The sequence below is a fragment of the Phragmites australis genome, chromosome 20 (assembly GCF_958298935.1).
Source record: "Phragmites australis chromosome 20, lpPhrAust1.1, whole genome shotgun sequence".
Classification (NCBI taxonomy): domain Eukaryota; kingdom Viridiplantae; phylum Streptophyta; class Magnoliopsida; order Poales; family Poaceae; genus Phragmites; species Phragmites australis.
Genome location: NC_084940.1, coordinates 6,865,748 through 7,006,992, shown reverse-complemented (window position 1 = coordinate 7,006,992; position 141,245 = coordinate 6,865,748). Strand labels below are relative to the sequence as shown.

General features: G+C 44.0%; 13 protein-coding genes across 17 annotated transcripts; 7 read left to right on the top strand and 6 right to left on the bottom strand.

The window, feature by feature from the left end:
- The first annotated feature begins 7,485 nt into the window (after positions 1–7,485).
- LOC133901618 (probable GTP diphosphokinase RSH3, chloroplastic) lies at positions 7,486–11,133 on the top strand. The gene is made up of 6 exons (XM_062343039.1): positions 7,486–8,540; positions 8,642–8,827; positions 9,369–9,829; positions 9,922–10,080; positions 10,151–10,502; positions 10,592–11,133. Exons 1-6 carry the CDS (start codon positions 7,851–7,853, stop codon positions 10,883–10,885), a joined length of 2,142 nt encoding a protein of 713 aa, XP_062199023.1. The 5' UTR covers positions 7,486–7,850; the 3' UTR covers positions 10,886–11,133.
- Positions 11,134–16,419: 5,286 nt separating this feature from the next.
- On the top strand, positions 16,420–18,169 carry LOC133902473 (protein transport protein SEC13 homolog B-like). Its single transcript, XM_062344072.1, has 2 exons — positions 16,420–16,559; positions 16,967–18,169. The coding sequence occupies exon 2, from the start codon at positions 17,015–17,017 to the stop codon at positions 17,930–17,932; it is 918 nt and encodes a 305-aa protein (XP_062200056.1). The 5' UTR covers positions 16,420–16,559; positions 16,967–17,014; the 3' UTR covers positions 17,933–18,169.
- A 1,398-nt stretch (positions 18,170–19,567) lies between these two features.
- Positions 19,568–32,010, top strand: LOC133901584 (uncharacterized). Of its 4 annotated transcripts, none has more exons than XM_062342965.1 (8): positions 19,568–19,853; positions 20,819–20,870; positions 20,962–21,010; positions 21,516–21,611; positions 21,858–21,911; positions 21,988–22,053; positions 22,212–22,290; positions 31,482–32,010. In XM_062342965.1, exons 1-8 carry the CDS (start codon positions 19,608–19,610, stop codon positions 31,557–31,559), a joined length of 720 nt encoding a protein of 239 aa, XP_062198949.1. In that variant the 5' UTR covers positions 19,568–19,607; the 3' UTR covers positions 31,560–32,010. The 4 variants fall into 4 exon arrangements, with proteins under 4 accessions (XP_062198949.1, XP_062198950.1, XP_062198948.1 ...); XM_062342966.1 differs by having other exon boundaries at positions 19,568–19,856; positions 21,516–21,560; XM_062342964.1 differs by having other exon boundaries at positions 19,568–19,856.
- A 2,832-nt stretch (positions 32,011–34,842) lies between these two features.
- Positions 34,843–40,250, top strand: LOC133901732 (O-fucosyltransferase 35-like). Its single transcript, XM_062343190.1, has 9 exons — positions 34,843–35,607; positions 36,835–36,972; positions 37,061–37,130; positions 37,214–37,284; positions 37,371–37,459; positions 37,564–37,696; positions 37,773–38,005; positions 38,796–39,272; positions 39,444–40,250. The coding sequence occupies exons 1-9, from the start codon at positions 35,110–35,112 to the stop codon at positions 39,643–39,645; spliced, it is 1,911 nt and encodes a 636-aa protein (XP_062199174.1). The 5' UTR covers positions 34,843–35,109; the 3' UTR covers positions 39,646–40,250.
- A 1,182-nt stretch (positions 40,251–41,432) lies between these two features.
- LOC133902397 (mediator of RNA polymerase II transcription subunit 20a-like) lies at positions 41,433–46,089 on the bottom strand. Its single transcript, XM_062343979.1, has 4 exons — positions 44,826–46,089; positions 44,404–44,752; positions 43,553–43,642; positions 41,433–41,851 (listed from the first exon to the last, which is right to left on the bottom strand). Exons 1-4 carry the CDS (start codon positions 45,104–45,106, stop codon positions 41,627–41,629), a joined length of 945 nt encoding a protein of 314 aa, XP_062199963.1. The 5' UTR covers positions 45,107–46,089; the 3' UTR covers positions 41,433–41,626.
- A 5,399-nt stretch (positions 46,090–51,488) lies between these two features.
- LOC133901858 (thermospermine synthase ACAULIS5-like) lies at positions 51,489–54,701 on the top strand. 2 transcript variants are annotated; one of them, XM_062343393.1, is made up of 10 exons: positions 51,489–51,738; positions 51,888–51,954; positions 52,087–52,181; positions 52,431–52,533; positions 52,780–52,868; positions 53,603–53,759; positions 53,853–53,928; positions 54,092–54,111; positions 54,212–54,348; positions 54,461–54,701. In XM_062343393.1, exons 1-10 carry the CDS (start codon positions 51,554–51,556, stop codon positions 54,537–54,539), a joined length of 1,008 nt encoding a protein of 335 aa, XP_062199377.1. In that variant the 5' UTR covers positions 51,489–51,553; the 3' UTR covers positions 54,540–54,701. The 2 variants fall into 2 exon arrangements, with proteins under 2 accessions (XP_062199377.1, XP_062199376.1); XM_062343392.1 differs by having other exon boundaries at positions 54,053–54,111.
- A 1,866-nt stretch (positions 54,702–56,567) lies between these two features.
- LOC133901414 (uncharacterized) lies at positions 56,568–61,200 on the bottom strand. The gene is made up of 7 exons (XM_062342791.1): positions 61,164–61,200; positions 59,559–59,662; positions 59,144–59,458; positions 58,528–59,044; positions 58,278–58,420; positions 57,979–58,070; positions 56,568–56,928 (listed from the first exon to the last, which is right to left on the bottom strand). The coding sequence occupies exons 1-7, from the start codon at positions 61,198–61,200 to the stop codon at positions 56,568–56,570; spliced, it is 1,569 nt and encodes a 522-aa protein (XP_062198775.1).
- LOC133901975 (protein BIG GRAIN 1-like) lies at positions 61,196–62,605 on the top strand. Its single transcript, XM_062343537.1, has one exon. It carries the CDS (start codon positions 61,313–61,315, stop codon positions 62,324–62,326), a length of 1,014 nt encoding a protein of 337 aa, XP_062199521.1. The 5' UTR covers positions 61,196–61,312; the 3' UTR covers positions 62,327–62,605.
- Positions 62,606–71,429: 8,824 nt separating this feature from the next.
- Positions 71,430–77,651, bottom strand: LOC133901737 (phospholipid:diacylglycerol acyltransferase 1-like). The gene is made up of 6 exons (XM_062343206.1): positions 76,926–77,651; positions 75,006–75,228; positions 74,592–74,875; positions 72,988–73,315; positions 72,249–72,514; positions 71,430–72,127 (listed from the first exon to the last, which is right to left on the bottom strand). Exons 1-6 carry the CDS (start codon positions 77,387–77,389, stop codon positions 71,644–71,646), a joined length of 2,049 nt encoding a protein of 682 aa, XP_062199190.1. The 5' UTR covers positions 77,390–77,651; the 3' UTR covers positions 71,430–71,643.
- A 13,729-nt stretch (positions 77,652–91,380) lies between these two features.
- On the top strand, positions 91,381–96,649 carry LOC133902196 (protein Brevis radix-like 1). The gene is made up of 5 exons (XM_062343793.1): positions 91,381–91,766; positions 92,091–92,533; positions 95,306–95,438; positions 95,537–95,970; positions 96,209–96,649. Exons 1-5 carry the CDS (start codon positions 91,614–91,616, stop codon positions 96,285–96,287), a joined length of 1,242 nt encoding a protein of 413 aa, XP_062199777.1. The 5' UTR covers positions 91,381–91,613; the 3' UTR covers positions 96,288–96,649.
- Positions 96,650–101,527: 4,878 nt separating this feature from the next.
- Positions 101,528–106,718, bottom strand: LOC133901413 (uncharacterized; the record flags this gene model as incomplete). Its single annotated transcript, XM_062342790.1, has 4 exons — positions 101,528–103,468; positions 104,004–104,480; positions 104,590–104,756; positions 105,499–106,718. Coding segments are annotated over 2 exons (1,332 nt in total), but the record flags the coding sequence as incomplete, so codon positions are not given.
- A 3,628-nt stretch (positions 106,719–110,346) lies between these two features.
- Positions 110,347–111,687, bottom strand: LOC133902292 (uncharacterized). The gene has a single exon (XM_062343898.1). It carries the CDS (start codon positions 111,606–111,608, stop codon positions 110,673–110,675), a length of 936 nt encoding a protein of 311 aa, XP_062199882.1. The 5' UTR covers positions 111,609–111,687; the 3' UTR covers positions 110,347–110,672.
- A 22,669-nt stretch (positions 111,688–134,356) lies between these two features.
- On the bottom strand, positions 134,357–135,778 carry LOC133901744 (uncharacterized). The gene has a single exon (XM_062343213.1). The coding sequence runs from the start codon at positions 135,526–135,528 to the stop codon at positions 134,572–134,574; it is 957 nt and encodes a 318-aa protein (XP_062199197.1). The 5' UTR covers positions 135,529–135,778; the 3' UTR covers positions 134,357–134,571.
- Positions 135,779–141,245: the final 5,467 nt, after the last annotated feature.

The following is a 141,245-nucleotide window of genomic DNA, read 5'->3' as shown; positions in this document are numbered from 1 at the left end:
ATACTTTTAAAATGTAAACAAAATGACTTATATAAATATTTTTAGCATATACTTAATTTCAACTCATAAATTTCTTAGCTATAAATATCTCGCTTAAAAAAAAATAGAGTTCAAGTTCTATCAAATATGCTGAAGAAAGCAAGGAAGGAACTGTTTCTTCTTGCTCCGGGACTTCTAAGCTCCAGGTTTTCCTCCTCTTCCAGCGGGAGGGGAAAAAATCTCGCAGGAAGCTTCTGTTCACACGACAAACCACAGTGTCGTACTCGATAGTGTAATCAACGGGAATTAATTCATAAGTGTAACTTTTCGCAAAGAAAACTGTACAGTTACGAGTAACCCTATTATAATTAATCATTAGAATAATTATTTATTTAATCAATGATTAATCGAAATATCAATCTAATATTTTCGCCACATGTTTTGTGTTAAAAATCAGAGCACATGTCTTTTTAATATATAACATCACAACAAAATTTAAAAAAGAACGGATAATTAAATTATATTACAAGTTTTAAAGTATTTAATTATTTACATAATTATAATAAAATGAAGCTTGAAGGACACAGAACAGATCACCTCCTAACCAAACTAGAAAATACGCAGCAACATCAATAAACCAACAAAAGTTAGGTAAAACTATATAACTTTAGGCTCCACCTAAAAGCCCCGTCACACAAGTAGCTTGCACTATTTATTCCCACCAGCTACATTGGCGGACGTAAAGTAGCTAAACATGAGATCCTCCTCATCGGTAGAACCCGAAAGAACAATATGAGTACGAAAGTACTTGCAAGACTTAATCCATAATTGATACATATAATAGTCCGACTACAAGGAATATGCATTGGGTCATTAGCAAGGTAAGCCATGAGGTTAAGTAACTTTTATAATCAAAATGCAGCTTTACACATATGAGCATCTATACATAACCACATGTATCATTTTATCACATAATCAATACAAGAACATATATAACTGAAAATATAATAAGAATATCTGTAAATAGAACCATCTCAACCATAACCCAATATGTCATACCACAACATCTCACATTCGTCACTCTACAACCGATGCGGATGGACAAAAACATGCTCGTGACCAAGAGCGCGATAATTCGAATTATTCTTGCACCTTGCAAGGATATAATTTTACCCACACGACTTGGGTCCATCCTCTTGACCCTTGAGATACACTTTCTCATATCCAAAGCTACTCACTTGCACATGCCCCTATGGTACCAGGGTTACCACGAGCGTGTCCCGGATACCTCTGACTTCCTGCCACTTTACTTCTCCTTTATTATTCTTACGCGTCATAGGGCCACAAGGCAAGTGTCAGCATGACATATAATACTCAACTCATTCGTCTATTATCCGATATGTGGTTGTATGAAAAGTGCTAAAGCCAACAACATCGACGGATTGTGCTTAAACGATGAAATCGGTCTATGGTATTCGGACTCCTCTCCCGATCTACCGCTAGCACCGGTCACATCTCACCTCATCCTCATATCTCATACAACCCACATCATTGTCATTGAGTTTGTAAATAATAAGTAAGCCATGATATCGCGAACAACAGTTGAAACGTTGCTCGACTTCTATCGAGTACATATGCATTGCTAAGCATTTTGAATAACTCTTAAATTAGACATCAATAATATTATCAAGGCTACAAGGATATGGATCATCAACAACTCAAGGTAGAGGTAATGCAATTCATCAATATAGGTTCTACCCACCAAAACCCGATAATGGACCCACTACTTATACAAACATACATAAAGCGTAATTTATCAAATTATACAATACAAGATCCAAAGTAGTAGGTTGAGTATTCTTAGATGCTTACCTTACTGCTCTGGCGGTTGTCTGATACTCCCAGCGCAACACTCACAAAACTCTGGTAGATTGGCATTGCCTTTACTCATTTGAACTGTCAGCGTAACGCTCTCTAAACGAATCAAGAATGCATTTTATAAACAACCAAATGGTGAAAAAGTGTGCATATGATGCATGCTCGAATATTAGTAGAGTGTCGTGTTTCAAAAACATTTACAAAAGATCACCAAGTAATTAAGATTATGAAGTTTGAGACCCTGTATAAGGTAACCTAAGTGCATACAACCTTGCATGGCTGACGGTTAGACCAGTGTGAAGGTGGCGGTCTGACTGTCGGCCTGCAGAAGGTTTTGGCGCTTGACGATCAGACTGATAGTATGTCGGCGGTCAAACCGGCCTTAGTAGTAGTCTGACCGTGAGACCCTACCAGCGCCACTTTGTGAGGCCACTGACGAAGGCTCTGGCAAAACCTTCGACTAAGAAGGGTAACAAAAAGCTCTATAGGACTAGTGAAGTGTTTCTAGAGTGATTTGGATAATATTCATCTAGCTAATCTCAAAATACCTTATGGATAAGCCCTAGGCTAGGGTTAAGCTTGGATCTAAATGGAATGAGGATCGATTTGAGCTTGGAAACGATGAGAAAATGGTAGGAGACATCTCACCTTAGCGTAGGAAAGCCTTCTATTGGAGGGATCACTCCAGGGAAGCTTCGATTTGAAGATCGAACTTTGGGGTGGTTTAGGGCTTGAGGTGGATGAACTCGTGTGGAAACTTCACTGACGACGAGGGTGAAGAGGATGAGCTCGAGGAAACCTTCGGGGAGCTCGAGAAAGTCCCTTCCATCAATCTCCAGTCGTCATGGACATCGAGGTAGTCTCTCCCTCTCTCTTGGTGTGGGTGAAGGAGTGAGTAAGAGTGAGAGTGTGAGAGAGAGTGAGTGTGAGAGAGTTGGTCGATTTCCTTAAGTAGAGCTTTTACGCTGCGGCGGTCAGACGGCGGGATAGGTCAGTAAGATTGCAGAAAGCCCACGTGGCTGCCCTCTAGCGGTCAGACTGCAAGGAATCCTGGTCAGACCGCGAGAGTGGTCTTGTGCTGAAAACTTGATTCTATTCTCCTTTTCTATTCTTCTTCATCTTCAAAGAATTTAGGGTTTTTCTAAAGAGCTCTAAATTACCTCCAAGTACTTTTGAAACATATTTAAACTTAAGTTATCAAACAGATATGTATAAATATAATGTCATGATGATTATAAATGCTTAATCATGTTATTAGCGTTTTGAGACGGGACAACAGCTTTCAAAGCACGTTGTACTTTAGGATATACTATAGTGTTCATGATTATTGGGTTTCTGTATGTGCCCCCAAATACGAGAGGGTTGGTGGTGGATGTATAGAACAGAAATCAATCGCTACATGATGAGAACTTTGCCATCCGAATCCTGAAAGCTTTTGCAATGACCTATAGAAGTTCTTGGGAGTGTAGAGCGTAGGGTAAAAGCTAATGATGATATAGATCACTATTTTCAAATTAAGAAGGGTTTAAGGCAGGGGTATTCTTTCTCTAATCTTTTTTAATGTGGTTGTAGCTGTGCTAGCAATCTTAATATCAAAGGCTAAGGGTCTGTTTGGATAGGATGTGGTTTTGAAACTTCTTAATAGTTGAGAGAATGTCTATAGCTATTGAATTTTGGTTGTTGGTTTTTATAATAAACTTTTAGCTTCTTAGAATACCTAAAAACCACCAGAAATCGGGGCCAGAAGCCAGCCATTTGTATAGCTTCTGACTTTTTTTTCAGTAAAAAGCTAAAAAAAAAAACCTTATCCAAATGGGGGTGAAAAAGATGGATAACTTACACGAATCATTTCACATTCGATAGATGATAGACTCTTTATTTTACAATATGTTGATGATACAATTCTCTTTATAGAACATAATTTAGAATGGGCTCAGAATAAGAAGCTCTTGCTATGTGCATTTGGTCAATTATCTAGTCTAAAGATTAATTTCGATAAAGTGAATTGCTTTGTTATGGCGATGCTAAAACTTTTGAGGACAAATACTCTCATATTTTTTTATGTGATATGGGTGTATTTCCATTCAGATATCTTGTTATTCTTATACATCATAGAAAACTAAGAAAGAGTGACTAGAAAGACAAAAAAAAACTGAGTTGTTGGAAGGGTAAACACCTCTCTGCTGGAGGGAGGCTTGTCCTTATTAATTCAGTCCCAAGTAATCTTTTAATGTTCATGTTATTATTCTTTGAAGTTCCTAAGGGAATCCTTAAAAATTATATTATTACAGGTCTAGATTTTTTTACAAAGTGATGATCATAAAAAAATAAATATAGATGGACTAAATGGAGTATTCTTTGCATACCATGGTTTAGAGAGGTCTAGGTATATTGGATCTTGATGTGCATAATAGATGCATATTCAATAAATAGTTATTCAAACCAATTGGCAAAGTCTTCTAAGAGATAAATACATAAGAATCAAAACTATATCTAAAGTGGAAACAAAGCCTGGATATTCTTATTTCTAGTCTAACCTAATAAAGGTCAAACATGAATTCATGAATCTAGGTTCCTTCACTTTGTAAAATGGGATCAAAATTAGGTTTTGGGAAGATGTATAGCCAAGCTGACGGATTTTAAGGATCAATATCCAATGTTATACAATATTGTTAGACGAAAGAGTGCAATTGTTGCAGAGTTGCTATGCTAAGATGGAACCATTCATCAGTCAGAGAGCTATAGTACCGTGACTTTGCTCCTGCCGAGATATGTTGGATTGGAAACCGACGGTCCAAATTTAGCAATACAATACCGCTAAAATACCTATAGTACAGTAAAACAATCACATTATCAGTGGTATAGTACCAATATTGCAGTGATTCACTGTGAATTACTGTTTACACCCTCATAAAACATTTTTTCTAGTATTGTAGCTCTCTGAGCTTGCTTAGCAAAGTTGGAGGAGCTGGTTCCTGCTAAGATCCACTTAATGTGGCTTTTAGAAGAGTAATAGTAGGTAGCAAATTAATAGACGAGTAGTAGCTTGTGACTAGAGTAGCGACGGTTCAACTAACAAACCAGCAATACACATTCCACTTATCGTTGCATCAGTATGGAAGGTTCCATGTTCTTTCAATGTATCTAGCTTTGGTTAACGGCAGAGTTCTGCCAACTAACAGCTATGTCTGGAAATTGAAACCCCTTCTAAAGATTAAAGTGTTCATGTGATATTTATACAACAGGGTAACCTTAACCAAAGACAATTTAGTGAAAAAGCAATGAAAGAGAAGTACTAAGTGTTGCTTCGGTAATTTATTTGGAGATTGGCTTAATGGGGTTAATCATAAACTTAAGTACCAAATATTGGTTGGGGCAGGTGCTTTTTGTTGGACAATTTGGCTAAGTCGAAATTATGTAGTTTTTGATTAAAAATTCAGTTTACTCTTGTATATAGGTTATATTTAGAGGCACATATTAGATTCGCTTCTAGTTCATGTTGCAAAAAGAAGAGGAACATGACTGCATAAAGGTCGCATGCCGCTTGTTAAAGACCACAATGTTGAAATCTTTTGCCAAGCATGAGTGACGGTTTAGTAACAGACTTAGTGTTTAAGCTTTTGTTATTCATGTCATACATGTTAAGGTGTTTAAATTTTTTTCTATTCCAATGCAGTGTGAATGAGTTTTATTATCACATTTTAATAATGAACGGCTACCTGCATTCTATGATACAAAAGCTAAGATAATGTTATTCCTTTATAAAAAAAGAACATCAGTTTAGAAAATGACCACCACGCCGCTCCACTCTCCTGTCTTCTAGAGCTAATGGAGTGGTACCTTCTTTTTGTGATACTCCGTGTTCACTTTGCATTGCTTTTATCAGTATGGTGATGGTATATCGGCATCACGTCAACATCATTAGCTGTGGCCTGGGGAACACGCAGGTTTGGATATGGTGAACTTTAACAAAGACATGTTTCGATTTGCCCAATGGCTTTAGGCATATAAAGTAGTTACAGTAACACCACCATGGATGCCATTACCCATTCCTTTCGAAAGAACGCCATTACCCAACTAGGTGACAACCCAACTTTGCAATTGAGTCACCAGTAAGATTTCGTATTTTTGCCCCCACCATTTTCTACTGCTAAAAAGTATTTCTGTCCAACCCAAAACGAATTCGGCCGCAATAATTTATGATCAGCCACCCTAATAGATAGTGTTTCATGATTGTCACTAATCGCTTCACTGATGTGGATCCACGGGCCATATATATATGCTAGTGAAAATATGAGCGACAAACCTTGAACCTAAATGAAATCGGCTATCCTCAATTGTCCTGATTCAACCAATCCAGAATTGACACCGTCATTTTTTTAACCAAAAAATTGTGGGGGAGTTCCCCACGGTGCAAGCCAATTTTATAGTCTTTTTTAGAATGTATGTACAAGCCGAAAAGAAAAAATAACAGAAAGAAGCTAAGAGAAGCTATCAAGCCGTCAAATTATCGATGCATAGCAATAGCAAATGTACTAACAAAAAATGACACTATAAATATCAAAAGAAACACTCTTATAAGATTTTCAGGCTTGTCTCACCTTAATATTTAACAAGATGAGCTCGAGCCTGTTCCAAAGTTCGCCTTATGTTTTCAGCATACTAGTTAATAGATGTTATCTTAGAATGTATAGCCAAATATTAAAAACTTTGATTATTAATATACATAAAATTGTTACATTTCGACACATACAAATAATATAAGTGGATTCGTTATGAACAATATTTTTATATAATTATATATTAAACTGATTTCACTAAAAACTTATTTTAATAAATAATGTTAAAATATGTATATCAAAGATGTGTCCTAAACTACAAGTAAAAAATAACTGATGTTGTAAAACTACAAGTAAAAAATAACTGATGTTGTACTAAATTTACTCATATGCTTATGTTATTGAGTTTTGTTATCAAGCTTATGTTACTGATCGAACCTTATGTTTTGTTCTTAATTTCGAAGTTTTGGAAGACTCAGCAAAACAACAAGGAAAAGCGAGTTTAAACAGCTAGAATTCTAAGAACACATTAGATCACTTCCAGTGCACTGTATCATACCTATTAATTAGGTGCCACCTAGGATTCTTTTTTGGTTGACATGGCATGAAATTAAAGATGACTAAGAAAAATTGCATTATCCTGAAGATACAGCTTAGACTCAATATCCAACGTCTTGGATGTTGCACGATTATGAGGGGTGGAGGGATGTCTATTTAATGACACGCATTTGCATTGGAGTAGTAGTCTCTTCAAAAGAATTTATTACTACCAATCTCACCTGGCAGTTTTTCATATACCCTGTATGAACAGGGTAGAGTGCATTGTCAGTAGGGTTTACAAATTTGTTCGGCCATCAAAATATGTTGCTCGGTGATTTTTTTTAAATTTACAAGTATCGGTATAAATTCGGTAGAATTGGATAATTTTTGTCAATTTTTCAAATTATTTTGAATTTAAAATTTAAATCGGACCAAAATGCGGTCGTGCGAGAAGATTCTCTCTCGGAGGGTAGTTCCGACATTTCGAAGCCAGCCGCCTTCCTATAATTAACGATGAGGGTCCCAGATTCTCTCTTCACGCACACGCAGTAGTTGAAGCAAAGCAACCCAAATTAATACACGAGGAGAAGAGATTTCCCCATCTCTTGCTTCTCTCTCGTCCTACTAGAATTCTGCCTCAAATTCGCCGACTTAACCCCTCCAAGATCAACTTTTGGAGTCGAATTCGTGCTCTCCAGGCCTCGAATTCCCCCAATTTCAGCCGTTTTACTCCGAGTTAGTGTAGTCTTTTGTTCGATTGTTTTGTTGTAGGACGTAGGAACACCAAATTCGTCGACTTCATCTCACCAAAATCAAATCTTGGCATCGGACTCTGTGCTCTACCACGCCTTCGATCCTTCGAGTTCGTCAGTGGCATCCCGGATTCCGGCGAGCATGTCATTGTCGGCGATTTCACTGTACACCAGTCCGCCGGGCGCGGTGTACTCTTCTGAGTTCGACCCAAGCTCCCGTGGTTCGTCGCCGTGCACCACCGCTGCGCCCCCGCCGCCGGCTGCCTCCCACCGCCTGCCTGCCGGCGGCGGTGGCCTCTCTTGCCTCTTTTCCTCGCCGGCCGCGGCGGCTGCGCCGCCCCGCGCCCCGGGTCACGACGATCTGGGCGCGCTGTGGCACGACAGATCCGACGACATGAGCGTCACCGGCGGCGGCGGCTGCTACTCCTATTCCCATTCCCACTCGACGTCGCCGCTCAAGTGGCGCGACTTGCACTACCACCACCACCACCACAGCCCCGTGTCGGTGTTCCAAGGACCGTCCTCCTCTCCGGCGTCCCGGAGCCCGCCGGCTTCTTGGCTCGCCGGCCGCGAGCGCGAGCGCCTTTTCGCTGGCTTCGTGCGCAACGCGCTCGGCTCCTGTGTCGACTACGCGCCGCCCACCAGCCCTCGGCCTGAGGTCAGAGCCGGCGAGCTCGCGTTCGAGCTCGACGAGAACCTCGCGGAGGCCAGCCCCGCCTGCGAGCCCTACGCCCGAGAGCTGCTCGCCAGTGCCCAGGATCGCCACCGCATCTTCCATGAGGAGCTCGTCGTGAAGGCCTTCTTGGAAGCCGAGAAGGCTCACCGGGGCCAGGTCAAACCCCATGCGCCAATCTCTAGTTAATAGTTCTTGGTTTTTGAGTTAGTTGTGCATTATTTACTAAATCTATTTTTCTGCTTTTGTTCTGTGATTAGACCCGGGCGAGCGGTGATCCATACCTGCAACATTGTGTCGAGACAGCCGTGTTGCTGGCCAAGATTGGAGCGAACTCGACGGTTGTCTCGGCTGGGCTTCTGCACGACACCATTGATGATTCTTTCGTGGACTATGATCATATCTTCCACATGTTTGGAGCTGGGGTGGCCGATCTCGTGGAAGGGGTACGTGTTCCTGTTTCCTTGGCTTTTGACCATTGCATCAGAGGTACACTTAATACTGAAGCTGGGTGAATATTGATATTTTTTATGTATTATCAAGTCGTTGGCCGGATCAATTGCAATTATTTGACCTCAATTATGATTGTCTACTCCCTATATTTTTTTTAAGTCAATGATCATGTGCCATATGCTCATATTCATTTAACTTGTATTATCTTATAAACATCTAATGAAAAATGATCATTGGATCAAGCCCAATGTGTGACTTTTGTGATATGAGGTAAGTTGTTTAATTGACTATTATAGTGCACTGTTTAGTCTCTTTCTTAGTAATAGTTTTTTTTTTCTTCCACAATCACAACTTGCTATATTTCTTGTGAATATTGTGCTCAGATGCATTCTTTTGTTAGACATGTCTATCTGCGAAGTTCATTTTTTTGTGACGCCAAAGATTATAGGTTTAAATTTGCTATTCCATCCTGTTGCTAGCTCCGTTGTAATCTGCTATCCCGCAAAGCTGATGGTTTCTATCTGATCTGTTCAGGTTTCCAAGTTGAGCCACCTGAGCAAACTTGCTCGTGATAACAACACAGCAAGTAGGACTGTTGAAGCGGATCGCTTGCATACAATGCTTCTTGCAATGGCTGATGCTCGAGCTGTTCTAATAAAGCTTGCAGATCGCTTGCATAACATGAAGACCTTAGAAGCTTTGCCTTTGGAAAAACAACAAAGATTTGCAAAAGAGACCAAGGAGATCTTTGTGCCTTTGGCTAATCGACTAGGGATTGCTAGCTGGAAAGACCAGCTGGAAAATCTTTGTTTCAAGTATTTGAATCCAGAAGAGCACAAGGAATTGTCATCCAAACTTGCAGAGTCCTTTGATGAAGCACTAATTACATATGCTGTGGATAAACTAAATATAGGTCTGAGGGATGCCGGTGTCTCCTATCACAATCTTTCTGGGAGGCACAAGAGCCTGTACAGTATTCATTCCAAGATGCTAAAGTATGTCAAAAGCATTTTTTTGCATATAATTTAATTGATAGTGCAACATTGTTTTATGCATCTTTGCTAACTGAATTTGGTAATATCATCAGGAAGAACTTGACAGTGGAGGAGATCCATGATATCCATGGTCTGCGCCTCGTGGTTGAGAAGGAAGAAGATTGTTATCGAGCGCTTGCTGTTGTTCACAAATTATGGCCTCAGGTTACTGGAAAATTCAAGGACTACATATCACGGCCAAAACTAAATGGGTACGCTAAGATGGAATCCGATGCCTTCATTCATTATTTGCAAGGCCTTGCACTGATTTGCTTGCTGTAGGTATCGATCGTTACACACTGTTGTCACGAGTGAGGACATCCACCCATTCGAAGTCCAAATCCGCACAAAGGAGATGCATCTGCAGGCTGAGTATGGATTCGCTGCACACTGGAGGTACAAGGAAGGTACCTGCAGACACTCCTTTGTGCTCCAAATGGTGGAATGGGCAAGATGGGTGCTCACGTGGCAATGTGAAGCAATGAACAAAGAAAGGACAGCTTCTTTAGGCAATGGTGAAACCATGAGGCCACCTTGCCCATTTCCCTTGCATTCAGAGGACTGCCCATACTCATATACCCGCCAATGCAACCACGATGGCCCCATATTTGTCATCCTCCTTGAGCATGACAAGGTTAGCCCAGTCGCTGGTTAAATTCATACCTGGCTCATTGCAAACAGTATATGTTTGACTCAGTTATCTGATGACGCCTGCGATTTCAGATGTCTGTCCAAGAATTCCCGGCAAACTCGACCGTAATGGATCTCATGGACCGAGTCAGTGCCAATAGTTCGAGATGGAGCCCCTACAGCATCCCCATGAAGGAAGATCTGCGACCTAGGGTTAATCACGAACCCATAAGTGATCCGAACCGGAAGCTCAGCATGGGGGACGTCGTGGAGCTCACCCCGGCCCTGCCTCACAAGTCCCTCAGCGGGTACCGGGAAGAGATCCAGCGCATGTACGACCGTGGCGGCTTCGCCCTCGCAACCCGGGGTGGCGGCTCAAGGTGCTGACAGTAGCACGACAATGTTGACCTGTTCTATCACCATTGTACAATTCCCTCCTAGCCATTTTCATTCAATTTGTTGTACATATATACTAGATGTTGCAGCCGGGTGGGTTCTGAAATTTGCGGTGGCCTGGGGTGAGTCTGCACCCTGTTCTGACCCCAGTGGCTGCAATGTGTGGAAGTAAAACGCTGTTCAAGTTTGTTTCAGCTTCTCCCGAGATTTGTGGAGGGAAGATTGTAGCTGAATCTGCACTGTCCTGTCCTTGTTTGATCGTGTGATGTGATGCAATGCCAAACGGGCAGCTCCTATGAGAAAAGCCGTGACATCAGACTGGGCCAAGTGGCGTCTCCATGGCGCCCAGGGCTCCAGGCACGCGCTGTGTGGGCCAGAATCTGGCGGTGTCTGCTTCCGATGAGGTGAAAGTTTCAGTAGAATCTTCTGGCCTTCTTGGGGGAGGACGGAGGAAGGTAGGATGCTGGAAGGCGTCCTCCTCCAGTGTGATTGGGATCTCTCGTGTGGCGGTCCAGGCCTGAATCTTTCGGCCGTGGGAGCCACCGCTGTACTCGTGGTTCCGTAGGCAGCGGCAGCGACGTCCTGCTTTGAACGGGTGACGAACCGACGGTTCGTCCGGTGCTCTTGCTCACGGCTCTGCCCAATCCTCCCGGCAAGGTGGACTTGCGACATGTCAGTTCTAGAAAGTGGACTGACAGTTACGCTCGTTTGGTGTTGTCAGTACAAAGAGCATGTACCGTGGTATTTAGATATGCGCTTATAGAAAAAACTAGATTTTTTTAATTGTATTAGAACATGTGTTTAGACGGAGAGCAATATATTTATATAAACACCGTTATTTATACTAATAGTAGCAAGATAATTAATCATATTTAAACATCTACAATTTTTGTTCTCGTAAGAAATAATAATTTTTATATAGTGTTTAACACTTCTTTTTAACATCCGCACATAAGCACTGAGCATTGTTCATGCCATAATCATTCTCAGTTCTCACTAACTGCATAGCAAGCACTCAATTACATGAATCGGTTTTACTGATTCTACAGAAGTTCCATGCACTGAATTCCGAACATGCACCTAACCTGTTCCGAAAGTATCCCCAGGCGTACGAAGATGAGTAAGTATTAGTCAGCAGTCACCAGGTCACCCCCTTGCCGGCTCCAGTTGAGGCTACCTTCTACGCTCGCCAACGCCTCCTCCACGTGGAGACGGACGGGGTGGTGCAGCGAGCGAGCACGGCGCGATCGCGGCCGCGTTCGTTCGCCCCGCGAGCTGCGATGCGAGGTGGACCGATAAAGATTTGCGGGCCTGTCGCGTCCCGACCGAGTGCGGGTGCATGCATTTGCCTCGTGTTGCAGCCACACGGCAGTCGGCGGTCCTTTTTTTTTACGATTACGGGAGTAAAACTTTCGGACTCTGCCGCAACAACACGTCGATGGTATACATTTCGGAAAAATGCACAAACCCCCATAAGTCACTTCATTTTTTAGATTTCCCATAAACCATTTTGTTGCAAAACCCCCCAACAGTAATTTAGATTTGCAAAAACCCCCAGCAATTGTTTAATGCAGAAAATAGGTTTTCTTTAATATAAAAAATATGTAAATTCTTTAATAATTTAGATAAAGGTTTTAAAAATGATTTTTTTGGTGAAATAAATAAAATGAAATATTTTTAATTCTATTAATCTTATATATATGTTTTTCAATGATAAAATAAATATTTTAATTATGTCCCTTAGAGGAATAAGGATATAATTTTATTTATTATTTGTGTTCACAAATAACAACAAATCAATGGAGACTGATGCTAAATCTTGCCGAACTCTCCGCATCTACGGAAGAGAGGCTGGGCGCTGGAATGCGGCCAAGTGCCATGCCAATGGGTAGGCCGGCCGGACAAATTAGAGAAGATTCCCTTTATACCATTGCAACTTATACGTTTGCCTTATGTGTTATCTAAAATTAAAAACATAGAAAACCTAGAAAAATTAAAAATTCCCTTTATTTTCTAATTATTTACCATTTTTCCATAATTAAAAATATAGAAAACCTATTAAAACATTATTCTAGATTTTCTAAATTTTTCTCATAATTAAAACATTTATTTTATCATTGAAAAACACACATATATATATATATAAGATTAATAGAATTAAAAACATTTCATTTTATTTATTTCACCAAAGGAATCATTTTTAAAACCTTTATCTAAATTATTAAAGAATTTACATATTTTTTATATTAAAGAAAACCTATTTTCTGGATTAAACAATTGCTGGGGGGTTTTTGCAAATCTAAATTACTGTTGGGGGGTTTTGCAACAAAATGGCTTATGGGGGAAATCTCAAAAATAGAGTGACTTATGGGGGGTTTGTGCATTTTTCCCTATACATAAATATTGTTTAAAACATAGATATTTAAATTTGTATTTAAGAGGACTTGAACTTTGATGATGTAGATATACATTCGTATTCGTATCCTCGGCCAAATAAGGTAGGCGGTCGGCGGTCCTGCGTGCTGCCAATTTGCTGTCTCGATCGCATAGGTCATACTCTTTTACGTGGTGTAGAATCGTACATGGAAGTTAGTTAGGTCAACGGAGGCATACGGTTCGTGTACACGCTGGTCACTATACGACTTTAGCATAGGAATACTAGTGTTCCTGGAAACGTGCAGTATAGGACGCCGAATCTCACGTGCCTACCACTTTTGAACTTAAAACTGTATTCTAGTCTTACCCTCGTTTTCGTTTACTTGTCACTGATTTTTTATTATAGTAATTTTGACTTTGCGTTTTTTCAACGAAAAGTTTATAGATATTTAAAAACTTTAGTATTATTAGATTTGTCGTGAAATATACTTTATTAGTATTGTATACTTTTAAGTATTTGTAATTTTTTAAAAACATAAGGTCAAAATTACTACAGTAAATGGTTGGTGACAAGTAAATAAAAACAGAGATGGTATATTTAAGGTTTTTCTAATGAAAGTGAGATAGGATTCAAGAAAGAACTCATATTGTAATTCCTCTGCTTCTGGCGGAAAGAAGAAAAAAATTGAAGAAGTTTACTCCATGCAGGCTGCAGTGCGCTGAAATCATGTCTATTGGGCCTCAGGAGTCAGGAAGTACGGCATCGGGACAGCATAATTCCTCTGCTTAAAGCCCAGTTTGTTTCCAGTCCTTTGGGCCGACAGTAAGGTGGAGCGAGAGCTTGGGAGTTCACTGTATCATCGAATGTTTGTCCAAATAAGTACCTGCCGTGCATTGGACAAGTTTGCTACTATTCAACAAATTTACGAAGCAAGTTCAGAGGGAAACTCGTACATATTCGAAGGCATAAACCATCTCTGCTTTCAGTTTTCCGATCAGCAGTACTGTTCACATTAGGTCATTCTAATCAGTAGTACTGTTTATAGAGGCTGACAGTGGGATCGGAGAGACGAAAAGAGTAGTAGAAGGTAGGAAATAGGGTAGCTGCTGGAGATAAAAAAAAAAGGGATGCTGTAATAATAAAAGGGGATGTTATAATAGTATTTTTGAGAATGAAAATTTAAGTAGCTACTGAAGATAGCCTAAGGTCCGAATGGGATTGCCCTATCCTTTTTTTTTCAGATCTTGGATGGACTGAGTCCCCAAAAAAGACGGATAAAATTAGAGGTGGCTAAATAGCCTGTCTAGGCTCCGTTTGTGCCGACTCACATGCCGCGACTCTAATTTAGTCAAAACTCATTTAAGCTCAGGTCGTGTCGTACCGGTCCACGGCATGATAGGCTCGATAAATTTTTATGCCCGTCAATCCACGAAAAATTAAAAAAAAAACACAAAAACTTGCTTTCATCCGGAATCGAACACACGACTATCTACTTAGGAGTATGACACAATATCATTGCACCACATATCATATATGATATTAGATCTAAACAAATTATATAAGATATTAAAAAATAAAAACAGTTAAACGGGTCGAGCTGGCCCATTCATGCCACGGTTCTGGCCCAGACACAGTCTAAGCCATCGTGCTATGTTGGTTTGGCCCGTTATCTGCTGTGTCGTGCCTCGTGCTGGCTTATTTGGCCCGAACCACTTAGCCACCTTTGAATAAAACCATCCACACCCTTGACGCCCGCCGCGCCTTGCTAGCTAAGAAAGCTAAAAGTTGTTGTATGTGTACATGTATGTTTTTATTTAACTTTAATCTTATCGATTAAACGTAAAACCGATTTATCATATCTATCTAATTAAATAAAAAGCTAACTCATCTTATTTAAAAATAAAAATAACTCTATTTTATCCGATCTCGGTCTATAACCAAACGCACATTAAGAGGCTTGCCGGTTTAAGCAGGAGCACTCTGAGTCTGAGGCTTTTGGGCAGTATCATGAGCTTGGGGAGGATGAGCAGCAGAAGCAGAGAGGAAAACGAGCTGCCTCAGTTCAATTTGGGCCAGTCACCTGATAATATTAAGAATTTCACCCCTCCGATGATCCCCGTTCCTCGACTTGGATCTTGCGCACCGAAGACGCTATCCATGCCTTCGAGGTTGCTCTCGATGCTGGACCTGCACCGTTTGCACAGACCCTGCTCGTGTGTTCGCCTCAAAGATAAGCAGAAGGCGGATTAGCAACTCAAAAGTCTAACACCTTTCTGCCTACTGTCTCGAGTTTTGTTCTGGGGCACCAATATACCTTTCCCCTGCTAAGCTAAGGACTAAGGTTGATAAATAAGGGTTTGGTGCTTGTTGTGTCTGTAAATTGTTTCTCTTGCTCCCTGTAAATTAACAAATGTGAAAATCTGCTAATATCCACAGCCTCATTTGGTTTCTGTTCCTGGAGCTACTGTCATGATTGTGTTTCCACTGTTCTGTTTGATTGCTAGTCAAGCGAATTGTCTGTTAGGCCATATCCTGACAGAGTCGTTAGTCGTTACTATGAATGCACTGATACTCTGGGCTTCTGGCATGCGTGGTTTGCAAGTTCAATCTTGAAAAAAGTCCATTTTACCTTTTTAAAATATTGCTTAGTCCAACTATAGAAACTAGATATTGGCTCTGTTTGGGGAGCTTCTAGCAGCTTCTGCTTCTCAGAAAAACTGAGAAGCTCCTCCAAACAGGCTAATTGTTGAGGAGCTTTTCTGAAAAGCAAAAGCTGGTTTCTGGTGAAATGAACTAAAAGCTGAAAAGCTGGTTAAGGGTGGTTTTTCTGAAAAGCTAGTATGCTGAGAAGCTAAAAATTAAACCCATAAACCAAACCGCTTATCTCAGAAACTATAAACAGCTTTTCAGAAAAAGTCCATAAACTCCAGCTTCCCCAAACAGGGCCATTATACCTTCTCAATCCGATTCCAACCCGGTTTTATTCGAGGTGGATACATATCACCTGTATTTTTTAATATATTGTTCATTGGGTGATTGATACCTATAGTTACTATTTTTTCAAACGGTTGCTTAAAATTAATAAATTTGAAAAATAAAAAAAATAAAAAACGATATTTATCATCTCCAAACCCGTTTACGTCCTGGAGAAGCGGAGGTCTCTTCTCCCCTCTTCCCACGTGCTCATTTGCGTTGCGGCCGCCTCTCCTGAACCGCTCCCTCTCGTCCCGCCCTTCCCCGTGTCCATCTCCGGCCGCCTTCCCTTGCATCTGGCCGCGCCGCCTTCAGGTAAACCCCCTCCCCTGCTCTCTCTCTCTCTCTCTCTCTCTCTCTCTCATCCGTGATCTGATTTGTTTGGTGTGCTTCAATGAATTCCTCGAACCTGATGTAGACCTACCGGGTGCGGATGTTTAGATCTGATCTTTAGTGCCATCGAAATTTTCACTTGTTTTCTAACGTGATTTCGAAAGTTACCACCTTTAGGGTTTGCGACTAAAAATCTAGTCCTGTGATCGTAACATTGTTCTTGGGGAGCTAGGTAGTAATACGTCTGGTGTTTTTGCGTCGGGATACTATTTCGCCATTTTTTAGTTGTTGGTGAGCGATAAAATCCAGTCGATTTGTTCTTTACCTCGCCCTTTTTAATGAAATGTGGACGAGAAATTTATAATTCGTTCGCGGTTTGTTTCAATCAGGCAGGTTCAGAAGCTTTGGGCGTGCCAGGTTCATAGCTCGTTTGCAAGATGCCTCCCCTTAAGATCGAGGCTGGACACCAGGATGTGGTCCACGACGTCGCCATGGATTACTACGGGAAGCGCATCTCGACGGCTTCCTCGGACAACACCATAAAGATCGTCGGCGTCAGCGGCACCACGCATCAGCATCTGGCCACCCTGAGCGGGCACCAGGGGCCGGTCTGGCAGGTCGCGTGGGCTCATCCTAAGTTCGGCTCCTTGCTTGCGTCCTGCGGCTATGACGGCCGTGTGATCATATGGAAGGAAGGGAGCAAACCTGATGAATGGGTTCAGGTGCATACTTTTGGTGAGCACAAGTCCTCCGTCAACTCCATTGCGTGGGCGCCTCATGAGCTCGGGTTATGCTTGGCTTGCGGTTCGTCTGACGGGAACATTTCGGTATTCACGGCTCGCGCTGATGGAGTATGGGACACTACACGCATCGATCAGGCGCATCCAGTGGGGGTGACATCGGTTTCTTGGGCTCCAGCAATGGCCCCTGGTGCTCTGATCACTACCGGACCTTCTGGTCAGTTTGAATATGTTCAGAAACTTGCATCTGGTGGCTGTGATAACACAGTTAAAGTTTGGAAGCTGCACAATGGAAGTTGGAGGATGGATTGCTTCCCTGCCCTTCAGATGCACAAGGACTGGGTGAGGGATGTAGCCTGGGCTCCAAACCTTGGCCTTCCGAAGTCTACCATTGCCAGTGCATCTCAGGATGGAACTGTTGTTATTTGGACTGAGGCGAAGGAAGGTGAGCAATGGGTAGGCAGGATTTTGCATGACTTCAAAACCCCTGTGTGGAGGCTGTCATGGTCGCTGACTGGGAATATTTTGGCTGCTTCTGATGGTAATAACAATGTGACCTTGTGGAAGGAGGCTGTTGATGGTGAATGGCAGCAAGTGACGACTGTTGAGCTCTAGGTGTTCAGATTACTTGGTGTTGCCAGTCATATTATGATTGCTGACTATTCTCTAATTTTGATGTATGGTAGTTTTCAAGATATTGGACTTCCCTAACATCAGAGCTCTTCCTTTGTTCCCTTTGTAATTGCTATGCTTCTATTGTCTCCGGTAATCTGTATTTTGGCTGGCAAACAGTTCTGACAAGAACAACTTCTACTGGAATGGAAGCAGAAATTCGGAGTCATCTTTTTCGTAGTGCTTTTGAGCATGGAACATTATGTCCTGCAAATTGTTAAATTTTGTGTAACTCCACTCTTAAATTCCTAAAAGATCTTAACCATTGTCTGAAGGTACTAAAAGTTTTGCCATGAATTATCAGGCCAGTTGTTACTTGGCTAGAAAGAGGGTAAGGAACTGAAATTGGGCCAGGCATGATCACTCGTACCTCTGTATCTACTAAATTTGTTCAAAGAATTTGTGAAACATACTTGATTCTATACTTATGAGTTGACCTGAAATTGGGGATTTGAATGTCGTAAGTACCTCGGTCACGATATGGATTACACTGTTATGCTGTTTTAGCACCCCCCCCCCCCTTATATCTAATTGAGAAAAATCATGTTTTGCCATGATTCCTTTCCTGACCTCGAGCTATATTGTTTTCTGTACTACTTAAAAAACACCTACGGTCCTATTCCGCTCGCTCTGTGTTTCGCTCTCAAAAATCCTGCTTGCTCTTGTGTTTTGCTCCGCTAGCGCGTGCTCCCGCACTCTCGGGTGGATCCGCTTCCCGCATGCTGCCGCTCACTGGCAGTGTGCGGTCCCACGTTACTACTTATGAAACATGTGTATCGAACTAGTATATACAGATGAATGATCTATTCTGCTTGCAACACAAGCACATACCGATAGTTCTATTCGCCTATTTTTAGCATTTAATATGCACGGCTATGAATGCAAGTTTGCTCATTTTATGTCGAATTCTCACTGAGGAGTTAAGAGTTAGACTGCTTCCTGTGTTGCTTGAATGATGGTGTTCTTCCACGGAAGCGGTTCACTGGTTTGCGCTTGTTACCGTACTAGAACGTCCACGGTAGGTAATGGTCGATAGAATTTCATAGAGAGTAGCAAATTCCAAGAAACTTACTGACATGCCATAAAAAAATTTAGCAAGGAACCAACACAAGTCATCAGCATGGCAGCATCTGACGAGTGAAACACACCATGATTGGTTCGCATACCTCAGCTAAATCAAGCTGCAGATCAGTGCCACGAATTTCTATAAAGCAATCATTTGAAGGCAACGGAAATGAAGCGAAGAACACGAGCTGGAACGAGATGCGTTTAACTGAACAAAATTTAGAACAGAAATCGCATTGACAGCTGACAAGGCAGCAGCACCCGCTAGTCCGCTACCAAACACTACCCTACAGTCCTATCAGTGATTAAATTTCATCGAAATTTTGTGATTTTCAAGAATTTTATAGGAGAACGAAATATCTAATTTTAAAATTTCTTTTCACTAATACAAAGACCCACGGATGACGAAAGATGATGAAATTTCAGTCTATTCACGGGTAAAAAAAATTGTAAAACAAATTGATATCCTGATCCTATCCAATGGCTGGGACTTGGGCGCGCCACCTCACTGTCTGGAGACTAGCCATAACCGCGGCGTGACCCGGCGCGAAGCATGGCGTCGTTTCCGTCTCCGTCGCCGCCCTCTGCCGTCCGGCTCCGTCTACACCCGGCCGGAGTGCGGCCCTACCACATGGGCTCGTCCTCCTATTTTTCGGCTGTCTCCCTGCGCTGGCTCCTCTCGCTCTCCAGTGCCCCTAGGGTTCCCTTCGTCTCTTTCCGGCAGCAACGGCCCTCATCGCCCTCCGCTGGAAGGTCGCGCCTGTTGAGCGCTGCGCGGAGCTCCGGAGACTCTGGCGAGGTGGTGAGTCCCGCATTTACTCAATTTTAATCAGTCGTGATGTACGAATTTGTTTTTTGGTTCGCTAGATTGGAGACGACAGACCATGCTTGCTAATTCTTACCACAATTTCCCGATAAAATGAAGAACACGCGATTTATCTGTGTTTAGAGTAAGGTTGATAGGACGTTGCGAGTTCATTCTAGTTGTTGTTGACCTCGAAAAATTGTAGAAAAGGTACAGTCGTGTGAATTTCTGCTGTAAGGGGTGGTTTATGCCCTGTTTGTCATTTCAGGAATCAATTATTAATTCTTGTAGGTCTGGACCGCATATACGATTTCAATGTAATGTAGGCATCATTTGGTTATCCTACTTGCCGGTTTGGAATCATGGGGAGTGTTAAATTTCGTTTGCAAGAGACTTAGCAGTATGCTCCATATATTGCAGTTGTTCTCATATGATGTGAAAACTGGTCTTTTTGCTACTAAAAATGTGGCAACTAATGGTTAGCTTGACTTAGTGAGTTAGTGTTAACAAAGAGGTGTAAGTTGCTTTCCTGACACCAGAATATAATAATCTGGACATGCATGTAGTGAAGTTAACAGAGGATTTGTAGTGTGATGGGAATAGAATCACTCAATGTACTTCTTTGATTGCCAATATTACTTGAAGACTTGAAGTTACCCTCTATGTAGAGAAAAGCATGTTGCAACTTTCTGAATGATGGCATGCTCCAAATATTTGGAGGAACATCTGCAATCTGTGTTTGTTTTGTTCTTTATACACTTATGGCATTCTTGGTAAAAGGAAAATTTATCAATGCATGATTGTGTTTATGTAAACCTGCATAGGAGTTTTAAGTAAACTGTAACACCAGTTTAATGAATTATCTTTTCAAAAAAGAAACTTTGGTGATAAGATATTCTAATTTGAGTATATTTGAGTAATGTAATTTAGAAATTAACCGGACTGCATTTCATTGTTAGATTGATGTGGTTAATATTGAAGGAAATGAGCAGTCACTACGAGGCTCCTCTGGTATGATGTTTGTGACATGTACTAACTTTGTTTTGTCAATTTGCATTTCTTGGTAAGTCTGATTTGATCTTTTTTTTTTTGTTCCATACAGGTCCAAGAAAAGATGGGAACGAGTCGGCCAAAAGTTTCTCATCTAAAGAGTATTCACAACTAACTGTAAATCTAAAACAATGATGACAAACCTGTTGTATGCTTTCTAGATCTCATGGCATAATTTTTTATGTCGGAGCTTATTGTTACATGAGAAAATTTATTGAGTGGAATGTGAGCTTGCATTTTGCACTAAAATGCCCTCGAAGAGGCAGAAGACCTCTCAGAAGCTGGTCCTCTTGGAATTATCAGGCTTCACATAAATATTAGCAATGTTTTTAGTCAATATGTTATTAAAATAATTGTTTGCTGAGGGAGGTATAGCTCAGATGGAAGGTTTGGGGCAAGATATGGCTGTTTGAATCTGTAAATAATAATAACTGATTACAGAAGCACTTTGTATGAATCCATTTTCTTGAGACTGATCACTAAGAAATTTCAGAAGCCATTCTCATGAATAATTAACCTATCCATGGAATGACATATGAGTTTCGCTCTTTAAATCTTATACCACCAGTGACATTATTGATTATGTATTTCTGCTTGTGTTGCTAGGTTGCTAGAAAAACTAAAGAGATATGGAGCTGCTGGTGTTCTGTCGTATGGACTACTTAACACTGTCTACTATGTTACTGCATTTTTATTAGTTTGGTAAGACATGCATGGATCTGTGAAATATTAGCCTTAGTGCTACCTTGACTGAAGCATTTCTTTTCAGAATAAACATTTTTTTTATATAACTTCAAACTGTAAAGTAGGTAATGCTTTGGTTATGAGAAACAGGCCGCTGATTTTACTTAAGCAGCTGTTCCAGTTGTAGTTCCACGAGGCAAAACAACTGCACAAGCATTATGAGTGTTGGATGGAAAATGAAATATCAGAATGATTACTTTTCAGGTTTTATTTTGCTCCTGCTCCTGGTAGGATGGGCTATGCTGCAGCAGTGGAGAGGTAATGGCTGCAAATTCTTTTTCTTTTTTGCGCTTTACCTGGTCATACTGTAATGACGTTCAACCTACTAAAGCAGATTCCTTAAACTAATGGCAATGGTGTGGGCTGGCAGTCAAGTTACTAAAATTCTTCGAGCAGGAGGGTGAGTCAAAAGTCCAGCTTAGAAAGTTCAATCTAGTTTAAGAATTATTTTTCTAATATCAGTGTATCTATTCACATTTGAAAGAATGTAGGTTACCTGTACAAATTCATTACCTTATATTCTCAAATATTGCCTGTGTCTTTTTTTGTGTATGCCAGGGCCCTTACACTGGCACCTTTTGTTGATAGAGGGTTGAGATGGTTCACAGTTAAGTTCAACTTCAAGTCGGAAGGGAGGGTAAAACACTTGCTTCATTTTCCTAATGGGATATGTTCATATTTGATCCAGAGCACTTAACACAATGGTCATGCGAGAGAGCGCCGCTGCCGCCGAACCCACCCCCACCCCCGCCCCGCACCAGCCGCTGTCGGGAGAACCCCGTTTCCAACTCTTCCGCCGCCCAGCCACAACCACATCCACACCTAGCCCCCAGATCTTGCGCGAGTTGAGCCCTTCCGATCTCCAACCCACCCACACCCTCCAGATCCGCTTGCTGTCGACCACCAGATCCACTCATACCCTGTCATCTCGACACCACCGCCACCCAAATCACGCCCACCAGAACTCGATGATGACCTCGTGGTTTCACCTACACCCGAGTCGGAGGCTTCGCGGTCCCTCTCCTACTCTGAAGTGGTCAAGCGATCCCCCCATCTGCAATCAACGCTCCGCACCAAACTCTTCGTCCTCGCCTACGCTCTGTCATTACTGTTCCTCCCCAACGACCGGACCGCAGGCACAATCACTGCTTGAGGAGCCCTGCGTGGCTTGCTTTCGGCGCGCCGTCACATCGTCATGTTTGGGATTCAATCCGGGCTTCGCTACGCCTCCCAGCCAGTGCGAGGGTGAGCCCCTTGCGAGAATCGGGCTAGATACAGGTCAAAAAACGCCATTGGTGGCGGAAGGGAGAGCATTCAAGATGGGAGCTATGCAGTTCTTCGTTCCGACACAACGGGCGGCATGGGCGCGTCGCTCGACCGCCTTCAAGTACCCAACAGCGCCTGCACAACAGCGCACTCGCCACCTTCTGCCAGCTCACAAGAGGGCGCTGCTTCCGGTGCTTGGCTTTCAACCACCGGTCTGCAGCCTGTTGCGATCCGGTGTGGTGCTTCCAGTGTCGTCGCTCGGGGCACCGGGAACATTCCTGCACCTGCCGCCCCGTGCACGGTCGTCGTCTCCAGGACCAAGATCCGCTGACGCTGCAGCACACCGGGGGATGGCTCCAGCTTCCTCGGATAGATCCTCAGCGCACCCTTGGTCGCCACCACCCGAACCGGCACACCACCTTGGCCACGACACGCGATGGCACTCTTGTGACCAAGATGGTGCTTGGCGAACTCAACATGCGTTCGGAGGAGGGCACCTACATCATCCTAACCTCCTTCGACACCAAGACACCAAACAGGAGATCAAGGAATGGGAGGGAACCGCCCTCGTTCTGTGGGCGTCCAGCCTTCCTCTAGGAGGCGGTGCGTGTCAGGTTGAGGAGGCAATCCTCAACAAGTTCCGTCTTCACCGTGGGGAGGTCACCGTCTCCACCCACAGCCCAGATGCTTTCCTCATCAAGTTTCAAAAGAAGCACTATGAGGCGGCTTTACAGCAACGACGTATCAAGCGGAACAACGTGGAGCATCGACTACGACCCTGGCGCAGTCTTGCCAAGGCTTTCAGTGCAACCATGTTTGTCGGTGACACAGGAACCAGGGGTTCCCGAGTCCCGAGGCCAGATCAGCAGGTTGCCACGTGGCGACCTCCCGCGGGGATGATCTCCCCGAAGCGCGAGAAGAATAAGTCCCGGGAGAGGGCGCTCGGGGCCATGAACAGTAGTCCCCGAGTACCCGAGTTTCCCGATGATCTGCGAAGACCAAGTGCCGGGAAGAGAGTGATCAGGGTCATGAACAGTGGCCCCCCGAGCACCCAAGTCCCCCGACGACCAGAAAAGCTGAGTATCGGGAAGGGTATGCTCGGGGCTGCGAACAGTGGCCCCCGAGCACCCGAGTACCCCGAGGACCCAAGGAAGGTAGTTCCGGGAGAGAGTGCTCGGGGCTGCGAGCAGCGGCCCCCGAGCACTCGGTTCCCCAAGGATCTGAACAGTCAATTCCGGGAGAAAGTGCTCGGGGCTGTGAACAGTAGCTCCCGAGCATTCGGTTCCCCGAGGACCAAGAAAGGGCATATCCGGGAGAGAGTGCTCGGGGATGTGAACAGTGACCCCCGAGCACTCGGCTCCCCGACGGCCTAAGAAGTCCTTCGCCGGTGGCCTCCACAGAGGTCCAGCGGTGAGGTGTCAGCCAGTGAAAGGTCTGATGCCGCATTTAAGAGGGCGCGTGACCTGTCACTTCCAACTGCTCCAGCCACGCTCGGTGTTAGTCCCTGCCACATTCTGGCAGGAGGGCGTGGGGACATTTAATGCACGGGTCCCATCCCGCGTCATCCGGCGCGCCTCGGGATAGCATCGCAAGGCCCGAGGCGCCCCGCCTGCCGCCCTACTGCGACAGACGTACAAGGCCGAAAGGGCACGCCTGGCTACTCGGTCGCTGCCCGGTGGGTCCTCTTCGCGGTGCCCGTTGCAGAACGTCATCATGACGACCGAGACCGGGCGGGGGGGGGGGGGGGGGGGGGGGGCGTTTTCAACCCCGTCGTCATTTCGCGCAGCAGCCCATGATGGTTGCTTTTCCATTTATGACGCCTTGGAACTCGTGCCCTCCCTTTCGGGGCACGCTACCGCCGACGAGTATTTAAGAGGAGCGGATGGAAACGAGGAGGGCAGGATCCAGCTCTCTGACTCTCTCTCTCGGACGGGAATGAAGACCGAAGATAGAAGAACACCCCAGTACAAGCATAGAAGCTGAGACCACTGAAGAACAAGGAGCCCGAAGCTCTAGGATAGACAAACATTCTTGTAACCAGCAACATCCCTGAGAGACATTCTCAGTGCATTTATAGCATCCACACAGGAGTAGGGTATTACGCTCAGTGCGGCCCGAACCTGTCTAAAAACCTCAATTGCATTTACTACATTCTGCACTCGATCATTCCATTCCACCTGCCATCGCATTTACGCCCGTTTATTTCACCCGCAAAACAGATTCAGAATCATCCTCCCAGCCGAATCTCAAAGGGGGTCCCTCCGGATCCCTGCTTTAGGAGTTCACCCTCCGACAATGTCCTTCAGGGTCCTCCTGTGCTTCTAGGGGGTCCCGATGCGTGCTTGGTCGCCGGACATCATCGAGAAGCTCATCGGCCGCACTTGCTCATTGCAGTACATTGAGACAGACATGCTCCAGCCCACCAACACCAGCTTCATCAACCTGTGGGTGTGGACAGACAACCCTAGTGCCATCCCCAAAGTGTTATGGTTGCTCTTCATGCACAGGGCGCTGGGGAACCCCTCCTCCGTCCAAGTTGCTGCTACCCCGCTGGAAAAGTGGAAATACGGCACCAAGTACTTCGTCCTCGTGCACTTGGACCAGCTCGAAGACTACTCCAACTCCTCCATCGGCTTTGACTCTAGGGGAATGAGATCCTCCAGCACCCGCCCATTTCGCACCCTTTCCCCTGGCTTTGGGGCAAGCGGGATGGAGAGTCGGGACCCAACCGGTTGTATGAACACCCTGCACCTTCGCGCGACGAGCTCGACGACGACCGTTCTGGCCGTGCTCAATAGGACGCTCGACACGATAGGCGCGGCCACGAGGAGCGCGGTGACCACGTACACGATGGACATGGTCACGGAGACGACCATGCACGACACCACAGACACCAACGCCGCCGCGATGACTCCGACAACGACAACGACCGTCCCAGCCGTGACGGTTACCCTGGGTGTCCACGTGCCCATGGTGGCAATGGGGGTCATGACAGGTCTCACAGGGAGCGCACTCGCTCCCCGCAGTGGAGGGAGCAGGACGAGGGACGCCGTGGGACTCACCATCGCCATCAGCATGACACCGTGTTCGAACCCACAAATGCGCTCCCAATGAACTTCAGTTCCAAGCTTCTGTCGCTGGAGAAGCTCCGGGCCAAGGAGTTGACCGACCTACAACACCTGTTCTCCACCCAGGCTGTAGCTCTTCGCGTTGACCTGCAGCATGTTTTAGGTGAACAAGTTCATTCATTTGTGTGTGATTCCATGTTACCAGTGCATTCCTGGCTATGTGACTTGTAGAACTCTCAAAGACAATGGATGAAGGACGCTGTCGGTGAATCAGGAACCGGGGGTCCCCGAATCCCGAGGCCAGGCCAGCAATCCGCCACGTGGCGCCCTCCCGCGGGGTTCATCTCCGCGAGGTACAGAAAGACTAAGTCCCGAGAGAGGGCGCTCGGGGCCATGAACAGTGGTCCCCGAGTACCCGGGTTCCCCGATGATCTGCGAAGACCAAGTGACTGGGAAGAGAGTGCTCGGGGTCATGAACAGTGGTCCCCGAGCACCCGAGTACCTCGAGGACCCAAGGAAGGTAGTTCCAGGAGAGAGTGTTCGGGGCTGTGAACAGTGGCCCCCGAGCACTCGGTTCCCCGAGGACCCGAACAGTCGATTCCGGGAGAGAGTGCTCGGAGTCGTGAACAGTGGCCCCCGAGCACTCGGTTCCCCGAGGACCAAGAGAGGGCGTTTCCGGGAGAGAGTGCTCGGGGAGGTGAACAGTGACCCCTGAGCACTCGGTTCCCCGACAGCCCAAGAAGTCCTTCATCGGTGGCCCCCACAGGGGTCCAGCAGTGAGGTGTCAGCCTGTGAAAGGGCCGATGCCGCATTTAAGAGGGCGCGTGGCCTGTCACCTCCAACTGCTCCTGCCACGCTCAGTGTCAGTCCCTGCCACATTCTGGCAGAAGAGCGTGGGGACATTTAATGCACGGGTCCCATCTCGCGTCATCCGGCGCGCCTCGGGGATAGCATCGCAAGGCCCGAGGCGCCCCGCCTGCCGCCCTGCTGTGTCAGACGAACAAGACCGGGCAGGCACGCCGGGCTGCTCTGCGGCTACCCGGTAGGCCCTCTCCACGGCGCCCGTTGCCAGCACCATCATGACGACCGAAGACAGTGCGAGGGGGGTGTTTTCAACCCCCCGTCACTTCGCGCTGGCGAACCCATGATGATTGCCTTTCCATTTATGGCGCTTTGGAACTCGTGCCCTCCCTTTCGGGGCACGCTACCGCCGGCGAGTATTTAAGAGAGACGGTGGGTACGGACAAAAACAACGGAAGAACGCTCGAACTCTCAGACAACTTTCAGAGACACTTGCTCAGAGACCGAAGAACATCTTCGTACAAGCATAGAAGCTGAGACCACCGAAGAACAAAGAGCCCGAAGCTCTAGGATAGACAAACATTCTTGTAACCAGCAACATTCCTGAGAGACATTCTCAGGGCATTTATAGCATCCACACAGGAGTAGGGTATTACGCTCAGTGCGGTCCGAACCTGTCTAAAAGTCCCCCTAGTGCATTTACTTCTTTCTGCATTAGATCATTCTACCCCACCTGCCATCGCATTTACACCCATTTATTTCTCCCGCAAACATATTCAGAATCATCCCCCCGGCCGAATCTCAAAAAGGGGTCCCTCAGGATCCCTGCGATAGGAGTTCACCCCCCGACAGACGCGGAAGAATACATCGACAAAGCCTATCACCTGGCAGATAGGCCTACTCACCGTTGATTCATCGTTGTTGGCTGGCTCGTGTGATGAAGCCTGGTTCGTCAGGTTCGGAACCGTGGATCCTCCCCCCGCTGTGGGGCCATCAAAGAACCTTTCAGCTGCTCCCTCAGTACAACAGGTTGAGGAGGCCCTCCGTTGTATGGAGCTCACGGCGGTCGCCGACCTCACCACCTTACCACTCCACTCGAGCCCCTCCTATACGGCAGTGGCCACCCCTACTCAGGCCACCCTAAGCTTGGACTATGCGTTGGGCTTCTACTATGGTTGCACCGCCGAACCAGTTCTTGCTGGGACTGGGCGTTGGGCCTGTCCATGAGACGCGTGTCCATGCCACACTGAGCTTGGATGCTGAGGGACTTGCGCCTCCTGTTCAGTCCCTGTCATGCGCCGATCAGCCTGGACATGCTTTGGTGGAATAGGTTCGGGATGCGCGATCTAGGGACTCAGGCGCCCTGTTGGGCAGGACGACATCTCCGCTAGGGACTCCAGCACCCTGCTCGGCAGCGCTCCAGCCGGACCAAATGTCCACACCCACGGCTACCTCTCCACCGAGCACTGCCACACCGAGTTTGGCAAGGATGTTCGTGTCTCCTCCGCAAGCAATGCTTCCTGCCTCGGCACCCCCCCCCCATCATCAAGCCGAAGACGAAAGTACAGTACTCTCTAATCGACCCCATCAAGCTTCGGCGCAGCAAGCGGTAAGCCTGCAATAGGCTCAAGTGTCTGCCGATACAAGAGCGAGCATGACGCAATCTCTACAAAAAGCTAGGCTATCTCAAAGACGAACTCTCTTCAATCGAGCAAGTGATCACGGAGTACCTCGACATGTTTAAGGGCCCCCTCCCCCAGGAGGTTATTGCTGCTCTGACAGCTCTTTTCCACATCGATAATGAGGGTGCCAAGGAGGTGGATCGGGCTCTGATTGCCCTCGGCGGCCAGAAGGCAGCAGATGGGGTTGCAGAGACGGCCCTAAGTAGCCAGAATGCAGCCTGATGTGGCGCTTCATGATGATCAAGATTGCGCTACCTCTTCTGTTTCTTTGACGGCTTCTACGCTCTCTTTATCTAGGTCTGTCTTGCGTCTCGCGTCGGTGCAGCCCACTGCATTAGGCTTTCAGTTGCAGGGACGCCGATGCTCTACTTGTATAAGAACTACCTGCAACATTTCACTTTGCTTCATCTGTGTGTTTGTATGTGTTGTTCTGCAGCTCCAACCAGCTTGTCCAATGAAAGCTATTTGCAGCGCAAGCACCTTCTCCATGTTAAACCCGCAACTAGATATACTATGTTGGAATGTACGTGGTATGAACAAGAAGGCAAGAAGAGATGTAGTGCACGAGTGTCTCGCGTCAATGAACTGCCACATCGCTTGTCTCCAGGAGACAAAATTGGGTACCATAGACTAAGCACTTGCATGCTACGTGGGTGGTTTCCGTTTGAGAAATTTTGCATTCCTATCGGCTAACGGGATGTGTGGGGAAATCTTGTTGCTATGGAATGATGCCTACATTGATATCTCGGACCTTGAACAACAAGAACACTCCATCTCGGCCAAAGCGATAGTCAAAGAAACCGACACTTCCTTCATTCTAACCACAGTATATGACCCATCGCGTGATCGAGATAAGTCGACCTTCCTCGATGAGATTTGGGACACATTGCCGCCGACCGGGGAAAAGTGGCTCATCTTGGGAGACTTCAACCTCATTTACAGAGCACATGACAAGAACAATACAAACCTGAACTGTCAGCATATGAAGCAGTTTCGCGATACGCTTAACCTTTGTAGTCTGAAGGAGATCCATCTCCAAAATCGAAAATTTACTTGGAGCAACGAGAGTGAGAACCCAACCCAGTCAGACTAGACAGGGTTTTCTGCAATGAAGTGTGGGACCTCGCTTTTGACTCGCACGTCCTACATGCGCTTGCATCCTCACTCTCCGACCATTGCTCTCTACTCCTTTCGAATCAACGAAACCCACCTCAGACGAAACACTTCAAGTTCGAGAATTTTTGGCTAGCCATGTTGGGTTTCAATGACATGGTCTAGACTGCTTGGAGCGAACCAAACCCGAATTGATGTGCAGGTTGCATCATAGACTCATCACGGCAACAAAGAATCTGTGAGCTTGGAGCTTCTGAACCGTTTCGGCAGAGTAACGGGTTTAATCACCAATCTACAGAAGAGCGTGTTGGCCCCCATCAGATGTGGAGATATTGACCTCGGCTTCATCTTGGTGAACCTTCCAGCAGTCTGAACGTCTTTCCTGATTAAATATCTAGGCTTGCCAATCACCTTAAGGCGCATTAGAAAAGCGGATTTTCAACCAATCATTGATAAAACGAGCGACCGCCTCGCAAGTTGGCAAGGACGACATCTAAACCCGGCGGGGTGCACCTTAGTCATAGTCAAATTTGTGCTCACCTCACAAACTATTTATTTCTTAACGGTGTTAAAGGCCTCAGTAAACGTCCTTGAGGAAATTGACTTCAAGAGACGCACTTTTCTGTGGTCTCGCACAGACAAGATTGCAGGAGGAAAATGCGAAGTCAATTGGAAACGAGTTTGCCGCTCTACAAAACTTGGGGGACTAGGCATCCTAAACCTGAGAAAATTCGCAAGAGCGATCCGACTTCGTTGGCTGTGGTATGAATGGACCGCGGATAATAGAACATGGGTTGGGATGCCTACACCGTGCACTAACACGGATCAGACGTTTTTTTTTTTTTGCGGCGGCTACCATGATCTTCATCGAAAATAGGGAAAAGGCAAGCTTCTGGCACTTGACATGGATCCAAGGGGACTCACCGAAGATGATAGCGTCGAAATTTTTTGCGATTTCCAAAAGGACAAATCAGAAGGTGAGGGAGGCTATGCACAACAACTCTTGGGTGCGGCACATCAACTTCACTGCTATTTGTTCCGCCCAGAGCCTAGTTGACTTCGTCCGCTTATGGACACGCCTTCAGCACATCCAGTTAAATGAAAATATCCCTGATGCTACCAAGCATAGTTCCTAGGCTCACCTCCCATGGAGAACACACTGCCGCCTCAGCCTACCAAGCATAGTTCCTAGGCTCGACATCCTCTGATATGGAGCGTTTGATTTGGGATGTATGGGTGCCACCGAAGTGCAAGTTTTTCTCGTGGCTTGCGATTTTAGAATCGAATTTGGAGCGCGAACAGGCTTATAACGAGGGGATGGCTGAACCAGAAGATTTGTCCACTTTACAAAACTGCAGATGAGTCAGCGATCCATATTTTTGTACACTGCAGTTTTCTCCAGGTGCGTGTGGGAGATCATCTACACTTGTTGTACTGGGAGAGCCAACTGCATAACGGCATGAGAGACCTACCTTTGACACAGTCAATGAATGGTGGATTACAATAGGGTCTGTGCAAGGAGTGCCTCTTAAGACCAATAGATCTCCTATCATCCTTACAATTTAGGAGCTATGGTATGAGCAGAACGGGAGAATCTTCCAGCAACAAGAGAATACAAAGGTCGCCCTTGTGGCAAAAATCAAGGAGGCGGCTCGGGCATGGTGCCGGCGGGAGCTAAGACTCTTGCATCTTTTCTTTCTCATGTCTAGTTGGGTTCCTTTTCCTCTTTTATTTTTATCCCTTAAAGACTATGTATTTTCTTCTTCTTTATCAATATAAAACTAGCAGAACTCCTGCCGGTTTCTTTCAAAACAAATATTTGATCCAGAATAGAATGTAAATGTTAATTTCAGTGTCGATCTTCTTACGTGTCTTGCTTAACTATTGCTACTATGCAGGCTTTTGCGACAATTGTAGGGCTATGTTTTGCAGTTGCTGCTATCATGTTCTTTGGATTAACCATACTTTGGGCATAGTGCATCTGGTTTGCCGATTGCTATTGAGGAATCGAGAGGAGATGCTGTGGATTAGAATCTGATTCCAATCAGTAATGCGGCGATCGAACTCTCCTAATGAGCTTACATTGTCAACTATGGTTGTCCATATCTTGTATGAGTATGTATTTTCCTGGTTCTTTAGTGGCCGCAAATATCTTGAGTCCTGTTGGACGTGTGTCCAGACTTGAGAATTTTTTAAAAACAAAGCAAATTTTAAATTGGAATTTGATTGATACAAAGCCTCCGGCTCAAGCAGCAGCTTGATAATCTGGTGGCAGGGTTCTCATAACTGCTGTAATAATCTACTAATCTGTATGAGTCACCTCAAGATTGAAATTTTTTACGCACCGGTGCCACCTAAATCAAGTGCTACCAACTACAAATTAAAAAAAAAAATCTCCTCATGGATCACGCTACAGCCACAATCTTTTTTTTAAAAAAAAAACTTATCTGTAAAGATATCCCGTTGGAGCTTTGAATCCAGCTTTGTTGCTCGTCTAGTAGCTCCTGCTGCTGTCCCATTGATGCACCTTTGGACGGGCTGATGGTTCCCTGTGTCGGCGTCGGTACCTTTGGTTGCTGTTTTGCTGCAAGGACGTTACGGTACCTTTGAACGAACTCATATTTATTGTTGTATCTTTCTGAATAGATTAAGTGAAGTTATATTTATTGAAATATGTCTGAATAGATTGAGTGAAGTTATATTTATTGAAAAGAAGAATGTTAGATTGGTTGTATCTGTTTGGACAAGTTGAACGGAATTTCTGTTTGGTTGATTGAATCTGATGCCGTATGGGTAGATGTAAAAATTGAGATTATGATTAGTTACTCGTACGAAGATGATATTGACAAGTAGTCTCACCTGTATGAGCGGATATAAAGTTTATATCCGTTGAGCTAGGTTAAAGAGTGAAGCAAGCTAGGATAATATTATATATTTACAACCATCAGAGCAACCTATAATAATTAGATACAGACAATTAAATAAATTTCTTTTCAAAATTCTAAGTATCCACTCAGATAGAATAAGAAAGATACTAATTACTGAGATCCAGCCATCCTGGACTGGTGTCGCCATCGTTTATGATTGAGACGTATCTATCGGCCCGGCTTTGTCCCTCATGTCCATAGCGTTAGCTATCCTACGTATTGTGCTTTTCCACTCATATGTCCGGTTTGTTCTGTGTTGATCCATGTATTTATAGTCGAAAACGCTTCCCATCGATAAAAAAATATAAGGGGTTGCTATTTATTAACAGCCTTGTTTTTTTTTAAGATGTTTGTGAGCCAACGACTTACCGTTATTTTTAACCTCCCGCTCTCATCTTCATCTTCAACCATCCGCTAGTTCACAGTTGTGCTCGCTCCTATCGCTCGCCCTCCTCCACCCATCTTCAGCTCTACTCCCATCGTCGAATCCACCATCGTCGTCCGCTGCCGCACCAACTTGACATCCTTGACTCCCCCACCTCGGCACTAGCACATACGCTATCTTCCATCGCCCGTAGCCGGTGGCGTCCCATCACTCCGCTCCTGGATCCACCTCCTCCACCAGATTAGCCTCCCTTCTTATGATCTTTTCTAAGTCCCGAGACAAAAGAGCTCCCCAATCAACTCCTTTCCTAACCCCTACTGACGTTCTTTACCGCCTAAACAGACCTCCTAGATACGTGAAAAATATAATGATGCCACGCATCGATCCAAGGCTATATATATTAGCTGCATGTGGTCAGTTTTAGCTCAAGAACCAGAAGCTATGTCCGGCTTTAGCTTGATTTGCTCTGAGATATATTGATGCATTAATTCAGTGCAGCGGAAAAGTGGGTGGAAAAGTATCTTTCCTTTCTCCATGCAATACTACATACGTGAATCTCATAGCAAAGCCTAGGAATAAGGAGACAGTACGTGCACGCCTCGTACAAGTAACAATCATGTTTTGCTGATCTAAGTTGTGTTGTCTCGATAGACCGACGAACAGCTGAAAAAATGGGCCACACATATGTCATTTCAACCATTTTAATCGGCAAAACGAATTGAAGGACTTGCTTGATTGGAAGCCAATAGCTTCGATTCGTCATAGCTACTCTACCGCAATTGGTTTCCTAGTCTACTTCGGCAAAGTTACGTCCTAGCTAACTACGGATTAGAAGCGCCGAATTGTGTTTTCAATCATTGTCAATGCGCGTAACTCATGTAACTAGACTCTCTTAAATTGATGGTGTGGCTCAGCCTGCCTTTTGTATCGTAAACTCCTCCTCTTCTTAATTAAACACAGAGTTCCTGCCCTTTTCGTTTAAAAAGAAAAAAAAGCGCCAAACTTTCTTCAGCTGGGTTTGGCATGTCGATCAGTTACACATACATGAGCTAGGTTGTGCCGTGGGTTTAGCCAATAGCCGCCTAGCTATGCACGCCCGATATGCCGCGCGTTTGCACGGCACCAAGTCGTTATCCGCGGCAAGCCTCGGGCCGGCCGGCCGGTGCTGTCCATCGGCGCGATTAGACATTGTTGGGCTTGTTGGAGCAGAGAGGCAGGAACAAGCCGAAGCGGAGCGCCGTCGCGCTCGCACTGTCCCAGTGTCCCGTCCCCGCCCGATCGGTGATCGCGTGGTGACGGGTGCATTCCACGCGCGGCGTGTCTCGGTTCTCAATCCTGGGCCGTTCGGCCAGCGACTCTCGGTTCTTGGTGGCTTCTCGCCCACATTTTCCCGGCAACTTGCTCCATTCTCGAGCCGGGCGGTCGGGACGGACTCGGGAGTGTACCCCGTTGCGCTTGCGCGGGCCTACGCGCTGGCCACAGAGCTGCAGGCTGCAGTCAACTCTGACTTTGCCTAACGCGGTAAGCAGATCACAGCCAGGAACGTGCGCGCGGCCGTACCGCCGAGCGATTATGTCTCTCTCTATTTCTTTTCAGAGGCAAGGACACTTTGAACGGCGACTTCAGAATAAAAAAGATCACATTGAGCAAGCATTGACCGCGGATGCAGTGACGCCGAATTCTTTATCGGTCACAAATCACGAGCTCGGATCCAAGAACACGGAGAACCACGTGACGCCCACTAGATCGTCCCCCCAAAGTCTGCGTGCAATCCACTTGCCAAGCAAAAACACGCTCAACTTTTCCGGCGTTGGGACAAGCGGTTGCTGCCGGTCCCTGCCTTTCGCTGGCAAGGAAATGGAAACCTCGGCGCGAGCACTGCCAAAACCGGCAAACCACGCACCGGCGCACGACGCCGCCAACCGAAACTGATCTGCAATTCTGCATGCGAGCACCGACGCGTCCAAATGGCAAGCCCGTAATTGCCTCGCCGCGTCTGACCCTTTCCGATCCATGCGTCTCCCTCCCTCCGTTCCCACTACGCGCCTCACGTCGTCTCGTCCCCGACACACCCCACTCCTCCCCACCGAGCTCCATTAATGGCGCATCCCTTAACTTAGCCGTAATAATAGCGGTAGCAATACGAGTATGGAGACCACGTGGGGACTGGAAAGCTAGCGCCAGTTCGGGAGGGGGTTGGGGGAGCTTCCCCACATGGGGTACCAGCCCATGCACGGCAGCGTCGGCGCCGTCGGGACCTCAGGCGGCGGAACAGACCATCTGCACCACCACCAGCGCCTGCACAGCCCCCGCATGGCCGGCGGGGGCTCGATGACTCGCCGGGCCAACTCGTTCAAGCGCGGCGGGGGCGGCGAGATCGAGCTCCAGATCGGCTCCCCACGCTCGCCGAGGAGCGACGGGTTCGGGAGCCCGCCCGCCGAGTCTGCGGAGCCATCCGGTAGTGGCCCGGGCGGCCTCCACCACCATCAGAACCAGCAGCACCAGCACCTCCGGTTCCGGCTCTTCAAGCAGCCGGGCTCCAGCGGCGGCGCTGTCGAGGTCGGGCTCGGGCTGGGGATCCGGGAGAGGAGGAACCTCGGGAACATGCTGTTCCTCGCGTTCTGCGGCGTTTGCTTGCTCCTTGGTGTCGGCAAGTTCTGGGCAGGCGGGTGGTTCGCGCTCCCTAGCGACGATAAAGGCGCCGATTTGCAGGTATGAAAATCGGGAAATTTTCCTACAAATTTAGCTGCTATTTGGCAATTTTTTCTTCTTCAGTATCAACTTTATCCGAGCTTCTCATGATCAATAAATGATGGTCTCAAGCCTACTAGTTCTGCAGTTACTTCCAAACTCGGGGGTCTAGTAACAGAAATCATCACGATTTTCAGAATTCATTTGTCACTGTCTATATAATTTATGATCCTTGGCATTTCCAATTGTAACATTGCAATTTGGCCATCCTAGTAATTTCCAACTGTAGTTTCGCACTGCGGATGGGAGTAGGACCCGCAAGAGTCGAAAGAGAGATCTGATGGGACGTGCATTCTATTTTGATCCTTTTTGTTTGGATAGTACTAGACATTAGTACAACAAGCTGGACAGGTTTAATATAGTTTCTTGCGATGCTTGAAGACACTGGGCTAGAGAAAACAGTCTGGTTGAGGAACTGTTAGGTTGGAGTTATTTGTATCCTTCTATAGAACTTCTCAGATAGGGATCAATTAGAAGACATTTCAAGTTTTAGGACAGTTCCTCACTTTCTGGAGTCCTTTACTGGTTGTCTTACTAAGAGAACACTAGTTTTGGTGCTTGTGGCTGTTAGCAGTTCGTTGCTGTACAGTTTAGGATCTTGTGGTTTACTCAAGTTGCGCAGGGCAGAATATTTTGTTTGTCCACTTTCGTTCTCTTCTTTTTGATACCCCCATGGTCCCATGTACACATTGTTTCCTTGGTCATGATCCTTACATGCCCTAGGTATGCATATGGTAGCTAATACAATTAATCTGTGACCTGATTGTTAGGGTTTAGACGGTGATAATCATCTCCTTAGTGACCATGGCAAGCGCTTACCTTCTTGTTACTTGTCACCATTAACCGGAGCAGTGCCTTATCTTGCTATTTAGTGAACCAATTAGTCAATACATGATTTTTCTAGACAGAATAATTTGATATGATTAATGTCTGATTTTCTGATATATATTACCTTTACTATTGCTAAAATTATACATCGTAGATTGTACGGGCATAACCACAGTTTATTCTTTTCAATCATGATATGTATATTACAAGCTTATTTGATTGTTTCAACATTTTAAGAAGTATATAGCCTGGACATAACTATATTTAATCCCAAATTATTGTATGGTCTAGATAATACATTTAGGAAACCGAAGTTTCATTATTATAATGTAAATTGAGTGCATTTGTACATGTTTCTAGGATCTCTCTGTCTCCTTCTCCAGTGATAGAGGGCATCAAGTTGATCATCATTTTGGAATCATGGGAGGAAAAGAGAGTGACAGGATGTTGAGGACAGTGGAATCTAGCATTGGTGGAAGAGAAGACAGTGTGGCTGAGGCTAGTAGTATATCCCTGCCTAGACCTGTCTGTTGGTTGACAATCGATTTATGGAAAGTAACATTTTTTTGGTTGGTGCTTCATGTAGGCCTCTGATGTCTGGTCTCAGCCAAGCAGTACACAGTTCAGACAATGCATTGTTTCAAACTCTCATAAAAGTAAGTTGGTTTGTATGGCACTAATATATCTGGTCTTTCTTACCTTTGCTAACATGATGTGCCTCTTGTTCTTAATTTTGTAGAGCAAGATTCTCACACGAACGGTTACATTCTCATAAATGCAAATGGAGGTTTGAATCAAATGAGATTTGGGGTGTGATTACTATTCTATATATTAGTTTTAGTGTGCCATTTGTATTCAATGGGTGATATCTGATGGCGCTGTTCTCTACATTGCAGATATGCGATATGGTTGCTGTTGCTAAGATCCTGAAGGCAACGCTGGTTCTACCTTCACTTGATCATACATCCTACTGGGCGGATGACAGGTTGAGCTCTTCAACCTCATCCTTTTAGTTTTTATCCCTAATCCACTATAGGCTCATCAATCAATGCAGACATTAAATTCATTCACCTTTCCTCGATTCATTAGTGAATTTATGGACCTTTTCAACTGGAGGCACTTCATTGAGTCACTGAAAGAAGACATTGATATTGTTGAAACGCTACCCCCTGAATACAGTCACATTGAGCCTTTGGCTAAAGCTCCGATATCTTGGTCGAAGGTTGAAACTAGATAACTGTGCATAGTTTACATTGGGATGTGATGAAAGCACTCACTCTGTATTTTATTCTGGGCAGGTGAACTATTACAGAGATGAAATCCTCCCACTTTTGAAGAAACACAAAGTCATTTACTTTACTCATACAGATTCTCGCCTAGCGAACAATGGCCTTCCTAGTTATATTCAGAAATTAAGATGCAGGGTTAACTATAGATCTTTGAAGTATTCTCATACAATTGAAGATCTTGGTACTACCTTAGTTTCGAGGATGCGTCAGGATGGAAGCCCATATCTTGCTCTCCATCTAAGGCAAGTTCTATGCTCCTACCTTTATCTCAGGATGCTTCTGTTTGCAATTTTTACTGTTGTTCTCTGTGCCTAATAGGTTCAGTAAGTGTTTTTCGTAATTAAGACTATTTTTCTTGTAGTTGTAGTTTAATTATTTTCAACACAGGAAGATTGAAATCTTAGTTTGTCTATCTCCAAAATATCAGATGGTAAAGCTTGCATTGTATCAACAGATTACATAAATCATTTTGTTATATCAAAGCTAGCACAAATGGAATTATTATGTTGTGTCTCCTTAAAGAAAAGATAAGTGAGCTTTTGAACCTGCAAATGCTGTGGGTCTTATTGTAATGATGTTTTATTGATTAAGTAGAGTGCCTATGTGAGTGTATGGTGAATGATCTTAAATAGGGCCGCTACTTGACAGATATTTCATGAAACCATCTTCTCAGGAAATTTTGGATTGCATCAGTCATTATCATTACCAAAATTTGTCGTGAAATTTTAGCCGTAAGTTCTTGGAACTACAGCACCAAATAATGCTACTGAACCATGGTGCCAAATTCCAAAAAAAAAAAGCTATGTAGTGGTTCTAGTGAAGCAGAATTTTCACTTGAACCTTAAATAACCATACTAAATACATATTATTACTGAACTCTTTCTAGCTGCACCTTCTAGCACATTAAGAAGAGAAATCATGTATTACATATTGTAGTATTCACATGCACAAAAGTAAGCTGAGATAATATTAAATGATATGTTTCAGGCTTTGCTCATTCTATTAATGCGTGTAAATTTTCATGTTCTGCAGGTATGAGAAGGACATGCTAGCTTTTACTGGTTGTAGCCATAGCTTGACATCAGAAGAAGAGGAGGAATTGTCTAAAATGCGTTATGAGGTCAGTCACTGGAAAGAGAAAGAAATCAATGGAACTGAGAGAAGAAGTTTGGGTGGTTGTCCTTTGACTCCAAGGGAAACTTCACTTTTACTCAAAGGATTGGGTTACACACGAAGCACCAGAATTTACTTGGTTGCTGGTGAAGCTTTTGGCAATGGAAGCATGAAGGCACTAATGGATGATTTTCCCAATATTTATTCTCATTCTACACTGGCAACAGAAGAGGAACTTGCGCCCTTCAAAAACCATCAGAATATGCTTGCTGGTCTTGACTATATTGTAGCTCTCCAGAGTAATGTCTTTATTTACACTTATGATGGAAATATGGCAAAAGCCGTACAAGGCCATCGACGTTTCGAGAACTTCAGGAAGACTATTAACCCAGACAGGTAACATCTTTTCCTGTTAGAAGTGCAATATGCTACGTTTAATTCCATTTTACTCCCAATGACCCTATAGCCTAGTCATATAAGTTGTCGAGAAGTGGCCATGCAATCTTTCCAAATAGTATTTGTTCTGAGTTCCCTTTTTTTCTGAATATCTGATTCTTCATCCTCCAGGATGAGTTTTGTGAATCTTGTGGATAAATTTGATGAAGGAAGGGTGCCTTGGGAGATTTTCAGCTCAGAAGTGAAAAGATTACACAAAGATCGAATAGGTGCTCCATATTTTAGGGAACCTGGAGAATTCCCCAAGCTAGAAGAGTTTTTCTTTGCAAATCCCTTGCCTGGCTGTATATGTGAGAAACATAGCGAGGAATGAAGATGTAGTAGTGCTGATGATTCTTTCCCAGCTGTGCCTCGTAAGTCAGAAAATATAGGTCTCTGCTGCCTGCCAGATGTGACATGCACAGCTGTTGAGTCATGATACTGAGTTTCTTCTGATGACAGTTGAGACACAGGGCACTGGGGACATTTATTTTCAGGTTCAGCCCTCACCGGAGTTCACTGCACGAAGAACAGCGGATGTTCTGTGAAGCTCATGGCAGCTGTTAATCAATTTTCACACAACCAGAGCATGTGAAAAGTTAGGCCCATCACATGTGCTGCTATCGGTACATAAAAGGTATATACACCGGAGGTGATTATGATGAGGATTTTGTAGTATGTTTCCACAACATCTGTTGTAATTGTAACTAGCTGAATTGCCAGCGCAATTGCGCAACTGATTTGAAAATACGATGCTATATACAGCTCCAACGTCTATGCTTATGAAATGTAGTTACAAATAGTGAGTGTGTTATATAGGTCCTTAGTTCATATACTTGAGAATACAGTTTGAACTTGTTATGCAACTGTAACAGCTATAAGATCCATATCCGACTAATTTGCATTAATTTGGCATCAGAAGATGAGTATCATAGATCACCCCCTTGTCATCTCAAATAATATACCTTTTCATATTATTGTGTTAATTTCTAATTCTACAAGCGAATATTATGGTTTGCTTCTTTTTTGTTCTTTCTTTGTGAGAGAATTCCGGTTTAATAGAAAAAAAAATCCTATAGGATTCAAATTCTACAAAATTCTTGCACAAATCCTAACGCTCCAAAAGGGCTCACGTAATACTACTAAAATTAGTAATTGTACACGTATTTTACACATTGTACACGTATTTTACACATATGAAATCAATTTAGGATATAACAATAAAAAAATATATCATAAAAAAAGAGATTTGTATACACGATATTCACAATATAATCATGTAATTTCAAAAGATAAGAGAATAGCGAGTACTTGGATATGAGAATGGAGGAAGCCGTATCGTTTAGAGTTAGCCATCTGTAGCAACGCTATGAAAAGAATCAAGATGACGATCGATTTATGAGAGAATAAAAATAATTCTTGTATAATATCTTGGTGTAAAGATAGCCGAAGGAGGCGATCTCTATGGTAGACGGCGGTGGAAACAACGTGTGGGTGGTGGTGCACCCTCTCCAGAAAGTCCATGCTGTAGGTGACGCCCAGATATGAATTGTAAATAATGAAAGATTAATTTCATTTTTGTAAGGGTGAATGTGATCTGACTTTACACGGTAAGCATTTGATCCATTTAGATAGATCCCAGAACTTTTCCACCTCAAGGTTCAATTTGGTTCCAGCCCCTCGTGCACATAGAAAAAGTGTGCAAGTTTGAAAAAAGTTGAGCCATCGAATTTTTTTTTGCAAAGGTTGAAGGGAAATGATCATGCATATCTCTATTAAGTATTTAACGTCTTTCACAAGTTAAACTCTTAATTGCCTCGATCAAAAAAAAAAAATATTTTGAAACAGTGACACCAAGTGATGAATAAATTGGGGAAAATCGCTAACCCTGAATATCACAAAAATCGCAAAAAAAAAAAAAAAAACCCCGCAATTTACGGGATTTGACAAACGCCTGTATGACTTATTTTTGCTAGCGTGGGTTTGAGCTCCGGCGACCAAGCAAACGCTGTCTCCCCAGATGACTGGATCAATTGTTCACTTTGGATCTTTGCGACATCAATTGTTCACTTTGCAATTTATACCTCAACAGCGACAACCCATGTATATTGGCAACTGGAATTCATGGAAACATATTCAGGTCTTATTCAGAATGTGGTGGCCGCAACTTGCCAAATTCCTCACAGGTGAATCAAGGCAAAACTTAAATGGAAGAAAATGAAACTAGAAACCATTTCCATCTCATTACAAAATACATTTCCAGCCAACTGAAAAGGTTAAAAAGGGTGATGTTGCCAAACGTTTAGTCTTTAGATCTAGCCCCTTACTGCAGCCATGAGTTGCTGCAAGCAAGTTGCATACTGAACAGCAGTGTGCTGGAAAGAATATTGATCTGAAAGACCATAATCTGAAAAGTAAGATTCTACATGAATGAAATGACCAGCTAACGACTTCTTCGCAACTGTTTCCTGCCATATGTCAAAGAAGTCTTCCATGATTGCCCTGGATTTTTCAATGGAAGATAGGGGATAATACTCTACCTGCATAGAGAGTAAGAGAAAATTAGTACCAACTTGCTGGAAAAATTGAGCAACAGAAGCAAAAGGTGTTGACAAATAGAATGATTGCAGGCAGTTTAATTCAGGAAAATCCATCAAATGTTCTGTTTCCTCCATATTATGAATTTAAACAATTACTGTTATGTGCAGGGATTACTGTTCACACGCTATAATAATTACTGTTAATGAGGTCTTTGTAGACCTATGTAAGTCACACGGCTACCACCCTTTGTAATCAAGCAAAAAGAAATCAATCTAATTCTCAATCTTCTTTTTCTCAGTCTCCCCAAATACTTTATCTCCCCAATCTACGATCTAATCCCTCCTCTAGCAACCAATATCTAGGGGTGGCAACAGGTCGGTTCGGGGTCAGGTGGAGCGAGAACGCACCCGACCTGAGACCTCAAACCCGACCCAGCCCCGAAATGATTACTAGGTGCAAAACGCCTCCCGGCCTTGACCCAGCGGGGACCCGATAGCGTACTGCAAAGCAAGAGGGCGGCGGTGGCGGTGACAGAGAGGGGCACGAGCGAGGCAGCGGAGGGCGCAGGCAAGGTGGGGCTCGTCAGCACGGCTACCGGCTGGCGCAGGTTGGGCTGTGCTGCTATGGTGTTGTGGGGCAAGTTAGACCGTGAGGGGCATGTTGGGCCATGATGCTGGGGAGGGGCAGGTTGGGCCGTAATTCGGGGCCTGCGGGTGCAAAATTCTGTCTCGGCGCTGGACTCGACTCGGGTCAGGGCCCTGACCCGATAGCTCCGAAAGGTGATTTCCAACACCTGCTCCCACCCCCATCGGGTCTGAAACCCGTAGGGCCCCGACTCGACGTCCGCTTTATCTTCTAGTTTGTTATTTGGAAAGATTAGATAGCACTTAAAGATAAGTTAGTAGTTTAAATCATATAGGAGTTAGAGATAAATTAGAGTTGGATTTTAATGAGGTCTTTGTAGGGCTATATAAGGCACACGCATACCACCCTTTCTAATAAGCAAAAAGAAATCAATCTAGTTCCCAATCCCTTCTTCTAAGTCTCCCCAATCTATGATCTAATCCCTCCCCTAGCAGCCAATGTCGCCCGGCTATCCTCTCGGCGGATATTTACCCTAACAATTACATAGAGAAAATATGCGACCATTTTATAATGTTCGCATGGTAGTGCACAAGCCCAAATAACATGATGAACTTTCTACTCGCGGAGTTCTTACTATTATTTTTTCGCTCCAAATTTTTCTACTGTTGACAGAGAGGATATCGCACAACTTAATAGTCTGAAGCTGTGAATGTGCACTTTCAAACTGCAGTCATAGTAGTGAAGCAAGTGAGCAGTGAGCTCACAAGTTTTCAATTAAGCAAAGACTACGTCAGAACATAATCAGTTTATCAAGCTCAAAATAAGCAGTGAGTGCTTCAATTAATAAGAAACTCTACCTCAGAAATAAATAAAAAAAGAACCAAGTCATAGGGTAGTACTAATTATCGGTACAGGGTGCTCCATAGGAGTAGTGGTTTAACCTTGCATACTTCAGAATAGTATTTTACCAAATCTAAATCTTACATTGTTACTTCATTGCATTTGGTTTGATTTTCATGTTTAGTAAGAAAAGGTAAATATTCAGTCACGGGAAGAAGGCTAGCAGGGCTCACATCAGTACAAGAGAGATTAAAGACAACGAAAGAGAATGATACCTCCATCATGATTCCTCTCAGTGCTTCAGAATTATTAGGAACACATTTTCCTATCCTCAGGCAGAAATCACCGAGTTGATATTGAAACCCCTGAAGATGGAAAGTCCTATTAAACTATATGAAACAATTGAAATTGTATACGAGACTATGAAATTGCATACGAGATTAAGGCATTAAGCACAGTCTGGATTTAAAGAGAAGAAAAAATTATAGCTAGATGCCTAGGAAAAGTAAATGTGTTAACATAGGAAAACAGAAAGTAAACACATATGAAGTTTAATGATCAACTCTAGTATTTTCATTGGCCACTACTTACTAGTGGTTACTGGTTATTGTCTAGAAGGACGTACCATTTTCTGAAATTAAAAATCAAAACAGCAAATAGGGAGAATCTGGAAATAGCATAATATACACCTTTCATAACCCAACATTTTAATTTCAAGATGCTTTAAGATATTGTAAATACTATCTCGGTTAGTTTAGCCTGTCCCGATTCATCTGTGCCACTAGCAGCTTGCCCCAATTACCCATGTTAATTATTCTGTTTCGCTCAACCCCCTGTGGTGGCTTTCCTAATTCTATTAGAAAATCTCAGCCAGGAAATTTGAAATTTTAATCGAACATAAGATCGATTCCAATTTAAACAGGAAACACGAATTAGTTTCACTTAGTAGAAGCAATGACAAAATGAGTGCAATTAGACTAGAGCTTGATTATTAAATCCAGTTCGGTATGAAGCACATTTGCACGATATCGCTTGAATTATACCAAAACACAAATTTCTAAGCGCAAATCCCTAAATTTGGGTGTCAAGGTTGAAACCAGAAGGGCGAGAGGGGAAATAACGTGACCTCGAAGTTGAGGGCGACGCGGGCCTTGTAGGACTGAAGCTTCTCCATGACCTGGGGGAACGCGGCGTCGGCTTGTAGGATGAGGCGCTGGGCGCGGACGATGGAGAAGTAAAGGCCCGGGCGCTCGTGGAGCGCGACGCCGAGGAGCTCCCGGGGCACGTCGGGGTGCTGCTGCTGCTGCTGCTGCCCCGCGGCCCCCGCGCCGTCGCGGGTCGTGGGGCGGTAGAAGAAGATGGAAGTCTTCCAGCGCCCGTCCTTGGCCCCGCCGAGGGACTCCGCGCAGGCGCACGCCTCCGCGAGGATCTGGCTGTTGAGCGTCGCGCCGGGGTTCGGGTGCCAGTGCATCAGCCTGCGCCGCCGAAACCGCGGGGTGAGGCAGAGACCAGCTGACAGAGCGGAGAAGGGAGAGGCGCGTAGCTCACCACTTGACGGCGGGCATGGCGGCGACTCGATGGGGCGCCGGCGACGGGCGAGGGCAGCAGGTTCGCCGGGGTGCAGTGCAGGGTGCGGGAAAAGGGAGAGGTGAGAGTAGATTACCACTTGACGGCGGGCACATAACGGCGGCGCCGGCGACAGGGGGCGAGGGGTACGGATCGTCGTGGGCTGCCGGGCCGAGACAGCAAGAGAACGACGACCTTATTACAGTACGAGACTGAGCAGTGGGCTGGAATTTCAGAGCTATTGAGTCAGGCCCTCCACCCATTGAGGGTCTGTTACCTCGGCCCAACGATAATTTGGTGTTAGGTGACCGTGGCGCGGAGAGATCCTCTAACTAACGGCACCGATGCCGTTGACATGTGAGACCCATTAAAAGATGGGAGATTATATTATTTACTACTAAATAAGTTATCTGGGATATGTTATTTTCATAATAGATAGCATATGGTAGAATAGGTACTTATTCAGTGTTAATTGTAGACTGTTCCTTAAGGGATTTTTTATGTGTTAGTAATGATGTCACCGGTGACTTATGTTGTAGTATTTACGATATAAGAGCATATATATACATATTTCAGAAGACATATAATATGAGTAGAAGGAACTATAAAACAAATATATGAATATAGAAACAATGACTGTCAAAATGTAATAACAGAACATAAACAATATGTATCTGAATCTGAACTGAATATCATGCTTTATTAAGGTGGCTCTCAGATCACTAATATCAGTTGGCCTCAAACCTTCAAAGATTTGTACCATAACTGATCTAATTAACATATCATCAATTAAATTAGAATATGAGATCACACCTAGATAGCATTCTTGATCTAGTGAGCTCTGAAAATGGCATACACTTGGGCAAAAGAACAGCACCTGTATAAACAGATGAATACATAGCAGATGAACCAAAATGTCTATCAACAGCACAATCCAAAGATGACTGAAACATCTCAGAGACAGAAACGTTCCCATGGCATGCTGCGGTCTAAAGCAGGTCATCAAATCTCATAGCACAAACAGATCACAGCATAATGTTCCTGCCCAAGTATAGTGCTCCAGACAGTGACAGCAAAAGAATAATGCTAGATCCAAAAGACTGATAGTGATCTTGCCGTACAAGTTCAAAATCAGGTCACTGCCTAAACCAAACAGAGCATCAAGAATACATCTATTGTACTCAACATTCTAATTTAATCTCATTAAATTGGATCATCACAGAGCATGGTATAAGAGCATTCTACAGTTCAGATCAGAGAGGGAAACTCACAGAGAGAGTGATGCAAGTGAATTAGTCACAGAGGATAAGCACGGCGAGGAAGCCGCTGCCCCAGAAATCCAATTCGTCGTCGTTGACGCCGATGTGGAAGACGGAGGTACAAATCCTCACCGCACCGCTGACGACGCGTGCAGGCGAGCCTAGACAATCGCAGCACCAAAAGCTCCAAACAAAGAACTCCCTCACAGATTCCTTCCTGAATCAAATCACAGCCCAAGCCCCGCACGGATGGACTAGCAGATGATTCCCAGAACCACCGAAGAAACCAGTGAAGAAGAGCAGAAGTATATGGGGAAAAACTCATCTTGAGCAGAGGAGGTCGGCGCCCCCAAATAGCAGCCGTGACCAGGCGCCCTCTAGCCCCCATTCCCGAAGGAAGCGGAGGCAGTTGCGCCGTCCTCCGCCAAAGCTCAGCAACCGCTAGCCCCCTTCCATCACGCCCAGCTCTCCCAGGAATGCCCCGAGCAAAAGAAGACCTAGGCATCTCCGATAGCTGGTCAGCCAAGGGGCTCGGCCCAAATAGAAGAGGAAGGCCCGACGGACAGAAACAAAATGAGCCCATTAAAATTTTCAAGAAAATACAACAACTTACATCAGAGAAATTGGTTGCGAGCAGCATGTACAAGAGATAGTAGACGGCGGCACGCGATCATGATGCAGCTGATCAGCTTAGCGTATCTAGTACTCACTCCATTCAGAAGTAGTAGACGTATTACTTTTTGAAAAAAAAAATTGTATGTACTTTGACTAATATTTAGTAAAATTATAAAAATATCTAGTATATAAAAATTATATAACTAGATTCATAATTTAAATAATTTCACACTAATAGGTTTTGTAGTATAAATGATATATTTTATAAGAAAATCTTAATCAAAATTGATGAAGTACTCGTCCTGTCGTGCTCCATCTTTACTCCATTTGACAAATCTGTCGGCACTAAGTTCCACTTGCTAAATAGATTTTCAGCGATCGTAACGCCTCGTCAGCCCGTGTGCCCTTTTTTCCCTCCAAGGATGCGCTCCTCTCAGCAAACGCTGTGACAGTAGCATTTCGAGCCGAGACGAGCACTCGGTGGATTGACCGATCCGGCGGGCCGGAAAATCTTAGCCTAGCTCTGGTCTCGATCCATGAACACCCCCACTAGGTTGATGCAGTCACCCAGTAGTCCCCCACAACCACCCACAAGGATCGAGGAAATACGCATGATACCTCCTCCGGTGGCACGGCAAATGATGCTGCGTGTTAGCGCGCCGTGCGTGCCCTCGCGGCTCGCCAGCGCCCTCCAACATGTCGACAGGATCATTGCCCATCTTTTCGACACCCTAATTACGCATTTTCGACGAGGCGTGTATGCATGAGTAGAGGTGCCTGAACCCTCGAGTCTACCTACACACAAAGTGGTCTTGTATCGTAGCTGCGCGGGTGCTGATATGCTAGTACAGTAGAAGGATAAAGGTAATTTTATAAGATTTTTTATCAAAAATTTCTATGAAATTTTGATCTATATCTTTTTTTTTATTTAACGGCTGACACGTGTACCTAAAAGAAGAAGAAAATACATGACATAAATAAAAAAAATTCCTATGAGATCGAGCCTCGTATAATTTCCTTTCACGTAAAAAGGTAGACCAACCATCATGTACCCCATGCTGCTGCAGGCTCGCGGCACGACGACACCAAAAGCACGCAAGCACCATGGCTTCCATGGTCCAAAAGGCTCCCGTATAGGAGTGTACTGTGTATCCTTGCATCCACGTCAGAGTGCTCGATTAGTTTGTTCGTCCACTAAATTCGCGCACGCGTCTCGAAGGATTTGCATGGAACAAATTAACGTGACCACGATCGAGGTGGTCGGGTAATTTTTGGTCCGTACTCGATGATGGCCGCACCTAGAGCTTTCGCGCATACCCATCACGGATCACCTCAAAATTCAAGCGTTCAAACGTGTAAAGAAAATCCCTCAACCGGCAGGCGAAGTGGCAAACCCAGCTCAGCGAAATGGTCCGGCGATCAGTGCTTGACTGCTTGTAGACCTCGGAACCTCACTTGCTGCAGCATCACCACATAGCAATAACACGAGTACAAAATATATAAAAAACAGTGGATCGATTCGTATTTTGGTGCGTCATGTATATAAGTAAATACTAGCTAGCTGAGTGCGAGTGCGTTACCACAAAAACATAAATATTAAACATGTTAACATTCACAAATAAAATATGGAGATATACTAGATACATTATGGAAATATTACCAAACGAATACGTAGGAGCGATACCGTATTTTGATTCATATGGAATTTGAAAAAAAAAGAGATTATTTGTTAATTTTTTTATAATTTCTTTATTATTTTTATTAGTAAAATGAGTCTTATATCTATAGCCGAGAATAAGCGTAAATGATAAAAATAGATAAATTATTTGAACTTTATAATTATTCATTTGATGAGGGAAGAATAGGAGAAAAGATAACACTAGAACGACTCATGTTTTATACCGTTGACTAAGTAGAGACTACTAAATCCGAGCAAGAAGTTTCGGTAAGATGGATTGTGCTCCTGTCATGTTTTCCTGCTTTGTCAGGACAAAGCACTTCGTCAAGCAGCTTCCAATTCCAGGCCAGCTCTGATCGATGCCGATCGTTCTGGGCGCACAATGTTCCTGCGACCTGGAGCAATAGAAATTGTCAATGTGTGGGTGACTTCAGTTGGAACCTGCAGGCACTTGCAGCTAGTGACCACCCGGTCGAATCATGGATCAGGATTTCAGGATAACAGCATGTACTGCGCCCCCTTTTCGCACGCCAAAACCGGTCCCGGTACACCACCACCATGGGACCATCTGCCCATTCTACCAAGTGCGCCATAAACAATCGTTGGGTCACACTTGTACTCCGCACCAACGTTGGACACTTGTGCTACTACTTCTACCGCAGAATCGCCAAACTCGGCCACGGTGAAAACCCGGCCGATTCGCCGGGGGTCAGAAGTGCGCCGCCGCCATCGTGGGAACTTCCAAAAGGATCACGCGGGGCGGGCGAGGAGCAGGGTAGTTGCGTCGTGGCTTGTGGGTGGGCGCTCCACGAGACCACGACATGGCTCACGGGACTTCAGTGGTTTGGAAATTCTACGAGATACTTTATAAAAAAATTATGAGATTATGATCTATATTATCAATTTTTATCTATTAGCTAGAATATATAACTGAGAGTAAAAAAAGATACGTAACATACATAGAAATAGATTTTTCTATAAAAACAGATCTCATAAAATTTACATTCACTCCGGTGCCGTACTGTCCGGCCGGGTTGCCGCAGGTGGTGCAAAAGTCCGGAACTCTTTCTTCCATGCCCCGCGTGCGCTCGATCGATCGATCGGCAGCGTCGGGCCTCGGCTGCAGCTCCACTCCGCCCGCGCTGCGTGCCGCGGCGAGCGCTGCTGGTGGCGTGCATAGGAGCAGCAGGTGCCGCGCGTCTGCTGTTGGCTGTGGCTTGCTTCGCATGGAGCACTCGACCCACGGCTTCAATTATGCGTCCCACCATGCAGGCGGCAGGCGTATCCGGGAGCTCGCCTAACGAGGCTTCCACTAGGTTTTTGGCCATTCGAAGGAAGGAGGGACCAAAGCTCGGAATGGCCCACCGGGTGCTGTTTTGAGTTTTTAGCTTCTCCCTCAACTCGTAAACTGAATGTGATATTTTATTTTCTGTTTCTTAGCCTTATATTCTTTACTGTTTTCTTTCTACACGTATTTGCAAGTTCTTTACATTCCATATGAATTTGAATTTGAATCAGTAAAGGCGATGAATAAGACGCATGCCTAGTTCGAATCCTTAGGGCTCGTTTAGATAGCCGAATCAGTTATGTTTCTGTGCTGAATCGGTGTTGCAGTAAGCCAAACGGCATAAGAGGAACCGATTCAGCTAGGATCGATTCACCAAAACGGGCTGAATAACCGAAACGCCCCAGAGGCAATTTCTCACGGATTCAACCGATTCAACCTTATGTACAAGATGCCTAAAAAAACATCTCTTTTTCTCTATAGGTTTAGATCTTCTAAAAAGCTCCGAAAAATCTATCAATGTTTTTTTAGTTCTATAATCCATAAGCAACATATTTTAATTGGTTGCACTTAAGAAGCCAGAACATAATTCAAATTAAAATTCACTGTTTTTTTCAGCTTCCAGGAATTTTTAGAGCTTTAAAAAGGATTCCCAAAAATTAGTAAAAATTCACCAATATTCATCTTAATTAATGGAATAATTTCAAAAATTATCTTCAGCCCTAAGTTATATTGCAAAATTTCAAGTTTCTTCACATGACCTCACTTGTCATTAATTTAATCAATTCCAATTAAATTCAAATGCATGCAACAATTGCTTAAAAATGATCAAAGATGACGCTCATATTGTATATGTATGTCAATGGTTGTTATTGTAATGTTGTTATTGCAGGAAAAAAATAGCATATCAATAAAGGGCAAAATGATCAATTGCACCACCATCCTATCTATGAAAAAACTGAATCTAGGCAGTTAGCATATCGGTAAAGCTAATTCTGATTCACCAAAAAATTATTTCTAGAAAAAATCTAAAACCGAACCGTTTATGAGAGAAACTGAAACCTTACCCCATACACTATAAAAATATGTATATATGGTACTCTAACTGATCTGCACCATTATAATCACCCACCAAACATTTGGTTCGGATATTTTTTCTCTCACGATTAACAAGAGAATTTCATATGATTGTTCTTTTCTCCTCTGATTTTAGGATTGATGATCTGGTGCATTCAATCACATCAATTGTTTTCATATACTGCATATACATATATAAGCATACTCTCCATTTGTACAGATGCGTCTCCCTTTAGTAAGGCCAATTTCAACAGTTTCACTATCCAATGCTACAGTATCTCGCAAAGTGATGTATATTGGAAATCGGTCTCCAGCAGTACTCTATCCGGTGCTACAGTGCATCACATCACTGCTACAGTATAGTAGCACTGTTCACAGTGCCGGCATGGAGCCAAAAGGAGGAAAACCCTGCAACAGTACTGTTTATAAGCTGATAGTGGGATCGGAGGGAGGAAAAAAGTAGTAGGTAGAAAATATGTTAGCTGCTGGAGATGAAAAAATAAGATATACTGTAATAATAATAGGAGATCTGTAATAATATTTTTGAGGATAAAAATTTAAATAGCTGTTAAAGATAATCTAATATCATGGCATTGACACCCTCTATTATCTCTCCATGCATGGCATGCATTCACGACATGATGAGATGTGCTTTTTGGGCCCCACCCAGCTCGTTCGAAGACTCCCATATAAGATCACCGCACCGCCAGCGGACTCCTCCATCTAGCCGCCCGCCACTAGTCCTGCATTTGTCTCGAGCTCTTGAACACAGCTCGCCTGCCTCTCGCCGGCCGTCATGGTAGGCGCCATGCCGCCCGAGGCTCTGCCCCGCGAGGTGGTCGGCAACGGCTACAGCGCCAAGCACCTGCAGCTGCCGGTGCCGCCGAAGCAGGCGCAGCAGCAGCAGCGCGACGAGGCTGGGTGCAAGTGGTACGAGGAGGAGATCGACGACGACCTCAAGCTCTGCTACGCTCTCAACAGGTGAACACACAACGCGCGCCGCGCGCATTGCAACTATGGATTCGATTCCTTTGCCCTGAAAAGAGGAGGCGCGCGCTAGTAGTAAACTAGTAATGCGACTATGACTGAGCCGCTGCTATTTTTTATTTTTATTTTTTTTGCTGCGCCAGCGTGCTGCACCGGGGGGCGAGCAAGTACCAGGAGATCGCGCTCCTTGACACCAAGCATTTTGGGAAGGCGAGTTGTTTGCATCAAATCGGTCCATCACTCTCATGTCTTTCTGCCGGTTCTTCGTTCTTTTGTTTGTTGCTTGCAGCATGTGCATTCGATCCTGTTGATGTGTTCTTAACATTGTTGGCGACACTTCAGGCTTTGATAATCGACGGGAAGATGCAGAGCACCGAGATGGATGAGTTCATCTACCACGAGTCCTTGATACACCCGCCGCTGCTCTTCCACCCAAAGTAGGACCTACTAGTCAGAAAACGTAATCCTTATAGGGAGATTGTGTCAAGCAATCTTTTACATTTTTTCACCACCTGAAAACTTAAATTGAGCACCAAAATTTCTGTGCTAGTAATTGCTGATCGTGCTACTTTTAAATTTAGAGGAGTTTAGTTTTATTTGCGGAACTGATCTCTTCTTCCTATCCACCAATGTTTGCACACATTAACTGATCATCATGCGCTCATCCTTTCCTTGTGTGGCTTCAGGCCGAATACAGTGTTCATCATGGGAGGTGGAGAGGGCTCTGCAGCGAGAGAGGTCCTGAGGCACAAGACCGTTCAAAGGGTGGTCATGTGCGACATAGACCAGGTACATACGCATGCCACAACTCGCGGCCAAATCACAGGCCCCATTAACATTTCTTGTTGTATACTGTGTTAGGAGTAAACTTATGACATATCTGAGCTTTAACCACTGAAAAAAAAGGTTGGTTTCACGGAGATCCAAACTGTAGTTTTCAGCGCATAACAGCACAACAATATGCATCCTTTTTTCTTGTAAGAAAACCTTTATTTTACCACTACCTCATATCTGCATGCGCGTATGCATGAGCAGGAGGTTGTGGACTTCTGCCGAACGTACCTGACGGTGAACCGCGAGGCGTTTGACAGTGACAAGCTCTGTCTCATCATCAATGACGCCAGGTATATATCTTGCTTTTCGTTTCCACTTGGTTAATTGCTTATCTAAGAGATACCATCCTTCTTAATCTATGTTTCCTTGCCTCTAGGATTTCAAAACTAATTCGTCCAATCGAAGGACTTAGTTCTGCATAAGTTTTTTTTTTTTTTGTTGTTGCTCTGGTAGCACACAAAGTTCAAAAGTTGGTCAGTTGGAGTAGTAACAAACAACTTCAAGAACTAAGAAGTGTACTAGGATTCGCTATCAGAGATCACAAGGTGCATGTATTAGTGCTGAGTGTCTGCAGATATGGGCCCACAGGAATCCTACTGAGCAGACATTGGGCCCCACATTATCCACTATGCATGAATAGGTTGGAGAAGAACTCTTTTGGTTTGTCCTTTTGACCGGCAAGTACATCAGTGTCATACAGCCAGCAAATCTCTTTTCAGGGAAAAGGCAATAGAATGACACAGCATTCTGAACAGGCTTCAAATGTCACTTACAATTGGGCCCAAACAAAATATAGAATCATCATGCTACTATGCAATGTTACAGACTTGGTGTACTGGAGAAAACCTCATGAACTAAATCTCACAGGTCTAAAAAAACACTAATTTCACGAACCATTTCTTGAAAGAAACTTTACAGAGCTTGAAGTAGCAGGACTCATTTGCAGAGCAAGCAGATCTCGTTTTACCCGTGCTCACTGCAGTGACTATAAGTGTTCTGAACTCATCTGTGTGTATGCATGCAGGGCTGAGTTGGAGAAGAGCAGGGAGAAGTTCGACGTGGTAGTAGGAGACCTGGCCGATCCCGTGGAGGGAGGCCCCTGTTATCAGCTGTACACCAAGTCGTTCTATGAGCATATCGTCAAGCCCAAGCTTAACGACCACGGCGTCTTCGTCACCCAGGTATGTGAATAAAAACTACCTTTTTGAGATATAACATCGATTTCAACAGATCAATCTGATGCAACATTGTTGATCATTGTGCGCGATCTATAGGCCGGTCCTGCCGGTGTTCTTACTCACAAGGAGGTCTTCTCATCGATTTACAACACTCTTAGGCATGTCTTCAAATGTGAGTGCTGTTAATCATCTGTCTAGTTTCTTCAGCACCTATTGTTTGCTGATGATAACAGTATAGGACCATATGCCATCTTCTGTCTAAACCTGTAACCGTTTGCCAATTACTTGTGCCGCAGATGTTCAAGCTTACACTGCTCATGTTCCATCCTTTGCAGACACCTGGGGCTGGGTTATGGTACTTGCACTGTCGTGAATCTATTGTGCGCTGTTTCGTTCGACATGCCATCTTCATTCAGTGTGACTTGATGATGTGATGCTTGCGATTCGCATTTCAGGCCTCGGATCATCCATTCGATCTCACTGCCCAGCAGATCAATGAAAGAATCAATGACAGGATAGAAGGAGAGCTTGTCTACCTGAGTGGGGAATCCCTCATTTCCTCTACCACACTGAACAAAAGCGTCCATCAGTCGTAAGTAGCATACTTTTGTTCGGTCAATCAGACACTTAATTGTCTATGACAGTGTACCATCAACATGCAAAGTAGTACTCTAACTCGATTGCATTCTGGAATGAACATGCAGGCTGTTGAATGAGACCCATGTGTACACGGAGGATGATGCCAGGTTCATCTACGGCCATGGAAGGGCATGCTGCGCTTGAAGGCTTTTGCTTGGTTTCCTGCACCAGCGTCTCCATGTATGCAAAAGACGTTGCCAGTCATAGCTAGTTGTAAGTCAGCTACTCTAAACGCAAAATAATAGAAAGGAAATTACTACTATGTACAACCTGCAATAAAGACTTGCGGGCTACCGTTCTCTTGTACCACTGATACCAGAAATCAGAAATCCAGAACTATGTAACAAATGCAACCAACAGGAGAAGTTCAGAGGAACGGTGCTATGGGCGACAAGGAATAATTAATCTAAGTTATTCCTAATATTCTAAGTCTCTTCAATTTATGGTATAATCATTCCCCTAACAGCCAACGTCATCCAACTATCCTCCCGACAGTGATTTATCCCCTATCCCGTAATAATTATAGGATCATAACCGGACATGGCAGCCATCTACTGCAAGAAGTTGTTGAATTGTGTTTGCATGGCCTTCTGCATATCAGCCATCATCTTGGTCAAGGTCTCGACGGCCTAAGAACTGGCGTCCTCACCGGAATCGGAACTTGGCAGCTCTGATATCAAATTGATAGGATAAACACTATCAAGAAGATAGCTGAGCAGTATCGAATGTTAAAAGAGAGATTAAACTGTAGATTAGGGAGACTTAGAATATTAGAGAAGACTTAGGATACTTCTCATTGCTTGATTGATCTGATTACATGACCTCTATAAATAAGACTATCAATCTTGTCATGGAGCTTTGTTTAGTGCCTCCAGTAGAGAGGATGATCACCCAGGCTCGAACACGGGGCACATCGGTTTGTGAGTATCTCCCTAAAAATCTGTTTTCAATGAGTTTTCTAACTAGTTAGTATTCGGTACTTCCCTACCTTAAATTTAAAAAAAAATACCTAAGGGAGTCTCTCCTCATAGTTGAGAAAAAAATATGGTCATGAAAAGTTCCTGACCGAATTCAACTCTATCTCCTAGCCGATTCTATCTCTAAACTGAATTATCTCTTACCCAATTTATCTAAACTGAATTATCTCTTACCAAACTTATCTAAACCGAATCTAAACAATCTTATCTATTGCCGTCCATAACATTCCTCCCTCGTTCGGCAAACAGCTCGTCCTCGAGCTATGGTGACGTCCATGGTGGTAACCGTTGGTAGCCCCACTGTTGGCGGAAGAGAAGATATCTTTCACAAACAAAGTGCGACGAGAGTCTCTTCTAGAGAGAAGACTTAAGCTTGGAGAAAAAGTGGAGATAAAGGAGAACAAAAAATGTGTTGATAGTCAAAAGATTGGGTCCTCTGGTCTGATGCCAAGTATATGTATTTATAGTGTCATTTATGGTGTAAATATACATATATACCCTATAGAGAAAGTGATACAATCTATCACTACAACGCAGGGACCTAGGGCTGATCGAATCGCACAGCCTGGATCTAGGTAGAATATTTTTACCCTGCTCAGAAGACATTATCTACTATGACAAATGCAGTAGTGCAAGTGGCCTTAGGGACGCGATACTCAGCCGGTCGTTAATTGTGACGCTGCACTATCTTGAGCATCAGAGTAGCCTCCACTTGCATCGGAAGGTCAGGGTAGCTACCACTTACACCGGCATCAACTGTCGGTCACTTCATGTCAGACCAATTGTCTTTGATGTTCTCCTTTTACTGATATTCTATCTGAAGGCTAGCTTCTTCCCCTGTCTCGAGGGCCGGTAACCTGAGAGGTTCACAGCTTCCGAAAGCCTTAACTTCTACAGAAAATCCGAAGACCGAAAGCTCTAAAGAAACTCTTGACCATATCCCTTATTATTATCTGTAGGCTAAGATATTTTCCTCCAATACCCACGTTGTTGCAACTTTTGAACTTAACAGAACTAGGTGGGATGTTGTTGGAGCCACATTAGGCATCACCGTGGCACCAACGTGCAGCCCTTTTAGATGTTACCGCCCAACCTGAATACATGCAAGGTAGCGAAATCGAGACCCTTTCAACTTTCCTAGATCGACTGTCGTTCCCCTCGATGACGCACTGAGCTCCGGTGAGCAGCGCGTAGCTCAAGAAGGCAGCGGTCGCGAGGATCTCCTCCGAGAGCAAGCTTTTGTCAATGCCGTGTACTCCCACAGAGCATGGACCACTCTGACGGAGGTGAGGACGCCGCACGGGTGCACGGCCCGAAAGGTCGAAACAAATTCCCGCCGGTTGCCCGGTTCAGAGTCTGGTGTCACGGCGGGCGTGTCTTCGTACAAGGCGGCGACGTCAGGGGTCATAGCACCAGTGTCGTGGCCTTGTAACGCGACGCCGGCGGCTGCATTTGACGCCTCTGACGAGGCGGCTGACGCCTGCGTGTGAACAGCGAGAGGCACCACAAGGACGGAGGAGGCGCGCGCCATGAGGTAGGAGAGGCGGAGGCACATGCTAGTAGAATAGAAGGGTGGAGATGGGGCATTTTTGCAGCAACACCTGAGGACTTCGAAGAGGACATCACTGGACGAATCATGCTCGCAGTGCACGCCCGGGTGGTCATCGTTTCATTTACCGACCACCCCATGCAGATATTTCCCTTTCTTATTTCACCCTCTAAAGAGCACATCTGTCTAAAATCAAACACGAATTGATATCTCAGATAGATGAGTTAGATAGAAAATGTGAAAGTGCTGGCTTGAGTAGTGAGGGCAGAGTTAAGAAATTAGAGCTTGAGAGTGAGCTAGAGAAATTTTTGAAAGAGGAGGAAATAAAATGGTGGCAAAAATCCAGAGAGAAAGAACTCCTGGAAGGAGATGCCAATACAAAATATTTTCAACTGAAAGCTAGTGGTAGAAAAAGAAGTAGGATCGTCTCTTTACAACAAGAAGAGGGTGTTATATAAGGAGAACAAGAGCTGAAGGAATACATTACTAATTTCTATAAAAAAAACCTGTTTGGTCCTAAAGAGAAATGCAACATCTCTATGGAATTTCCAATGCAAGGGAGGGTGACAGTTGACAGATCAGGAAAATGAAGAACTGACAAAACCCTTGAGCATGGAAGAGATAAGAAATGTTGTATTCGAAATGGAAACGAATAAATCCCCAGGGTCAGATGGTTCACTATAGTCTTACCAATTTGGATGTGACTTTATAAAGGAAGACTTAAAAACCATGCTAAATGACTTTCATAAGGGAAATTTTCCCATCGAAAGGATTAATTACGGGGGCATACCACTTCTTCCAAAAATAAAAGATGCTGATGTCACCCAGAAGTTTAGACCAATATGCTTGCTTAATGTAAGTTATAAGATCATAACAAAGATTCTCACTGATAGCATACATTACATTTCTTTTGAAAAAAAAATTCTCTTTCAAGTAAGTCAAAATATGATTAGAGTGCTAGTTTTATTCTCCGTATTGCACAATTTCCTGTTTGATTTCTCGAAGCGCCGAAGTTATAGTGGCAAATGAAGGCCTGTTTGAAGGTTCTGCATCCCACGTTCTGCAGATGAGATCGATCAGGCAAGTAGGATATGCATCACTCTCTGGGAGTTTTGGTCTTAATTTTCCAGCTGCTACTTCCAGCGCAATCTGTGAAACAATACTTATTAGCATAGTCAACTATAATTCTATGAACAAAATATCAGATGGGAAAGCGCAAATATTGTCGAGACAGTTCAGAATGCAGGTTCTTCTAGGTGAAATTTACATATCATTTCAGGAAATTTGCACATTTTGTAGGAACAAACTCCATCTTCTACTGATTAGCAGGTCGAGAGATAAAGTAAATTGGAATACCTTACTAGGTCCGTAGCTTGTATCAATGTACGGATGCTCTGCAGTTATCAGTTCATTTAGTATGATGCCGAAGCTGTAGACGTCGCATTTTTCTGTGTACGGTTCGCAGCGAATCACTTCTGGAGCCATATACACATAAGTCCCTATGGGTGTTGAAAGAATTCGAAAATATCATAGGTCGAATAGAACATATATGATCGAGTACAAATAGGATGGCGCACATGCATGTTTGCGCATTGTGATCTCTTACCCGTTTCGCCGGTGAGCGCCTCCTTGCCGTCCGGCAAGAACCTGGCGTGGCCGAAGTCGGCGACCCGCGCGCGCAGGTCAGCATCCAGCAGCACGTTGCTGGGCTTCAGGTCGCGGTGCACGACCCTGGGCGTCTGCTCGTGGAGGTGCCGCATGGCCAGCGCGATCTCCAGCGCCCTGCTCACCCTGTCCGCCAGCGGTGGTGGCGGCGGCGACGACGCCCGCGGCAGCCGCTCCCTGCCCCCGTGCAGCCACTCTCCCAGCGTCGCCCCGCTCAGCAGCTCCGTCACAAGGAAGCAGCTCTCGGGGGGCCGCAGGCACGCGCCCATCAGCCGAAGCACGTACGGGTGCCGCTGCCGTGCCAGCGCGTCGAGCTCCTGCGCGAAGAAGGCCTCGGCGCTCGGGTTGGAGACAAAGAACTCCGGGCGCACCCTCTTCACCGCCACGTCGAGCCCCCGCCACGTCGCCCTGTGTATCTCCGCCGTCGTCCCCTGGCCTATCACCTCGTGCAGCTCGATCTGTTCCATGATCGGAGCTGGCACTGGTCACAGGAACCGGACACATGCACGCACGCGCGCGCATGTACGAATTACTGTGAGTTCTTGATTGACGGTTACCTCGTCGGGTGAGACGGACCAGCCGTGCTTCACGGAGAGGTCCCGCGTGGCGGTCAGGTACGGGTCGCAGGTCGATGTCTCCGCTGGCTCGTCTTCGTCCACGTCGTCGTCGTCGTCGACCGTCGCGGCTTGGGCTTCGGCGTCGCGGCGCGGCGAGTAGTGCCGCCGCGCGTTGTCGGATATGAGGTGCAGGAAGCCGTGCTCCTGGGCGACCTCGAGGCAGAACCTGAGGTACCCCTGCGTGCTCTCCAGCCGGGCCTTGTACGTCTCCTTGAGGTCCCTCTGCCTCTGGAGCTCCTCCATCAGCCTCGCGACCTTGCGAAGATCACAGCACCAGAACAAGACGTGAAACAGCCGCGGAACTGCGGATCGTGTATTCAGGCTGTGACGCAGCCACGCAGGATGTGTATCGTACCTGTTCGTCGGAACGATGGTTCCGTGAGGACGCCGAGGAGAAGAGGCCAGCAAGACGGCCGCGGTGCGCGTTGCTCATCGGCTTGCCGTTCTTTACTGAAACTTCTGCATAGAAACAACTATGTTCGCAAGTTCGCATATACCGTAGTAGCGCGCGCGGCAGGCCGATCGATCGGCAACGAGACAAGAGTAGCGGCGGTTCGTCCAATGAGATTTGGATGACAAGTTTGGAGTTTCGTTAAGTACTCCCAATACTAAAGGTCTAGTACGATTTTTTATATTGCTATATCACGTTAATATAACATTAAACAGTTCTTATTTAATGTATTGTTTCTATAGCTAATTCATCTAATAGATACTACTTCTTTACCATCTGCCTAAGGAATTGAGATAATATCTATGATATCTTCCACAAGATATTACTATCTCCTTTTTTTATTACTTAACACATCAGCCAGAAATCTTAAGTAACATCTCAATTATATGTATGATACCGTATCTTAGAACAAATATGGCTGTGATCTCGTTGCCAGTGGCTCCCGCAAAGCCTGCATGATGTGTATTGTATGTTTTCTTTGTGGCTTTGTGGATTTTACAGCTGCAACACACTTGACACGTATATCAAGGGAAGCTCGTATCGGGCCCACTTGCATAGGCTCTAAACATTTGGGCCGATTTCTGGATTTGGGCCGGGCCACTGGAGACCTGACTATAGTTTCGTCAATCTGGAGAAACTTTCAACTTGGACGAATTTGCAGTTTCAACTTATGTGTCCGAATTTCCTGCCTAAAAAAAGAGTAAAATTTCAATTTACACCACTAAAATCAAAATTCCAACTCAAAGATTTCCGCGCGCGAGCCGAAATTTCCTGTCCGAATGAATTCCAAGCTGCCGCACTTAGATGTATTTGCCTTGAGCATCCATTTGTAGAATGCCTATGCATGCAAGTACGCGTACATGACACTCGGTTGCTTGCTTGCTGAAGTTCGGCTGGCTGGCTGGCTTACATGCCGTCAGGCCATGCATGGTCCCGTGAAATTTGTCCGCACGAGACACGATCAGTCAAGCTGCGCTGGTCAGGGGCCGGTCGCCCGCTTCACCGTATCTCCAATAATTTGGAAGCGCTCTTACGAACTTCGATCCACCACCCGTCCAGACTCCGGAGCAAGTACAACACTGGGCTGGACGCAATGCAACTACGTATGCCCTTGCAGACAAACGTACAATCTTAATCATCCATTTCGTTTATATAATACTTATCCATTTGTTAATTCTTTTGTTTATTGAATGATTTTTTTTCCAACTTACTCATTCAACACGAATTTTAACGCAAATAAATGGATGTTGGTATGTTTTAACGGAATTTTTGTGTTCGTACATCCGCGCGCGGTGACTTGACGGCCGGCCCGGCGGACGGACAATCATACAGCGGCCGGCCACCACGAACGTGATGGCCGGGCTAATGATAATTTGCTGCGCCCGAACTGGATCGTTTGGTGGCCGCGCGCGACGCGAGCGAAACCGCGAAGGACACACATGCAGACACGCCAACGGCAGCGGAGTCCACCACTCCGCGGCACGCACCACCAAGTTATATAGGCCTTACCGCGCACGGTCTCGATCGCCCTCTTCCCCAGCCTCATCGAGTCCACGTCCACCTTCCTCGCCTCCTCCACCTCACGCCGGTCTCGCCGTTTCTTTCGACCATTGTTCCTTTCGCGTGTGCGATCGTGGCCTGCCAAGTGGTGTGGATAGATGGAGCGGCGCGGCCATTGCCACGGCAAGCACCCGCCCCCGCTCCCGCCGCCGCGACGGGCGCGCGGGGAGCTCAGGCAGGCGTCCACCGGCTCCTTCTCGGCCTCGCTCCTGGACGCCATCTACCGCTCTCTCGACGAGGGCGACGGCGCGGATGCTGTTGACGCCGCGCGCTGGTCGGAGGAGAAGGCGGCGGCGGCGCGGTTCTGGTGGGCGAAGGAGGCGGCCAAACCGAGGAAGGTCCCGAGGGCGGACGGGGACAGGCGCCGGCGGGAGACGGCGGTTGTGCGCCCGCGCCACTCGGGGTACGCGTCGTCCACCACCTCCTCGTCGGACTCATCGGCTAGCTACAGCAGTTTCTCCTGCTCGTCCGCGTCGACCACCGACACAAAGTCCACGCGCCGCCACCACAGACAGCCTCCGCCGCGGCCGTCGGAGGAATCAGCTGTCGTTGATGCGGTGGAGGCAGCCGTGCCACCTAACAGAAAAGGAAAGAAGAAGAGCAGACCGTGTTTCCCCGGAGCAAGGATCCGACCAAGAGCCGCTGTGCAGTCGTCGTCGCCTGAGCCGTTGCCGCAGTCGCCGGCAACGTTCGCGTGCGTTCTCAAGGCTATGTTCTCGTCAGCGCGTCTCCAAAGGAAGCCCAAGAATCCCGTGGCCACCCCACCGACCCCAATCTCACCTGCGCCACCGCCAACTCAGCCATCGTGCATGTCGGCGACGAGCATCGAGAAAGTGCCGGAAGCGCCGGAGCGAAGGTCTGTGAGGTTTCGCCCGGACGCCGAGGCATCAGTGGTGCGGCACAGGGTGGAGGAGCTGGTGCGGAGCCTCGAGGAGCTTGAGGAGGACGAGGAGGGGAGCGACTCGAGCTCCGACCTCTTCGAGCTGGAGAGCCTTCGCGGGGGCGCCGGCGGAGACGAGCTGCCCGTGTACGGCACGACCAGCCCCGTAGCCAACCGCGCCATAGCCCAGGGGCAGCTTGTTGAGATCAACGCCACTGTCAAGACATCGTGATTGCTCGTGTGTGAATTTCTTGCATGTTAATAATGCTGCAATGTTTCGTTTCCAAAAAAAAAGAATAATGCTGCAGTATGTTGTGTACTTTGCCTATATTTGAAGGTTGTTCGTTCCCTCAAATCTGGTTTTAGCAAACTTGATTAAAAATATAAAATGAAGTTGCATGCCGATGCCACAGTGGGAGAGGAGTGAGACACGTCTGTGCTGAGGACTTGGCGATGTTGTCGCATCTGTGCCGATGTTTTTATAATCAAATTTTGAAGTTGAAAGGTTTTCTGACTTATGCGGTGATTGGATTATGAAGGTGGTTTCATAAGGGAATGTAGGGATTAAAGTTAATAATAAAATTGGTCCTTACTTTACAACACAAAGGCTCGAGATAAGGTGATCTTTTTTCACCATTGCTCTTTGATTTAGTAGCTAATGCCTTAGCAATTTTAATGAAAAGAGCAAGATGTAAGAACTAATTCTCATGTCTCCTATGTCTCATATATAAGTCTCTAGATCAAATAGCTGATACGTATAGCATAACAAATGTGGCATCACAGTCATATATCATACATAAAGCTATTACAATTACAGAGTACAAAAGATTTTTAAACCATACTATATATTACAAACATGACATAACATCCATCAAAAGCACAACAGAACGACTATCTAAAGCCACAAGCAGTTAAGGTGCAAACGTGACTAGTAAACTACTCCTCATCCGTGCCTCCGTCTCCAGCAAAGTCAACATCTGTTTTCTCATCCGAATGATAGCAAGAGTGTGTACGGAAGATACTTAGCAAGTCTTATACTATTTAGTGTTGATAGATGCATAAGTGATATATCAAGGAAAGTCTTTACGATTTAGTTTTAAGTATAAAACAGTTTATACAGATATCCAGTTATATTATCTATAGTTTAACTTTAAAAATAGTGTAAATAAGGTAACAAGGTATATATGAGGGTTTTTGTTCTATGAGGGGCTACAACATACTCCGCAGTCCCTATTATTATGTCTGGTATACCTCTAGTACTACAAAGTTCCTAGCTAATTAAGCCTACAACCTCATCACACGGACATTTAATCCATACTCACTCATCAAAGACACACAAGCCCCGAGTCTAATCAATGAGGTCATTGCTTCGTATGTCCATGACCGTGGACACGACTATTCAAATATTTACACTCTGTAGAGGGTATACACTGTACCCATGCGATATGTTCAGCCTCCAGCCGTTGTAAACGGAAGAGCGAATCATATCGAGACACTTCATTCACCTTTCCTTGCCAGACTTCTCTACGAGAAACCCCCAAGTGCTCCATATCTCGTATAGAGTGCAGTCCCCCGATGACCATCGGTGTGGCTAGGGAGGAAACTCCTTCGTGAGTACCTAATAGACAATTGGGTTCTCGTTGCTTAACTGTCCTCCTAGTATGATGTCCAGCTTGATCAGGAAATAGAAAAGTAAAGTCTTGCCTATACAAGATGTATGGTTACACTAAGGTGGCTTATCATAACGGCGCAATGATTCAATAATTATACGATCGGAGCAAACATATTCTGCCAATGAATACCGTAGGGTTAACTCAACCCTCCAAGAACATCCTCGACCAGAGGACTACTCTACTTACCCCGACCAAAATAATTTTCACCCATTTTTCACACCACTCACCATATCCCACATGGCATCAAGGATTTCATGATCATCAAAGATTCATGTCATATGAGTTGAAAAGATTTAAACAGTGAAGCGACATCTCTGAGGAGGTGTATTCAACTAGCGACACCTTCGAAGAGAACGTATTTCATCCTAAGCATGCTAGATATCACGGTATCGTTCGATGTTAATATAGATAATGACAATTTAATCCTAGGGTGATATGTATTCTAGATAAGATAGTAAGACATGTCATTTGTTTGATAGGATTTAACTACTACAATAGTTGAAATAGCGCAATAAATAGCACATGTGATAATAAGTCAAGTTTTTAAGTCGATTAATTAGATTATTACAAAACATAGGTGCAGAATGATCAAGGAGATATAATTTGCCTTCTCCGAAGTCTTCTTCTAAACCTTGGTCGAAATCAGTATCCTCTGGGTTCTACATGAAATCCTCGGGTTCTGCAAGGCGTGATTACGATCAACAATGGCCTATACCAGAGAAGAATCAATTAACACCAAATGGAAAACCAAATAAGTCATAATAGATATCACACTGTGATAGAAAGGTAGATCTCGAATTTAGATAAATTTAGGTAAAAAAATTGCTAGAATCGGAGTCACGACGGAGAAATTATGACTACCAGAAGATTTGACCTAGAACTAAATTGAGAAAATGTGAAATAGTACTATTTATAGGTGGGACCCACAAGTGAACCCACTATAAAGTGCCCTAGTGGGATCCACTGCATAGTATAAGTTCTGGGTTGGATTGGGCTGCACAGTGCTGGGCTTAGGTTTGCACAGTGGCTCGCCCCATTGGGGTCAGGCCGACTGGCATCGCGGCTCTGGTAGCTAGGCCAACCCATGGGCACGGTCTTGACAATTGGGCTGCCCAGCAGGCTGTGCTACTAGGCTGCGCGGATGTGGCTGGGGAGGCCTGTGCGGTGTGGGCATGAGCAACATGCGCATGTGTGGGCTTGCCGGGACGAGGCAGAGCGGTGATGGAGACCGGAGAGTGGTTCGCGATGGCGTCTCACCAGAACTAGCTTAGAGGTGGCAGGCTAGCAAGGGAAACCGTGGTCGGGGATCTACGTGGGCTCGCAAACCTGTTTTGGGGGTAGACGACAACAAGTGGCCATCGGACGGGTCCAGTCAATGATTGGCGATGGTCAACGTGGCGGCAGCTCGGTCATCGGCGGAGGAGTGGAAAGAGAGTGGGATTCGGCCGGCTAAGGGCTGCTACAGGTGTGGCGCGACATGGGGAGTTCGGCCAGAGGGTTCAAGGGCCGAGGGCTTGGCCATGGCCTATTCGACGGCGAGCGGTTGAGGTGCGGCATTGCTCGGTCGCTATAGAGAGGTGCGTCGGTGTTGGGCTGAAGGGAAAATAGTGCGTGTGAAAGTAAGGGGAGGGTGAGGGAAAGCTCACCATGTGTTTGTCTGGCCGAAAGGAGTGCTGCATCGGTGGCTTGACGTGCGACCAGTTCGAGTGGTGGCCGAAGACGAGGAAGAAGGCGGCACAAGTTCCAATCTGGTGGGGGAAAACGTGCCACTTCAGTCGGGGAAGCCGTGTGCGACTCCTCTCCTCGCTCCACGTAGCTCGGGCTTGGTCAATTCGTGCTCGGGCTCGTCGGATTTTGGTGGTGCAGTGGCGAGATGGGAAAAAAGGGGAAATGGGTCTGGGCTACCTTATTTATAGAGATAGGGATAGCAATAGAGAGGCGACGGCAATGATAAGGTGCGGTGTGACTTCTCGGTGGCAGCGTCTACCATGTTTTGCGCTGGGTAACACATATGGCAGTAGCAGAAGTCACACGGTGTCAGGGCGGCTTGGGCCGTGTGTGAGAGAGCAGAGAGCGGAGAGAGAGAGAGAGAGAGAGAGAGAGAGAGAGAGAGAGGAGAGAGCAAGAAAGTCGCCGGTGCAATAAATGCACTGGCCACGATGGTGTGGCTCGGACAACGCGACGACATCACGCTGGAGGAGGGAGAAGAGCGGCATCGGTGAACTTGTGTGTCAGCGAGTGCGAGCGAGCGCAGGTGCGAGCGCTACAATGGGCTGACGAGCTGCGCATGCGCGGTGTTGGGCTGGGGAGATGTCACAGCCCAGGTGTGCACGGGGAGAGTGGGGTTGGGGCGTGTTGGGCCGACTGATGGGCTGTGCAGAAGGGAGAAGGGGGAGTGGCAGCCCAGGAAGAGAAAGAGATTGGGCTCACGAAGAAAAAGAAAAGGAAAAAAGGAAAAAGTTTTGGGATAAATTCAATGGAGTATTTGAATTTTGGATTTGACTTTGGGCTTGGCATTAATTCAAATATGAATATTTGAATTTTGATTTGGACTTGAAGTTCTAACTTTGGGAGAGGATTTGAATTCAAAAGATTTTGAATTCAATTTTGGATTTGAGCTGAGTGAAATCTAAGAAATTATTTGAATTTGAGAGACATTCGAATTCAAATCTCCACTCAAAGAACCATAAAACAATTAAACCAAAAATACTATGATTCAATTTAATGCAAGGATTAATTTTAGATTTTAATTTGGTGCTCTTTGGAATACTTTACCCAATTAATATATTTGAATATATATACAAGTATATATTTATTCAAATATATAATTCCTTGATTTTATATTGGTTAGAATTTTTTTTTAATTGGAGTGAATTTTGCAATATTCTATATGCTAAAACTCGGGATGTTACACAAGAGATTTTGGTTAGTCAAAAGGTTTAGTTCCAGACTTGGTAGAAAGTGGTTTGGTCATTCTGCGATATGCAGATGACACCATTTTTCTGCTACAAGGTGACTTTAAGAGTGCTAAGAATCTAAGGTTCTTTCTTTGTTTATCTGAGCGAATGTTTGGGCCGAAAATTAATTTTTTATAAAAATGAATTGTATTGTATTTGAGGAGCAATAGAGAAACAAAACTGTTTTAGCCATATCTTTACTTGTCCAATTGGTAAGTTGCCCATTAAATACTTGGGTGTGCCAGTGGACAAGAAAAGATTGAGGACCAGGATGGGGCAGGTGCAGAGAGTAAAATGGAGAATAAATTGGGTTGGGGGTGGGGGGCAAGGGAGAAACTACTCTCAATTGGGAGGAGGCTTATCTTGCTTAACTCATCTCATAGTAGTGTGCCTTTGTACATGCTACCTTTGTCCAGGCTGCCTAAAGGGGTGAGATATATAATGGACTATTATAAGAAAAGACTCTTGTGGCAGGAATATCAGCGGTGCAGAAGGTATCACCTTGTTAGGTGGCCTGTTGTGTGCTGCGCCAAGGCAGGTAACTAACTTTTTTGGTCTGGATTGATGGAAGTAAGAGATTTTTTAAAATTCTTTTTGCAAAAAGAAAATAAGAAATGGATAGAGGACTAGTTTTTTGGGAAGATATATGGGTTGGCGAACACTAGATCAAAAATATCCTAGACTCTACAATCTTATCTTCAGTAAGAAGTTGACTGTTGCCGAAGTATTTGAAAAAGGCTGGGCTTGTGTTAAATTTAGAAGAACTATAATGGGCGGAGCTTTGGAGGCATGGACAAAAATGCAAGATGATTGCTCAAGGGTGTCCTTGAGTGAAAATGAGGATAGATTAATTTGGACTTTGACTAAAAGTGGAGACCTTTCGGTCAGATCCTTTTATCTTGCCTTGAAAACTAGAAGTATAGGCTTCCCATATAAACTTATGTGGAAATGTAAGATCCCTTTGAAAATCAAAGTTTTCTTGTGGTTGGTACTCAGAAAGTGTATTCTGAATAAGGACAATCTGTTAAGAAGAGGCTGGATAGGGGATGAAAAATGTCAATTTTCTGGAGACAAGGAATCAATTGATCACTTGTTTTTTCAGCGTTCTTCAGCAAATTTTATATGAAACATAATTTCTGTGGTTTTTGGTTTGAAACAGAAACCTCAGTCTCTGTCTCATTTATGTGAAACTTGGATCAAACAATTTAGAGGTGTGACGAAATCGTTGGTGTTGATTGGAGTTGCCTCAGTTTTATGGGTTATATGGAAGAGTAGAAATGCAGCATGTTTCGAAAATCAACTACCTAGTGATCCAGTATCGGTAGTTTTCTAGATATGTCGTTTTCTGATATCTTGGTCCATTTTGCAGAGAGAGAAAAACAAAACAAGGATGTGCTGGAGTGGGCGGCAAGATTACTAGGACAGGTCGCGGGGAGGTCTTTGATGCGGCAAAAGGATGGCGGCGGACGATTATATGCAGAATTCAAGTATGATGAAGAAACAGAGAATGATGGCGATGATGGCCAATTTAGCGCCCTGTGTCTTCTATCTTCTTCAAACTTAGTTCAGTTCTTTTCTTAGTTTCCTTGGAACTATCGCTTAGTATGATCTAACAGTTTGGTTTCTATTAATGGAAATCGGGAGGGGGCAACCCCTCGCCTTGTCTAAAATACAAAAAACAACACGGAAGACCGGGCAGCCTCGAATTCCCGGAGTGATCGTATTAGCGATGTAATAAGTTTGAGTTGCAGCGTCTCTCTTCTATCCCTTCTTCTCCCAAATCATGTGTGCTTACAACCTCGTATATTTTCAATACACCATTCAAGTCCGCGTTAAGCCTACCGTAGTTCCTCTCGAAAAAGAATGTTGTCAAGTGACCAAAGCATATACAAGTACAGTCTATTTGCTGTTTTGCGGTGTTAATGGTCAGTTGGACATGGTTTCACTGAGCTTGCTCGGATTCGAGACGCAACACCCTCTTAATAAAATCCAAAGGATGGTGCTCATTTTTTTAATGCTAATTTTCTTTCGTGGAGCAGCACCTCACGCCAACATTGTCCTCAGCCGATTCTTATACATCGTTCACCAAACATACAAAATACAGCGCATCATTAGACAGCCCCGACCCGTGCATGGTTAGGCTTAGTATGCCGATTCTCTCTACCAAAGCCGCTGCTGATTGGTTAATACATCGAAGTAGTAGGTCATGCCCCGCCGACCAATATTCCACGAGACAATGACGCCCTCGTTTTCTTGCATTCTTTTCATGAACCTTTGATGATCTGCATATGTGCCTAGCGTACTTCTTTGGATAGATCCGTGTAACTTCTACCTGAAGCATTTGTTTTCTTTGCACTCGATCAACAGAACGTTCAGAACTAATCATGATGGATGGGCCACTTTTCTGCATGACCGTGTGGTGGTGATGGTGAAAGTTCTTGGGCTAGCTGGGGCAGGGCACGCGTTGTCAGCAAGCGATCTGTTCTATTATGCCATGGCCCCCGTGCTAAAGCATCGATTAGCCCTCCGATTTTATTTGTACTTCCAATACCTTTATACAAACTTGTCAGTGATTAAGTGATACGAAGTACATATATGTATATAAGTATCAGCATCCAGCATGTAAATTATTCCCAGCTCAGTTTCGAGGAAGGCGGCAGGGAGCCAAGCAGCTGGCTCAATGTTTATCATATCCATCTCAATCTGATAATGTTCACCTCATCAGACCTGGAATCTTCAGTCTGTACAGTCAGGCATGCCATGAAAATGTACGACAATGGGAGACTGAACATGTCATATCCTGTCCTCGAGATGGGTGCCCCGATCGATCTGATCAGTGAGCACCGGCATGGGCGGAGCAGTTCATGTCCTCTCGGTGCCACGCATGTCCTAGCGAACGATTTTTAAAAAGCTCAAGATCGAGCACGAAGATTCAGTTGTAACTCGTAGGACGAAAGGGCGTGCATGATTAAGTATCGCAATGCTGGCCAATCAGCTTTTCCTCGGAGAATTGTAATACACTTGCAAATAGTAATTGCAAGCCATGGCTTGATGTGGTGCTGCATGGGAGTGTAGAGGAAGGATCCAAGTACACACACATAGAGCGGCGACAGGGACGGCTGATCTGTATGCTGGAACACGGTCTGGACAGGATGGTCGTGCGTGAGAGGGACAGTGCCGGAGCGCTAGTTGCACCTACCTGAACCACACTTCATTTTTGTGAACCTTGCTCGCATCAGAAAGAGGACATCGTGCTAGGTCAGAAGTCACGACCTTCCGAAAAGCACCGCGCCCTGATGGTGCACTGCACTGATAAGAATGTCGTGTTCCGCGAGATGCATGTAACGCATGCATTATCATGCAAGACCGTGGTGCGTCGTCAACAGTTCGTACACCACCGAATCGGAACAAAAGTTCCGATAATTTGAGCCCTCAGTTCGACTGGCAATGATATGTGAGCAGCTGCCCATGATTATTACACTGTGAAAATCAGGGTAGCGGCAGCACTGAAGTAGGAATGAACTGGGCAAGCAGGCGATCGAATCGCGGGCAGGCCAGCAGGCATGCAGCAGCAACATTAATTGTGGACTGTGCGTGCTTGCTCGTCCGGTGAAGGGCAAACCGGTCCTATGGCCGGCCATAAACCACGAGCTCACCAGCGGTAGAATGGTGGCCACTTGCTACGACACGCATCGGCCGCCCGGTGGTTGCGCACGGGCCGGCCTGGCCGAGACAGACGCGGACGGCGCAGCCGAACAGAGCGAGTGGGGAGAAAAAGCGGCGCTTTCCCGTGGCGAGCGACGCAGCCGTTCGGTCGCTCGCGGTAGAAGAAGGACGCACGGACCCGACCGGACACGAAAATTCCAATAGAAGATGTGGAGTCCGCATGGTTTATAGAATGTTTATTTATATTAAGATTTATAAAAAATATATAAAAAATAAATAAAAAAATTAACCGATAGATAAATACTAAGTAAAAATAATATATGATCGAGATAAACCGTACGTGCGCTAGGACATGTGAAGTTACATTTTCCGGATCCAACCCCGCAAGCGCAATGGAGGGTGATGGTGCCGGACTTGGTGATCGGCGGCTCGCGGGGGGCAGGCGCATGAATGCGCGCGCGCGGCGGGTACAATGAGCGGGCCGAGCAACGACGGAGCGGATCGGCGGTGGGTCGCGCGCCGCTTTCACGCGCACATGCATTCGCGCCCCCGCGCGAGGGAGAACGTGGCCGCCACGAGCCCCGCCGCTTCGGCAGTTTGGCCACTCTCGTAGCGGAGGGGACCGCCCGAGCTCCCTCGGCCGTTGCCAGAGCCAGACTGGGTGACCGTTGACGGCTTCGACGAGCCAACAACCGCGCGCGTCGAGTACTCGAGTCTCACTCGGTGCGGGGACCGGTTGGTTCAAGCCCAATCACACCCGATATTTTCACACCAAATTCGGATGGAGGGGATCAGGGGACTCATGAGGCCGTGCGTGGTGCTCGACGGTTCTGCCGTGAAAGGATATTTTCGTTCAGTAAGATGTAAATATATCAATTATCAAATATCCCTTCATCATCGAATGAAATAAAATAAATCCTACAATATCAAATAATTGGAACAGTATTTAGCTCCTAAATATCAAATAAAAGAATGGAGAGTATGCCTAAGAAATCTTAACATCATGAATTATTAGAGGCAAAAATGCCTACGCGATTCCTGCTAGCAGATAAGCTTAAATTAAATCTGTACATTTTAATATACAGTGCCGTACAATTCCCGAAATATTGGTATAACATCGATTCTGGCAATGCATGGAACGGGGAAGAATGGGGTGTGAAAATTTACAATGTCAAAGCAAAATTCACAGAATTGCAATCAAGCAATTACTTCGGCACTCAATTCACTGACACTTTTTTTTATCTTCCCATGCATCATAGTTTCAGTTTAATTTTCTCTGACCATTTGAATATATCAGAATAAACCCGGTCACCGCCAAGTTCCTCACCAGTCGCCCCAGCAGCTATTCTGATTATGTCCTCGATCAAAGCGAAGTTCCCCATAATATCAACATGCGCACCACTCTGAGTACCCCTACCTTCCAGGAGATTTGAGGGCGGAGAATGACTATATTCCCTCACGTAAGTCTTACTGCCGGAGGGGTTAAACCGGGTTTTTCCCCGCCATCCTTTTGCGCACATGTAACCTGCACTAAGAACTGGTACAGTTTCATCACCGTCAGCTAAGTAAACACCCCCTTTCAAGCAGCTATTTCCATCCCCACCCTCAGCTGAGGTGTCAATCTGAAAAGGTATATAACACTCTGCTTGCGGGGCCAACTTATAGATGTATGCTCTTTCTGTAGGAATGCCTACTCCGTACATTGAAAATATTTCTGTGTCAGGAGCATTTGGTAACCTGCAAATGAAACGATATGTAAGTTTACATACTAGAATAAAGGCAAGATGTAAATAGGGGGGAAAGAAAGAAAAGGTAATATACAAAATATAGAATAGAAACGTTGGCAAAGGGGACATACTTTGTTTCCAAGGGGTTTGACCAATATTTGTAATGTTCATACTTTGGATCATCCAAGTTATCAGCAATTCCATATGAAAAATGAACACTTCCACGCTGCATCATCCTTGGAGCAACAAAGTGAAGAAGGTCTATAATGGAACTAGCAGTGTAAACTTTGTAGTCTGCAACTGCCTTTATCCCACCCCACCCTAATTCGTGGTATTCTGTCCAGATATCCCGGCATGACGTATTTGAAAGAGCAATATTACTGCCTTTAACAGCATCCTGAAATGATTGTTTATAGTAAGGTTTTGCCCCAATATAAAAATACATCAAATTACTAGAAGCTCTTTCAAGAGTTGCCTGATAAAAGTGTTCTACGGGCCTGATTGTTAAGAACATGGCTACTATCATTACTAGAAGCTCTTTCAAGAGTTGCACAGCACTACTCAGATTTTCATGAAGCTCTCTCAAGAGTTGCACAGCACTACTCAGATTTTCATGAAGGATAAGTCAAGAGCTTCATCTGGGCCCAAACCTATTTATGGTAAATTGGAAGATTCAAACCAGATTAACAGCATAACTTAAGCAGCAAGTCTATGATGGATAACAGCGTAAATGAATGCATATCACATAAAATAAATCTGAAACAGAACGAATATACAAACCATAGAAGAAATTAACAGGTAGTGCAAGTAAATACCACACAGGCACACAAGAATAAGTAAAGAGATGTCAACATGCTTTTGAATACTCACGCGAAATTCTATCTGCTCAATTTCTGAAGGAGGAGCTTCTGCTACGTCTTTACCAAAAGAGATCAATCTTCCATAGTTAAGAGGCTCTGGTTGAACCTCGACATTTTCCCCATTGACGTCCTTAAAAACATCTGAATCATTGGTTTTGTGCTTCTTAGTTTTACACTCAAAACCATCTTCTGGAGACCAATCCAAATCTCCCCAAATAGTATCACCACCTTTAGGGATCATTGACATTGTTGAATCCCATGTACGGGTCATACGCATCAAATGGCGCAAAGTCTGAAGTCCAAGAAAGTCGGAGTCCAGTACGTCAGGTGCAATAGCTCTGTATGTAAACAACAAAACTGTGAAGAGAACTAATTCTCTTTTCTTTCTTTTACCGATAAGCAATTTTCTTTGGACAAATCAAAACAAGTAAATCAGGTATTCAGGTTAATATGGCACCCAGCACCTTCAAGTTCTTGTTTCAAATCAAATCACAAAAATACACATTCTAATGCATTCACCATTTCGAATCCTGGACAACGGCATGCTAAAAAATATATGGCGCACTCACGGAAAGAGTAATCCAGTGAAAATTCATTCCAGCTCACAACTTGGATTCTCTTTACTATACCATACATCATGACTAACAGGATGATACCATACATCACAACTTGGATTCTCTTCACTATACCATACATCATGACTAACAGGATGATACAGGGGTTATCTCTAACAAGATGGTCCCAAGGTAGGAGAACGTGAAGAACAGATGCTAACAATTTGTTGGCATGGGAATGGCCAGTGTTCTTACAATTTAAACATGGGATACTGGTATCAATATGACTGTAAAGAGCATGAGGAATACTTCTGGACCATTTGAGGATGAATGACACTACTAACAGAGAAATGCTCAGACTTGTGCCAGCGATTATATAACTGCCCATTTTAGGGGATCAATGGTAGCCCTAACAGAGAAATGCTTAGACTTGCATTCACAATTACTTTATTGCAGTGATACCTTGATTTTAGATGTTAATCACTCTGTTCATAAATATATGAGTTTTAGGCTTTTGATTGTTTGAGAATATATAATGTTTTACATTTTCCAAGGGAATGTTTAATAGCATTTTCCTATTATTCCCTTGCCTTCTATACATGTGTTAATCAGCTTACTTACCCGAACAAAATAATTGCAGACTTTATTACCATGGTTATATGCTAACTTTATGTGAGTAAGATATGGGCCGAAATTAGCATGGCTGCATAGCAATTCAACATTTGAAAAGAAAAATGAAATAAGACCGTTGGTAGGACACCAGAACTACAGGTTAAATCACATAGAGCAAATCTTGATAATAAAAAGATAAGCATAATTAAGAACAGCCAGAAGAAAACTTATAGACAACTAACATTAGCAGAAGTATATGCAAGCTATAGGCTGATGTAGTGATGTATGCTAACAACTAGTACAGATGATGAGTGGATTAATCAGAATGCAATCTAATAAAGAACAACATTATGAAACAATATAATCACAGTAGACACCGCATAGTTAAGTTCAACTACCCCTGGCAATTGCCTACTAGATGAGTTACCATACTCTAAATTTGAATTACCTAGCAACAGCAACATCTTTGGCTTCAGACGAGAAAAGCCCAGCAACAGCCTTGGGAACTCCTAAGAAAGGTCCACCAATATTCATTACGGCTTTGATATGCTTTGCACACCAGTTTGGACCGCCGCCGCCTCCCATGGGAGGAGGTGCTTCAACCCACTTCATAAAATGCAGAAAATAAAGGACCCCCATGGAGTGTGGGATCACCACCACCCTGTTTCCACCATTAGTCGCTACCAGGAGTTCAATGTTACTCTTTATTCTGCTCAAAGTTTGATCACGAACCTGCAGGTAGTAATCGATGTCAGAAATATGACCCATTCTATACCAGTCAAGCATCAGAATCGAATAGTCAATCCATGAGACATCTGAAATGTGACTAATTTATTGGCATAAGGCAATCGAAGAAGGGTACCTCGGTGTTCTGGAAAGACAACCTCCAATCATATGCAGCCATGTACATGGTCTTTTCTTCATATCCAATTCGAGCTAAATTGGCAATTAAAACTGCCCAAACAAAATATCCAGGGACGAAATAGTCAGCTGCAACAAGGCCTGTAACCGGCCTAACCCTTATTCCTGGTTTGTCTAATCCAGTTTCATTGTCCAATGACATATGTTCAACCCAGCATAAAGGTCTGAAAAAGTCAAACAGTAAGAAAGCGATAGTAAGACTCTGCAGCCAAAGTAATGGGAGGTGCTGATACGCATAACGAGTACATTTGTTCAACATGACTGGCATGATAAATATATAACGTTAAAAATGTCTTTAAAATGCAATGCTGAACCTGTCCCCATTTTTCACAGAACAGCAAATGATTAAATTCTAAAGTGGGTGATTTAACTGTATCTGTATGCCATCCTTCCAATGCCTGAACAAGGCTGTTCAAGTTCACAATGAGCACAAGAAACGGGACTTCAACTGACAGAAGGAACAAGCCAGAAGCTACAATCCCCAATGTTCCCAGTACTTGAAACATTTTTGGGTCCAATTAGGCTTAAATCACTTCAGAATCCAAAATTTATGTGAAAAAAATATCATCCCAACCGAAATGCTAGTTGAAATAAAAAAAAAAATCTCGGTGGAAGTGTAAGGGCATGTTTGTTTTAGTTTCAGATTGTTAGAATCCAGTTCATTCCGTAGAATCCGTGGAAGCTCATTCCCACCAGATTGTGGATTGTGGGATTTCATAGTACAACTTGGCTTGTGGATTGTGAGAATCAGCTTTTATATTTTGACCGTTTGTTTTTGCTTTTGCTTTTGGGGCTAGAATCCATAATCAGAATAAAAAACAAACAGGCCCTAAGCCCTTTATTTTTCCTATAGTATATATGGATAGCTCAACAGCACAAGGCTTAGAAGCATCGACGGGCAGGGTATGTTGTTCAAAGTTCTGGTTAGTACTCACACCAGAAAGTAGGCAACATGGATCTTTCCTAGAAAGCACAACCCAAATGATAGAACTGCCAGAGGGAACCAAATTCTTTCTGTCAAAATCTACAATGCATGCCCGATACCATACAAAAAGCTTATGGTTTTCATGCAAGTTGCAATTTTCTTCTAATAGTCCTGAAAAAGCTTATGAAGAACTGCAATTGGAAGCAGTTTGTCACTTGTGGAATTTGGTGGCATGAAGCCAAAGAAACTTTAATCACAAGACGCCAGCTCCACACAGGTCTAAAATGCACATGTTGCCCATCCGAAATCCCACTCCTGATCCTAACAAAAAAATCCCAACATATCAAGACAACAGAAACACATTCTTACCGCTGCATTTCACATCTCAAGAAGTTACACAGGTAAACAGTGAATGGGGACGAGTGAAACCACCAACCTACTCACATGCCAAATTCAAAGTACAAGGAATCTCAAACCCTTTCCACGAGAACGAAAAAGAAAAGCATAGAGGAATCACCATTGTTGAAATTCCAATGGAGCACCCTGCCATTGAAGCAACATAATACTTACTCCACAGCTTTCAGAAGAACTGGAACAAATCCCCTAATCGACAGTTCAAAGGCAAAAAGAAAATAAATATTAAAAAAACTGAGAACAAACTGGCTTGATCATCAGCAACATTGCCAAAACAACACAAAGGCACAAAAAGAGTTAACATTGGACTATTCCAAGTAAAACCAACCCTAACGACCAAACTTAAGAGACAAGAGATGTAGGCAACAAGCATTCAATCGATAGGTTCAACCAACCGAAAATAAAGATATTTCTATAACCCAGACAAAACTCCCGAACTAGTTACCAAAATTAAATTCGTGCGCACCATAGCGATTCCAAGAAATAAAAAATCGGAAAGGCGAAGAAGTAAACAAAAGCAACCTCTTGTATACGTCACCAAATGTGCCGCCCCATAGCCGCTTGCGGAAGAGCCCCTCGGCACAGTGGTGCCCCTCCCAGAGCTCGAGCCCCCCGGTGACGATCCCGGGAACGAAGACGACGGGGTGCTTCGCACGCAGCCCCTCCTTCTGCAGCTTGACCCCGGGCGGGTCCGGGAGCGGCCCCGTGATCGCCTCCGTGACGTACTGCGGGAACGAGGCCGGCATCGCGTTGTAGAGGAAGAGCAGCAGCCACCACGCTGAGCAGACGCACCCGACCAGCCAGCAGCAGCTGTCCACGCACGACCACTTGGCCTTCGTCCGCCTCGTCGCCTCCTTCGACGGCGGCGCGGAGGAGGAGGACGGCTTCCCTCCATTGTCCTTCTCGTCGTGGTCGGACCCGTTGCCGTCAGACGGCGGCGGCGGCTGCTCCCTCTGCGGCTGCTTCCTCCGCCGTAGGAGCGACATGGCGCGCGGCGGCGGAAGTCGGCGGTGGGTCTGAGGGCTACCTGCGCGGGCCCACCTGCACCACGCCGCGGCGGCCGGAGGGGAGCGAGCGGTAGAAAACCCTAGGTGGCGGAGGAAGCGAGGCGAGGAGGTCGAGAGGTCTCGGGCCCTAGGCGTGGCGGCCTCGCGGGGTCGCGAGGGAGGGAAGAGAAGAGGCTGGGCACCGCCGCACCACAGGTCCACAGCGACTGCTCCCGTGCGCCCGGTGCACGTGGGCGTGCGTTCTGTTCTTCTAGGACCCGCGGCCAGGAACGTGTCGCTGACTGTGGGCCCGGTGGACTTGGGAGGCGAAGGTGCAGGAAGACTCTCTGTTCACGCAGGATGGAGGAGGCGGAGGGTTGTGAGGTGGCTGGCTCAATGACGACTGGGAAAGACGGAAGTAAGGTCCTGTTTATTTTAATTATAAAAGCTGAATTGTAATTAAAATTTAAAAGTTAAAATAAACAGTTGAATTATAAAAATTGGATTATGATCCCAATCTAAAAGCTGAAACAAATAGCTTGTTGGAAAAGCTGAATTGTTAAGGCATGTTTGTTTGAATTGGGGATTGTAAAAAGTAGCTTATAGATTGTGGATTGTAAGAAGCTGGATTGTAAAATCTGGATTGTAAAAGCTGAATTGTGGATTGTTACAATCTGGTGGAAGACGGATTGCTGGATTGTTACAATTTGGATGTTGAGTTGTAACAATGTAGCTTTTCCAACCAGCTTTTAGATTGTGATCATAATTCAGCTTTTACAATCCAGCTGTTTGTTTTAGCTTTTGGATTTTGATCAGAATTCAGCTTTTACAATCTGAAACAAATAGGGTCTTATAATTCAACACTCAGATTGTAACAATTCAGTAATCTGTCTTCCACAAATTGTAACAATCCACAATCCAACTTTTACAATTTAACTTCTTACAATCCACAATCTATAAGCTGTTTTTCACAATCTTCAACTCAAACAAATAGGCCCTAAAGATTATAACCGGTAAAATCGTGGCGTAGCTTGCCTCGTACTTGTGAGTTTATATCTAAATCTGTAAGCATCTTGTACTCGTGGGCGTGTTCTATGCTCGTCCATATCATAGGTTTGCGAGTAATTAGGATGAATTTGTAAATTTATATACTAAATTAATAATTTATATAACTTATGATGATTTGAGTCTATATGTAAAATAATTAAAGTAGGTTTGTAGAATTACATGTACTAATATGTCTTTTCTTTTTGTCCGTAACCTTTTAACCATCGACTGTAGGATCAAACACGCACCGTACTCACGGATAAGCATTGAAACGCAAATCTGCACCTGGCAGATTTTTTACCCGTAGAAAATCTACCTGTTGCCATCTTTAAATGGATGGTCCAGACCGGCAGTCAGAGCGCGAGGATGTGGGACCACGTTAGTTTCTTTTTTCGTCGCTAGGGACAGCGTGAGTTACTGCTATGATTCGATCAGCGTTGGCCACTAAAATGTTCTTTTCTCTCTAAAAAATTGTAAAGATCTTTTTCTAGCAAGCTAAAAGTATAGCTTGGATTCGAAACCCATTTCTTTTTGTTGCATCCCGTTCATTTCATGGTAGTGCGATGGCATCGATGTTTCTTCAAGGAAAAAATGGCATCGACTGTATTCTAACACTTAGTGATGATACACTTCAGGCAAAAGGAAATGTAATCATACTTCCAATAGATTAACATGTCGCATACCGCGGAAAAGAAAATAAAGATAGTAGCGAAAGTGGCTGTTTGTTATCATGCACTTGTTTCGCGCAAGAGCAACTTGCTTCAAGTTTGTATTTAAAATTTTGTATGGAATATTAATGAGTGTGGTAGTGTATAGAGCATACGAGAGACATGAGAATGTAATAATCGGAAATATATAAATTTTATTCATTCACGTCAAAATTATGAAGTACAATTTTGCTCGCTATCCATTTTTACTTTATAACGCACATGCTATTTGACTATCTTAATGTTCTGACGATTGTTTTGTCTTGGTTTTTGAGGCTTTATGAAGCACTTTGTTTAATTACGCTCATCTTTGAGCTACCTACGATTAAACTGCACTGGCGGTCGTCATATCGAGCCCATCTTCAAGTCTACAAGGCTGTATTACACGCAATAAAGATCAAGCAAAATAAGCATTAGCAATAAAAATAGTAAAGAATGGGATAACAGTTTAGCATGAATTTTTTGGACTGTTTATGTATCATGGGTCATCATCGGTCATGTATAGCCTCAGCATCGTGTAAGTATGTGAGAAGAGGTGGGTTAGGAGTGCGGCACGACACGTAGCTTCTACCAAAAGCGACAGTGTGGCCACAACCAGGAGCTCTGACGCTGTGCTTAACTCACTAACTCCCTCTTCGGAGCCTCAGATGTATCCTCATCGGCCGATTGAAGGCAACAAGCAACGTACCACGCAAGCAAAAGCCACACAGGCAAAGCCATAAAGACTCCAGCCACAAGGCACATATATTTTTCTGTGATTAGCATGACTGGACAACCACACATGCACTACACCAAAAAGGCAAAGCCACACATGCAGGTGATCACAATGGGCCACAATGGCTCCAACCACAAGGCACATATTCTTTGAATTCCATAACTATCCTCAGATAGCAACAGGAAGGATATCTCATAATCTTAGCCCATAGCAACATTAGAGATATTAGCTCAACTCCAATAGTCGATAGAAGGGCAACAACGTGATGAACCGCCACATTCCTATTTAGTCAGAGAAGAAAAGCATCCTCACAACCATATGGTAGCTAAATTAGAAAGAAGCCAAGTTCATCAAAGCCAAAGAGAGGTGAATAAAACGCATCACAGCCAACCATGTTCATGAATGACACCAGAAGAGTATTAGGCAAAAGGGCAGTAAAGAGCTCAACACCAGAGAGTCCTATCATCACCACAATGCAAGATGAGACTCTATATAGCTCCACCGTCTAAGAAGAACTTGATCAATTTTTTGCTCAACGCTGCAAGCTCGATCCCAGGATAGCAAATGAAAACAAAATGACAATCAGAAGTACTAGCCCCTGCCATAGATAGGGAGAGAGAGCGGCATCAGAAAATAGCCGACAACATGCCATCAAACACCTTAAGCATGCCACTAGCAATAGCACAACAGAGGGCAACAATCAGGCCAGCAACAACAAGCCTCAATAGCATGATGAGTAGTGTAATAGCAAGGTCACTATATGGCAAGACAATAGCAAGCCTCAATAGCATGGTAAGCACTATGACAGAGAGCATAGCCGAGCTTCAAGCATAATCACCTAGAAAGATCACACAAACTAAGCATTAGTAATAAAACATTAAAGAACAATATAACAGTCTAGCATGACCTCTTTGGACTGTTTATGTATCCTAGGTCATCATCAGCCATGTATAGCCTCAGCAGCGTGTAAGTATGTGAGAAGAGGTGGGTTAGGAGTGCGGCACGACGCGTAGCTTCTACCAAAAGCGACAGTGTGGCCACAACCAGGAGCTCTGACGCTGTGCTTGACTCACTAACTCCCTCTTCGAGGCCTCAAACGTGTCCTCATCAGCCAACCAAAGGCAACATGCAACGTGCCACGCAGGCGAATGCCACACAGGCAAAGCCACAAAGGCGAGGGTGAACACTGTAGGCCACAAAGGCTCCAACCAAAAGGCACATATATTTTTCTATGATTACAATGATTGGACAATCACACAGTCACTATGCTGCAAAGGCAAAGTCACACAAGTAGGTGATCACAATGGGCCACAAAGGCTCTAACCACAAGACATATATTCTTTGAATTCCATAACTATCCTAAGATAGCGATAGGAAGGACAATCTCATAATCTTAGCTCATAGCGACATTAGAGATATTAGCTTAACTCCAATAGTCGACAGAAGGGCGGCAATGTGATAAACCGCCACATTCCTATTTAGTCATAGAAGAAAAGCATCCTCATAGCCATATGCCAGCTAAATTAGAAAGAAGCCAAGCTCATCAAAGCCAAAGAGAGGTGAATGAAAAGCATCACAACCAACCATGCTCATGAATGACACCAGAAGAGTATTAGGTAAAAGGGCAATAAAAGGGCTCAACACTAGAGAGCCCCTATCATCACCACAATGCAAGATGAGACTTTGTATAGCACCACCATATAGAAGAACTTGATCGATTTTTTGCTCAACGCTGCAAGCTTGATCCCAGGATAGCAAATGAAAACAGAATGACAATCAGAAATACTAGCCCCAGCCATAGACAGGGAGAGAGAGGCATCAGCAAATAGCTAGCAACACGCCATCACACACCTCAAGCATGCCACCAGCAATAGCACAACAGAGGGCAACGACAAGGGCCGGCAACAGCAAGCCTCGATAGCATGATGAGTAGTGTAATAGCAAGGTCACCATATGGAAAGACAATAGCAAGCCTCGATAGCATGATAATCACTATAACAGTAAGATCACCACAGAGCATGGATGAGCTTCAAGCATAAGCACCAAACACATGCACTGCAAAGGCTGAGTTATGGCGGCCGGGAACAAAGAAGCATAATGGCGTGGCCGGGCTAGCAGCAGCATGGCGGCACACGCACGATAGCATGGCTATCATGACTCACGACCAGAGCCCGGACTTCACTAGCGCGTGGCCGGAGTACAAGACTTCAACGGCACACGACTGGAACCTGGTGCTTCTTACGGCGCATGTTCTGAGCTCAAAGGTCTACGATGCATAACAAAGAGGAGGGACTATTGGCTAGGCACGGAGAAGCATAATGGCATGGCCAGGCTAGCAGCAGCGTGGTGGCACGCGTACGACGGCAAGGCTATCACGACTCGCGGCCAGAGCTTAGACTTCACTAGCGCATGGCCAGAGTACAAGACTTCAACGGGCACGACTGGAACCTAGAGCTTCGTACGGCGCATGGCCTGAGATCAAGCATCTATGGTGCATAACAGAGAGGGAGGACCAGTGGCTTAGCACGATTATGGGTATCGTAGCACCCACAACCGGGTCAAACACCCACTCATGGCACGATGGCCGGCATCACAAAGAGGAGGGGAGAGCATGTGGCACGGTCGGGCTAAGCTGGACGGCATGGTGATATTACCTTGCCGATGGCGGCGATGGGGAGCTCTGGCCCTGTACGCCAGGGCCTCGACGTGGGTAGGCATCTGAGTGGATCTTCTTGGTGCACAAGTAGCAGTTAGGAGGGCCTCAGTGTAGTAGTAAGAGGGCTGGTGCAGTAGCAGCAGGGCTAGCACAGCAAAACACGGTGTGGCTGCTAGCAGGCAGAACTCTGGCAGGGCAGCAGCATAGAGAGGGAGCGAAAACACTGTAGCTCATGCGGTCGTCCGCCTGAGTGGTAGGGCCTCACCTCTTTTTTCCTCTCCGCTCACGGTGCGTCGACATGTCTTCGCCCGGGGTACAGGTCCGCAAGCGCTGGGCGGTAGCAGGGCTGTGCCCCATCCTCCATCCCCATCGGCTCTGGCTTGCAGGGCGGTGGCCAGCAGGGCATCGACAGTCATAGGCCTCCGATTGGTCTTCTTTTGGGTGGCAACAGCAAAACTGGAGGGCAATAGATCCTTGGCACGGCAGGGTCGTTGGTCGCCGCTTGCCCCCCTCTCTGGCCTCCAATAGATCACGACCCCTCTGCATATATAGGCGCCTGATGCTCCGACATGAAGAATGCAAAACCAAGTTCGTTGAGATTTTTAGGGGAGAAACATCCAAATTCTATCCAATCCAGCTTGGGACGGTTTGAATCAAGTAGAGATAAAATGGGGATTCTGTTGGGGATTCGATTTGCTAGAGATAGAGGGGATTTGTTGGAGATAGAGCGGATGGAGTCCACTGGATTGGGATTGGCTGAAGGGGATAGAAGAGGAGCTCGATCTCTTGGTGCGGCTCGAGGAAGAAGAGAAGCAAGGGGCGACGCCCCTTGAGCTGGCTCGGCTGGAGGAAGGAGAAAGGGGTGCTCCCCCTGGGCTGGCTCCGCCAAGGGAAGAGCAAAGGGGCCGTCACAGTGAAAGGAAGCCGAGCCAAAGAAAATTTGCGTGGGGTAGGCCGGCCTAAAGATGGTCAAGTGGGTCGGGCCAAATGGGCCGGCACGAGGCACGACCATTTTGGCCTGGCCCAAGCACGGCACGGCACGACGGCTAACGGGTCGGGCCGGCACGGCACGACGACTTGGGCCGTGCCTGGGCCAGATCCGCGACACGACGGGCCGGCACGGCACGGCCCGTTTAACTGTTCATATTTTTCAGTATTTTATATAATTTGTTTAGATCTAATACCATATATGATATGTGGTGCAATGGTAATGTGTTTAACTCCAAGTAGAAGGTCGGGTGTTTGATTCCGAGTGAAAGCAAGTTTTTATGATTTCTTTTAATTTTTCACGGACTGACGGGAAAAAAAAGTTATCGGGTCTACAGTGTCGCGGACCGGCACAGTACGGCCTGATCTTAAATGGGTCGTGCCTGGGCTGGAGTCACGGCACGTGAGCCCGCACAGTACGGCCCGTTTAGCTAACGGGTGTAAACGGACCGTGCCTCAATGACCCATGCCTGGCTGGGCCGGGCCGCACATTTGGCCATCTCTGGGCCGGCCTATCCTTGTTTCTTCTCTTTTTTTTATTTTTTTTATATTTGGATATTTGCATGTATGTTTGTAGCATATACATGTATATGTATAGCTCTTCTGAAATGGTAAAATGACATCGTACATCACTGCTGTCAATTGCCAATTGGAGCTTTGAGCAAGCATGGCTCGCCAATAATTCGAAGCCGTGGTTGCACCATGGAAACCATGGAACCATCGGATCCGGAGTTGCTGTCTGTTCGACAGGGAAAAGGCGTTGGATGTCGCATTACAAGTCAAGACATGGGTGTCGGCAGCGGAAACGGGCCTTTTCTGCAGCATTGATCCTAGTCACGGCACATGACTGGGTCATTTTTTTGGAAAAATAAAAAAAACCTAAAAAGTCATTTAGATTTTGACTCCTAAAAATTGTTTTTCTAAAAAAACCCAAAGGTTTTGGTTTTATTGAAAAACAACCCAAAAATTCAAAAAAATTAAAAAAATCATAAAAATTCTAAATAAAACTAGAGAAAATTCTAAGACCTTTTGTGAAATTTATTTTAAAAATAATATCCTTTGCATCATATTTTATGGAGAGGAAGTTTGAAAAAAAATAAAAACGTGCAACTCATTTATTAATTCAAGTTAAATGCATAGTTAATTATTTAGTAATCTAAAAATCATGAAACTAATTTTTTAGTCTTCTTACATGATCCTATATCTTCTAAAAATATATGAAATCTTGAAATAGTTATTGTAACGTGCAGGATTGAGTAAATGTGTTGCAGATAGATTAATTCATAACTAATCCATAACACTCCCAAAATTAGTGAAACCACTTTTATTAGTTTACTTAAACAATTATTTGTGTAAGAAAAATAATGGCAGACATGACAAAGTTAAAATAACATGAGTTAATAAATGAGCTGTACATTTTTCTTTTTTTTCTTCCAAACTTCCTCTCCATGAAATATGATGCAAAGGATATTATTTTTGAAAAAAAAAATCACAAAAGGTCTTAGAATTGTCTCTAGTTTTTTTACATTTTTTATGTTTTTTTTTTATTTTTTGGAGGGTTTTTTTATAGCAAATTCAAACTTTTGGGGAGTTTTTTTTCAACAAAACAATTTTTGAGGGGGAAAGTCAAAATACAAGTGACTTTTGGGGGGATTTGTATTTTTCCCTTTTTTACCGAATCGGCAAGGAAAGACGTTGGACGATGAATATTACAGGCCAGAAGGTGCAACAAGATTTAAACAGATCAAAGAATAGAACAGCACAAATAGCTAATTTCACAAAATTAGATGGCTAAGGTGCCTAGCGCTTGGAAAGGCCTAAAAAGCAGCCTTGTTCCTAAGAGCAACTTCAACCGACTACCTACTTCCCTCTTTATATTAAATTTTAGCAAAAACAACAACAAAAAAATCTCTCAAAGACTCCAACATGTTTCCTATCCGACTTCCTATTTTTATTATCCATATTTACCCTCTCTTGCTCTCCACATCTAGCAAATGGGAGAGGTTCCCTATCCATCTATTGCTGCTCTTGCGCATGTGAGGAGATGAGAAGGGAGAGAGAGGGCAGGGCAGGTGAACACGTGTTGTAAAAGTAGTTACCACACAAGCATAAACGTTATAAGAGTAGTTACCTCATAAACATATACGTTATAAGAGTAGTTGACACACAAGCACACGCGTTATAAGAGTAGTTACCACACAAGCACACACGTTGTAAGAGTAGTTACCGCATAAGCACGCATGTTGTTATAATTTGTAAGAACAGTTGTCACATAAGCACATATGTTGTAAGAGCAGTTACTACACAAGCATACATGTTGTAAGAGCAGTTATCACATAAGTACATACGTTGTAAGAGTAGTTATCACATAAGTACATACGTTGTAAGAATTTATAAGAGCAATTATCACACAAGCGCATATTGTAAGAGTAGTTGAAAATATAGCCGTTAAAATTAAATATGAAACGGTTATTTGTTAGTTATAAGATATTAATAAAGTAGATATGAGTGGATTATATAAGGTAAATTTAAAGAACTGGTTGGAGCGTACTGAAAAATAGAGAAAAAATCTAGATAGAGAATTCTCTATTTAGAGAAATAGGAAAACAGAAATAAGGAATGAGTTAGAATTGTTCTAATCTAATGGATGATACCATCAGCTGGGAGCTCTGCATGGCAAAATATCCTGGTATTACGCTCGTTTCATATTTCACAGCACATTAGAATAATAAGAGACTTCATGCCTTATTAAGCGTGTGTTGTCTGGAGTCTATTGCCGACCATCATTGATGTACCGAGGAGGTTATGGGTCAACTTAGGTATGGTAACGAGTCGGATCGAATACAAGTAAAGTAGAATCGTGCTTGATCTAAGATCCGATTCAAGTTATCCGAGCCCGTGCCCACGAAAGATGAAGGGCATAATATTATACATGTGCACGTGCCCATTAGGTACCGAAACCAATGGGTATCTGACTGCAACATGAGTCTATCACACAAATGCTAATGATCAAAATATAATTTCATCATGTATAATTCTAGAAAAAGTCATCAACAAAACGTCAACCCTGTGTGTTGGGAGGAATGTGTTCACATATTACATATTATAAAAGGAGCTGACAAGGATTCCTCTATGGATGGCGATCAACGGGTCAGCTGTGGACAACGCCTATAGATGACGGTTGATGCTCGGTAGGTACGCTTGGGGTGATGGGCGACCAGGGGTGGGTGAGCGGTGCCAGCAGGGAGCGACGGCTAGAGCTCGATGGGTACCGTAGGTTAGCTGTTGATGGCGGCAGGCTAGTGCCTGTGAGCGACCGGGGCGATGGTCGGCTGAGGGCAGCGACCAATGATGAAGGCCGGCTAGGGAGTGGGGCCGACGCCCGATAGGGAGCGACAACCGTCTAGGAGCGGCGCTTGAGGACGACGGTCGGCAGTGGGGGTTGCCTGTGGATGGCCCATGCCGTGTGCAAACGTGTCGTATTGGGGATTTGGGGTGTGCGGTCTGCGGTAGCTAGGCGTTGGGTGTGAGATCTACAGTTAAGGTTAGGGAGCGGTCGAGCATCTAGGGATGGAATGGGACCTAAGGTTACACAAGTGCACGTGCTGTTGGGCTATAACGTTTCGTTAATCGGGTTGGGCGCCTCGGCTATTTGGTGTGCTTCACAGGTATAACATAGGTACCATGTTGATAGACCATAATATCCACTTTCAACCCATGGCTTGGCGTGTACCCAACTTGCTGTGTTCGCGCCTATCAAATATGATATCCATGTGTATCCGAACCCACAGATAAGATTGCCATTTCTAGGCCAATCGGCCGGTAGAATCGCCGGTTGCCCCCACCCAGTACCCCAGGTTTTATCAGATGCGCTTTGTGAATTTGCACTCTACGAAAAGGTGATGCCCGGTCTCCCGAGCCTGCCTGCATAAGACAACACTGATACAACTGTCTGGAATAGATTATTTACCGATGGACCGATCAATTGGCAGTAGACTGAATCCGAGAGGAGCCTCGAGTTCTATTCACGTGCAGGACGTGGTCTTCCTTGAATTTCCGTTTGGCGAGAGCCTGAGAGGATTAAACGATAACTTAGAAGTCCATGGAAAACTTCAGCAATAATTCGATAGTTCTTTGGAATGCTCTGCCTCATTTCTACCTCAGAACAGTATAAAGATGATATGTCTAACCGAACAATGTACCGTAGACCATGACGCATGTTCCTCGTCAGATCATGTATCTTAGAGAATCACTCCAAACCGCTGCTAGCTACGACAACGATTCCTTCCTATATAACAAAACGTCCAAACGGACATGTTAGCTTGAGCGCCAATGGAAGTGAAACACAGCCGATAGAAACATACCACTTGGCTCACATCTCAAAACTTCTGAGCTGCCCATCTCATCCGCGCCACTTCAGAAAGACATGGTGCCCCGATAGATGCAGAACAGTTTGATTAATTGCTTGACGCGAGGTTGAGGGCCACCCATTGGTGCACACTGCAGCCATGCCCATGTCTTGGCCCAGATCCATAGGGGTAATCACCCATTCAGCCTTCACAATGACACATCACATGTGCCCGGCCCTCGCGCATGTGCCGTCGCGTCCATGGTCCGTCGACCACTCGTCCACTCATTCGCGGGCGGGCGTGTACTGCGCCCCACCGTGCTTTCAAACGAAGAGCGGCGGGCGGGATTGCTAGCTGCCGGATGGACGATGCGCAACCGCCGCGTGCGACCTACGGGGGCCGGCCGCCGGCCTGGTTTGGCTGCTGCGGAGACGCGACGCGACGCGGTCACGCGGATTGTTGGTTTCGAGGTGGGTCTGGCTCTGGCGATGGCGTTCCCATGTGATGGATGGACGCGGGACGCCTGAGTGGGCATGATGGCGAGGCGGCCGCTGGACGGATGACGGGAGGGCGGACGATAGCGACGTCGTATGGTTCGGTGCGGCCGCAGGCGGTGGATGTGGTGGCGCGTAGTGCGGGGAGTACGTCCGCGGCGCGACAGTGCATGCACAGAGCGCGGTGGCGCGAGACGAGACGAGAAGGTTGGGCAATGGCGCCGTGGCCCCTAGCCCGGCCGGCTACCTTGTTTAGTCGTGGAGAATAAAGTTGGGGTGATATAATCATCTATAATTGGTTGGATGCGATGATTTTTTATAATATGATAGAGTAATTTAATTTTTTATAGGATAGGACGGATAGAACTTAGATGTGTTTAGCTAAAATTTTATAGGATTTATTTGTCATATTTTTAGTTTTTTATTAAAATATAATTATGTAAGATTTTGTTTAGTTAATTTAATCGTAATGAATGTAATGGTATAATCTGATAGCAAATCACATAGATATTTTAGGAGATAATATCATTTAATCATGTTAATAAAAAATATATTTACTCCAACAAATTAGAATATATCATATCAGTAAAGGTAAAATTCATTCAGAATATGGAATGACTCGGTCCAATATTTTTTCATGGATCAACATTTGATAAATTAAGTTAAGATGTGGCTTGATTTATCTTGTATCATGAGTGATTGATATTTGTGTGGCTTTTGTTGGTTAGCATATGTTTGGTTATATACTGTAATATTGATTTTGTCTAACCAAAATTAAAAAGAATTATAATTTGTATCGGTGTCTCGGTGCAGGAATTTTAAACTCACCGAATAGTTCAGTGGGAGGGTTTTTGACCTCATCGGATAGTCCAGTGTGTTGTAGATGTGAGCACTGGAGGTTTTCAGCTCAGAGACAGAGAAACATTTATTCACCGAAAGGTCCGGTGTGGGTGAGAATGAGCATCGGACTAATTTTTCTAGAGAAGGGTGCAAGTGTGAAAATCTGGTGCGGTAGCCTCACCGAATGGTTTGATGTGTGCACGGGTGATCACCGGAGGTTTCACCGAACAAAGATTTCTAGAGAGATTGAAAAACTAAGTTCCAGTAATAATGTACTCATTGGATGGTTTTGTGATGAACGTGTGAACACCGAAGAGTATCACCGGAGCTTTTCAGTTTTGATGCAAATGTTGAGGTGTTCACAGGATTGTTCGGTGTTAGAATTTTGTGATCACTAGACTAATTTTTTTTAGAGAGGAATGCAAACCGAGTTCTAGTAGAGTTGTACTCACTGGATGGTCCGGTGTTGCACTGGTGTGAACGTCGGACCATCCGTTGTTCATATTTTTGTTACATCTGATCTTTTTTTTAATTTGATTTCGATTTGGATTAACAGGTGATGATGTTATATGATTCTGGAGATGCATGTTTGCTGGTCTTATGGTGTGCAGGTGATGGATATAACTTGCCGGTCGACGGCGAATGATCGAGGCTAAACGGGGTGTTTGGTATCGAACGATCAAGGAGATAGAACTGAGTCAAGGATGATCCTAGCGGTACACGTGGATGTTAAGTAAGGCAATAGATGAAGATTGATGAAGGTGATGTGTTGATAAAGTCAAACGAAGGGGTTGCCGGTGTAAGTGATAACGCGACCCGAGGGACCGGGAGCGAGAGAGACTTACCGGCGATCAAGATCGAAAGACTTGCTTGAGGTCAAAGCAAGAAGCTGCGAGTCATGTCTTAAGAAGTGTGCGAGTCGGTTTCCTGGTTTGGTCACAAAATCGCTGGCGGATGAAGTGCACGTGGCATCATCACGAAGCTTGCGTTGAGGTGAAGCTAAGTCGTGAATGTACCACGATCGTCTGATGGATGAAGGAGAAAATAGATCAAAATATTCCCGATGGTAGGTATGAATGTACTACAAGATAGAGGTATTTTGGAAACAGTCAAGGAAACTTTGGGGTCATGTTTCCTAGGTTATAAAAATAGAGGGGTTTAGCTAGCTGGGAAGACCACCCATTGAGACATCCACATGAGAGCCTTGTGCTAAGGTTTTAGAGGAGAGGGAGAAGAATGTTTAGCTTAGTTAATAGGTGAGAGTTTTGATAGATAAATCTTTATAATCCGTTTAAAATAGGGTTGATCTTTTTAAGTAATAAAATTTAAGTTTTTTCATATATTTGAATTCTCCTCCTTCTAGTTTTCTTCTATTGGTTCCTTTGCATGTTTGCAAGTTCTTGATTTTGAGACAAATTTCACATACACATGAATATGTGAAGGGGTTTTGAATTTCCTTGCCTCTAGACTATCATTTTGAAGAGTTTACTTGCCCAATAATCTCATTTCTGTTTCTTTCATCTTCAAAGTTACGAGTTTTTAAATACAAAGATATATGAAATGGTTTTAAATGGAACATATGGTTCATATTCTATCCGTACATATTATCTTAAAACTTTTTATTTCGCTTTGTCTCTCTGAGTATTTTGCTTCCACTCAAACTTTGATATGTGTTAGGTGATTAAAAATAGAAAAATATCATCTATTTCGTAAAAAAATATTAAAACGTCTATTCACTCTCCTCTAGTTATCACTTTCGTTCCTACAATATTTGATAATAATATTCATTTTAATTATCATCCTATCTAGCTTATCCTATATGACACTAAAAATCTAAATAATCATATCTTACTCAAAATTATCCCTCCAACCAAATACACACCAACTCACAATAACACAGTATGCCAGTACTCAACATGTCAAACGGTCAAACAACTACTACGAGTCCTGAAGTCAGTCACTCGAATCACGGCAGATTTGAACCCGTCCCTTCACTTTTCCACGGAACTACCCCACGGTAGCAGAACTGCAGAAGCACCTGCACGAGTTAAAAAGTTATCACCACTGACAGATACAGCACACACGTCCAGCGTGCGGGACCCACCGCTCGTGACGGATGTGTCAGAGAACCTTGAATCGATCAGTAATGCCAGAGGCAGCCGCTGGCGCCGCCAATAAATAAACCCCACTCTCCTCGCGCCTCCTGCCATTAACACCAGATCCTAATCCGCCATTAATGCCGCTAACCAGAGCTCGAGATCAGAGGACGAGAGGTGCGCGCGCGCGGCGCGACCACGACACGCGCCCCCTTTTATAAGCGCACGCCGCCCACGGCTCGGGTTCTCCTTCCGTCTGCTGCTGTCACTGGCGCCGCGCGTCCGTGAGCTGAGCTCGGCGGCGCGTACGTACGCACCGGCGCACCGGAGGGGATGCTCACGTGCATCGCGTGCTCGAAGCAGAAGCTCGCCGGCGGCGTCAGGCCGCCGCTGCACGAGCCGCCGGAGGATGAGGATGTCGTCGACGGCGGCGTCGGAGCAGCGACGCCCAGCACGCGGCATGCTATCAAGGCGCTCACCGCTCAGGTGGGTTCTCGCCTTCTCGGCACAGTGTTTGCTTGAGGGAGTGGAGTTCTGCTTCACTTTTGGATTTCCTTTCCTCGTTCACTGGCGTTCTGGTTCTGAAGTTTGTAACTTTTTCCTCAAATGTGCCTTGTTAATGAACGTCCAACTTGGAATCGGCACAAAGCTGTTGAATTTTAGATGTTTTAGCTCTGGGGATTTGTCAGTCTGCCCAAATTTCAATGGAAGGTTGAAACTTTGAGTATTTCCTGCCTCCTTTCGACGCTGTAGAATCAGATCGGACGGGATTCAGGCGTGTGAATTGACGGGACCTTTTCTCGAGTTCAGATCAAGGACATGGCGTTGAAGGCGTCGGGCGCGTACCGGCACTGCAAGCCCTGCGCCGGCTCGTCGGCGGCGGCCTCGCGGCGGCACCACCCGTACCACCACCGCGGCGGCAGCGGCTTCGGGGGCTCGGACGCCGGCTCGGGCTCCGAGCGCTTCCACTACGCGTACCGTCGCGCCGGGAGCTCAGAGGCCTCGACGCCACGGTTGCGCAGCGGCGGCTGCGCTGCCCTGTCAAGCGGGGACGCCACGCTGTCCATGAGTGCGCGCACCGACTTCCCCGCCGGAGACGAGGAGGAGGACGATGAGATGGCGTCAGAAGGCGGTGGCTCTGGCGGCAAGGAGGGGGACGCGAAGGAGTGGGTGGCGCAGGTGGAGCCCGGTGTGCTCATCACCTTCGTCTCCCTGGCGCAAGGTGGCAACGACCTCAAACGCATTCGATTCAGGTGCGTCCCCCCCCCCCCCCTCCTCTATTTGGATGAATTTTCATTTTTGGTTCACAAGTCGGTTACTTGATCACAAAAGATTCCTTTTGTTTTGTCAAACTTGGTGCCACACTATATGTGAATAGAGCTACGTTTGGTGGTAGATTTGGTTAAAAATTTCCTACAGATGAGACAAAATGTCATGTTTTGGGAGCTGCTTCTGAACTAGCTGTTCCTAACGGTGCGAACTGAGCAGTTGACCTGTGGTAAAATGGTTAAATAACTCCCTGCGAATCAAGTTTCAGACAGTAATTTCCTTTATTTACTGGTTAGACACAGCAGAATCACTACAATTCCTTCAGAATTGCACAATAGGATTGTAAAATCTGGGGCCAGCTTAGTTAGCCTCCACATCTAAAATTTTCTAAATGATGGTTCATGTTCTAGTTTTCGCTTAAAATTTTCTAAATCTTCAGTGGCTCAAAAGCTTTTGAATAATCTAATCTCCGATCAACCCTCTCGATCAAGGGATGCGAGAAATTCCGATCTTGTTGCGAGATTATAGTATACCCCAGCTTTTCAGTTGAGTGGAATCCGAATTGGACTTGAGGATGGTTGAAAACTGAAAAGCATGCCATGCCCTTGGAATAGCAACATAGAGGTTTAAATTCCTTAAAATTAGTACCAGGCATGTCTAGTAATAGTACACTGCTTACTCCTATGCAACCTCACTAGTTTACCCCTTAAGCATCCATCTCACATACCAATCTCTGTGTGGCGTGTGGCTTCTTACAATGGTTTTCCCATTGCACATTCGCTAAATCCCTTATTATCGAAGACTTTACTATTTGGTAAGTATGCAAGGGGAACAACCCGGTGCACTGTAAAAGACAATCACGTTAAAAAAAAAGATAATATCCCATTGTCAACTCTGTGACAGAGAGCTCAATTTAGGGTGTGATTGGTTGTCTGTATAGGTTTTGTCCGTATGGACCGTATATGCAGGCTGAGTAGAGTCATATTTGTTAAAAAAAAGGTGTTTGGTTGGTTGTATTTGTATGGACAGACTGAGCTGAGTTTCTGTTTGGTTGATCGAATCTGAGACCGTATGAACAGATGAAAGAGTTGAGATTGTGATTGGTTGCTCATATGAAGATGATTTTGTGACACTGATAAGTGGACCCGCTTGCATATAAGTGAATACAGAAGCCTGCATCTGTCGAGCCAGACTTAACAGTGCATGCGGGCAACCAAACACGCTTCTCCCTAAGATTATACGCTCTGTTGAGCCAGATTTCTCTTGTGCAGGCAATCAATCACACCTTTAACTCCTCACGTGCTGCAGCCAGGACGAAATCCATACATGTCGGCATGCATGTTCTAGAGTCAGTAGATTTAGAATTTTAAGCCGTGCATTAAAGAGGTCAAAAGTTCATGTCAGTTGCCCGCCGTGTAAGCTCGAGAGGATCAAAGGGTTTTGAATTTACTACTACCAGTACACTGTGGGGCAAGCCCAGCTTGTGCATTAGTCTGTCCATATCATGTACATTTGTTATACTGGAGATGCTGCTTACGTTTTGGAAGGGGCAGCACTACCAGGGATGGAGGCAGGAGAGGCCCACAACCCACATCTCTTCTGTATGGTCAATAAAGAAGCTAAATGGAAAGAGAGCTGTAGAACAGACAAGTGTTAAGTTCTGCTACCCTCTCTCCCTTTGGCTTTTTGTTACAGAGGAATAGTTGGTGCTGGTTCGTGGTCTTATTGATATGTAGTTTGGGTCCCTCCACAACGGATTATCAGGGGAGCCATCCAACCTGGACTTATGATTGGCAGCATTTTGCCCTAATATATAGACATCCTATTCTAATTAACGGTGCTTTGTCATCGGTAGATCTTACAAATCACCGTTGCAAACTTAGTCTGGACACTATAAAAGTAAAGTCTGTATGTATGGACTACAAATTTGTAGTGTTCAGATTAAGTTTATAACGATCTTTTGTAGATTTGTCCAAGTGTAGTGGTACTTTATTTAATAGGATTCTTGGGAGTTCCTCATGGCCAGCTGTGCTCATTGGCCCCCACCAGATTAAGTATTATTTTTTGAATTGAATACAAGCTGGATCTTAACATGAGTGCAGGTGTCTTGTTTTTAGTTTATTGGTCTAGATCTGAGGGAAGGAGGGACAGTGGATGTGGTACTGTGTGGATCAATCGTTAGGTTTGGTACCGTTAGTTTGACAGCCAACGTTGTCATGTCATTCTGCTGAGCTTATTAATCAGTTAATTAATGTGCTCTAGTTCTACCAAGCTGCCTATGGACATAGCCTCTTGTCTCCGCAGTTGATTGTAGATTTCTATTGCATGGAAACCACAGTAAACTGCTAGCAGTAGGCACCTGAATTGCTTTTCTCCTATTGCCTCCTTTAGCATCATACAAACTTTTTATACGAATGAGGTATTGCCAAATCATGCTTTACAGACTGTCTTTTCTAAATTTACAAGTAGGTTTTGACCATCTATGTCTCCATTATAAACGATGTACCATATTTAGTTCTGTATTTACATTGACAGTAAAGATGGTTAGTTGTTCACTGTATTAGTTGAATAGAGCTCTGCAAGTCCGGACTATTTGTCAGGCATTCATCATGATTCATGAGGTGTAAGAATTGATGAGTGGGAGATCATAAATTTTGGATACGAGCATGATTGCTTATCTTTTTCTGTAGAAGTTCTTTGCAGCTGTAATTTACAATATTGTGACTTTGTTTTTTAATGTAATGTTGTATAAATAGCCGCGAGATGTTCAACAAATGGCAAGCACAAAGGTGGTGGGCTGAAAATTACGACAGAGTTATGGAGCTTTACAATGTTCAGAAGTTTAACCAAACTGTTCCTCTCCCTGCTACTCCAAAATCTGAAGATGAGGTGAGGAGACTAGTCAATTTATCCTTCTATCTATTTCAATAACCACAAATATTTCTCGTGTAATGACCGGTACATTCCATGGCATTTGTTTCCAATAGAGCTCCAAGGAAGACAGCCCAGTAACACCGCCACTGGACAAGGAGCGACTGCCTCGCACTTTCCACAGACCAATGTCAGGTGGTGGAGCCATGGGCTACTCTTCATCAGATTCTCTTGAGCATCACTCAAATCGCTACAATAATGGCCACCACCACCACCACCATGGACACCAATGCTGTGACTCAGTGGGGCTGGCATCAACGCCAAAGTTGTCAAGTATCAGTGGAGCCAAGACAGAAACCTCATCGATGGATGCATCAATGAGGACAAGCTCGTCTCCTGAAGAGGTTGACAGATCTGGTGAGCTATCGGTGTCCATCAGCAATGCAAGCGACCAAGAGAGGGAGTGGGCAGAGGAAGATGAGCCTGGTGTATATATTACCATCCGGGCTTTGCCTGGTGGCATCAGGGAACTTCGTCGCGTCAGGTTCAGGTTCGTCTTCCATGCTGCTTCGGTGCTCTTCCATTAGTTTGCTCTTAGGACAAATTTGCAATGTGGAACAAGAGTAACTTGTAGCCATCTGAGTGATGAGCATATTGCTAGGCGGGAAAGCAGAAAAAGCACCTAAGCCTTCACTGAAATTCAGTTCTGTTACTTCGTAGTAGATACATGATCCTTGTGTTGCTTCGCAGTAGATACATGATCGCTTGCTTGACCCTTCTACTTGCAGCCGGGAGATGTTCAGCGAGATGCATGCCAGGCTATGGTGGGAAGAGAACCGAGCGAGGATACACGAACAGTACCTCTGAGCGGAAACACCCGTCAGAACAACACAGGAAGCTGCTGCTTCAGTTGAGCTGATCCATGCTTGTACATCTGGCACTAACACTTCTTATCTCTGGGCTGATTGTGTATTATTTCGACCTTTGTTTGGCGTTTCTACTAACCCAGGATCCCTTTTCCCGGTAATTTACATGTTCTTTTAATCTTTTCACGGTTTTGTCTTTAGTTTGGACAGGAACTTTGTGCGAGCAACTCAGTTACCTCACAAAGGTGTTTTAGCTTAGGAAAATAATGTATCTCTTTGCTCCTGAACATGTAGTTTCCGGCACGAAAGGTGTTTTTCTATTGTCATGGATATCTTCAATTATACTACTAATCAGTTGCTTTCCATTGGACAAAACTGAGTGCCTTATTGTTGGCATGCTTGTGTGCACCAGTTTGCTGTGGTTTTCGTCTAACAGATCTGGGCTGATTGTGCAATTATGGAACACAAGTTGGTACTGAGTGGCTCAAAAATCGGGTGTAATGGGGCTGTCTTAAATCAGAACCACTTTGTGACGCCCTGATGGTTACGCGAGTGAAGTGAACACCCTTTAGGAGAAAAAGCTACGCCGTACGTAGAAGGAAGGTGCTGTCCGTTGGATTACACGGCCAACGGTCAAGATTAAAGCACTGATGAGAAATCAACCCCTAGTGGTTTCTAGTTTTTTTTTTTATAAATAAAGCTTTATTAATCCTGATCGAGGCGATACAAACATATAAGCGTTCACTTCCGGCTTCTGCATAGTATAGATGCACACGACAAAAAAAGAACGAAACAAAAAGAAAGGGAAAAAGACAACTCACAGACTAATGTGGATCTTCAATCTGAAATCTAAATTGCCATCCAAATCAAATAAAAACCTACTTGCCCCCCCCCCCCCCCCCAAAAAAAAATACATATACTGACGTAACCGTATGATGATGCTCCTACCGTTGCAACACAACCTATGTATGGATCAAACATGTACATGCATAAATAATCTGCAAAGGAGAGTTATTTTTCCTTTGGTTAAAAACCTTATTATTTCTACATAGCCATAACGACCAATAAAAGACTGTCATCGCTACTATTATTTTATCTTTCCAATGTTTGCTAACACTATCTAGTCAGTTGCCAAATATATTTGGAACACTTTTTGGTGGGTAAATATTAGAAGCCACTTGAATGATAAAACATGCAGATTTCGCAAACTGACAATAAAAGAGGTACTTAGTTGTCTTATTTTCTGACAAAAGCAACACCTTTGATTACCTGTCATTGTCTTTTGATTAGATTATCTTTTATTAGAAGAACTTCTTTGCAAAGGTACCAAAGAAAGATCTTTATTTTAAGCGGTATTTTTATCTTCCAAATATTCATGTTCCTTTTTGGTGCTTCATTATTTAAAAGTGCCCAGTATAGTGAGTTTATTGAGATTTTTTCCAAATTTGTTCAAATTCCACCGAACAACGCCGAGTTCTTGTGTAAGATTGATGTTGATGAGGCGAGAAAGCAACTCGTTCCACACCATCAATTTATGACCGCTCAGATGTCGGCAGGAAGCAATATTTGATAGAAAGGATTATAAAACGTTGGTTATTGTGTCTTGTTTATTACGAGCTATGTTGTAAAGACAGGAATATTGGCTACTCAAAGGTGCATTAGAGCCATCTTTCACGATGAAAGTACCAAAGCAAAAGAGATGTCGTTTCACCTTCATCAATCCCACCCAAAAACGGGAATCTCCGGCCTTCCAACTAACTTGTGAAAGAGGTTTAGACCCTAAGTATTTATTTCAAATTAGACTCTGTCAAACCCCTTCTTCGGACACGAATTTATATAGCCATTAATATAGAAATGCATTGATTTGGGTATCGAGATTTTATATCCCTAAACCTCATGATCTTTAGGTTGACATAAGACACTCTATTTAGCTAGATGATACTTCTTTTTGTGATTGTCGCTTTGCTGGTAGAATCTAGAATGAAAGTAATCTAGTCTTTTAAACACCTCTCGAGGGATTAGAAAGAAGGACATCATGTATGTTGATAGGCTACTAAGGACTGAGTTAAGAAGGATAAGTCTATCGCCCGATATTAACTATTTGCCCATCCTTTTTTCAAACCTCACCTACTCCTTTTCAGACTGAGTTTTGAAGTTTGCGATAGTATATTGGAATACCCAGATAGCATAGATGAAGCTCTCCCTTAGCACATCTGAATAACTCTTCATAACGATTCACACTATCAATTGCTTCACCAAAACAGAATATTTCACTCTTATAGAAGTTGATCTTTAAACCAGATAACTGCTCAAATGCGCATAGCAAAAGCTTCAATTTTTTGCCCTTTTCAAAGTCATGTTCTATAAAGAGAATGTATAATTAGTATATTGGAGAATAGATAGACCCTTAAATGAGGGATTATTCCTTTTACTTGACCTGCTCTATCCGCTCTATTGATTAAGCATGCTAACATGTTTGCGACAATATTAAATAAAATCGGCGATAAGGGATCTCCCTATCGTAATCCTTTTTTAGGTTAGAAGTATCCTCTGGTTGAATCATTAACTTTGATAGCTACGCTTCCTCTAGATATAAATTGTTCAATCTATGAGCACCATTTTGGTGAGAAACCTTTCATCTGGAGGCACTATAATAGAAAATGTTATTTAACTTTGTCATAAACCTTCTCAAAGTCTATTTTTAGCATGACCCCCATTTAATTTATTTCGATGGAGCTCATCTATAGTTTCATGAAGGATTACTACCCCTTCTAGGATATTGCGACCACACATAAAAGCTATTTGGGTGGGACATATTATATGGTCTGCTATGTAGTTTATGCGATTGGTTGCCACTTTTATAAAGATTTTGAAGCTGACATTCAATAAGCAAATTGATATATATTGCTAAATGCAACATGCTTCTTTACTTTTTGGTATTAGGATAATTTTCTCGAAGTTTAGACTATGTAGCAGAAGATTCCCAGAATGAAATTCATGAAACAAAGTTATCAAGTCCTCCTTGATTACGTCCCAGAATGTCTGGTAGAACTCCGTTGGGAAACCATCAGGGTCGGGGGCTTTATATATTCCATTTGGAACATCACGTCCCTAACTTCCTTTTATGTGGATGTGGCTATTAGGATTTCATTTTCGGCATTCGTTACCTGTGATATATCATTGGTCCATGATTCTCTTGTAGAGAAAGTATTCATCTCAAGTTGTCCCAAAAGATCTTTATAGTATTTTGTTATGTAATTTTTTTAATTGAGTTTCACCCTCAATTTTTCCTCCTCTTGCTCGAGGTAGAAAATTCTTTGTTTTCTGTGTTTTTCATTTGCTATCATTTGAAAATAGCAAGTGTTATTATCTCCATAAAGGATTTGATTTACTTTTGCTCTTTGGTACCACCATGTCCTCTTCACGAAGAAGTTTGACCAACCTTTCATTGGATTAGTTTTTTAGCTAAATCTCAAGTTTATATGTCTCTTTACTCTAATGCTTTATCAAGGGTATATATATTGTATCCAAGAGTTCTCTCTTTTGTTGCTAATTGTATCCAGGAGTTCTCTCTTTTATTGCTTATAGGTTTCACTAGTGTGTGAATCCCATCCTCTAAGGTGGCATCTCATATCACTCAGTTTGTTTGTCCATTTTTGGATTACTGTTTGTCCTTTGTTCGTTCGGTTCCATACCTCCTTTACCCAGTCAACAAACCCTTCATGAGCTAGCCATCCTAGCTCTAGCTTGAAGGGTCTATGACCGCCTTAGGTTCTAAGCCTCCGGAATCAAGAAACATAGGGGTGTGATCTGAGATCTCTGTCCTATGAAGGGATTGTACGGTGACTAGTGAATATTTCATTTCCCATTCTGTGGACATTAACACTCAGTCTAATTTCTCAAAAGTAGGTTTGAGATTGTTGCTTGCAGTGGCGGATCCATCGAGAGGGTGGGGTGCTGAGGGGGCTCAAGCCCCCCTACGCACTGCTGCACCATGAGAAATAGTAGCAAACAATAGCAAAAATGAGGGAGAGGAAGAAGGGAAGGGCGACGGGAGGGGGAAGAAGGAGATCAGCCCCCCTTCTAATCAGTCCTAGCTTTGCCATGGTTGCTTATCTAGGTGTATTGCCTTCCTATTATGTAAATTTTCCTGAGATCCAAGCTATCAATTACAACATTGAATATGTACGACCATCAGTTTGAGAATCTTTCATTATTTTTTCCCACCAAAACATTAGAATGTTAAAGTCCCCTCCAATCAGAAGGGGATAAGGGTTATCTCGGCAAATATTAAAATATTAACCAGTTCTTCTAGAAACTTTGATTTTAGATCATTTTGAGTGGGTCCATACATAGCTATGAGAGTCCACATGAAAGAGTTCAATTAGTTTCAGAGATGAAATTTAACAGAGAAATTTTCAATCGAAATATAGATAATCTCATATGTGGCCAAGTTCACCCCAGCCAGAATGGCACCAGACCTACCCCGAGGGGGTAGGCAGTGCCAATCTAAGTACAGACCCCCAGAGATTCTATCGAGCAAACTCGCATCTGCCTCACTTTTCCCTGTCTCTAGAAGAGACATGAAATCTAATTTATTGTCATGAACATATCCATTTATGTATATTTAACAAGTCACTAGGACCTTTGCTATTTCAGAAAACTCATCTCATTTGACAAAATTGGTTTTGTTATACTTTACCTTCTTGATTTTCCGACCTTGTTTGTTTGACTTTGTGGATTGGGGTTTTAGTTTTCGAGGTGTATCCCAAAGGTTGCATACCATGCTACCAGACTCAACCTTATCCCATCCACCTTCATTAAATCTTTTATTAAGTGGGATAAGAGTGGATCATATAAATCTGAATCCGACTCATCCTCACTGCTATCATCTGCATTTAAATTTTCATTATAACTCTTGTTATGTCAGATTCTTGATTCAGTGATCTCTCAACATATGGATCAGAGACAAAAAGTAGCAAATACTTGCTTCTAAAAAAACTGCAACAAATATGAGGACATGTCATAGCATCTACTTTGGTCCAGAAAAGAGAGGAAAATGAGGATGCACAAGTATACACTCTACCTTGTGAGCTCTCACCATCCAACGGAGGCCAAATGGCTATAACATAATTGCCAGGACAATTGTGTTACCATTTAGCGGTCTACATGCTAAGTACTGGCATTTTCTGTCCTAATCAACCTAATTAAGCGGATCACTTTGGGTAGGCGAATTCTCACCCAAGTGCAAAAAAGACACGTAAAGTAGCCCTGTGATTCTTCATTGGCATAATTTCCCCACTGCAGTCACTGTCATTTGCCAAGAAACACTTATTTGAATCATTACTGGATAATAGAGTTTCCTTGGTTATTAAATTCGAGCACAATGGACTCTTTTTACTGTACATCTGAAAGCTACATAGTTTTCAGTGCTAACACACATCAGTAGTGATAGTGTTTGGTAGACAAAAGACAGTAAACAGTTCTGTCTTGCATGATGCAAACCTCTGATGTTAGAAAGGTGAAGTACAGAGGTCAGTACAAGTGTTTATGGATAACCCGGCATTTTCTGTTTCCCCAAATTTCATGACTTCATGCGACAACTGGGTAATATATCCATTTCTCACTCAAATTGATAAACCGGGATGAATGATAGGTCAGAAAAATGAAGTTAACTACCCTGCCGATTTAAAGTCCAAAAGGACGATACAATGATTTGGACTTGAGTAAAAAGAAGAGGATAAGTCGGAAGTGTGACTTATCCAAAACACAAGATGGTAGTAGAAGACAATGCATGGTACTCCGACAAAAGAAACAGAACAATGGGATAGAAGGCCACCAAACTCAACCAATCCAGCCTAAAGAGAATGATAAAATAAACAACTACAACAACCTTTGTCTCAAGCAAATTAGGTAGGACAAAGATGAAACCACAAGATCCAACTAAAAAGATAATGTGAAAGCAATAATAATAATAATAATAAAGGTACTAGTAATAGTAACAAAATAAAAGTAATAATTGTATAAGAAGACTAATGCATAAATTATGGTTTTAGCAATGGATTGCTAACTTCTACATGCTTCTATCTGTAGATAGTTCTTTTAAGATATTTCATCCTTTCAAGTCTCCCTTTATAGACTTCTCCTATGTTAAGTTTGGTCCACCACTGTCTCTCTTCATATTATCAGCATGCCTCAACATCCTGCTATACACAGGTAACCCTGTAGGCCTACGTTGGATATGTTCAAACCATCTCAACCGATATTGAACAGCTTCTTTTCAATTAACACTGCCCCTACACTATCACGTATATCATTATTTCAGATCCGCTCCTTTCTTATATGACCACAAATTCATCGCAATATACATATCTCTTCTATACTTAACTATTGAACATATCGTCTTTTAGTTGACCAACATTCGGTGCCATACCATATCACAGGTCAAATTACCGTCCTATAAAACTTACCTTTCAGCTTTTGTGGTACATTCTTATCACATAGAATACCAGAAGCTTAAAACCATTTCATCCATCCGACTTTGATTCTATGACTAACATCTTCGTCAATATCATCATCTTTATGTAGCATCGATTCCAAATATCAAAAAGTATCCTTCTTAGGAACATCTTCTCCCTCATGCCTAGTAGCACCGAAACCACACTTCATATACTCGGTTTTGGTCCTACTAAGTCTAAAACCTTTCGATTCTAACAAAGGATAAAAATGTATCATTATCACAAACAAATAGTTTGAACAATTGATGCAGTACAGACATTGACGTAGTGCAGTTAGTTGAAACATCATCAACAGATCTTTGTTTATTTCAAGAAAGGACTCTTAATCCTCCTAGCTTTGCCCACTTTCTTCAATGACAAAAGGCATATGAAGGAAACTGACAAAAAGAGCAAACTTATCTCTATGTTTCCTTCCAGAACCATGTTCTGGTCGCTCTGACTGCACACCTGTGTATAAGAACCATAGTTCTTAAGGCGGTAAGGCGAGGCACGGCGACCTACCCCCTTCCAACCGCCTAGGCAGTTAAGGCGGCAAGGCAACGCCATACACATCCTAACCTATAATTGCTCCAAATTTTAGTAGCAGTGTAGCATATATACTTACCTTGATGCTGCCAATGACCTGACCTCTCTTCTCTTCTCTTCTCTTGTCCCATGCAGCAAGCTACACAAAAAATTGAGTTCAGCCGTTAGTACTTGTCAACAAAAAGCCACACAATTGAACTGTTGGATGCTGCCGTGCTGCATGCAAAGAAAAGAAGCACTGAGCAAGTGAGCAGAGCAGCATACAAAGAAAAGAAGCTCTGTTGGATAAAGACAATTAATACATCAAGACAGAAATTGCATGGGATCGATTGTACAGAAGACATCAAGACAGAAATTGCATATACGGTGTATGGGATCGATTTCAGCATACTTCATACTTGCATAGCCTAGTGCTACAGACATGCATACTTGTCTGAGCTAGGCAGCTAGCATAGCAAAACAGAACTTCTTTCCTGAACTATTTATAAGAACCAATCTGCTCAAGCTCAATTGCGCATTCATATGTAAACAACTAAACATAGAACTAATTCATATGTAAACAGAGCAAAACATAGCAAAATAGAGCTGCTTCTACTTCATATGTAAACAGAGGCAGTCTATTCAATCTATTCAAGCGGTATAAGAATGTCCTCGTAAGGCACATAGATACTAACCTCCTCTCTCGTCCGGTCACCGACGAGAAGAGCAAAAACAAGAGGAGATCCCGATTCCCGGCGCCGAGCAGAGAAGGCCGAAGAAAAGCAGCACCAGGAGGAGGTCCGGCTGCCGCTGAGAAGAGCACCACAGGGAGGAGGAGATTCCGCCACCGTCGAGCAGCCTGAGGAGATCCCGCCGCTGAGCCGCCGCAGCATCCTACTGGTGTCGCCTGCCGCCTCTTTCCCTGTCTCTGTTTCTATTTCCCTCCCTGTATTTCCTCCTCCCTATATTTCCTTCTCTTTTCCCGCGCGAGGCGTCCCGCTTTTTCCCGCATGCTTGCCCACATGGCTTGCTGAACAGCGTCTGCCGCAGGCCTCTCTGCGCCATAGCGACGCCATACCGCACCTTGGCGATGCCACAGACGACAAGGCGGACGCCATACACCCGGATAGCAAGGTGACGCAGGCGCCCAAAGCTACAGCCCGCCTGGACGCCTTAAAAAGCATGATAAGAACACATGTACACTAATTACTATCACATATACATTTACCTTCCACCTAAGGTTCACAATCACGTGTGGAATAGATATCTACGTGTTCTTACAAGCTGCAAAGGTATCGCATCAGTGTACGCTACAGTGAACAGTGTATTCGAGTCTTTATGATTTATGTCCATCAACGTATTCAGATTCCAACGAGGCATTTGGTTGATGAATCACAATCAGCATCACAGAGACTAAAAGGAATGACATGAAGCCTGTCTGGTGCATCCTGGAATCATGAAATAAAATGGAACATGTATCGGTTTGCCATGTTTGGTTTGAAGCAGGGTAGTAAATAAACAGCAATAGCCCATGTAGTGTATAATCCGAACAAACTGCAATTTTGCTGGCATACAAACATAAGCACATCTATGTATTTGTTCAATACCAGGCGGCATCTTCACAAAACAATTCACAGACATCCTTAAGAAAATTCATAATGCTCTCTTAAGATGGAATGCAGACAACACTAATAATGGTCAGTGGCCACAGCAGTCTAATGGGATTGAGCACAAACAGAGTTTTGGGTAAGCATAATTGAGACAAAAACATTATTAGTAGCCAATGGCCACAACAGTCTAACGAGATTGAAGCTTTGAGTTAGCATAATTGTTGAAATAAAACAAGACGTACCCACCATATTGTTGAACTAAGTCAGAAAATGTTATAGGGGGGAAACATATCAAGAGCACTATAACGTATTAACAAAGTGGAATTGATTTGGAAACTTGATTAGACGAACAATCAAAGACTATACAAACATTGGATCACCATTCTTTTTGCAACACAGAACATATCAAGTAAGTGTTGGAATAAAACTAAAGAAACCAAGCAATGGCACCCGATTACCGATGTCTATACTTGTCATCAAACGTCATGCAAGACTGCTCTCCTGGCCCTTGGCCGAGAGCCGCTTGAGGAACTCGTATGTGGTGATCATGGTGGTGGCGGACAATGACATGGACACCCACCTTGGGCCAAGCCCCCTGAAACAAGCACCCCAGCCGCCTTCCTTGATCAGTCTACGCAACGTCCTCCCCACGGTAATTGCCTCACCATCCCCACCCATGACCTGCATCCTGGTCTTGATGGTGTCTAGTGGCATTGTCACAAGTGCTGCGGCACCACCGGCCATTGCAGCACTCACTCCCTGCACTATCATAACAGTCTTACAACCTGGCTGCAACGAAGAATCCCCATCGCCGAGATCAATTTCTTGAACACCAACACCGTACTCGCACAAGTAGCAGCCAATTCCACTCCAAATTTTCTTCTGTGACAGAGAGTAAGTCGCCCACCACACTGCATTGGAGGGAGCGTAGGTTAGGATGGACATGCCGAAGCCGCGGTACAAGCCACGGACGCCCTCTGATGCTAAGATCTTGCGGAAGGCGTCGAGACCGCCGCGGTAGCGGGAGGTGTGGCAGGGATTGCCTTGCACCATGAGGCGCTGGCTGATAACGTCGACGGGCGTCCACACGACCTGCGCGGCGACAGCGGCGGCAAGGCCCGCGGCGGCGCCCGCGGCCGCCGACGCGGCGGGCTCCGGCGCGCCGAGGTTGAGCGCGGCCAGGCCGACGGCGGAGCGCGTGGCCTCGAGCGAGCCCATGTACAGCGCGCGTGCCGGGACAGTGCCGGCGAGGGAGGTGGCGAAGCCGCGGTAGAAGGCGAGGGGCCCTTCCCGCCGCAGGATGGCGGCGGCCGCTCCGATGGAAGAGGGCGGGAGCGCCGCCGCCGCCGCGGCCGGGGAGACCTGGAGGCGCGTCTTGAGGACGACGGTGGGGTAGAGCGCGGCCGAGACGGCGGAGAAGAGCCCGGCGCCCAGGACGAAGAAGCGCGCCTTGTCGAGCCGCTCCCAACGGATGTCCTCAGGGAGATGCAGACCCTGGGAGGAGCCCTCATCCTGCTCCGCCGCCGCGTCCGGCGGCGGCGGAGGCGCGTCCCGGCGATCTATGGCCTCTCCTCCATGCCGGCTCGCCAGAAAGAGCAGCACGTGCTGAGGAGGCTTTCTTGCACTAGTATCACACAACGTATGAATCTCCGAGCAGCGGATACATGTCCTCAGCAAGCAGTGGCGTCGGCGGCGGCGGCAGCTAGGGTTTTGGGTAGGGATGGAGTGTGCGTTAATAAGAGTCCGGGGGCGAGGAGGCGAAGCAGAGCAGAGCAAAGCAGTGGAAAGAAGGAACAGCGTCCGATGTGGCGCGCCCGAAATTCACATGGGCTCCATTTGGAGATCCACCAATGCAATGAGGCCCAAAGAAAAGTTAGCCCAGTTGAACCATGGGCCATTGAGCCCATTCTCATTGCAATGGATATCTATACTAATATAAAATGAACAGGCTATGACGATCCACACTATCCACTCGAATTAATCAAATGATTCCTCTATCTAAAAATACTTCCAATCTCTCTACTCACGTATCAAAGAAATAGCAGTTATTCTACTCTATTTTTTTAGCAACTATACACGCATATTTTTAGAAAGTCCAATATTTGCTAGATCCGGGATGATTTTACGTACATGAAACACATGTGCAGTTACTAATATAAAGAAATTACCTGGTTACAAAAACCAATCAAACGAAATAGAGCTCCTCCGGCAAATCTTTGATGCAAATTAGCAAATAGGTGCAAACAAACAAACAGTAAATGCCATCCATCCAATTTCTATTTGAAAACTATGGTTAATCCCACCATCCTATCAATGGAGGGTTATTTCAAGACAGTTTCTAAGTAAACCCAAATACTTGGTGCAATGGTGAACAACGAACACTGGCCATCGGATCGCAATCCAACATCAACGATCAGGCGAGCAGCCTCCCCATCTAGAAAGCCATATGCTTTGGAAGATGGGCTTTTCATTTCAAAAATCATATAACTTTTTATTTATTTTTGGAAATAGGTTCAGTATATCACTTAATTTGGAGCAAGAACGGGAGCTTAGCGGCATTTTGTATTAATGCAGATCCTACATTCTAGCTTAAAATTTTCCGGAGCCAACCCTCCGCCAACCCTATGCTTTTAAAGTTTTAACACCCCTCAAATCTTTATATATACTAATTGGAGGCTCCCTCCGAAGCTCCACGGTGATTCGGACGGTGCTCAGGACAAGACATGCTAAGAAAAAAGAGAAATCCAAGAAAATCCTTAAAAAAGCAAACCATACGGCCATCGATTTAGTAGACTTAATCATCCTTAACCATTGGATCTAACATATCCAAAGTAACCCTTTTTTGCTTTTAAATTACCCACCTCTGCCATTACATATCCATCCGTACAACAAAATTGACTTACCATCCTGGACACGTAACTAAGTCCAACAACAACTAACAAACTAATTATATGCACTACTATATTATCTACTATTTTGCCAAAAGCACTGAGCTACATCTTGCCAGGCTCTAAATCAAATAGTACACGTACACAACACAACTTAAAAGGAATCCAAAACGAACACGTCAATGCCATTATTTACGGCCGGGATACAATAAACAAATCTGCCAGGTATCGGAGTCCGAGTATGATGCATGTCCTAGGTCTCGAATATATACATGCAAGTCCAAATTTTTCTTCTCCAGCGTTGGCTTCCTTCCTGTTTTGTCAAATAAAGGTACTCGGTTCTGGACAAATCCATCTTCCAGTAACGTGTTGTTGTTCTGCTTTTTTTAATCCAAGGTATCTATGTATGTAATAATTTCTGTACACAAAAGCATCTAAATTAGTACCATGGTGATCCTTAAACATGCATACCTCTTTTTATCTTCATAACTTTATGTATTGTTTCTTGCTGTTTTGGTTGACAGGTTGCAATGCTGTGCAAAACCTTAAGTGAAATTAGGCCAGGAAAGGAGTTATGAAAAATCACAGCAAGGATAACAAGACTATGGGATGCAATCTTGCGCAGCAGCGGTGAAATTTTAAGTCTTGACTTGATACTTATTGATGAAGAGGTATACGGATTCTTCGTTATAATTGCAGCTGCTTTTTAAGTATTTTCAGTTTGCAAGCTAATAATGAATGACAATCCAGGGGACCATGGTGCATGGAGTTATCAATAAGGCATATATTGAAAAATTCAAAACATTGATTCAAAAAGATAATGTGTATGTCATAGCGAATGTTAGAGTCACACAAGCAGCAAAAACATATAGACCAGTAGAAAACGACAAGGTAGTGAACTTTTTGCCCACAACTACTATACAAAAGATCAAAGATACAGATGACATTCCAAAGTGTAGTTTCAAGTTTTGCAACACAGATACGCTTTCTAAAAGAATTAACATCGACACTTATCTCTCAGGTATGTTATCGCTGACTTTGTAACTTATGTTAATTCTCATATTTGATTGCCATATAATCATTCATACTTATGTTTAAACAGATGTTATAGGAATTGCAGCATACATTGGACCAGTTGAAGAAACTAGGACACAGTTTGGAGTATCAAAAATCCGTGATATTGTGCTCCTAACCGAGTAAGTTGAAAAAAGAAAAACATGAAAGTCAACTACCAAATCATCATTCGTTTCTTGAAGATCATGATATTGTCCTACTAATCCGCTACGCGTGTTGATCCTGTACATATATGTCCCTCAAAATCATTATTTGTCAGATATTAGAATACTTGATGTTTCATACTGATTTATTTGCTCATTTTGCAGTGATCAAGAAGTGAAAGTTAGATTGTGGAATGACAAAGTAGAGCAAGTCGATGTAAAGTCAAAAACTCATGTCATCATAATAACATCTACAACTATGAAGAAATTTGGCAGTATGTCTTCGTTGAATTAGTCATTTATGTATATCATTTGTAGTGTGTCTTATATATAAATACCCCTAGAGAATTAAATAATTGAGATATTCGTAGGATATTCTCTATCGTCAACCAGCGCAACACAAGTTTTTGTAGATTTACCTATTGGTGAACCTATGGATATACAGAATAGGTAAAATAAATTCCTATATTGTTACTTCTATTTTAATCTACGAAACATGCACTCTAATATGATAGATATTATTCTTTGTATGCAAATAGCATTTGTTCCAATGAAAATATTATCAAAGAGATACATGACAGGGGCCATTTGACTTTCTTCTCGATCTGAAATTGATACTGCAACACCGGATTCTATCCGGAGATCGACAGGCACCTTGACTGGCGCAGGGCATCCGATGGTCGCCGCCATGCTCCTGCCTACGGTGGCAAGCCCAGTCCTATGATCGGCGTCGACAGGCCGCCGGAGAGGAGGGAGAAGTGAGGGGATCGGTGCTGGGGTGAAGACGCCGAGAAATTGTCTTTTCGCCTGTCATTTACTGTAGCAAAGGAAGGGGACGGGAGAGTTCTATACACTGGTATTTTAGTGGCCACAAATGCTGCTCCACGCAAATGTTTACGAAGTAGAACTGCTGCTGGGCTGGTGACTACTGGGCCGAACTTATGAGGAGGTATGTGCACTGTTCAAACGAAGACTAATTTCTAATATTTCAGAATAAAATTCAAATTTCTATTTGCAAAACATATAAATGAAATTTAAGAATTTGATATATTCTCAGCATAAGCATGCTTTCAATATAAAGTATAAATATAACACAATATCTAACAATATATTTGTCCTTTACAATGCTAGTCCGTGCAGGCGCACGGGTTGATGGGCCAGTAGAAACAAATCAGAGAGTGTTTTCAGTTGCCAATTGCCACAGCGAAGCTAGTACCTGACCGGCTGATCCGGGACATATTTTGAAGAAGAAACAATCACCAATGCACAATGTTTTTTTAAGAGTAAAATACACTAGTGGTCTATAAATTTGACCCGTGGTGTCATCTAGGTCTATAAATTCTTAAAAGTGTGATACTCAAGGTCTAAATCACCCCTAATGAGCATAAACCTACGTGGCATGACATCAGTTAGATTTGGACCACGTGTTCTGATTAGAGTAATTTAGACATCGAATGACACACTTATAAAGATTAGGAATCTAAATATGCATTTTAAGAGTTTATAGATCAAGATGACACCGTGGGACAAGTTTAAGGATTTAGAAATCCTAATTATAGACTACGTACGTACCCAAGTAAGAAGCGGTCAATGAATTCATGCAAGATGGTACAAGCGTAGAAGCAGGAACATGTGCTATAATTTGCCATTTACACTTCGATCTCCAACGACGTGAATCCATGCACGTCGCCGCCGCAGCGCACCGCCCCGCACTTGCGCTCATCCAGGTGTTCATGATCCTCCTCTTCTCCGGCTTCCGGCACCCGCACGTACGCTGCCTCCGCTGGATACCTCTTGCACACGTACAGGTAGAGCACGACGACGAACACCGTCATGGAAGAAAGGCACCACCCGAACTCCAGGTTGGCGAGCGCCTTGGCGCGGTGCAGGCTGGCCTTGCTATGGCAGCGCACGGTGTCGCGGCCGTCCTCCTGCACGAGCGAGCAGCCCTTGGGCACCCGGCTCGGGACCCATACCATGGAGCCGATGACAATGATCCAGACCCCGTGGAACGTGACGCACGCCGACCGGACCAGGCTCACCGTGAAGCTCCGCGGGAAGCCGATGCCGAGGAGGGCCGTGGCGAGGCACGCGGCGACGATGAGCTGCAGGAGCCAGTGGAACTGCCCCTCGACGCCGGAGTGGTCGGTGGAGTGGAAGTGGAACACGAGCAGCTCCTGCGCGAAGACGGCCGCGACGAGGAGCAGACCGAGCTCGCGGCGGCCCCGCGCCCGGACGCGGTCGAGGTGCAGCGCGGAGCCCGCGTAGACGAGGAGCGCGAGGCAGATGATGGCGTGCTCGTGGTTGTGCAGGCGATCCGACGGGATGGAGCCGTCGGCGTCGAACGGCAGGAAGGTCGAGTGGTCGACGAACATCTCCATGGCGAACTCGACGGCGCTGCCGGCGATGACGAGGATGAGCTCGAGGTGGCGGACGCGCGGCGCGGGGAACCAGACCGGCGCGACGTACGACTCTGGGCGCAGCGAGAAGAGCCTGATGTGGTTGAACAGGTGCCACAGGCCGACGGCCAAGAAGCCGGCGCCGGGCAGGATGTGGCCGATGCTGTTGCGCGGCGTGCCGCCCATGCCTCGCCGGCCGGCCTGTGGTTGCAAACCTGCAATTGCAACCTGTCGATCGGGCAGATCGTTTGCTTGTTGTTTGCTTGGGGTGCTCGCCTCGCGATCGATGGCTCGACTTTTGCCAGGCTTAAAAGGCGGACGCGTATGCAGGGCGGGAGGGTTGGTTGAGGTGATCGATCATCGATGGCGGGAGGGACGTTGAGCAAGTGACAATGATGCAAAGGAGTTGCTTGTACGACAGTGTACAGCACAGCCGTAGCTTGTAAGGGCTAGTACTGTTCGAGCTCATTATCTAAGGTGACATGATCTATACGGACGCTCTGCTTACTCTAAACTGGGAGAGCCACTGTAGAGTGTTGAGGCGATACGCTCAGCTTTCACAGTTCTGCAAAGAAGCCAAGCCTACTGCTAACACAACCACGACAGGCTCATATTGTAAACCTGAATGTGTCCCTGTAATGGTGAACTGCACAGTACATCATCCATTTCCTAATGAGGAATAACATTTCTGCAAAGTTGTCTCCACAGAACTGTACTTTATGTTTTGTCAACCTGAATGTGTCCCTGTAATGGTGAACTGCAGTACATCGTCCATTTCCAAACAAGGAATATCATTGGATGACAGGGACGCTTAGATAACCTGCAAGTTCGTCACCAATTGCGTCTGGAAAGTGAAACTGTTCATTTTCCTTTTTTACTGGGACTGTTCATTTTCCTTGTTAACATTGTTTCTTGAATCTCTTAGCACCAGTACAGATACGTTATGAAGTAAAAATTACCCTTAAGGGTACATGCTCTCAAGGTACTTACTATTGGATGTACTTCGCGATGAATGTATGTTTCATCAATCATGATGCAAAAGCACTCGTTACAAAGTACATCTAACCGTAGCTAACTTGAAAGCATGTACCTTAAGGGTATTTTCTTCGTCTCGCTGGTATGTTTTATTGACAAGTATCCTTTAAGATGGTTGTCACCAGGATCGGATCCAAGAACCGTGCTAAGAGCTGCAGCACAGGCCAATCCAGGAAGCCCAAGAGAAAACAGGGAGCAATAGCAGGAGGTCTAGCACCCTAGACTAGGCCTGGATCCGTCCCCGATTGTCACTGGTTTTTCTGAGAGCAAATGAGACAGAGATAGATATATCATTGCACTAAAATTCTGCACAAACAACCCATGCACAGAATCTTGATTCCGCTAATCATCAGAGCCTATTTGCGTGGGAGCACTATTGTATCCAGGAAACATAGCGAGGTGTACAAGGGACTCCAAAATGATGAGCCCATTTTCAGTTGTGTGGAACAGCAACAAGGCTGATATGAAAGTTGACTACAACACTGTAACGTGGCAATACATATATGTGGGCAAAACTGGCACTTGATGAAAGGGACTGTCAGTTAACTCAAGGAATGTTTTCCAAACAAAAAAAGTGTTCCTTGGAATAAAGAAAATACCCTGAGATGTTATAATGTCTCATGTAGGTTTTGAAATTTCTCTACTACATTAAAAATTGCAGTTGGTGGTGGTATGGTGGCGGTCGTGGTCGTCCGTCCACCCTCCTCTCACTTTGTTCCACCCGACAAGTGGGCCATCTCTCATAGCCCGTCCATCCCGACCCCTCCCATTCCCTGTCCTCGTCCCGGGAGTAAAGAAGGTCCCTTGTGCTCGTCCTCGCCGTGATTTGGATCCTAGCATTCATTCTCCGGTCACCCCCTCTCCCGCAGCGAGAGCCTGGTGCCCCTCCCCATCTCCGGTCAGATCCTGGGTGAAGACCGTCCTTCCTCCTCCCCCTCCTCCGCCACCGTGTTTTGACGCCGTCGCCGCCCACGTCACCGTTGATAAGCACAACTACGCCATGGATCCGCATCGCCTCCAGGAATTCGTCGCCGGACAGCCGGAGACGCGGATCATGGCACTCGCGAGAGGCGCTCTCCTTCTTTTCCCGCGCGCCGCCCAAATCCGGGCTGCATGTCCCCCTCGGACGATCCCCTCCAGATCCTGGTGAATCCGCATGCAAGCTTGAAGCGGGCGAGGATAGCCCTAATTGCCTTGCCATTTCACGGCGCACCAGCCTCCACATCGCTGTCCTCCTCCCCACTCTCGAATGCAAGACTCCAGGTGGAGGGCGCCGGTGATGGAGGGTTCAACGAGGAGGAATAATGGGGAGAAGAACCACGCCTTCGCACTGCCTCGGTGGATGGAGGACAATGGGGGTGAAGGAAGACAACCGGTGTGGAAGCGGAGGGCACCTGCGGCCGGGCATAGAAATGAAGGTGAGGAAGACGAGCAGGCGGCAGTGGGAAAGAGGATTGTACTTCCTACAACATTTATTGGCGGGAGAAGAGATAGAAATCGAAGATACCTTGACGCCATGGCCTTGATGCAGAAGTACGGGAAACCTAACATCTTCCTAACCATGACTTGCAACCCAAATTTGGATAAGATAATAAGCGAGCTCGATCCTGGACAAACCTCATAGAATCGCCCTGATCTCATTGTACGAGTATTTAGAGAGAGATAGAAGACCTCAAGATACAGCTTTTGAAGAGGCATATGCTCGGTAAAGTAGATGCGTATGCCTATGTAGTTTAGTTCCAAAAAAGGGGTCTACCGCATGCTCACTTCCTCCTAATCATGAAGGGGAGGTATAAGCTAACATGCCCAGAGCAATACGACTATCTCATATCTGCTGAGTTACCAGACAAATATAAGTATCCCGAGCTATACAAGATGGTGGTCAAGCACATGATGCATGGCACATGTGGAGTCTTGAAGACAAAAAATATGTACATGCAGAATGGTACTTGCAAAAACTACTATCCACGCCCGTTTACTGCAGAAACCCTCGAGGGAAAGGACTCATATCCCATATATAGGAAAAAAGATAATGAACGTAGTGCGCAGGTAGGAGGTCAGCTGTTAGACAGCAGGTGGGTTGTTCCATATAATCTTTACCTACTAAGAAGGTATAACTATCATATCAATATTGAGGTTTGCTCGAGCATAAAGGCTGTGAAGTACCTCTTCAAGTACATATATAAGGGGCACGATCGAGCATCGGTTTCTATTGATGAGGTAGATAGTAATAACTGAAACATTGATGAGATAAAGCAATATAGAGATTCCAGGTGGGTTACTCCTCCAGAAGCACTATGGAGAATCTATGGTTTTGACCTTAGCGAGATCTTTCCATCAGTTAGGCAACTACAACTCCATCTCCCGAATATGCACATGGTGTCATAACCAGCAGGATCAGATCTGAATGATGTCCTCTCTCAAGAAGGAGCTGATAGGACCATGTTAACTAAATATTTTAAGGCAAATATGAAATATGAGTGGGCTCGAAGAATCTTATATAGGCATTTCCCTGCATCTTTTATTTGGGTCTCAGACGGAAAGTATTGAAAAAAGAGGGATGAACGCACATAGGTTCGGAGAATCATGTTTGCTCATCCAGTCAAAGGGGAGAGGTACTATCTCAGAGTTCTTCTAAACCATGTCGTAGGCGCTACCTCCTTCGAAGACCTAAGGACAATAGATGGTATTGTTTTCCCAACGTTCCATGAAGCTGCCGAAAAGAGGGATCTTATCAAGGCTTATAATAATATTGACGAATGCCTTAATGAGGCCAAAGTTTTTCAGATGTCATCTTCACTTTGGAGGCTATTTGCCACTATATTAGTCTTCTGTGAGCCTAGTAATGTGCGTGGCCTATGGGACAAACACTTGGAAGCAATGATAGAGGACTATCGACTATCCCATGTGTGCCCCCATGCGAGTAGATGGCTTTGTTGGATATTAGGAATATGCTCCAATCGATGGGGAAGGATATATTATCATTCCCTCTTCCAGAAATTGATGAGTCATATGACACCACAAGCAGTGAGGCTAGGGAGATCATAGAGGAGTCCACAATCGAGGTGGACCAAGAACACATTTGCCTAGAAGACTTCCTCAACTCGGAACAGAGGTATGCATACAATGAGATACTTGTAGCTATCGATAGTGGAAACAGAAGTGTGTTCTTTGTTGATGGACTGGGAGGCATGGGGAAAGGCTTTTCTATACAAAGCATTGCTTGCTAAGGTATGTAGTGAGGGTAAGATAGCCGTGGAAACTGCGACGTCAGGCGTTGCTGCCTCCATCCTACCCGGAGGTAGGACTACACACTCGAGGTTTAAAATTCCATTAAACATTGAAGACAATGGGGTCAATAGCTTCACCAAGCAAATTGGGACAGCTAAACTTTTTATAAGGGTGTCTCTAATAATATGGGATGAGCCCTCGATGACAAAGGGACAGCAAGTCGAGGCCCTTGACAGTAGCATGAGGGACATCACAGGTCGATGCGACCTGCCGTTTGGTGGGAAGACATTTGTGTTTGGGGGGGACTTTAGACAAGTGCTTCCTATTGTTCGTAAGGGAACAAGGTCACAAATATAGATGCGATGCTATGTAAGTCTTACCTCTGGAAGAGTATGCGACAGCTCAGGCTTGTTCATAATATGAGGGATCAGCGCGATCCATGGTTTGCCGAGTATCTTTTGGTTAATGTGGATGATGGTTAAGTACGACTTCCAGAAGAGATATGTGTACCACATACCGGCGAGGATTCTGACATTAACATGCTTATAGAAAGTGTTTTTTCGATGCTAGATGCAAACCTCTCGGATCCAAACTACATAACATCTCGAGCAATCTTGCCAACTCGAATGAGTACATTGACAGGATCAATATGAGGATGATTGAGCAATTCCCCAGGGTGGAGATGATATACCATAGTTTTGATTGTGCCAAGGACGATCCACATAACTACTACCCTACATAATTCTTGAATTCCTTAACACCCAATGGGCTACCTCCTCATATCCTAAAGTTGGAGATTAATTGCCCTATAATATTGTTGCAAAATATTGACTCTACAAATGGGTTGTGCAACGAGACACGATTAGTGGTCCGGGGGTTCATGAGGAATGCAATTGATGCCGAGATTGTCTTGGGGCAGCACGCTGGTAAGAGGGTGTTCCTTCCTAGAATTCCTCTTTGCCCGTCTGACAATGAGATGTTTCCCTTCAAGTTTAAGAGGAAGCAATTTTCGGTTAGACTTAGCTTTGCTATGATTATAAATAAGGCACAGGGGCAGACTATTTCAAATATTGGTGTCTACCTCCTTGATCCGGTGTTTTTGCATGGCCAACTATATGTTGCTCTTTCTAGAGCTACCTCAAGGAGTAACATCAAGATTCTAGTTGTCCCAGAGAAGAAAAATGATGGACAGTCTATGTCTACCGGGACATTTACAAGGAATATAGTCTACAAAGAGGTTCTCACCGTGTTACCGAGGTATTGATCACTTAAAGAAACTAAGTACAATTTGTATTCTAAAATTAACCATTTAATCTAGTGATAATATTTTAATTTGTAGGTACGAACTTCGTTGCTAGCTTCCCCTATACCAAGACAAACATGTTGGATATCTGCTGCAGTGTTCCACATATTTTTGTACATAAATTTGGAAATAAAAAAACACTATGTTTGATTTTGTATTATATATATGAGCTTATATAGTGAGTTAATTGTGCTTCAAACTAAGCAATTTAAGCCTTTGCAAGTTTGCATCCCGAGCAACCATTCACAATGCTCTCTGCATCATTCTTGGTCCTTGCCTTAGTGCCTGGCACCCATGAATGTATTAGAAATTTGGAGCGAATGTGTCTACACGCGGATTAGAAATTTGGAAGCACGCGTACATGGAATTGGCACTTGGGAAATGTGACCATTCACCATTGGTGCTTCCGCATCATGAAGTGGCCCCTATTTTCTGCAGCCAAAAAACTGCTCTTCACAATATGATGGCTCTCTAAGCTTCATCTCTATCTCATCTTTCCTTATGCCTCTTTTCTGTGTCCAAGCAGTACAGATGAGCTCACAAGAAGCACCATCTCCCAGTGCCTCTCTCCTCACCTCCTGCTCCCAAGATGCCACTCTACTCCTACCTCATCCTTTCCCCTTCGACTGCTAGGCAATCCCTCATCCTATCACATCTACCTCACTCTAGATCCAGGCGCCCCTCATCCTGCTAGCATCCACACCCCCATCTCACTCTCATGTTAGTGCATGCTCTGCTCTGCTCCCTATCCCTCCCTCTTCCCCCATCTCTCCCCATCGTGTGCGTGCGACCTCTAGCTCGCTCGCTCCCATCCACTAGGCAGGAGATATCCATGGGAGGCACAAAATCTATGCAGGCTGCAGATGGATTTCCAGTCTGCACGCATGCGGAGGGAGGTGATGAATGTCAAAGCGTGCTAGGACCGTGTGGAGCTCTATGTCCTCTCCGAGCCTTGCCTCCACTATATATATAGTTCAGTATTTCACTTTGGAGTAAGGCACCTCCTTCTGCAACTGAGGTATGTTCAGTCAATCATCTAGATTTACCACTTATATGTTCTTGCTACGTATTTTGTTGAATATGGAAGGAAATGGATATTTTTATCTTTAGAATTTAGATCCACTCTAAAAACATGAAATCTAGCTGTCTCAAAGTGTAATTTTATTTTTTGAACTGCATGTTTGTAGATGCAGTTTTTTTTTCTAACAAGTGCAGTGAATTACTAACAAATTGTGTAATAACCATTCTTCTTTAACTGTCTCTGATACTATTGTTGTAACTATAAGATGTTACCACTGTTGCAGAATATCAAATGTTAATTAGTTTTGGCATGTGGTATCACATCTTGCGAACATTATTTGTTCCTATAGTATAACTATAAAATTGAAATTTAGTAAAGTTAAATTCTTAATAGCAATCTATATGAGTATTAGGTGGTGGTCCACCTGTTGCACGAGTAGAGAGTACAACAAGCTGTTTCACTTCCATGCATCATAGTTTGCTTGTTTGTTGTAGATGCTTGTCGTGCCCTTCCTCTGACCATTAGAACCAGATCTAGCATATCTAAAGATGAAAAGGAATATGTCTACATAGGATTTGATCTGTTTCTCACTTCTGTCTTCTCATCTCACTTTTTGTTATCAATGGATCAAGTGGAGCCAACAGTTGTGGGGATTGTTGAGGGGTCTTTGGAATTCTCTTTCTTGTATATAGAAAATTCATCATATGTGTGTGATGACTTTGGCTTACTGGTAAGTTATGTTAGCTTGGTTAGACAGTGCTCATCCTATTCAGACAAAGGCATAGGATAGCTTGATTAGAGTTACCTTGCCTCATTCCACAGTTAAATAATATTTATTGTAGCTATTGCTAGCATTTTTTAGCAAATCAGGTTTGTTGTTATTGCTAGCATTTTTGAGCAAAAATAGAGTTATAAGCAACCCAAATCATTTTTTTTTTGTTTTGTGATATTTTTCCCCTTGCGGGAAAGTTTGAATTCAAGAGGAATCAAAGTTGCAGTCAGTCATTCACTTCCATTCTTTGAAGAGGTACTTGGTTTACTAAATAGTATCACGTATTTATGAAATCTCTTTGTTATTAAAGTTCTGGTGTTAATGCTGATTCAGATTTATGGTAAATTGTAGTCTTAGATGTTGTGCAGCTGTATTTTTCAGTTGCCTAGAATTAAAGTTGCAGTGTTAATCTTAGATGCTACACAATTGTATTTTTTAGCTGCCTGGAATCATAATTGCACTATTAACAAAATGAAAGTTAATATTTGATGGGACTAGCGGGTGGCTATAATGTACCTATGTTTTGCCAATGCTATTTACATGTCAGAAGAGTGATAACAATATATTCTATTGTCTGAAGCACCCAATTCTTATGATGTAATAATTCATATCATATATGAACTGTATCTTGAACCATAAAAAACGAAGTCTCTATGCACTGAATTGGATTAATACACCATGAACATTGTTAAGGATAAACAACTTAATCTGTATAATGATAATTTCCATTGCTCTTGTATAATATACAACAACCATAGGCACAATCATAAATGTTCCACATTTTCCGCTGCGTTACTTTTCAATGCTTTTGATATTGTGTACAACAACACAAATTGGGATAATGGCCCTATGCTGCACTTGATATGTCCTCATATTTTCAAATTAATCTTATTAGCTAATATATGTCCTGACTTGTAAAGTAACTTTTTGCTGATTAACCGATAATCTCTTTTGCAGATCACATGTGTTGTCATGTTATATTTATGGTGTGCTGCAACAGATCTCTTTGTTATTAAAGTTTTGGTGTTAGTGTTGATTCAGATTTATGGCAAATTGTAGTCTTAGATGTTGTGCGGTTGTATTTTTCAATTGCTTAGAATCAAAGTTGCAGTGTTAATCTTAGATGTTGTGCAATTGTATTTTTTAGTTGCATGGAATCTAAATTGCACTATTAACTGAATGGAATATGTCTAGATAAATGTATCCATTCTTTTGTTTGTGTTACAACTGTTCCATGTTAATTTTGCTTCATAACCCATCACCTTTTAGTCAGGTTACATGCTCGTCATTGGCAACATGCTATTTGTTGCTGCAAATTTATCTACTAACTTACGCAATTTCTGGGCGTGCTTTAGGGGCTCACTCATTTATATACAATTTTTTACACAATCATACACATACCATATACCTATGCAAATATTGATGCGTACTGAGCTATCTAGGTTAGACTCTACAAAGTTTCACCTCTTATTTATCAGCAAAAGTAGTAGGCATCAGTTATCAGACTCAGTTATCAGAAAAAGGCTCACACTTTGATGTTAGCTGTCAGACTCAGTTGTAAGAAAAAAGCTATTGGCAAGCAGACAAATAATTAACGTGTCTATTCCATTTGTAATGTAGCACTTTGATTCATGTGTTTTACTCTTTATTGATCATGTATAGAAGCAGTAATCCCTACATTCTCCTCAAACATCTATTGCAATTTTAGTCTTGTGAGTTGTGATGCTCAGTTGTTCTTTTAGGTCAGGATGAGGCCATTGAAGCGTAAGAGAGTTGAAGTGACATGAGTGCCAACATTCGAGGATGTGCATCCTTACACCAGGTGGAGTATGTGTGTCCGAGTGTACCACAAATTCCATGTGGACATGTTTGCTGTTGGAAGGAAGAGGCTCAACATGGTGTTATTGGATCATAAGGTAATACTTATCCGCAAATTTAATTTTGTCTTCAGTAAATAATTAGTCTCACAATCTCCATTTATTTATCAATAGGGTAAGAAAATAGCCGCCATCTTATAAGATGACCAGGTGGATCGCTTTGAGCCTTTACTTGTTGATGGACGGGTATATTATGTGTGGTGCATGTCCGCAGAACCAGTTATGAGAAATCAGGACTATATGCTCGTAGAAAATTACTTTGTTTGTCGTTTCAGCTCAGTGACAGAAATCAATGAGTTAAGAAATGTGAACAAGCAGTTGATCCTATTATTTCCCCCTTTTATGCCTTTTGATAGAGTTTGGGAGTTCACTTTGGATAATGATACATACGTTGATAAGTGCTTACATTTATTTTTATAATCTTCTAAATGTTATTTGTAACAAAAGTCCTATTAATCCTTTTTTGTCCAAATGTTAGATGTTATTTGCATGATTTTGTATGTAAGCTCCATGCGATACAAGGATAGTTCCTACAATCGAAGGATCCCAGTGAGAAATATTGTTCTGATGGATGGCACATATGTATACGTAGTGGTTTACAAAACTTAATATCTACTTCAAATTCTTATATTTCTCTTCTAATATGTTAATTGTTTTTGTAGCTTTAATATTGTGAAGTTAGTCGTATGGGATAAGTTAGAGACCGATAATATAAGTACTTGAGAGAATTGTTGAGGCGTGTGCTATTGTTGTGGCCACGATATTACATGCAAAATGCATTGGTAAGTTCATAGGTGTATATGTTGTTCTATGCCTGGTCGACAATGCAAATATAATTTCTAATACAATTGTTCTATCTTCTAATTATTAGATAATTGCCTGTACACTATAGACTATAGTAGATTGCACTTCGATCCCGATATCATGGTTGTGCGTGAATTAAGGCAAAGATAATTTGAAGTTTGATTTAGGTACATTGATATTTGTTTTATTCGCTATGTTAACTACATAAAAATATTTTTTAAAAATTAATAATGATCTCAATGGATAACCTTCTCCATGAGTCGAAAGGAGATGAAAAGTGTAGTCGTGAAGAAGAATAAGAGTCTTATCTAGCATAGTTCTATTATGCTTGGAGCGTTTGCGCCTTTTGAATGTTTTAGGCTGGTATGGTCTGACTCCCTTTTGTTGCGGTGACGTTTTTGTTTAAACATGTGGTGATGTTGCTTTTGTCTAATTAGATGTGTAAGATCTGTTTGTAACTAGACAATCATGCTTATAACATGCAATGAAGACATTATGGTTGGTACTGAAGGCTTATCATGGAGGATGTGTCCACTTGCTATATTTATTAGTTGAAACTTTGTTTTTGATAATGACAAATATATATACAATAATATATTATCCTATGAAAACTTTTTTTCATCAGTAGCAACTCACGAACATGTAACTAGTCAAAAAAAAAGTGACAGTAGATAGTTGGACCGGCTCTGTCCTTCTTATTTTCTCACAATCCACTATCTACCTGCGGAGATTCCAATCCGGCGGGTGACCAACGCGAAGCTCTGAGAACAGTCGGGCACGTGGTGGGTCATGATAGATTGGGCGGGTGACTCGTGCAAGTTTTTAGACTACAACTTTTGATCTACGTAGGAACATGACCTGTTATATGTATATATAGCCATATATATATAGTCATTTTATAAATACGATGATCCGTGCCGACTGATGGGAGTTAATTTAGAATTTTCAAACTTCAAATGCTTTTATCTATCAATCTTGGTGACTTTCTCTGGCTGTTTGAATCATGATGTTGTCCATAAATAATACAATAAAGTAAGATCTACATTGAATATATTTTTCTTATTTTACCTTTTGAAAAAACTCAACAATTAAAAGAACTATTCCAACAACCAAAATGCTATCCAAACAAATCTCGTATAAATGTTGGACATGTCATCGCAAATTGACAGTTTGTACATGTCTGGATCGAGTTCCTTCTAATCTCCCTACCAACCCCAAGTATTTGGGTCTAATCATGCACACCAAACCCAACAAAATGACCAAGCGACAAGACAGCATGCAAATAAGAAATAACCACTTATCCAAAATCCAACCAAGAGAAAACATGTTTTTATTTCTCATTCACATCACAACAACATGCACCGTCATCATGGGCTCACTAATCAGTGTCTCCGATCACATATCACCTCACAATAGCACCGGCGAGAGTCTGGTTGCATACAAAAGGCACCGATACCGCTGATTTGTGGGTAGTGGTTGAATTGTGCTACACATAGTCTCCAACAGTGAGGATAATCGCATGTGCCCTGGCTGTCTATGATGTGGTCACCACATGGGTATGGATCCGATGTTGCGCTTGCAGCAACCAGGTTATCTGTGAGGCCTCTGGCCGCTGCATCTCCTACACGGTTAGAATAAGAGAAACATGCATTAGGTTATAGCATGCGAAAGTGAAGATCGTATAGTATAGTGAGTGAAGAGTAGACGAACTTGAGCACAGCATGAGGAGGAGAATGTAGAGAGAAAAACATGCCACTTTAGTCACCATGTTGTTGTTGCCTTAGCTGTTTCAATAGACATATCTAGCGACTCTGGTATGACTTTGGTTTGCTCATCTTGCGTCTGGACTCTGGAGGTATAAAAGAAGAATTGAAGATTCTAAAATTAGTATTTGCGTATCTCATGTGATTCATAAATTAATATGTTTTCTCTAATTTTTAATGTTTTAAATTTATTTTTATTGACTCTCCAAATGTTCTTTAATTATTTTAGCCTTACATAAAATCAAGGGAATTGCACAAAACATCAACTCCAGTGGCAAGTGACTCACAGAATCACAACTTTTCATTTTTTTTCTACAGTTTACCACGTATGTTGGTGTAATTCTCTCACTTTACCCAAACTATCTGATTCAGCCCTCTTAACATCAAAATTGATGCCTGGGTCCCACCCTGTCAGTGCCAACATGGCACCTTCTCTCCACGTCACCTAAGCTGGGACGTGCGGGCTTGATTAAGGGATCGATAAAAGAATCGTTGTGCGGGGCTTTTCGCCAGTTCGCTTCCAACTGTGCCCCGCCCCCAGTTCGCCTCCGCTTCGTCATCGGCCTTTGCTGTCGAGGAAAAGGAGGAGTTGGGCATGACGTACTCCATCGAAGCAGCTCGGCAAGCTCTGGCCCTAGCTTTGAAGGTAAGTTCACAATATTTGCATTAGAGTTCGTACGGGGCGGGCTCGATTTGGGGTTTTTCTTAATTTTCGTGGGGAATAAGTGGGATTCAACGCAAAATTAGAGTTATTTTCGCAAGAGACGGTGGTGGACTCTCTATTTATGTGCCATTGTACATCGATGACCCGGAAGATTGGTACGGTGAGGAAGATTGGAGGCTTGAGGATGGGAGGAAGCTGCTCTGCGACCACGGGCTGTTGTCGATGAAACAAGGGTGTTTGATGGTGCGGACACACGGAGAAGGTTCATGTGCTGTCAATTGGAGGTGAGACTGGAACCTTGATCTTTGAATTTTTTGTTTTATTTTTTGGTCATTTTGTTGACGTGAACCGATGCTTTATAGGATGAGAACGAATGTTCTTTCGTTAGGTGGTTCGACTCCCCATGGACTGCACCAATGCAGAGGACTTTGGAGCAGCTGTGGCAACGTTTGGAGGTTTGCTCTGTCAAAGGGGAGTTTGAGCGATTTCTGAGCCGTAGCGCTGAGGAGAAGAAGATGAAGGCAGAAGAACAGAGGATGACCATGGAGTGTGTGGCACAGTGTGTAGACCACATCGAGACAGTTGCAATGGCTAGGATGCAGCAGGTGAAAGCCCACATTGATCAGAAGAAGGTTTGGCTGATGATGTCTATTATTGTTAGTTTAACCTTAGTTGCTATGTTAGTGCTTGTGCTCTTCAAAAAATGAAGATGTAATGTATAGCAAGACTCGTAGCTAGAGTTGTTTTCAATTAATCTAGAGTATGCAAGACCTGAGTATGATTCTTTTGGTAATGAAAAGATTGATGGTCTTTTGTTAATAGAAAGATTAATGGTGCTCGTCTCTACGTGCTTGTGTCTGAATTAATGCAAATGTTTGTGTGGTAAAATACATCAGGATAGCTCTTGTATGTCTGCATGTGTTTGTGTGTGAATGCAAATTCAGTCTTGCAACTAGCAACCATGTGCCAAATGAAGCAACGAATTGAAAATTAAATAATAGAAACAACATGCAGTGCTAGCATATATTGTATGAAAGCATCCATGTGCGAGACTAGCCGGTGCATAACAGCATTCTCAATAGCAGGTTCAACTTCATACTGCTTAAATATTTCCTCTTCATCAAGATCTTATATTGCTATACTATGCTGCATGTTGTCTCGAATGTTGCTTTGCATGTAGACACTTTCTTATGTGCCAAAAAAAAGTCTTTGCTGGTGCAGCCTTCTTTTTCTTTATTATGTATAGATATGACACCTTCTCTAATTCAGACTTCAACACAAGAGCATTCAATTTCTCTTGCTTATCTAGTTCCTCCAGGCCAGTTACACCTACCCCTCCATCTCTCGTATAGTACAAGCAATCACTGGAGTTGTAGCCACCACTCTTCAACAACTCTTTCAGGTTCGCAACTCTCAGATCAGACTGGCCAACTGTGCTCTGAAAGTCCTCACAGCCATCTGAGTCTGAGTACATGTTCACCACACAAACCTCGTCATCCAACCTAAAATGAAATTTTCAAGCATATAATTAGACAATTTACAAATCAAACAGCACTTCATTCTGCAACAACACAAACATAAAATAAATCCAAAAATAAATTGCAAGCCCTCAAACAGCATGGCATAATCGCAAGCCCTCAACCTATGGTCCCTCCACACACCGAATCACACGGGGAGAAGATAACTACAGGAGACGAGCAACTTACCCGAGTGCGGAGATGGGAAAGCTCCATTCCATGGTTGTCTCCGTCGAAGTCGTTGGCAAACCACCCCCGGTTGCCCGGTTGTCGCTACCGTCGCCGCCGCCGAAGGAGGTGCTGCGGTCCAACCCGATGAGACCAGGGGCCCATAATCGAGCCCGCACGTGTCAACTTAGGTGACATGAAGAGAAGGTACCATATTGGCACTGACAGAGTGGGACCCCAAGTGTCAGTTTTGCTGTTAAGAGGGTTGAGTCAGTCAGTTTTGGTAAAGTAAGACAATTACACCAACAGATGTGGTAAACTGCAGAAAAAAATGAAAAGTTATGGTTCTGTGAGTCACTTGCCACTGGAGTTGGTGTTTTGTGCAATTCCCTCTAAAATCTCGCATGATATAATCCAAATTGTGTAGTTAAATTTTGTGACTCAGAAATGATCTTCTTGATCTCAATACACCTGATTTAGTTCCCTACACCAGTGCACCGCGCATACTAAATCTGTTTAGTGCTTTGTCCTCAGCATTCTATTGAAGAACTACCAAACTCGATCCACCTATTTTGGTACTAGTACCTTGTTTGTTTCTTCCTTTCATGTTTGCGTAATGCCTGTTAGATCGCTTACAAAATTTTATTTCTTCTCTACTCCAATATAAGGATATTAACCCACGATGCATCTCAGACCTCGTTCAATTTTCTATACAAAAAGTGAACTAAGACGATATGTGTTAGAAAAATAGCACATATAGATTTAATTTAATTCAATTTCTAAATATAGCATGAATTGAAACATATGTAAACAACAAACTCCGAGTAAACCCGACTAGCTTTTCGAGAAGTATTCCGACAAGATATCTAATATATAATAGATTGCAATGTACGTACCTGACAACAGTGTGAGATGCAGAAGCACTCATGATAGTGATACAGTAGACAACGACAAAGTTGAAGTAGATGAGCACATCGCGAGTAGTCACATTGAGCACTAAAAAAAAATCTTATTCGGATGGAATAGACTATGTACGACGGTGCAACAAAGAGAAAGTAAGACATGGCTCAGCGAGGCGAGGCAAATTAGCATGCGCATGTTCTCTTAGAACTCTCATCTACACATGTTAAGCGGGTGGAGGAGATAATTTCTTTTAAGTTGATCTTTCTCTACCTCCATTAGTAATATGAGACTAAAAGATACACCTCCATTTAGTTGGGCATTTGAGATTTATTTGGAGTTATAAATATATTAGGCTAAGATCATATATCTTTCTGAATGCGGGGTGAAACATCCCGAGTTTTAGCATTTAAAAAATAACAAAATTCACTCACGTTTATTTTTTTTCTAATTATTAAACCAGTATAAAATTAAAAAAAAATATTTGAATGTATATATACTTGTATATTTTGGTAAAGTATTTTAAAGATCACTAAATTAATTTCTAAATTAATCATCACAATAAATTCATCGCATGCATTTTGGTTTGATTGTTTTTATGGTTCTTTGAGTACAGTTTTGAATTTGAATGTCTCCTAAATTCAAATCTAATTCTTAGTTTCAATTCAGCGGAAAAATCCAATTGAATTCAATTCTTTTAAATTCAAACCTCTCTCAAATCCTGAGGTTTCAAGTACATACCTTTTTCTTAATTCAAATACCTTATTTGAATTAATGCCAAACTCAATTTCAAACCCAACTTTAAATGTTCTTTTTGAATCAATCACAAATTCTGTCCGATTCCTTTATTCAAATCTTCGTCGATTTCATTTTGAGTGCAATTCAAATCATTCGAGATTTATTCAAAGGCTTTCCAGTTCAATCGCTTCATGAAGTCAATTTGTTTCAAATCAAGGTTCAAACTCAAATCTCATGTTTCAAATCATGTTCCAACTTAATGCCAATTGCTAATTCAAATACATTTATTAAATTATTACAAATCCAGTTCAAATTCGATTACATTCATTGAGCTGTCATTCATATTCTATCACTCGGATATTTTCCGAGATCTTTCACTCCCTCTCTGAAAGGCTGAAAGCCCTCTAGCGTTTCACTCCCTCTCAGATCTTTTGCTCTCCCTGTTCATCAGCACAGTCAAAAGTCGCCGCCAACGCCGGCTGCGTTCACACCAAAGCAACAACCGGCCATCACTTCTCTCTTTACACTCCCTGGAAAAGGGCCTCCCCACAAGCATGGATCACACACACATGCACAGCACACAGCCGCGTAGCTCTGCCAGCGCTGTCGAGGCCTTCCGTCCCGGCCTTTCCCCGCACCGTGCCGCCGTCGCCCTTCTCTCCTCCGGCCGCCGCTCCACTGCTGGGGGCTGAGGAAGGAGAAGCCTGGGCGACGCCGGTGCCGTCCGTGAGCTCCTTCGCCTCTCTACGCGAAGCACGGCCGCGGAGCAGGAGTTCGGGTGAAAGCAAGCACCGTGCGCGCTGAGCCGCCGTGCCGCCCAGCCGTGCGCATGCCGCCGTCGTGCCACGACGTGCCGCCAGCCGCTCGGCCGAGGACGCAGCAAGCCGCGCCGCGCCGCCCGCCAACCGTCCGTCCCGGTGAGCCTCCCTACTCCCTTCTCCCTCTCTGCTCTTCCACACCGTGGCCGCCTCGACCGCAGCCGGGCCACGCCGCCGCGCCGTCCCTTCGCGCCGGCGCAGTCGGCTGAGAATCCTGCCGCCACCGAACTCCCGCCGGCCGGCCATCTCCTCCTCTCCCCGAACCTCCTCCGGTGAGCCGCCTTCCCAGCCATATCCTCTCTCGCTCCTTTCTCCCGGCCGCCTCCACCGCGCTCTGCCCTTCCCCGCAGTGCCGCGCTGCTCCGCCGCGACGCAAGGCCACCGCCTCTGTGCCTTCCCGCCTGACTCGCACCTTCGGCCCACCTCCACCGCCCGTCGGCTCCATCTCTTCCCTCCGATCTCCCTATCCCTCCGAGCTCCACATGCACGCGCAAACTCCCTCCGGCCTTATCCTCTCTGCCTCACACCCACGAGAAGCCGGCCGGCCGGCCTAATCTTTCTGGGTACCGACCGGCATGATGACCCCACATGTCAGAAGGCCAGTCCATGGAACCGGTACATGGTGGACCGCACACCCAAAGACCACTCCGGTCCACCGGCCCATGAGTACCACCAGCAGCACACGAGTTCGGTCTACGGTGCACAAGCCCTCACAAGCCTCTCCGGTTCACAACTCAGTAGACCGTGTCCTCGAAACAGTGCTATTTTCCTTTTCTTGGAATTATCTTTTCCCACAAAACTTTCCATAGCCATATTTCTCCGTTTTAACTCTAATTTTAGCGGTTCTTTCACTGATATTTTTCTAAAATCTTAATCTATCTTCTTGCTAATTCTTGTAATTTTTAGAGTTCATTTAATTTTCTCGTCTAGTATTTATTTTCGTGTCACGGTGTTTAACTAGAAATAGTTTCGTCTTTATTAATTAAAGTTGAGTTTAGATAATTCAATAAACATGTTTAGGTTATAATCATAGATTAGTTGTTTATGTTAATCTAGCAAAAGTATAGGTTTAATCATCATGTTAATTAAAAAATAATTTTTAAAATAAACTAAATAATTAATCTTTTAATTAAATGTTTAAAAATAGATTGTTACTTTATGTCATAGGTTGTGGATTAATCTTAGTTTTTTTAATGTAATAAGATTAACCAGTGTAGCTACTAAATAAATAAATAAATGTTATTAGAATATAATAGATTAATTTAACGTTAGTAATTAAATATTGATTATCTTTTTTATAATTAATTAATTAGATTAATATAGTAAATTAACACATTTAATTAATTACATGCTTTTACCATAGCTGTAGTTTATAACTTAATTAGAGTAACAATTAAGTAATAGTAAGTAATTAAGTTTAATTACTAGATAACTTTAATTTAGTGTTATAGCTTAGAATAATTAATCGGCACTTAAGTACATATGATCACCTAGAGTTATATTTACGTATATATGTATACATGCTCACATGCATATAAACGTAATTATCACACGTATGTATGTATCAATACATATGCACTCACCTATACGTAAAAATTCTAACTGTCGCTTTTCGACAAGTAAGCTAGTAGACGCTCACTTAGTTAATAATGACTTGATTAGATTCTCTTAAGTTGATAAAATAAATAGGTGAATAATTTGATCTAGTTTCACTAGATAATCTCGCTAGGCTCCATATGCCAGTTTTGCATAGTTAAGAGTTGTCGGTCGTTTTTCCGTTAGGTTAGCTTTTGTCATTTTTCTAGTCATTCTTCTTTTATTTTGGTGTTTCTTTGGTTTGTTCTGGTGTTCCTTTGCTTAGCCATTGTGTGCTTTCATTACTAATTTACATAGGCTCAGAGTCATGAGTCTAAGCAACGACGTGAGGAAGGAACTAAAACGAAGTTCGATGATGAAGAACCTGGAAGACTCGAACGACAAGAACACTCATGAATTAACCTTCATGAAGGCAAGTCATGTCTTCTTAATCATGTTGAACCTATATTTTTAATAATCTAATTGATCAACTTAAAACTTGATTTATTATCATATGTGATATATATTGTGCTATTTCTAAACTACTTGCGGTAATTAAATCCTATCAAACAGTTGCCAGTCCTTAAATGTCTCATTTAGAATACATATCACCGTAGTATTACATATCATTATCTATATTAACATCGGACGACGCCGTAATATCTAGCATGCTTAGGATAGAATACATTCTCTTCGGAGATGTCGCTAGTGGAATACACCTCTTCGGAGATGTCGCTTCACTATTCAATACTTTCATCTCATATACTATGAATCGTTAATGATCGTGGAATCCTTTATATCACGTGGGATATGACGGGTGGTGTGTAAAATGAGTGAAAACTATTTTTTCAGGGCAGGTAGAGTAGTCATCTAGGGAGGATGTTCATAGAAGTTTGAGTTATATGGTGGTATTTATTGCTAATTGAAGATGCTTGGCTCGGTTGTATAAGCCCCGAATCTTGGGCCGTCTGCTAAGCCACCCAGTGCAACCATACGTTCTGAATGGATATGACTTGACTTTTCTATCTTCCGACCAAGTTGGACATCATACTAGGAGGCTGAGAGCAATAATGAGCTAAGCGTCTTTAGGTACCTTGCGAGGGTATTATTGAACCACTCTTTATAAAGGTCCATATGGTACTGATATCCCATACAGGTGTTCTTGAATCAGACTCTTTACAAAGGTCCAAATGGTATCCTGACATTTCTGACGTGGACCTGGAGCACTTGATGGATCACGTAGAAAAGTTCGGCAAGAAAGGTGATTGAAGTGCCTTTGTATGATTTGTTCATCCGCTTGCAATGGTTGGAGGCTGAGCATATCGCGTGAGTATAGTTTACAACCACTGCATAGTATAAATATATTCAAATAGCCGTGTCCACGATCATAGACATGTAAAGCACTGACCTCATTTGATTAGACTTAGGGCGTGAGTATCTTTGATGAGTGTGTGTGAATTAGATGTCCATGTGATGAGATTGCTGACTTAGTCCGTCAGAAGCTTTGTGGTACTAGAGGTACATCTAACACAATGGTAAGGATTGCGGAGTGAGGTTTAACCCATCTCAGTACCCAAAAACCCAAAGATATACCTCGTCACCTTGTTTATATTGTTTTCAAAGTTAACAGAAGAGAATTTATTCGGATACCTGCATAAACTGCTTTACGTTTAAACCTATACCATAAAACCTCATCCTTGAATTATACCCTATGTATCTATCAGCACCTTAAAGTTGTATAGAACTTATTGAGTACCTTTCGTATTTAGTCTTATTGCTTTTAGATTATTGAGATGGAGATCAACTTCAACTCAGATGAAGTTAAAGAGAAGAAGTCTAAGGTCATGTTCGCATCCGAGTTTCCTGTGGTATTAGGTTGTTCCACTTCTTTCGCTTTGCTCCGATGTAGGATCTTTTGTCTGGCTGATCTGTCATGGATCCTAATCCACGAGATCATCGTTTACTCTGATCAAGTGATTATTTTATTCAAATATATCTTTGATATCATTTTGTGTGTATTAGCTACTTGATATAGTGACTGATATAGAAGGCACCGGGGAACCCGAGGTCAGGATCCTCACACCGGGAAACCTCATATCCATTAACAGAGTAATGGAATATCATCATTACATAGTTTCAAACGTATTGATGTAGACAAATGGAAGAAGAACTGGTCCAGAGTAACCAGAAACTAAACCAGAAGTATAACATGGAAACCAGAGTCTTAAACGAAAGGCTAGTCACTACATAACAAGAAGGGATATTTTCTTATATGCCACCGCAAAAACTCACAAATCCCTTACATGTCATCGATGTGTCTATGACGTGTGGGGCCACTTCAATCAACAAGTTCACAAAGTTAGATTTACCAACCTAACTTTAGAGCCAAAGGATTCAGGTATAGCAGAATACTTGAAACTGAATGTTGACACTGTTGTCTGTCATTATTCCTTGAACGATAAATCAGCTAATGATCTATCAACAGTGAAAACAAATTCATTGGACAATCTCGCTGAAACCGCAAATTCAGTGCCTATCAGACCAACGTGCAGAGGCGCTTCTGCCCTCGTCTCCGTCAATGGCCGAAACATGATCGATGCTCTGATTAGCACGACGACCTGTGATCACTACCACCTGTGATCATTTATTCCTTTATAATTAAACAGATAACTATGTGGGTCTCTTCAAACTGCTCAAAATATGTCTGGCATCAGCAGAAGCTACGCAGTGCTTTTCAGAGATTCAGTACAAGCCAATCTGTCGCTTTGGTCTACACCTCCACTCATTTGCTTACTCTTAATTAGTAGACTTCACACGTAAGCTGTTAGGAAATTGGACACGAGAGACAATATTTTACATGAAAAAACTCTCTAATGTGGAGGGAAAAAATCACAGGAGGCAAAATCTCTATTATGATAATACCAGATACAAGTAAAAGAATTTGCTCATATTTATAGACGTATTATGAAGTCGTATATGATTAGAACTGTTGCTTTTGAGGCATTATCCAACATAAGTGCCCCTGATAATTTTGCTATAATCAGCCGTTTTTGCATGCGTTAGCAGATGGCCGGCTGCTCAAGCCACCTGAATTGACTGCAGCATCACGGCCCCATGGAGAAAGAGACCCCGGCCGCAATGGTGGCTTGATCGGCTTCGCATGCCTCAGCTCTAAATTAGCAGCTGGAATCCTGGAACAGAAGTGGCCAGCACACAGAAGCAAAGGAACGAGATGCTGTCCATCGTTCTCATGTTCGTTGCGATCCCTTCTTGGTAGTTATAATACGCGATTCGATAGGTAATGGGCCCTCCTTGTTTTGCATGAACAGGGACATTGTTTGAGACTTACAAATTTTTATCTTATTTATTGTTGCTCTCGCTATCAACGAGGGTTTTATATAATCCTGGAGAAGTGTCATCACCGAACCAAGAAAGATAGACTCGCGTCAATTGGTGTTTTGCTTTTGGTGTGTAGTGGCAAGCCTGTGTGCCTTCGTGGTTTTTTCAGTTGTCTAGGTATTTTCCTAGTTACGGGTTTTTGTCGGTTTTTCTTCGTATTAACAGTATATTTGTAGTTTTTAGAATTGATTTTTCTCATAGATCAACTATTTTTTTATAATAAAATTGATAGACTTTATACCGTCCTTTCGGAAAAAAAAATAGGGGAAGTAGTACAAGCTGAGTACTATATACGGGTGCCTTGCTGAGCAGTGCAAGTGGAATCTTCAGAGAAGGTGGTGACAATTAAAAATCCTCGTGCGGCCGTGCTTATCTGTTAACTAATGGAAGGATTTAGCTGTGCGGATCCACGAAATGATAGGGAAATGAAGCCTTTTGCGGTTGGCGATACCTTTGCTGAAATCAAAACTAGTGTTCGCATCTCCCAGGACGATGTGTAGCATTAATTGTGCTTTCTGCATCCCACACAGCCGATCAATTTATCAGGTTTTAATTTTAATTATCGAGACTGAAGTTACTGAACATGTTCGGTTGCACCGGGAACCTCTTGTGCTTAGAAGTCAGGTTTTTTCCTTTTTCTTTTTGATCAACTAAGAAGTCAGAATTCAGAAATGTTCTTTTGTCGAGGACGCTAACTTCACCGTACAAAACTCATATCCGAGCTACCAGGCTGACTATATGTTCTCTGTCCAAAACTAATCTAGAATGCTTGTCGTGTTGGTCCGTACTAATTAAACGCACAAAATGCTCGGCGTGGCGCCTTAACAGGCTCGTTTGCTTCATGCGCAGGCACATGCCGTTCTCTTTTTTTTTCTTTCTGAAAGACGCGACCTCGTGTTCTCTCTCAAACTCATTCAAAAGGACAATGCAGAGCATGTCCAGAAAAATACAGACATATCAGTCTTTCAGATTGACAAGAATGCGAGATACAGTAGCAACTAAAACTGGACAGCGATGCCAAGACTTGGACTACGAGGTGACGGGCAAAAGATGACGACAGCGCGGACGCAGGAAATTCAGTAGTGACAAGTGTTCAGGTACAACTCTGAACTTTCCATTGACAATGCACAAGGCAGCCAACCAAACGAATCCTTGAAGCCAGGATTAATTTTAGGCAGAATTTTATGAGTTTCGGCAGTTTCAAAGGGGAATGAAATATTTAATTTTAAAATTTTCTTTTACTAACATGTGAAACTCGTAGAGTAGACAAAAGTATCGGAAATACTTCACGAATTTTAGTCTTTTGCCAATGAACGAAAAGAATTATAAAACGAAATTGAAATCCCTGCTTGAAGCCATTAAACCCTTAATTATCAGACATGCTTAAAAAACAAATTGAATGACCAAGCACGGAATTTACCCTGAATTACGGGTAAGGTCACGGTCACTCGCCACACCAATCCCTAAGAAGGTCTAAGAAAAATAGCTAAAATTTACATGTAGGAATTCAGAGTCCATCGTAATCACACGAACAATCCTAACCTTACGGTACTGAGATACGCCCTCACCTCTCGATTTCAATAGGCTTTGTGTCGCTGAGCACGTGTCCGAAGCCACGTTTCGCGGCCTCGAGGTCGTCCTCGTCGTCGTGGTCGTCTCCGATGCTGAACCGGCCGTCGCCATCGCTGCCGCCGCCTCCTCCGTTCACCAGCGGCACGTACCGCGGCTCCTCCGGGTAGAGCTTGGCCATCTGAAGGTAGAACACGACGACGAACACCACGGTGCCGGTCAGGTACCAGCTGAACTGCAGGTTGACGAGAGACTTGGCGCGGTCGAGCGCCTCGTCGGTGCGGCACCGGACGACTTCGTGGCCTTCCTCGAAGTTGAGGAAGCAGCCCTTGGGGATGAGCGCGGGCGTCCAGAGCATGACGCCCATGACGATGAACCAGACGCCCTGGAACACGAGGGTCGCCGACCGGACCAGGCTCACCAGGAAGCTCCGCGGGTAGGGGATCCCGAGCAGCGTGGTGGCGAGCGTGACGGCGATGACCGTCTGCAGCAGCCAGTGGAACTGCCCCTCCACGCCCATGTGGTCCGCCGAGTGGAGGTGGAAGATGAGCAGCTGCTGCGCGAACGCCGCCGCGGCGACAAGCTGCGACACCGCGTCCCGCATGGGCGCCCGGACCCTGTCCAGGTGGATGGTGACGGCCGCAAACAGGAGGAGCGCCAGCGAGATGGACGCGTGCTCGAAGTTGTGAAGGTGGTCGGACGGGATGGTGCCGTCGTCGTCGAACGGCTGGTGCTTCGCGGGGCCGATGACCAGCTCCATCAGGATAGAGATCACCGTGCCGACGATGATCAGTATGAGCTCGAGGTGGCGGACGCCCCGCACAGGGAACCAGACCGGCGCCGCGTAGGAGCTCGGCCGCAGCAAGAACAGGCGGATGTGGCTGAACAGCTGCCACAGTCCGATGAGGAGGAAGCCGGCGCCCGGCGCGACGTGCCCGACGAGAGTGCCCATGGCGCGCGCTTTGCCGCGCTGTGGCTTTGCGTGCACCAGTGCAAGTGGTACGGTACGTGAAGAGGGAAGATGTTGGTGGTGGCGTGGAGAGAGAGGGTTTGAACTTTGAAGGTTGAAAGGCTGATGGGAACGTGGGGTTTTAAGAAGGTTTGGAGGGTGTCTAGAGTGTTCCGAAGGTTTGAAGAGTATCCTTAGTTTACTTTGGATTTAGACGTGTTTGCATGTGTGGATCAGCAGTGATGTGTTAGTGTTGAAAGCAGCTTTGGGAATTTGTTCCCCGTTAAGTTTGATTGCTTGTCTGAGCTTCTAATTGAATAGCATCTTATATATGTACGTAGATATGGTACCTACATATATTTATTTATAAGTTAGTTATGGATAATACTCATGTGATCTTTTTAAAAACCCTAGTATAATACACAGACGTATGTACATATTCACACAACCATACGTACATATTCATCTTCATTCCGCACGCTTTTGTTATACCTCATGCTATACATTCTTTCATCACCAAGCTTCACAAGTTTAATTTATGAACCGCAGCCGGAGGAAAGACTAAACCGGTTGACACGTAGTATTGTCCACATAATCCGTGTGTTATGACTTCCAAGCCCTTCTGGAACCGCACGTGTTGACCACGATACCGGCTCGAGCAAATCCATTTCGCTGCAACACTCTACAAGCGAAGTTGGTATACGAAATCTTACAATTTAGAATTTAATAGAAAAACTTCCATAAATTCTATAAAACGAATTAGATTCTCACGATGTGAAGCTAAAATAAACTAGTTTTAGACCTCATTTAATTAGGCTGTGACTTTAGAGTTTCTAATTGATTGAGGAAGTTTGTAGGTGTGGATTTTTTGTTATTAGGTTTTATAATAAAATTTTAACTTCTCAGCATACCAAAAGTCAGAAAATCTATTTTCAGTTTACTTCTTAACTTCTAATTCATTTCAACCATAACCACTTTCTCAATCAGTTAAAAGGCACAATAAGTCAGGACCAAAAGCTAACTTTTTTTATAGCTTCTGATTTTTTTCAAGAAAAAGATAGAAAAGACCTATCAAAGGGGTCTTATGCCCCGTTTGGATAGATTGTGGTTTTAGAGCTTATGGTTAGCTGAGAAAGTGGGTGTGACTATTGAATTTTAGTTATTAATTGTTATAATAATTTTTTAACTTTTCAGCATACCAAAAGATAGAAAAACTCATCTCAAACCTTCTAATTTATTTCAATCACAATCAATTTCTCAATCTATCACATAGGACATCAGAAATAGAGCTAAAAGATAGTCCATAGAATAACTTCTAACTTTTTTCTAGAAAAATAAAAAATCTATCGAAACGAGGCCTTAATCCTTCGCCTCCACGACAGCCCCAGCGCCCGCAACCGTCGGTTTCACCTCGTACGTTGCCCTCTGCCCCCACGCGCGTGGCACCAAAGTGAGACGGACGGCGGCAACCAGGAGCGTGCGCGGCACATGTGGCGTCGCCAGATTCACCGCTTAGGCCGCCGCGTCACGTGATCCATCCTCTTAGAAGCCCCCGCGCAGCCGCAGCGGCAGGGAGAGTCTGGTCGTCTCGTCGCGCCGCCGAGCACGGACTTTGGGCGCATCTCCTGAGCTCTGACCGCCTCGCGCGGGCGCAGCCGACGAAGGGGCCGTGGCGCAGGCACGACGTGAACCCCGTGCTTTAATTTCTTGGTCGGGGTCGGTTCACTGTGCGACCGTTTTTTCTCCATGGCGGTTCCATGCTGGAAACTTGGAAACTGACGGCGATCGGCGCAGTTAATGATGGACCGGTACTGCAAATGGTGTTCTAGAAAGGGCCGGCTGTCTGACGATCAAAAGGTTCGGACTTACCATTGCATGCGGTACATTGTACCTATCCCCGGCGGCGGACACACCAAAATCATAGAGGACTGATCTTTATCATCGTCATCCTCCTCCATCCTATCTCGCTCTTCTTATCTTTCTTTTCTTGTAAAAAATGGTGGGAGGTTACAGCGGAGTGGCAGTCAATAGGAGAGCTTGAGCTCCTTCCGCTTCCCCCTAGGTTTAGCTCTGGCTGAAACAATAAGTACCATATATCAACACTAAGGATTAATGGTTTTGGCATCGATCGAGGAACCATTACTGTTGCTTCTCACACAGATCATATGGCTAAGGACAGAACCATCCCCCGAAACGAACGAAGCAAACATCATCCTTTGCCTAAAACCGGACGAAACTCCAGTTCCTTGCCTCGCAAGAACGGCGAATTCTTAGCCACAACCAGCACGAATTAGAAAAGAAGTCAGAAGTCAAACCTAACGAATGGCACGGAAGCTAATTAGCAGCTGCCATCACCCAGCTAACTACCCAGCACGCTTGTTTTGACTACTAACCTGCAGACGGATTAGAACTCGCGGCTCACGCAGCGTCCACCTCAGCGATGATGTTAGCGCACGGCGGTCACCAGGCTCAGGGCTGCAGGCACAATTATGTATCCATGTCCCACCTGCCCCGCTTTCAGGTGCGAAACTGTTGTGACCCAAAAGAAATACACAGTAAGACTATCTCTAATACATATTTTAAAAATTTATCCTTTATAATATTATTATAATATATTTTAATATTATTATAATAACATCTATTTTTTATTTCCAACAACTACTATATTACTTACCTTCTATTACTTTCATCATCCTTTCAAACCACAGTCATCCTATATGAACAATATTGAGAGAGGGAGTAGAGAGTAACTCAAATTTGCCGATCATCAGCACTGTGCCGTCTCCACCCGCATCCCTTAGCGGTTGAAGCCGACTCCGCTGGAGCCGTTTTGTGACTGTAACATCGTCTGCATCCATCCTATAGCACTAGAAGCTGATTCCGCTGGAGTGGGCTGAGCGACTCACCGGCCCCTGAAAGGGGAAGCCAGGGAGGGCCCTCCCACGTGGGAAGCAGCTTTGTTCATTGATGCTAAATTATTGTTGCAAATCTTTAATCGGTCCGATATTTTCAAATCAATGGGAGATCCAAAAGATTTTAAAACCTCAATCTCTACATCCATACATGCCTTAAAGATTAGGAAGCATGGGACGCGAGGACATCACTCATCGTCTGGTTGAGACGACGGGACTCCGAGGATAGAAAGTGGAGATATGGAGTTCAGAGTTAAAACGATTCTAATGGCTCATAACGTAGTAGGTGGTGATATCGTTCATGTGACATTGTAACAGCTCACGAAACAAAATTTTTAATATACTAAATATTTTCTTTGCAATTAGATATTACTTATTGTTAATGTTAATTAATTCAATAGAGTCGTTTTTAGTTTCGCTTCGGCTACCAAAAGGACCGGCCTGATCGACTGATTGTAAACTAAAGCGAAGCCGCTAGCTGATCGTCGTCTAGATAAGGCCAGGCCAGGGGATCGAAGTAGGTAAGGGCGCACTAGAGCTAAGCAGCAGCCAGAAAGCATCGATCGTGAATCAATTTGATTAATCCCTCGGGACCGCAAGGTTTCTGCGTGCGGGCGCTCAAAAGCACGGAGGATACCGCGGGTTTTTCCCATCCTTCTCGGCTTTTCATCGTCTACCAAGACGATGACCGGCGGCTGCCTTTCGCATACGTTCTGGAAGTGGCCTTTTCATTCTCTTCTCTCTTTTTTTTTTTTTGTTTCTTTTGTGGTGCCAAGGAATGGAAAGAGATTGACGTGTCTGAATATTTGAATTTCACAGCAACACCAGTCGGTAGTTCGTTTGTATTCCATCGACCATGCGACGGGTCCGAATGAAACTGCGGAAGATCGATACGGCCTCAGGAAGAAGAAAACGGCGGCGGTACGGGTCGAGCAGATTGGAAGTTGGAACTGAAGGCAAATTCCATTTCGATTTGTAGTATAAAAATAGTCAGAGCACTGGTATACCAGAAAGAAGAAAAAAAGATCAGAGCAATTGGAGTCCTGAAGGAAAGGTCATAACACATTTTTTTGTGTGCTCAAGTGCCATGACTCGTATTCTTAAGGTACTTTTTTTTTCTTCTCTTGAAAACAGGCTATATAAGGTACGTAACCAAATTATGAATAAGAATATTCTACTAGGATATGCAAACGTATGTCTTATCATGACTAATTATTTGCGTTGAGATTCGTGCTGAAAAAATATGTAAAAAAATTATAAGATATGTGAGATAATCAATGGATAGATGGGTATCAGATGTAAGGGATGAACGACCGAAATATACTGTTCGTATGTAAGGATATGCAAAATTATATTTCCCATCAAATTATACCTTAAAATTCTACAATACGGCAACTATTCTATCACAAGTTTAGAACATATTCAAGTCACATGAAAATAGGTGTCAACTGTGAAGTCAAGACATCATCTAGACATCTTCTGTAAGGACCAACTTTTTTTTGAGTTTGGTAAGAACCACTTGAGCGCTAAAAATAGGAGTAATAGCTTTCTCAAACGTAGCTACTGCATGTTTTGAGATTTGTATTGAAAGTATAGATGAAAAAATCATGAGATATGAAAAAGAATCAATAGATAGATGAGTATTAAATATAAGAGATGGATGATTAAAATAGACTATACATGCGTAAGGACATACGAAATTACATTTCCCACCAAATTACACCTTAAAATTCTACAATACAACAACTATTCTATCACAAGTTCAGAACACATTTAAATCACATCAAAATAGGCGTCAACGGTGAAGTCAAGACATCATCTAGACATCTTATGTAAGGACCAACCTTTTTTGGGAGTTTGGTAAGAACCACTTGAGCGCCAAAAACAGCAGCACTAGTTTTCTCAAACAAAGCTACTGCATGTTTTGAATCATAAAAAGCAAGCAACCGAAGCTGGCAGTCTCAGAACTGAACAACAAGAACCACAGAGACAGTCCAGATCCAGTGGTGGAGGCATGATTAAATTTGGGTGGCCGTGTACCGTTGTGCCAGTGCCAATGCAGGGCTGAGGGCTAACCGCAGTGCTGCCTGCAAGAGCGCGGTGAGCACCAGAGTGGGACTATTGCCGAATGCCATTGTTGAGTTGCCGTCGAGGCCAAGCCACGCCGAGCGCTGCCATCCGCACACTGTGTACGAGATCAAAGGCAGTCAAGAAGATGAATCGTCACGAAATTGATACTTGCCTTGGCAACCTCGTTGGATCGATACACGATACTTACCTTGTGGTCGCCTTGCCTTGTTGAATCCTCACAGAGTCAGTACTAGACTGTTGAAGGCCATATCCATATGAGGAGGTGGGATTATGGGCTGGACCGAAATCAAGGTATGGTGCCCGCCATACCTTGCCATAATGGTCCATCCTCCATTGTCTAAGATCAACCGGGCCTCCAGAATATGTTAATGTGCGGTACTTTATTTCTGCTTTTGCAAGGAAACTTTCCTTAAACATTTGCTGTCAGCTCAGATGGGCAAGGACATGACTGATCAGGCGGTTAGATTGTGTGATGAAAAATTGGTTTGAATGATCAAGTGATTTATCATAATGGTATTAGAACAATATTTATGAGTTGCTAAGATGCTGATTAGATATGTTTAAAAACATTGGTGTTAGCATAGAGATAATGCAATATACTCATGTTACTAGTGTTGCATAAACTGCTCTTGAGCTAAGTCTGGAATGACTTGTGCCCGTACTCATTTGTTATTTGATTCATGTGTAGGTGTTGCTCGAAGGCAAACATGATAGATG

Excerpts from the sequence above, each read along its gene's own strand:
- LOC133901618 (XM_062343039.1), top strand. The coding sequence starts at position 7,851 with ATGTCATTGTCGGCGATTTCACTGTACACCAGTCCGCCGGGCGCGGTG. Across the intron at positions 8,541-8,641 it reads AGAAGGCTCACCGGGGCCAG|ACCCGGGCGAGCGGTGATCC; the intron begins GTCAAACCCCAT and ends TTCTGTGATTAG. Across the intron at positions 10,081-10,150 it reads TCACGGCCAAAACTAAATGG|GTATCGATCGTTACACACTG; the intron begins GTACGCTAAGAT and ends TGCTTGCTGTAG.
- LOC133902473 (XM_062344072.1), top strand. The coding sequence starts at position 17,015 with ATGCCTCCCCTTAAGATCGAGGCTGGACACCAGGATGTGGTCCACGAC.
- LOC133901584 (XM_062342964.1), top strand. The coding sequence starts at position 19,608 with ATGGCGTCGTTTCCGTCTCCGTCGCCGCCCTCTGCCGTCCGGCTCCGT. Across the intron at positions 21,011-21,515 it reads AAAAGTTTCTCATCTAAAGA|GTTGCTAGAAAAACTAAAGA; the intron begins GTATTCACAACT and ends TTGTGTTGCTAG. Across the intron at positions 22,291-31,481 it reads ACTTCAAGTCGGAAGGGAGG|GCTTTTGCGACAATTGTAGG; the intron begins GTAAAACACTTG and ends GCTACTATGCAG.
- LOC133901732 (XM_062343190.1), top strand. The coding sequence starts at position 35,110 with ATGGGGTACCAGCCCATGCACGGCAGCGTCGGCGCCGTCGGGACCTCA. Across the intron at positions 36,973-37,060 it reads GAGAAGACAGTGTGGCTGAG|GCCTCTGATGTCTGGTCTCA; the intron begins GCTAGTAGTATA and ends TGCTTCATGTAG. Across the intron at positions 37,460-37,563 it reads TCCTACTGGGCGGATGACAG|TGAATTTATGGACCTTTTCA; the intron begins GTTGAGCTCTTC and ends TCGATTCATTAG.
- LOC133902397 (XM_062343979.1), bottom strand. The coding sequence starts at position 45,106 with ATGGGTGGAGGGCCTGACTCAATAGCTCTGAAATTCCAGCCCACTGCT. Across the intron at positions 44,753-44,825 it reads GCCATGCCCGCCGTCAAGTG|GCTGATGCACTGGCACCCGA; the intron begins GTGAGCTACGCG and ends TCGGCGGCGCAG. Across the intron at positions 43,643-44,403 it reads GCGTCGCCCTCAACTTCGAG|GGGTTTCAATATCAACTCGG; the intron begins GTCACGTTATTT and ends TTCCATCTTCAG.
- LOC133901858 (XM_062343392.1), top strand. The coding sequence starts at position 51,554 with ATGGTAGGCGCCATGCCGCCCGAGGCTCTGCCCCGCGAGGTGGTCGGC. Across the intron at positions 53,760-53,852 it reads ACGGCGTCTTCGTCACCCAG|GCCGGTCCTGCCGGTGTTCT; the intron begins GTATGTGAATAA and ends CGCGATCTATAG. Across the intron at positions 54,349-54,460 it reads AACAAAAGCGTCCATCAGTC|GCTGTTGAATGAGACCCATG; the intron begins GTAAGTAGCATA and ends ATGAACATGCAG.
- LOC133901414 (XM_062342791.1), bottom strand. The coding sequence starts at position 61,200 with ATGAGGCTGGGGAAGAGGGCGATCGAGACCGTGCGCG. Across the intron at positions 59,459-59,558 it reads ACCATCGTTCCGACGAACAG|GTCGCGAGGCTGATGGAGGA; the intron begins GTACGATACACA and ends GATCTTCGCAAG. Across the intron at positions 56,929-57,978 it reads ATCGATCTCATCTGCAGAAC|CATGTGCCTCCGCCTCTCCT; the intron begins GTGGGATGCAGA and ends CTATTCTACTAG.
- LOC133901975 (XM_062343537.1), top strand. The coding sequence starts at position 61,313 with ATGGAGCGGCGCGGCCATTGCCACGGCAAGCACCCGCCCCCGCTCCCG.
- LOC133901737 (XM_062343206.1), bottom strand. The coding sequence starts at position 77,389 with ATGTCGCTCCTACGGCGGAGGAAGCAGCCGCAGAGGGAGCAGCCGCCG. Across the intron at positions 73,316-74,591 it reads AAAGATGTTGCTGTTGCTAG|AGCTATTGCACCTGACGTAC; the intron begins GTAATTCAAATT and ends GTTTACATACAG. Across the intron at positions 72,515-72,987 it reads TTGAGCAGATAGAATTTCGC|GATGCTGTTAAAGGCAGTAA; the intron begins GTGAGTATTCAA and ends CAATCATTTCAG.
- LOC133902196 (XM_062343793.1), top strand. The coding sequence starts at position 91,614 with ATGCTCACGTGCATCGCGTGCTCGAAGCAGAAGCTCGCCGGCGGCGTC. Across the intron at positions 92,534-95,305 it reads CTCAAACGCATTCGATTCAG|CCGCGAGATGTTCAACAAAT; the intron begins GTGCGTCCCCCC and ends TTGTATAAATAG. Across the intron at positions 95,439-95,536 it reads CTCCAAAATCTGAAGATGAG|AGCTCCAAGGAAGACAGCCC; the intron begins GTGAGGAGACTA and ends TGTTTCCAATAG.
- LOC133902292 (XM_062343898.1), bottom strand. The coding sequence starts at position 111,608 with ATGGGCGGCACGCCGCGCAACAGCATCGGCCACATCCTGCCCGGCGCC.
- LOC133901744 (XM_062343213.1), bottom strand. The coding sequence starts at position 135,528 with ATGGGCACTCTCGTCGGGCACGTCGCGCCGGGCGCCGGCTTCCTCCTC.